Source organism: Micrasema longulum, unplaced genomic scaffold, assembly GCF_059751315.1.
Source record: "Micrasema longulum isolate JH-2025_06_02 unplaced genomic scaffold, ASM5975131v1 h1tg001492l, whole genome shotgun sequence".
NCBI lineage: Eukaryota > Metazoa > Arthropoda > Insecta > Trichoptera > Brachycentridae > Micrasema > Micrasema longulum.
Genome location: NW_028278676.1, coordinates 104,529 through 248,707, shown reverse-complemented (window position 1 = coordinate 248,707; position 144,179 = coordinate 104,529). Strand labels below are relative to the sequence as shown.

At 32.1% G+C, this 144,179-nt stretch overlaps 8 protein-coding genes and 1 long non-coding RNA gene across 13 annotated transcripts in view; 5 read left to right on the top strand and 4 right to left on the bottom strand.

The window, feature by feature from the left end:
• The window catches only part of Tdh (L-threonine dehydrogenase), a 13,961-nt gene extending 6,981 nt beyond the window's left edge, over positions 1-6,980 (bottom strand). The window contains exons 1-2 of one of the 2 annotated variants that reach the window (XM_088236035.1): positions 4,743-4,877; positions 2,859-3,055 (exon numbers count right to left, since the gene is read on the bottom strand). In XM_088236035.1, coding sequence (XP_088092161.1) covers positions 2,859-3,055; positions 4,743-4,762 — 217 coding nt within the window. In that variant the 5' untranslated portion in view covers positions 4,763-4,877. Of the gene's footprint in view, positions 1-2,858; positions 3,056-4,742; positions 4,878-6,767 lie in introns of those variants that run through there. The other variant, XM_088236036.1, reaches the window with a different exon arrangement.
• Positions 6,981-14,463: 7,483 nt separating this feature from the next.
• On the top strand, positions 14,464-22,121 carry LOC148275186 (uncharacterized). The gene is made up of 3 exons (XR_015824089.1): positions 14,464-14,557; positions 16,043-16,212; positions 21,797-22,121. It is a non-coding gene; the product is annotated as an uncharacterized LOC148275186 (long non-coding RNA).
• A 37,252-nt stretch (positions 22,122-59,373) lies between these two features.
• Positions 59,374-83,570, top strand: LOC148275185 (protein artichoke-like). Its single transcript, XM_088236042.1, has 4 exons — positions 59,374-59,749; positions 76,791-76,994; positions 79,028-81,651; positions 81,734-83,570. The coding sequence occupies exons 2-4, from the start codon at positions 76,843-76,845 to the stop codon at positions 83,443-83,445; spliced, it is 4,488 nt and encodes a 1,495-aa protein (XP_088092168.1). The 5' UTR covers positions 59,374-59,749; positions 76,791-76,842; the 3' UTR covers positions 83,446-83,570.
• Positions 83,571-84,189: 619 nt separating this feature from the next.
• On the bottom strand, positions 84,190-86,571 carry Rpn8 (regulatory particle non-ATPase 8). The gene is made up of 2 exons (XM_088236044.1): positions 86,319-86,571; positions 84,190-85,533 (listed from the first exon to the last, which is right to left on the bottom strand). The coding sequence occupies exons 1-2, from the start codon at positions 86,491-86,493 to the stop codon at positions 84,722-84,724; spliced, it is 987 nt and encodes a 328-aa protein (XP_088092170.1). The 5' UTR covers positions 86,494-86,571; the 3' UTR covers positions 84,190-84,721.
• A 196-nt stretch (positions 86,572-86,767) lies between these two features.
• Positions 86,768-87,553, top strand: LOC148275183 (inosine triphosphate pyrophosphatase). The gene has a single exon (XM_088236047.1). The coding sequence runs from the start codon at positions 86,893-86,895 to the stop codon at positions 87,457-87,459; it is 567 nt and encodes a 188-aa protein (XP_088092173.1). The 5' UTR covers positions 86,768-86,892; the 3' UTR covers positions 87,460-87,553.
• Positions 87,554-89,352: 1,799 nt separating this feature from the next.
• ck (unconventional myosin-VIIa ck) lies at positions 89,353-107,071 on the top strand. Of its 2 annotated transcripts, XM_088236041.1 has the most exons (12): positions 89,353-89,504; positions 93,942-94,202; positions 95,120-95,304; positions 95,913-97,120; positions 97,294-97,535; positions 97,621-98,463; positions 98,568-98,903; positions 100,680-100,906; positions 100,991-103,317; positions 103,401-103,897; positions 105,705-105,914; positions 106,965-107,071. In XM_088236041.1, the coding sequence occupies exons 1-11, from the start codon at positions 89,481-89,483 to the stop codon at positions 105,891-105,893; spliced, it is 6,339 nt and encodes a 2,112-aa protein (XP_088092167.1). In that variant the 5' UTR covers positions 89,353-89,480; the 3' UTR covers positions 105,894-105,914; positions 106,965-107,071. The 2 variants fall into 2 exon arrangements, with proteins under 2 accessions (XP_088092167.1, XP_088092166.1); XM_088236040.1 differs by lacking the exon at positions 106,965-107,071 and having other exon boundaries at positions 105,705-106,030.
• Positions 107,072-107,161: 90 nt separating this feature from the next.
• LOC148275181 (uncharacterized) lies at positions 107,162-113,220 on the bottom strand. Its single transcript, XM_088236043.1, has 4 exons — positions 113,180-113,220; positions 109,143-111,919; positions 107,648-108,850; positions 107,162-107,499 (listed from the first exon to the last, which is right to left on the bottom strand). Exons 1-4 carry the CDS (start codon positions 113,193-113,195, stop codon positions 107,212-107,214), a joined length of 4,284 nt encoding a protein of 1,427 aa, XP_088092169.1. The 5' UTR covers positions 113,196-113,220; the 3' UTR covers positions 107,162-107,211.
• A 4,211-nt stretch (positions 113,221-117,431) lies between these two features.
• On the bottom strand, positions 117,432-124,384 carry Phb1 (prohibitin 1). The gene is made up of 5 exons (XM_088236045.1): positions 124,280-124,384; positions 123,612-123,709; positions 120,174-120,335; positions 119,200-119,381; positions 117,432-118,178 (listed from the first exon to the last, which is right to left on the bottom strand). Exons 2-5 carry the CDS (start codon positions 123,697-123,699, stop codon positions 117,786-117,788), a joined length of 825 nt encoding a protein of 274 aa, XP_088092171.1. The 5' UTR covers positions 123,700-123,709; positions 124,280-124,384; the 3' UTR covers positions 117,432-117,785.
• Positions 124,385-126,234: 1,850 nt separating this feature from the next.
• On the top strand, positions 126,235-129,206 carry LOC148275179 (inactive peptidyl-prolyl cis-trans isomerase FKBP6-like). 3 transcript variants are annotated; one of them, XM_088236039.1, is made up of 5 exons: positions 126,235-126,406; positions 126,638-126,710; positions 126,796-127,117; positions 127,507-127,705; positions 128,446-129,206. In XM_088236039.1, the coding sequence occupies exons 3-5, from the start codon at positions 126,812-126,814 to the stop codon at positions 128,454-128,456; spliced, it is 516 nt and encodes a 171-aa protein (XP_088092165.1). In that variant the 5' UTR covers positions 126,235-126,406; positions 126,638-126,710; positions 126,796-126,811; the 3' UTR covers positions 128,457-129,206. The 3 variants fall into 3 exon arrangements, with proteins under 3 accessions (XP_088092165.1, XP_088092164.1, XP_088092163.1); XM_088236038.1 differs by lacking the exon at positions 126,235-126,406 and having other exon boundaries at positions 126,422-126,710; XM_088236037.1 differs by lacking the exons at positions 126,235-126,406; positions 126,638-126,710.
• The last annotated feature ends 14,973 nt before the right edge of the window (positions 129,207-144,179 follow it).

Sequence of the window (144,179 nt, the reverse complement as noted above, 5' to 3'; positions counted from 1 at the left end):
GAAAGTGACATGAGAGCAATGAGGAACTTCAGCCCCACGGGAAATAGGATACAAAAATGTTTTCTTGCTCGGGGTAAAAATTAAAGCATTAAATTGTAGTGCAAAGTTTCTTGAAAATGTGCGGAAAAAATAATAAAAAATATTTTAATAAAAACGCACTACTTTAAATGACGTCACTGGTTCATGTGAATCAACCTATGATCTGACAGCTATGGAAGATTTCCGGTCTGCTTGTCGCTTCTGGACCAATGGGAAGAACTGAATGAGAATAAGCGGAAATGAACCTCTGACGACACACGCGGAGTTATTTCAGAAATACAAAACTTTAAAAAAATCGTAGCGCTGATAATACGATATATAATTTATTTATTTTTACTTAGTTTAATAGTCTATTAACAAATAAAAAAAAAAAAAAAAAAAACACCGATCTTCCTTATTGGCCTGATGAAGTGGAGAAGAGCCGCAGGTGCAGAGAGGAATGGAGACCTATTTTGGAGAAGGCCAGGGCCTACAAAGGGCAGTAGCGCAACTGATGATGATGATGATTACTTTTGTAACTAATAACGTTAAACTCGATAATTGTGATACTTAAATTCACGTTTTGGTAGGTACTTAATTTTTATTATTTATTTATTTCACAGCTTTAAAATGTACAGAGTTTCTTTGTTTCAGGTCCGAAATAGCCAAGAAATTTCTGTGTTTAGGAAAGACCTTCTTTTTTACATGAATTTTTTTCGTTTTATTATGATGCTTAATAAATTCAAATAATAATAATTATATTTAAAAAAATCAAAATAAATATAAATTAGAAAACATGCAGGTAATAATAAAAAAATTGAATTATATATGTAAATTAGAAAATGAAACATTAATGTAAATTTGAAAACATACCGATAATTTAAACAAACATAGAAAGGATTGAAAATGTTCAACGAAAAATTAAAAAAAAACCTAGATTATAAAAACAATAAAACGCTTTGTTCTTACAGACAATCTGCCAAACAAAATGGATTTTTTACCCTTGAAAATAGACGCACTGTCTCTAAATTATGCTATTTACATAAATTATTAAATACTAAAGAAGACTCTTTTAATCTACTCTCCAAAATTAATCTTAATGTCCCTTTTCGCGTGACAAGAAATAAATATTTATTCCATCTGCCAGTCTGTAGCACTAAATATGCACAACACTCTTTACTCTATCGTTCTTGCTCTAACTGTAATGTTTTTTTTCATCTATTGATATATTTTACATGCCCCTTAATTTATTTAAAAATAAATTAAGACTTATTATTTCTGATTGCGTTACGATCCCACTTACTATTTAATGATGCACACACCTGAACACTTATTCCCACAATAATATACATAAACACACATCTACACTTACTCTCATACAAATACACATAAACACATCCTTTTGTTGTAACACAATGAAATAATATGTATGATTTTTATTTAGAAACTTCGCTGGTCTGTCTTTAAACCGTATAAAAAAATGTTATTATATCATTGTCGACTGTTTGTTTCTTTAAAATAAATAAAAATTGATGCATAAATATAAATTTGAAAATATACCGATAATAATAAAAATTGAAGAACAAATATAAATTAGAGAATATACCATATATAATTAAAAAATTAAACATACGTGTAAATACTAGTAATAATAAGAAAATTTAAATTATTAAATTTAATTTAATTTAATTGCTGATAAAACAAAACGAGAGATTTTTAAAGGATATAATGTAAAAATCATCATCATACCCCTATCGGCATCCAATGATGTATAGGGCACTACTTCGGAACACCAAATGCAGCGTACCTCAATCGTATGTTACACGAAGGCTACGCTTCAAGTTCCAGTCCAGGGAAAGTATAATATTGTAGTGTTAAACCCGTAATTAAATCAAAACGCATTTCATGTCAAACCTGCCAGGTATCGAATCGGGAACCTCAAGTGAGTACGCTAATCACTACGAGAGCGACTTATCCCCTCTCGATTTTATTTTTCAGGATTTTTATCTGAGAGCAGCCATTGCGTCGAAAACACTCGCCTAGGGTTTTGGTCCCGATTACAATGAGAAGTTAACAGAGTTATCTTCAATTATTTATCTACAAAGTAAAATCGATTTTTCTGTACGAAAATGCGTATATTTGTACAAAAATTCGAAGTATCCTGCAATTAAACACGTTTATAATTTTTTTAAGTATGAACATTTAATTTTTCATAAGAACTGTTCATTTTCCATTGTGATCTTGGGCTCTTGGCCTCATAGAGTTAGGGATTTGTTTTTTTTTGTTGTAAAAAGTATCTTTATATGATTTGACAGGCGCCGTGGCGCAGTTGGTTAGACGGCCAACTGTGAAACTGGCGTCGCGGGTTCGATTCCCGCCAGTCGCAAGAATTTTTTTTTTCATATCCCCTCTATCCAATCTGCTGACAAGCCTCAAAATAGAGGCTTAGCAGGTTATTCCTTAAAAAACATATAAAAATATATATTTTTTAAAATAAATAAAGATACGAGGCCCTATTGTTTTATTTTACACACAAAATTGTATTATTTATCTGCCTGGACACAGACTTAAAATAATGCATGGAAATTCCTATTAAAATGCTGTAACTAATTCGTTTTGTAAATTCATTCGTATCGTATAAGAGGGAACGAGAGCGAAATCTGGTTTTGATTGCGTTAGAATGAGATGGATGTATGATATTTTAATTCGTGCTTTCAATACTATACGCAATATATTATCAAAACTAGGCGCCAAGTGATAACGGTTTGTAAAATACTTTTTTTGGTGGAAACCCATCGATGAACGAAATCAGGTAATGTGGAGTTAAAAGTATTTCAAACCTGTGATTAGTATTTTTGGAGTTTCTTCATTGCACGGACATATGCATCCGCATGATGAGGAAGATGGGTTGACATGGAGGGAAGGATAGGTCCAGGGTTGAGGTTTGATGGCAGTCCAGATTGCTAACTTGGAAGCGTAGTGCCGAGAACTTGCCACGAAGGAGAGAGACTTTTTGATAGTTTTTGTTGTTATGGAACTGGCAATCAATACAAAAAAAACTAATCAACTCAATATAAACTATGGACCAATTGCATAAACAAGTAAAGTAAATTAAGTTAAATAATTGTTGCGTTTTTGTCAAAATGAATTGTTTTATTTGACCTTTTCATGCGTCTTCTTGTCTATTTTGATGCAAACGTAACAATTATTTAACTTTAAACTTTATTTAACATTTTTTATGTATGCATTTTATATAAAATTGATTGTTGTTGACCCAAAATAAATAAATATATAATATTTTTCTTGACTCAGTTTATTTGAATGTTAACTGAAAATAATGCTGTAATGGTACAACCAAGTTTGGATCGGGTTGTGTTACCGTGGCTAGTGTCTCGAACTCACGGCTCAAAGGTCCGTGGTTCGAATCCCACTCTAATCCCAACTTGATTCTCATTTTCAAAAAGTGAGTTATTTACAACTCGTTGAAAATGGCCCCCAAAATGAAATATTTGGGTAAATCATAAATATTTCTTTAAAAAAAAAGCTTGAGTGTTATATTTGCATAACGACTGGAGTACGCATACATAGGTAAGTTATTATACAAAAAAGTATTAACAAATAGAGAAAATATTTATGTTACATATTTTCAGGCATTTCATTAATATTTATTTATTTAACAGCGTAAGCCTTAGAGAAGTATAATCATAAAAAGAATGCAAAACACTTGTTTATATGAAAATAAAAATTAATGCATTGGCAAACATTAAAAAAATAAAAATAATATAACTTTAGCATACATGACAAAATAACGAAAGATAAAAAATGACTTGAATTCCATATTGCCTTCACAGAAATGATGTGCATTTTTATTGAAATATTTATTTCTATTCATTTAGTACTTTTTTTTCTAGCACTTTTGGCTTTCTTGTCTGTCAAATTAATAAAAAGTACCCGGCAAAAAATGTATTATCTTGTGATAGTTTTAGATTTAAAAAAAGGTTAATCTAACTTTCACAAATAATGTGCGCTTACTTTATGTATTTCTTAAAAACAACGGAAAAAAACCAGTAATTAAGGTTATGAATATCTTACACATCAGTGTTTCCATTTTCGTTATGATTTACATAAAACGAGCAAAACGTTGCCTGTGAAGAGACGAAATAAATATAGTTTTTAAATGTGTAGGTTAATGACAGTTTTATCTGTGTCCAGGCGGACGAAGAATACAGTTATGTATGTGTAATTGAACCAAAACTCGAGACGAGTGTTTTTGCCTCGATGGCTGTTCTCAGGTAAAACTCCTGAATAAGGAAATTGAGTGGAGATAAGTCCGCCTCATTGTGAAGTAATTGGTGTGTTCATCTACCATTTATGAGATCCTGGGTTCGATTCCTTGTAGGGTGGACGTGAAATATTGATTTTGAAGGTTGTTGACATTGAAATATTTTGATGTTACTGGACTGGCGCCTAATTACATTCATAAAACCGATGTTCGAAATACGCTACATTTGGTTTACAAATGCAATGCCCTATGCACTAATGGGTGCGAATCGGTGAACAAAGATGTTTCTAATACAATTTTATTTAAAGTATCTACGTTCACATCATAATATAATACATTTTGCAATGTTTAACTGAATTCGCTTTAAAAACATTGAAAGGGCATTCGAAATAATTGTCTCATATTGAAAAATTACGGTATATTCAAATAAACCTGCACATACATGTATTTACTCATCATCATACGACTGTTGAACTAAAAATTTGAGTCATTTTTAATCAACAAAATGTTTTCCCAATGAACAGACAACCTAACAATTTATTACTGACAGATATTTTTTTTTCCAGTTTAAAAAAACGAACGTTAATAATTATAAATAGGAACGCCTTGGGGTAAATAATTAAGATCGTAGATTCATTGTTATCTGAAATCTAAAAAGAAATAAAGAAAATTTGAAAAATATACTGTGTATTCCACAGTGAGTGCATAGGAAGTGACGAGTAATGGCTATATTTTACATCATATTGTTAATACATTTAAGCATAGAATTAAGAAAGTTCTATGCATTTAAGTTTGTAGAGATGATTTTCTGTTTCGGATATGCAGGAAACAAATATTAAATATATTACCTTAATAAAATTTAATTTTGTTCACCTTAAACATTATCTAAGATAAATATTATTTACTTAAAAAACGCAATTTGAAAATGCCTGTCCGTTTTTTAAACCAAAAAACGCAATTGTCTGTTTTTGAAACCCAGGGAACTGCAAGTGTCTGTTTTTAAAAGCCTGGGGGTCCTGTGCTATAATTCACCACCGTAATTGGGCCTCCTAGCCTGTTGTGGTGCAAAAATAAAATAAATAAATGAACATTTAAAAAAATGTATTTCATTGTAATGTCATATATATTTTTTCTGAATAAATAAAGTAAAAAAATAAATATTGACAACTTAAATCAGCCAATGATAGGTCATAAGCCTGTAAATGCCTAGATTTCCATACTTCCTTCGCTTAAATATTATCCATCTGTGTTGAAATTTATTAAAAATGTTAAACTTTCTATACGCACGAAGATTCTAGTTACATTTTTGTTATTTATTTAACAACAAACTTAGCCCAATGTTCAAGTTTTTTTATATAAATTTTCCAAAATACCATACAAAAGTAAAAATGCTACAACACAAGTAAATTTATTATTATTATTACTTATTTTTTTAAAATAATAAAGGTCGAATAAATTGGACAGAATTATCGACGGGGACGTGAAAATCTATGATTTTGATAAAAATATCAATAAAATTACGAGTGTTCATTTAAAATATACACGAATTTATAATTTTTTTACAATCTTACCTACCAAAATGTAAAACGGCAAGATTATTTTTTAATTACTGAAACCCTGAGTACGTCTCTAATTTTTTTGTACACGTCGGTAATCAGCATTACACAGTAAAGTTTGTTTTTAACTTTGACAGCTGGCTTCTGACTGGTTTGTTTGTTTTTAAGCGAATTATTGTCATCCCTAAAAATGATATGCTAGACAAGTTTTAAACATAGTTCAGCTAAATTAAATTAATTTGATTGAATAAATATATACCACAAGATAATAACACACTTTAAATGAATTTTGTCGGTTAATTATCAGTTTTAGACCTGAATGTTTATTTAAAAATAATGTTATATAATTTTCAAGGAATAAAAGATAAAAAAAACATTCAAAATTTTGAAAATGTATAAAATATGCTTTTAGTACCTACACAGATTTTTTAAATTTTATATGCACAGGGATAAATGCAGCTCTTAAAGAGTTAATTTTACCAACCAGCGTTTTGGCCTAAGTTGTCATCTTAAGGACTGATCTTAAGTACCGCAAAACTAAACCATGAAGTTTTATTGATATTTTGATCAAAATCAGACATACCTACAGAAAACATAAATATTATAAATTTATATCATCAGAGCATTGATGTTAAAGCCGCTGAATGAAAGTAATGAATAATTAGTATTGTAATAATGAGTGAGTTTAATGAACAATTAGTATTATAATAATGACCGTGAAATTAAAAACAATTGATTGGATGTGGTACTCGAAAATGTATGGTATAAAACCTTATAGTTTAAAGCAATTACGAATTAGATATATTTATGTTCATAATTTAAGTTTATTTTTATGTTTAAGTTTTAATTGTCTTGATTTATTAAAATCTGGAGATCTGATGGGTTCGATAGAATTATCTTTACAATCTCACCTGTAATCAGGACTTTGGGGTTATCTGTGTTCCTGTCGTGGACGAACGGCGCTGTGTGTTTCTGACGGCGGGAAATGGGATCCCAACAATTAGAATTTACGCCCAAATAACCGAATTTCCCCGCATTTTGACACTTGGCGGCAAACCAGGAGATCGCTCTGGCCCCGCTAACAGAGGCCCGCCCAGCCATATTGGCCGACTGAAGGATTGAACTTGACTGACTAGATGTGATCTGAGTTACTTTTTGATCCGTTCTTTCCCCGAGACCAGCCTCCGTGGGGAGGTTCCGAAGCTAACAAACAAATAATTATATGGGTATAAATACAAAAAAACAAAAGCGATACAAAAAATAATTATATGCTATGTATACACTGGTACAGTTTATGTAAATTTTATTGTTTATTATGTACCTTCCTGTATTAGATACGATGCATTTACTTTTCCTATGCCGTGCCCTGTGCACCATCAGTAAAAGTAGTCCCTCCACATATACTAAACCGTCGGTCTTCCTATCGGTTTCGTTTATACAAAAAAGCAATGTTCTTTTTTGTCAATAAACAAGTTAGTTATTTGAATTTATTTAATTTCATAAATCGCGATTTTCATTGAATTTAACTCCATTACTTTCATTGTCTCTTTCATGTGAGATTGGCAAATTACATGGAGGGCTTTTGTTGGATATTCTTATTTTTCCTCATGACCATATTGCAAACACAAATGGTAGCAAAAACTGTGTTTTCTCGTATCAAATTCAGTTACGAAAATCTATGTGTATTACAATCATTTTATAAATTTAATAATATCAAATTGAAATTTATTTCAACAGAGAGGGAAAACATTTTTGTGAAGGGAATTTGGAAGTCTGGGCATTTACAAGGCTTATGACATGTCATTGGCTGGTTTAAGTGGCCACTTTACACACTGCGTAACATTCACCATTCAAAAGTCAACAGATGGAAGAGTTGAGGAAATGTGGATGTTCAAACATGGGCAGGATGGTGCATGTTACACAGTGTGTAAAGTGGCCACTTAAACCAGACAATGACAAGTCATAAGCCCTGTAAATGCCTAGACTTCCATATTCCCTTCTCAAAAATGTTTTCTCTCTCTGTTGAAATAAATTTAAATATGAATAACTCCCTAGGGAGGAAATCCAGCCAGTCTGCAAGCATTTGGACATACTCAAACATTGTTGAACATCAAATTTCATTATTATTATCATTATTTTTGAAAAATTATTAACTCTGACGCCCTTCGTACAAGTCACCAAAAGATACATTCCATAATCATGCATCTAGCGCCTCTTATTTAAAGGTTATTAATTACACCAATTTAATCAAGTTACATAAAAAATATTGTAAGTAGGTGCTACGTTTGACAATTTTATCACCGAGGGTTAGAAAGGTAATACTACTTCCTTTAATGGGAAAGGATGGCACAAAATATTAATTCAGTTCACACCCAGATACATTTGGCCTCCTTTGACAATATACAAAATTTACCAACCGTTGTGCACATTCTCTCAAAGATGAGAGTTTAGCAAGTTTCCCCCGAGAATCTGCCATTTCTCGACCCATGAGCAAAAAATCTGAGTAAATAATTTGAAATTCCTACCGATTCCAGACTGGTCTGGTAGTATCCGCCGGACCGTCCAACATTACTTCCCTTTCCTCATTCGGGAAAGGACAATGCCATAAAACATATACGGCACGACGCACCACCATGAGAGGATCAGGGTTTGATGCAGTCAAAGAAACTGGTAGCAGGGCCTTTTCGAGAAGGTTATTATCATAAATAATCTATTTAGCGCCATTTTTGAGAAAATTGTCATGCAATACGAGTATAATATGAAAGTTTAGGCATTTAATAATCTGTCGTTGGCTAGTTTAAGTAATATTGTGTTGGTACAGCAACCGCAACGTATGCCGATCATTTTTGTAACACTTAGGTAAGACGATTAGTCTTACGCTTCAAGAAATATTGTAGCTTGAAAATAAAGCTTTAGATAAATATTTCATCTCGACCATATCGGGAATCGAATTCAAAACCTTTTGCCATTTGTTATGCCATGACAATGAAATATTTACATACCCCAATTATAAAATAAACGTAATATAAGCTGTACTGATTTTTTACTTCAGTGTTGCCAGGGAGGCCCCTTTATTTGTAGTTATAACATAAATGGAAATCGAAAACATTACGTCTGTATTCAAGGTATTTCACTAATCATGATTACATAGCTTTAAAATATAAGAATTTAAAAATATTATTTTTAAGATTTTTTTTTTAAATAAATATTTTTCCTCTGACATTTTAGAAACCATAACATATTACAAGTAATATCTGTGTCCGGGTGGATAAAAAATACAGTTCTGTGTTTGAAACAGTACCAGGACCCTTGACGAGTGTTTTCGACTTGATTGATCCTGAATAAAAGGTAAGGTAAAAGTCCTGAATAAGGAAACCGAATGAAGCTAAGTCCACCTCCTCGTTTAGTGGTTGACACGTTCGCCTACCATTCTTGAGGTCTTGGGTTTGATTCCTGGCAGGGGGCTCGATTGATTTTAAAGACTTTTTAAAATGCAATATTTCACTGTCCCTGGACCTGAAGCGTAAGACTGATAATTCCGTGCCCTGTCCACCAATGGGGAGATATGATATTTTAAAGGGAGATAATACATACATAGTCACATAAAAATAACTTGTTACTGTTTCTTTTGTTTAATAATAGTTTATCTATTTATTTTTTTCTTCGCACCCGGGGTGCTATTATAAATATTCTCACGGGGGTAGAGAATAAATAAATTTGGGGATATTTATTTTTGCATGGGACTACACTTTGCTTCATATATGGCCACACTAATGAATAAAAGGTATATAATGAATAAGTAAGACCAAACATGGCGATTTTCATTTTTAACATTATTGCGACCTTAAGCATTATCCAAATACTTAATTAGGTTTAATTGACTAAACCGTATTCCTATTTTTGTTTTTAAAAATTGTTAATGTTGAACTATAAAATGACATTATAAAACTGTTTATTTTCCATCATTTGTCACTTTTAATAATCGGTGTAGCCATATAAAGCAAGCAAGTGTAGCCGCATGCAAAAAAATAAAATCGACAAATTAATCACTCTTCACCCACGCGAGAAGATTCAGAACAGCACCCCTGTAAAAAGAATAAAATATTATTGTAGTAACTAATAGATATTTACGTTTTTGAACGATGGACCCGCTTTGTTTATAAAACTATTTTGTAATTAATTTAGAGTTTGTAATCGCACATGATAGCAGAATAATTTAACAAAACAATGAAATATTTCATTTCCATTAACATTGACTTATTATATTAGTTAGGTGCGCAAACGTCACGATGTTAGGCTAAGACATGTATTATCAACAGAATCAAGAAAGAGGTTCTGCTTTTGTTTGGACATGTAGAGTGAATGAACAACGAAAGAACGGTAGTAGAGTACAATGTGTTATGTATTATTTTTATTTTTTTTATTGCAAAAAATTAGTATACATACTTGATAACAGGGAATTAATATAAAACTTATTAATGTAAAATGAAATCGGAGTGTTCTCTGTTTAGGATAGTCTCCATCTAACATGGCTAAGTCTGTTCTAATATAGAGATTTTTTATCTTTAGAGCCGTCCTCTACTAATAAAACAATTACATAAAGAAAAACTAAAATTACTTAATTACAAATGCCTAGCTAATCAAATGTAAGAAATTAAAAATCGTTGTTATACAAAATATAAAGTATATATATGTGCCAAGAATACATGTTACTTATACACAAATAATATAGTATAATGTATAATAAAAAACCATATAAAGCAATGAAATACATAAAAATATAAATAATATGTGTACCAATTATATAAAGTACTACGTGTTTCCCAATATTAGGTTTTTGTTGCATTTTTCTATGTAGGTAAACCCGTATCAATATAGATTATGATATGTCATTGAAGAGTTCAAATGCCCACTTCACAAACTGTACCATAAATGACCTAAGACAAAGCTATTATTTGTATATCAAGTTCATTCTGCAGTGAAATTTTGATGGATTTATTTAATTGATAGTTTTTACCCGCGACTTCGCTCAAGTTGTATCAGGGAGAAAATAATAAATAACTGATTTATTCGTTTTTTCGTTTAGAAATAGGAATTTCCCCGATGGAATGATTAACTTTTCGGAGCAGAAAGTGGCTTGTATCTCTCTCCAACTATAGCGATGAAAATTTCACAAATCCAGAATCCTGCTACAAAACCAAAACGAAAAGCATACTCAATTACCCGCAGATAAAGCAAATCAACTGTAGAAAATTAAATATTTTTTTTAAACTGATTTTTTAGACATTTCAAATAATGTTGCTTTTATAACATATTGTTTTCGTTATTTTTAATTTTTATTCGAGATGGAAAATAAATATCATATTTTACTGCTCAGCTCTCCGGTATCCCTATGCAAACAAAATATGTCAATCGGTTGCTCCGGTAAGACGTGAAGGAAACATAAAAAAACAAACAAACACACAAACAAACACGCTTTCGCATTTATTAGATAATTATTATTTTTATTATTATGGATAACTTATATACCGCCATTTTTGTAATATAATCCCTTAAGGGCGCTTTGCAAAGTGATTCTATAGATACATAAATTTAATTGAAGCTTTTAAATTTGTAATTTAATTTTTGAAAATGGTTTTGTTATCACATGCTACGGATTTATTAAAATGATTTAGAGAACAAGTGGGTTTTAAGTTTTTTCCGAAACATCACTTCACTCTTACAGTCTCGCACCTCTGCTGGGAGAGCATTCCATGCCGTAGGGTCTGCGACCGCAAATGTTCACTGAACTTAGTGCGCTGTTTAATATAGTATTAGTATGCATAATTTTTTCATTGTAAATGTTAGATTCGGGATGAAAAATAAGTAAACTATTTTACTTCTCACCTATCCGGTTATCCCTATGCAAAAAAATATGTCAATCGGTCGCTTCGTTGAGACGTCAAGGAAACAAACAAACATACTTTCGCATTTATAATATTGCTATGGATTTGATAGAAGTTTTAATAAATTAAGAAATAAACTGTAAAAAGAGGCACGTGAGATATAGTATTCAATTGAATAAAATATTTTGACTTTAAATTTTCGACTACTGTTTATATATATTTCAAATTTATTTTTAATTCAAGATACATCGGTACATTCGTATTCCGTAGATAATCAATAAAGCCTCCAATCTTTTACGCATTTTCGAAAGTGCAGACTCAGAAGCTAAACAAATATCGATTTTATCTAAAAATTACGTAATGCAAAATTTTACACTTTCAAAACAGGGCATGACTTTCGGAAGCTCCACCATGACAATATCATTTCAATTGGAATCATATAAGAAGTTGTTACATAATAACAATAGGATTCCATTGAAAATTGCCAATAAATAGTGTTTAAATCAAATAAAGTATCGTTTTCACAAATTAATCAGCAAATATGTAATTTTTCGCGTACCTACCGTTAGCCACTGATGGCTTTATGAAACTTATTGAGATCAAAGTGATTTTCATATTTGAAAAATAAATTTCCTCACCCAAAAATTAAAATTTTTCCGGCAAAAGTGATAACATTTAACAAAACCAGGTAGTAAAAAATATTGTAGATTATACGGTCATTGAAAATTAGTAAAATTAATGTTTTATTTAAAATGGAAAACCGCTTAAAGTAAAATAAAAGGGTTCCTTTTGGAAGTGCTTTTTTTGTATTTTTAAATTAATTTAAAGCTTAACATTATGGGTAACATATACTTATATTAAGAACGCATCTTCAGGATCAGTCTTGAAAATACCTTCTTAGGCGAAAGCGGTTGTTGGTCAAATGAAATAAAAGTGAATCTGAACCAAGAAGTTTTATTGATAATTTTATTTACAATTTTATCTAAATCAGTAACATATACCTTCAATCTTAAATAATTTTTTTCAAGTATCCATATTATATTAGGTATCCAATTCGATTAACAATATGTAAAGGCTCAAACATTGTGGTTTTGAAAAACTGAATTTTTCTTTATTTTCGACACCTCATACATATAATATAATAACCCACAAAACACTATTTTACAGGAGAAAGATTAGAAGATATATCTTCGTTATGTATAAATCTAAATATAGATAGAATAAAAAAAATGGTATGAATATTTAATTTTATATATTTTTTCATATAAGCTAATGAAAAACTTGAAATGTTTTAAGGTTTTTGTAAAAATGCGCATACGGTATTATGCTTCGGAAAAGACGTCAAGTAAAATATCGTATTAATAAGATACATTCAGATTATTGGGAAAAAAGATTCGTGAAACATACGATACTTATTTGATACTCACAAAACGATCTAAATAACTTTAAGAAACATTAATGATAATATACGTTGTTATTCAGTATATTTAAACACATATAAACTTTTGTCAAATGTTGATTATTAAAACAGAAATTAATCGCCTCAATCTCTAGAATAAATAATTTATAACTCACTATAAGATAATGGGAATCAAGTTGGGGTAAAGTGGAGTTTGAACCTCGAACCTCTGATTCGTGAGTCAGCAACACTAACCACGGGACCACAACTCGATTCTAATCCATCACATTTTTATACGTATAACTCATTGAAGTACTACATAAAGCCTACCCCTTTTTTTGATTAAGATATTTCGTTGATTTTTTCCAATTTCTCCTTTTTTTTTGTTTGTTTCATGATTGGTTTTAATGTTTTTATTTAGGGTGTTTTGGATAATTTACGTGGCGGAATTTTCAGAATCATCTTACTTATATAGATATAAAAATAAACGATTATTACAGAGCAATGAAATACATATTACAGTAAAAAAAGTAAACAAAAAATCCCACAAAGGCATGGCCTGTTCGTAGGCACACAAGAAATGTTGATGAATTTTTGCTCCTATAATAAATAGACAGGTATAATATTTTTTTATTATTAAGAAAGAAAAAAGAAAAAATTCTGTAAAATTTTATAAGGTACTTTTTTATTTTATAGTAATAAAAGGAAATAAAAAATCTAAAAAAAAAACATAATAATATTCCTTATTATTAAAGGACAACAAAAAATATCGTAGAAAAAAAGAGTTAATATCTTTAGTTTGAATTCAGGATAGTGCGTGTTTTTTAAAAGAAGGAAAATCTTGAAATTTCGGGATCAATGAAATATTATCAGTAAAAAATTATTTTTTTTGGGTACATAAAATTTGCATGTCTCTGTGCTAGCCTCGTTTTACAATGTGGTATTTCTAACACACGATTCCTTCTTTGACTTGATCTATTTGAATTACTTGTAAATATAGGCGCTGTACAGTACATTTATTTTTTATTTTTTAAGCTTAAAAAGCGCCAGGGGGTTTGGTATGGTAATGTTATTTATGTGAATTAAATACTCGTACTTACATATTGTATTTTTCAATATTTCAGCTAGTAATGTAAAATTGAATTTTGTAAGTACTGAAAATTAAAAAGGCGAGGGAAATAATTTAAAAAAATAAATAGCTATTAAAATAATTCAGTTTCGAAGTTACATCTCGAAATACCTCTGCACAAGACAGTAAATAAATATTGGAGAAGCATACCTATACATTATGTAGCACTTAAACCCTGTTTGTACAATTGGACACACCGCCCGTTCACCTTGATCGCACATGCGCGCACATACCTCGATCCAGTGCGATTATTTCCCAGCCGCGAGTGGTCAAAACACAAATTATTGCGTAGGTAGCCGACTCAATCAGAGGCAAAAAATCGCGGATATGACGCAGGCGCCTGGCATAGGCACGTGAGATATAGTAGATCCTGCTGTACTTAGTACTAGGAACTTGTACCGATAAGATCACGATTAGAGATGATTAATTCAAATGAAAATAATCGAATGCATCCGATTATTAAATTCACTCTAGATTAAATTTTTCTGCTGACATTTCTTCGTGGAACTGCATTTGAATTATTATAATAAAAATACGTATATAGGTTTATTCCACTTTTATTTTCCACATTTTCTATGTTATATACAAGAGCAAGCAGGGGATATAAATCGTGATTTTTTTTATAATTATGGAAATAAAAGAGTTTAAATTAAAATAATTTAAGAATAAAATAATAAGAATTATATGAATTTAAGTTTTGTTTGAATGCATATAATAAAAACCGGTGAAAATTTTATAATTTTATGAAGTTTTATAACGAAAATGTATTTGAATTACATGTTTTAAATTTTTATTAAAACTATAAAAGGGGCCGCTGGTTGGTAGTTTCATCGACAGCTTCGTCCCCGGGCCCGGGGTAATTAAGTGATTCTCTGAAAGCAAAATTCCCGGCAGTTAATTCTTATCGAGTAGCTTCATCGTTTGTATTTTAATGGATACAATAATAGGGAATGAACGTGAGTTACCTGATCGTTTAATATTATTTTATCGTTATTATAGATAAAGTGGAATAAAACTATATACGTATTTTTATTATTATAAATTCATTCTAAAGAAGTCCGAATAGAGCACAGCCCCCTTCCCCAGGATCTTAATTTTATTTACCACTAAATAAGGCAAACAAATAAGACTCTCGGAAAACAAGATTTCGGAAAATCTGTTAGGGACAGACATTTTTCAAACAATCCCCATTACCCTGTTTGCAATCATTAGTTACAAATTTACCAACCTTTATCTAAATGATTTTAGTCTAGATTAAAGTCTGTGGACATTTTTTTAAGTGACCACGACTCCCCAGCCCCAATCCACAGACCACAATAACCGCAACGCCCATCTCTATTATATATGATATAAAAGAAATGAATGATTCATTCGATTATTAATTAATTAAATTACTAATCATTCGACTAGTAAATTTATTAGATAATTTTTATCTCTAATCACGATCCTCGGTTATTTCAGGTTGAATGAACTTTTAAAAATTAAATAACAATATTTCACAGTAGTATTTGTGTTTTCGTGTCCGGGAGGAATAAAAAAAAATCCTTGTGTGAAATAGAATCAGAAGGCCGGAAAAGTTTTTTCAAATCGATGGTTACCCGTGGTTAAAAATATCAAAAAAGAAAACCGAGTGGAGCCCGCCTCGTGGTTTACTGATTTGCGTGTTTGCCTTACGTTTTCGAGGTCCCGGGTTTGATTCTGAGCAATATTTAAATGAAATATATGTATTTGATGAAATATTTTTCTCTACTGTATTCCATGGTCTCTGGACAGGTGCCTGACGCTCAGAAGATGATCATTTTGCCTTCATGTATGCAACAATTTTACTGATAAGCGATTGTAGCACCAATTATGTGTCTTGTGTACTATTCTGTGTGCGTTGTATAATGATACGAGTGGTTTCTAAACAATTAACTGTTATCGATTTTTTTTCCTTAAAAAAGGTTTGTTTTGTTGTTGATAATTTTACAATTTATTACACCTAATTGTAACTACATAAAAAAAGATAATTGATTGGAGTTAGAACTTACCGTCTATGTAACAAAAACGATTTAGATTAGCTGCAATTAGAATGCAAATACAGTGCCCTATGTATCACAATTAAAAGTCATAGGTACAGAAGTAAAAAGTAATTTAATAAATGCTGTAACAAATTTAATGTGACTCAGAGAAATGGCATTTAGTTTTCTGTAATTAACTGACCTTCTCGAGATTGTCCGAAAAATTTAAAAAGACCTCTAGACCAAGGCTGATGCTGAAATATTTTTTAATTGTTTCCTGAAAAGTTTTCTCGTTCCATATTAAGAATTCTAAAATTCAGTTGCAGTGAAAATATGTTATTTTTTTCACTGTTCTCAAAGTCTATGTCTGAGGCTACTAATAGGCAATTCTCAACGTCTTTTTTTACAATTCCACATACCTACATCCGTACATACGTACATACATTTTTTTGGATGTAGCCACTTCACTGGCCCATAGACTCAATAATAAAAGTTGTTTTTTAAGATTTGATAAGCAATAAATAATGAGATGGATTTGACGAATATGATGCTTAATTAGGTGCGTAGATTTTCACGGTCACTTTTATCGTTTCTTTCTTCACCCTAGACTAGAGTTGCCATATTTCGCTAGGGTCTCGTCGGGACGTTCTGGAATGGGGATATGCAGCAACAAAAAAAAGCAATTTTATAGTGGTTTTTCAAAAATGTAATAGATATGTTTTCCCTACGTTTTATGCGGTACTTCAATTTATATTTTTATTTATAATTTTTTTCTGACTGAATATTGACGTAATAATGCAATATTGATTCTACAGTCCCTGGCAGCAGACGACATTTTTTATCGTTTCTTTTTACTAGGCCACTATCAATTATACTACTTTTTAAAATGTGGTTTTATGAGTAGGAATGGAAATTAAACTAAATTTCAAAAATTGGAAAAAAAATGTTTCTCAGAGCCCATCAACTTCCACTCTATCGAGGCAAGATGGGCTTTAATGAATTTCTTTACCTCAACCATATTTACACATTCATTGTCAATACGGTCGTAGAAGATGTATGTTGATTAACAGCGTTGTACTGTGTTAGTCTAAATCGGGACATTATAGGTTTCATCGGGACGTCGGGACATAGGGCTCAATAACGGTGACAGTCCCGATATATCGGGACGGATGGCAACCCTACCCTAGACCTATCTTTTTTGTAAGATTCCGCGTAGGTTGGATTGGTTCCGACGCGACGTTTCGGCTACCGTTGCAGGAGCCATCTTTAGGGTAAACTATGTGTTGTGTAAGTTCGATAAATTTATAACAAATACTTAATAATTAAAAATATTTTTGTTGTTTCGTATGTGGTTCCGGGATCTGTAGATTTTCTTTTCTGCACAACACAAATAGTCTACCCAGAAAATGGCCAAAATGGCAATAGTAGCCAAAACGTAGGAACGAATTTAACCAACACGTGATCACTAAATAAAAAAGATAAATTAGGGTATTAGAAGCAAACTCTACACCAAAAATGGAAAATTAGTTATTGATGCCTAAATAAACTATATATAAAAACTTAACCACCTAAATAATAGCGTAATTCAAAACCATCTCTAAATCTTACAAAAACAGCTTTGAATTATATAACTTGACACCGCAAACTCAGCATTCTCCATTGTGTAAGTAAGGCATGTATCGAAATCTGACAATTCCTTTTTCAAAGTTTTTCGAAAATATCTCAATACCTACTCAACTTCAATGGAGATTTCTAAGTTTTTTTCCAATATCCTCATATAAGGATATCTAATGATGTTTTTTTTATGCACTGTTTATTTTGGAAAAAGAAAATACAGTTATTTTCGTTGTATCGTAATATCAGTCAAAGAAATTTTTAAAATTTTTATTTTTATTAAAATTTTTAGTTTTTTTACAATATACATAAGAGGTAAAACATAGTATTAAAAAAATAAAGGATAATCACATAGCAATGAAATACATATTAATAGTAATAATAGTAAACGAAAAAATCCCACAAAGGCATGGCCTGTTCGTGGGTATACAAGAAAATGTTAATGAATTTTTGATCCTATGGTTTATTTATTTAACACTTTATATACAATATATATACATATAAGGGCGGGCACATTGCCTTAAGGCAATTTCTTCCTACCTACCCAAACCGTTCATTTTGAGAAAATTACAAATACATGGACATATTGAATCTTACAATGTTATACAAACATTAAAAACAAAGATTAACAAAAAAAAAATTAACACTATACTATGAAGAGAGAAGAGGGGTTGGGAAAAAAAGAAGAAGGATAAATAATGAATTAAAGGATAATAATGAATAGACAGTTATAATATTTTTGTGTAACATAAGGAAGAGAAAATAAAATATTATGTAAAAGATTATATGGTATTTTTTAAAAATATTAATTTAAAAAGGAAATAGAAAACATAAAGATATTCCTTCTATTTTTAAGAGCAACAAAATATATCATAGAAAAAAAGAGTTCATATCTTTAGTTTGAATTCAGGATAGTGCGTGTTTTTTAAAAGAAGGAAAATTTTGAAAGATTGATCTAATGATGTTGGGTTATGATTTGTGATTGAGTTTTTATAGCATCCCGTTATTCTATATTTTATGCACATTTATGGGGTTGAAGTATTTAAGTCGATCGGTTGAAGTTGATATAGTAGAATGAGGTGAAAAGAACGGTAAATGTTGGGATAATTCAATGCTGAGACTACTTTTTATTTTATCTATGGATGTTTTTATCGGAATCCCGTATAAAGGTACTCCATACATTAAAGAGCAATTATACACTGTGTTTCAGGGCCAGACCGCGAAACTTTAGAGGAACTTTCCTCACGGTAAACTTTAACAAAAATGCTAATATATTTATTTTTAAAACTCATTTATATGAACGAAATTAATTGTTTGGATTTGAAAATGGAGACAATACTTTATTCCTCGGATTTGCATCTCTTCCAGAAACCCCGTCTTAGCTGCATCCTAGTTCGCGCCTAGTGCGTATCGCTTCGTTTGTTAAATAAGTTTTTAATCTTATTTTTTAAAAAAGCAAAAAAACGCGATTTTCCAAAAAAGAACACTAAAAACGTCCCTCTGAAGTTTCACGTTATGGCCCTGAAAAAAACGCGTGACAAATTAATTACAATATTAATAACACTGAATAAAGTATGGGTTATAGATTCGTTATAATCACTATCGTTTGGCAAATATTTCAAAACAAATAAATAATATATTTTTACATGTCTACAACAATCATGCCATAGATACTCAATTGTATATTAATAATCATTAAATTCACATGGATTTAATTGATTATGGAAGTTGCGCTGACCTAAACGACTAGGTTGATTTGAAAATATATTTTATTTTAAAGGGTATTTTAATTTATAAACTAATTTCTCTGATTTTTCATATAAATGTTTATTATACTCAACAACCATAACATAAGATACGCCGATGGGGATATAATACTAATATAAGGAGTCAACACTGTTCTGACATCGAGGCAATACTTTACATTGGTAAAAAGGTTTTTAAAATCTATATTTAGCCTAAAATTGGCCTATAATTTTGGTTTATTTGTAAATATAGTATTTTTTGATATAATGGCTGTTGTTTTCTTTTAATAAATAAAATATATAAAAATAAATATCCTTAAATGTGGCAGGTGAATTTTATACAGATGTGATATTTTTAACACTTGTGCATGGGGCAATAAGGAACACTTTTCCTTAAAAAAATGCAATTCGCCAAAAATGTCGCTTACGTTGTTCTGCCGATTATGGATCGATATATATATATGAATATGTATTAAAGAAAGTTTATATTTAAGATGTATTTTCTTTCTTTAAAATAATTTAAGTTGTAAATAATAATGTATTAAAATGTAATTACCTAGCTTGGAACGTGGTATGCACCTACTCTTGTAAACTGGGCAAAGTTTTTTTATAAAAAATAAGAATATCAGTAGATTTATGTTTACGTTTATTTAGCTTTATTTAAAAAAAAATGTGTTTGCGGTTTTATGTTTTCCGAAATACTTCTATTTTGGTAGCCATTTTCAACGAGTTGTAAATAATTCACTACTAGAAAATGGGAATCAAGTTGTGGTAGAGTGAGGTGCGATCCTCGAATCGCTGGTCCGTGAGTTTGCGACACTAGCTAAAGGACCATGATTCATAAAAATATCACAAAGCAAAATAAATTTATAATTGTAAATGCACCCTCCTCTAGATACAAATGATCGGGTGGTAAAAAGTCCATTACCTCCTTCTGCACATCTAGAAAGACACCGATTGAGGCATTATGCAAGTTAGGTTGAATTCGAAATTTTTGTCGCAAATGCGTAATAGATTTAACACATTTTCATTAAAAAAAATACTAATGCAGCCCTACTGCAGAATGTTAATAGATACAACTTGTGGGCACGTACTATTTCTAGGCTCTTCATTGGTTTAGGAAAACTGGATCAACAAGGCAATGTTCGTAAATTATAGAAAGAAGCTTATTGAATAAACAAGGTTGCCAAATAATAAAAATCGTTATTGTATGATTTATTGTACCTGCTTTAAGACATTACACATGTTTAAAAAACGCCAGAAGCTTACTTTTCTAATTATTGAGGGAAAATTAAGCATAGGAAAATTCATGTTCCTACGTACAAACATAAATATAGCGCTTTACCTTTCGAGGCGGACGAATTACAAACAAGTTCTTGTTTCTTTTCTATTACAATTTATTATTTACTGAAACCGTTATCTATTACCTCCGTTAGCTGGTTTATGTAGCTACTTTACGCACTGTGTAACATGAACCATTTGGCCTATGTTTAAACATCCATCTTCCTCAACTCTTCCATCTGTTGACATTTGTTAAATAAAAGAACTGACTCCTGTATTTACATGGGTGAGATTCATTTAGATACATTATTTCACCTACTAGACAACGCCTGAAAATACTTTAATACTTCTTTTTATAACAGTTAATTAAATCAATAAAATTTTAAGTGTATCCAAATAAAAAACCTTTGTAGAATAATGTTGAAAATTTCAAAATAATATATAATTTTTAACCATTTGTGGATTTGTGTGGCAAGTTTTAGAAGTTACGGTGACGATATGTGTTGTTAATTACTAAATGTACAATATATTTCAATTGCATTATTTGACCTTCTGAGGTTCCTAAATATAGGTACACAATCCGCACAAAAAACTAAACTGATGGCAACACAAAAAATGCAATAACATTCTGCATACCCTTGAAGAAAACTTTTTATTAGATAATAGTTCCATCATTCGCGATGATATAACGCGATGATCTAACGGTGCAAGGTACCTATCACCTCTACCAGCATAGACTATCAAATTATTCATTCAATATATTCATAACGCATATGCAAAGGTCCATCAATTGCATTGCGACTATGACAATTTGAAAATATATTATCGTTTGGCGTCGACTAACTTGCATCTGTACAATTATTATTCTTCTTTTTCCACATCACCAGACGCCTCCAAGAGACCGTATGGATAGCCGGCACTTTCGCCTCCTCCCACGTCCATAAGTTCTGCCGAATAAAGCCAAAAGATCTTCATTGATGGCTTTCGGGACGGCGAAAGCCCGGAGGTGTGAAGAAGAGGCAACTTGAGTTAAGGCTCTCCTGAGGTATTCGCAGTACGTGTCTAAGTCAAGACCCCCCGCCGCACTCTCAAAACGCTTGTTGTTGGAGGTTTTTGGACTTCAATGTTGGTGATGAAATTGAACGATCTCAAGCACTTACTCTCAATAACTTAAAAGTATGGTGTTTTGAGTTTTAGTAAGGTGCCTGGATTCACACCTATATATGAGTAGGTACTGGTATTAATTTTTTTTAAAGTACTACGAATAAATGATTTAAAACCTGCAATCTCTTCTTCTTTTCCCTATCCCTATATCCTGGTTAATCCAGGGTCGGGCCTCCTTGTGCGCAAGCACCAGTCTGTCCTGGGTTGTCACAATAGGAACATTCTGTGCTGCCAACACCTTCTCAATAGTAGACCACCACGTTGCTGGGGGTCTGCCTCTACCTCTAGTTTTAGCTGGGATGTTGAGCGCTTTTCTCACTGAATAGTCTTCATCTCTACGCATGACGTGACCATACCATCTCTTCCTGCTTTCTTTTTCATCTATCGGTGCCGCTTTGAACGACCCTCTGATATACTCATTGCGGATCCTGTAGCTCAATCATAAATAGCTATCGACGTGCTAATAAGCGACGTGATAACAATTTTTCACCGCGGTTGTTTATCGTTTTCGCTATAAAAATGGAACATCCGTGAACATCTAATATTAAATGTCAAAATGTTTACGTTTCGCAACTGCTGCGCAATCACAGATTTGAATTTCACCGGTCTAAATATTGAAAATATTCCAAAACTGCGTTTTTTATTTATTTATTTATTATTTATCATGATATTCATTGCATTTAGCCGACGGTTGGCAAGCCAAATGTCAAGAAAATCAGTCGCCATAGTAATTGTAATTAAATGTTCATATTTTTGTATTAGATACGCCTTACTATTTTACAAATGCAATATATTGGTTTATTTTTTATAGTAAACGCTGATTTTTCGCCAGTGAACTGTATTTATTTACCAGAAAAACAAAAAACAAACCGATACGAGATTAGAGATTACACACGCGTTGACTCATAACTTAAGCATGTTTATTGTTGTTTATTGTGATCCCTCAAATTCTTAGCATGTTTTTAAGCACATCGATAGTTATTTGTGATTGAGCTACAGTGCATGCGGGTTACACCACTTTCCAGCAGCAATATGTTCGTGCTTTTTGGATATTGTTCAGCATTTTGGACCGTACAACAGGTCTTACCACCATTTTGTATACTTTGCCTTTGCTTTTAACAGGCATCCTTTTATCGGAGAGTATGCGATCTCAATAATAGTAAATCCAATGTTAATTACTAAATACATAAACAACCTTCTTACAATTAACAATTATAATGATATCATGATCGTCATAATGAATCAGTGTACGCATTAATAAATAATATAATTTATTGATTATATTGAAGAAAAACAAACAAATGCAAAATTTATTTACCACCTACTTATCCACCAAGGATAACTTAGCGAAGTGGTGTGGTATAGCAGAATATTTGTACGTAACTATTCGTTCCAATAAGGGCAATACTTTTTTGATAATACTCGTATTAGGACGATTTTCTTTCGTCAAGAAAATTATATGAGTCTGTAAAACACAGCATTATATTTGAAATATTTTGAGCGCCCATAGCCAATGTAAATTTATACTAAAATTCAGTCCCCCTAGTATTGCATCCAAGTAAACCGATATCTCAACAAAGACGAATGAAATTTTATTAATACTTATATTTTATTCAGTTTTGCTTATTTTAAAGAAATGGTATTACGGGAGTTGCATAATTTTGGTGAAATTACGATAATATTATTATGATTGTCTAGTAAAGTTATTATTTTAATTTTTATTCAATAAAAAAAAGCTTAAGAATTATACATATTTTTTATGTTTATCTATTATATCGATGTACTCGTATGTACATTTCACATATTATATTTATACATTTGATTGAAAACATTTCTACTGCTTTAGAGCAAGATGCTGGTGTTTTTATTTGGCTTAATATTTATGATTTTAAAAACATTCACATGAATTGGGTTGTGGTCCCGTGGCTAGTGTATCGGACTCATGGATCAAAGGTCCGTGGTTCTAATCTCACTCTACCCCAACGTATTTTTTTATTTTATTTAAATAAAACATTAAAATACAATTATTCTTACATTTATATATTTTTAATATTCCTACGGTGACTATTATTAATACCTTTTTGATGTAGATGAAGCCAAAGGTTAAATATTTTATTATTTAATGTTTTCATTATTTTTCCGATAATATTAGCAGACCCAATACAAGTCAATAAAACTATTATTAATATTTAAAGCATTAACTTTGTAGTCAAACATTTAACTGAATGTTATTAAATATTTGTGTATGTAAGTACACGTCTCTTCGTCAGGACACTAATTAAACCAACATGCAAAACCCACTACACACCTTTATCATAGTTGTTGCACACAAATATAAAACCAACACGACATGCATTTTAAAAAGCACATGCACTGCTTAGGACAAAAATGCTCTGATTAGATTATGAAAATATTTTATGTTGTTTGAGAAATAGTTGAATAAAAAGGGAGTGGATGGAGAGGGGCGTGAGTTTGATAGGTTTAAGTGACCATCACAATGGAACATCGTATAACAGGCTATATTAAAGGTTGTTTGATTATTGATCAAAGGAACATTATTTTTTGAAGCCTTCCTAATGTGAAATATTTCCATATAATTTACTTATAGCCTTTTATAATTTTTATGTAAGATTTTAACTCCTGTATTTTTGATGATTGCATGACTCCTGCATGATTAAAATTGATTAGGCGATTTGCAAATTCGGAGAAATTGTTATTGTGAAGACACCTCATCCGTTTTTTAACACGAATATCAACATTTCTTGGTGTTCTTCCAACGTAACTGAAGGACCAGAAGGCATTTTAATTGGTAAACACCTGAATTATTGGATAAACTACATATTTTTATCTTTAAGAATCAAGAAATAATTTAGTAAACGTAGAAAAGTAGGTAAGGTAATGGCATCAGTAATGGACTGCACCTTAGTTATGGACAAAAGTTTATTAAATCCTTTAAAATAAGAAATATTCAACATATTTTCAATCATAAACTATAGATATTTATCTATCAACCGGGATGCATATCGCGACAATCGGCTATTACGTTAAAAAATATCTAGCATTTAAAGGCACCAATCGAACGGCGTTAGCGAAATTCATAATTTCTTGCAGAAATAATTAGTGAGGTGAGTAACTATTTTGTAATTAGTTGGTAGAAATTTTAGTAATTACTTATTGAAATATTAAATAATACGTTTTCTAGACATACCGTAGATACGAAATCAATCTAAATTCATACCTAGCTACTTGTATATTTTGTCAAATTTGAATGTTCATAACTGACTACCGATTTTCATCTTAGACCAGTGATGGACAAAATGTCCATAAATTGAGTCAAATAGTTTATATGTGTTTTCATCGCAGTTACCTTCAATTTAAGTCTGTCGTGCCGTCTTTGTTGTACATTATGTTTGTGGTACTGATAAGTGTACGCAATTTAGTCATGGACATGGGTGTCCAATACTAGTTGTCCATAAGTGGATCTTAAATAAAGGTATATTTTGTGTTTTCTTTTCTAGCCATGGCACCCAAAAAAAAAAATACGCCAAAACAAATGGGACGTGCCGTAGATGCAGAGAACAGGGGGGAAGCAGTAGGGGCAGCGGCGTTAAAATATGGTGTACCACAAATAAATAACCCAGGAATAATTGAAAACAAACTTTTTTCTTTGTTTGAAATTAGTACAATGACGTTATCTATTGGAAACACCTTCAGATGGTCGGAAAAAACCGATAAGATTGGGTACAAAATAGAAGACATTGTGGAAAGGATAAATGATCCTGTACAGCAAAATAAAAGAGGTTTTTTTTTAAAGTAATGAAGATGGAAAAATATTTACCTAATATCTATATGACCTAAAGAGATTTTGTTACTCATACGTCCAATGCTGGATGTCCATTACTGGACTTTGTCCATTAATGGGTGTCCATAATTAGATTTTGTCTGTCCATCACTGATGATTAGAAGTAACTATGGTTTTTCTATTTTTTTATTTAAACCTGTAACCCGTTATTAATTTTATTATTAAAAAAAGATTTCCAACATACCGTACTATTATTATTTAACATCGTCTGATTTCATTTTGTTAAAAATGGATCGTAGGGTTATGAAGTCTAAAAACATTTTCTAAAACTGTCCATCACTGGTGCCTTTACCTTAAGTGGTTACACACACATATTTAATAACATTTAGTAAATTGATTAACATTTACATTTTTTGTTATTCAATTATCTACGAACAAATACATATTGTGTACATAAGTAATACGTAACGAGGTGAAAATGAAGTACGTGATTGTATTTTACTGTCACCTCTAATAACCACACGTTAAGTCTGGTTGAATTACAGTAACTAATTATAATTAGTTTGAAGTATGCAATATAATCGTGTAACCAAAAATGTTACCAGGTGGAGGCGAAAGTATTAATTTAAATGATTATTTTTGGATAAACTAATATGGCAACGAAATACAGGGTCTTGAACAAAAATAATACAGATTAAAATGTATTTAAACAAAGGTGAAAAATAATTCATAAAGGAAATATTCTCTTGAAAGCCATATATATGAATGTCTTCATACTTCTCTTACAGGTAACATAAGACAGAACAGGCACTGGCCGGACTTTATTCGGTATTTACCCTTTTATTTTGTGAGTTAAGTTTAAAGTTAAATGCGATCTGCCATCTGTCAAAAAAGCGTCGTAAGTGTTGAAATCTATTGATCGATCTGTGAAAAGTTGCACAAAATGTTAATTTTATCTAATTTTTCGTCTTCCGATGACGAATTTATCATCGAGTATATTCTAAACCGAAAAAAAAACCGTTCAAACCACGAACGGACCATTTTTTGTGGGAAGAGTCCGACTTTATCGCAAGATTTCGAATGTCAAAAAAGTGAAGAACTAATAATTATTTCAAATTTTAATTGTTAATTCTTTTTCAAAACACAGGACTTGATTATCAGCGGCGTGGTGTAAAACAAATCTAAATTATCACTGTATTGAAATGCTGTTTATTTATTTTTAAATAGAGCTAAATTGAGCTCAACTAACTCTTTCTGGGCAGGCTGCTATAGTTGCCAGAAAAATGTCTTTTTTTTGCTCTATTTCTAGAGTAAAAAGTTCTTCATTTTGTTTTAGCTTTCGCGCTTTTAATTTTTTATCTAGAACAAAAAGGACGATGTCCCTTTTGTTCTTTTCTTCTCCGAATGCGAGGTGTTGCTTCGCCCTTTCGCACACACTGAAAATTGGAACGAAATTTAAACGTTTGTGCCCAAAGACGCGTCGCGGGGCATGTGTATTGCTACATGTAAATAAACAAGTACGTCCTTGCGCAAAAATCCCATCAATTTTTAGGGTGAAACTTGAACCTTTACAGTGGCAACATTCTTAACTTTAACTTAACTAAAATAATGTTGATGCAACGGAATTTTTCAGTTACCAGATTTTGAGCCATAACTAAGTTTAAATATTTAACTTTAAACTAAATTTATACCAACTTTGATGCAATCGGACCGGTAATGTTCTAAATGAAAATCATCATGTTTAATTTCACGTATTCATATTTATTTGACCGTATATGAAGCAAAGTGTAAACGCATGCAAAAAATAAAAAATCCCAAATCAATCACTTTCCAGGGGGTAGAAAGAGATTCAGAATAGCACCCCTGGGGTGGTATTCTGAACCCAAAAGCGTGCGTAGAAAACGCATTCTTTACGCGTATTAACGTACTAAATACATGCTAACGGAGCGATCTCTTCGTGCGCAATTCCATTCAGAATTCCAGCCCTGGGCGTCTATTTGCTAATAAAATATCATAAAAAATTATCACTATGAGTGAAGCGATTGAACATTATTTTTTTTTTTATATTGTTTAAATCAAATTTATAAAACATGTTATACCATTACTTATCGCGGCAAATGTAATTCTATATTTTTATTAGATTTTAGTAACCGTTTCACTGTAAGATGCTACCGCATTTAGCTGATTTGATGTTTGGTATCAAGATGATAAAAACTGGATCGTAATTCAAAAAATATTTAAACACTATTATAGTCCTTTAAATACATATCCTCTAAAATAACCGTAACAAATAAATACTGCAGCTGGCCCACCACATACCGCACATACCTGAAGACATAAGTCTCCTTGGCGGTGCCCACAAACACGGAAAAGTTGCTCGTTGCCAAACGAGAAAAGCTGCCTGAAGGAGCTCTCTGTAATCTAGTAGCCTTAATATCATGTGCTGAAAGAAGGTAATCCAGAAGTACATAATATGCTCTTCATTGGATTGAGAAAAGTGGGAAGTGAATTCTTAACAAATAAATACTATTAAAAATCAACCTGTATAATAAATAATAAAAATAATTATTATGTAACAGTACGTATTACATTTTACATTTTTAAAGCAACAACACGGGCTGCGGTTCTTGAATTCGGAAAGTGCATAACGATCAATCATTCTATAGATAATAGATGCAATTTATTATCTTTTTACTAGCGGAACTTGGCTTCGAAGTGGAGTGGTGAGATCGTTGATCTATTACAAACGTGAATTCCTGAGATCGATTTTTGACAGTTAATGCGAAGCATCCATCGGATGGTGATTTTTGAATAAAACATTTTATGTTATACACACAACAAGTTAATGTAATAAGGAAATATCACATACTGCGAATACCGATAAAAATATATGAAATGGATTTAGAATAATTAATTGTATCTTCAAAATCAATATGGATATGTCAAGAAATGTTTTCATACATAAATGTAAAAAATAAATTTTATAAAAATACATTGCTAGAAAAACGCGACGTGTTTGGCCATGGTTGTTGTGACGTAAAGATTCGTGATAATGTTCTAAAAAAATTTCAATGAACAGGAAAAAATAAACATGAATTGTATCGTATTTGGTGCGTGGCCAATGGAACGACCGTTTTCGCGGGAATTTGAAATTACAAATTTAAAAATATTTTTTGTGCTACAAACAATTAGCAATTTATTTTTTTACTGGACAGTATTTCATGGACCTTTATTACTTTATAAATGTAAAAAAAAACTGTGATATTTCCCTATTGTATAACAAAACCAAATTTCATAAGTTACATGTTCGTATCTATGGAGTAAAATTGTTTCGAATCGGTGTTGTTGTGCTACTACGCCTTCATAAAAAAAAATTAAACGCCTCCCTACTTTTCTACAACTATTACTATCCTCACGCCATTTCTTTGTAGAGGTTGGCAAAGAGGATGAACCGTCACACACGTCTATCCTGACATATTCCTAGCTTCTTTCACATTCATTAATCTTGTAATACATGCCCTTCCATTGTGTCTGCTTTTGACATGAGAAGACATGCAATTTTGGTTTAACTGATCATGCCAAATCTTTTTTAATTATCTTCGTTCTACGTTACCGTTCATTTTTGCAATGTTTATTTCATTGTTTTAGTTATAGCCTTTTATAAGAAGACATATTACAATTATTTCACAAGTTAATTTCGTTGAATATTTTTTTAGAATTGTTCAAACACACATTTAAATGGCTAGTCAAAAAAAGTTGCATATTCTTGACAAAAGGGTATAACCCAAAAAACTAATATCATTATTGCAATTTTTGTTTATTTCCATTTTTTTTATTTTAGTTTTAAGATCTATGTGTTTTAGAGTTGTTGAAGGTTTATCTAATATTTCTGCCTTGTTTTTTGTAATATTGTTTTGCTACCATTTAACATTTGTAAATATTGTAAGTTTCTGGCTGCTATTACTAAGAATGGCAAAAACCATAGAAAATTTTATTTAAAAAAAAACTGTCTCTGATCATTCAAATAATAAAAAAGAATCCATAATTAAGGACTAACGTTTGGTTAATTATTAATTGAATATGGACGGTTTAGGTTTTCGATAATTTTCTGTCCATACTTATTTTATTGACGACACCGGATAGTGTGTTTTTCAGTCATGAATATTACTTTATGAGCAATATAATTGTATGAACGCGTATAATATAGTATACGACACGAAAAGTGAGAGTGTAATACCTAATTTGGTTGGCTGAGCAAGGCTATCTCGACCAGTTCGTAAGTAGTTAGTATGGCTTACCATCAACCACTTTCACTGTTAATTCATTACACAGCTTGTTTTTTAAATTTAAATTTTACAATGCATAGCACCCCATTGCTCGATGTGTGCTTTATAAAGTTAATTATAATATTTTATTTATTATTTCAATAGCTTATGCCTTTAACAAAAAAAAACGTCATTATAAAAACAAAATACAAAACGCTTGATATAAACAACACGAAGCAAAAAAAATCAGTGCAAACATTGAAAAAAAAATCACAAACACTTAGCATACAAAAAAAAAATAATAGAAGGCGAAAATTAAAAAATTTTAGAGTGACAGAAACGTGACAATGTATATCAATTTAAATTTAATTTATTCATATATATGTCCATTATGAAATGGAATATCTTAATTCGTACATGTAGAAATAATGAAAATAAAAAGGTAAAATAAGGTACATATATAACACATAGGTTTACATAATATCCAGAGAGTAATATGTTAAAACAGTAAGAGAATCTTGTAAAAAAAACTCTCTCAGAGATGTGAAAAATGTCTATGTTCAAAATAATATTGTTCAACATACAGATACCCTTCCAACAGGCATAACCGTCGGCGGGTTGGTCCAGTATAATGGAATGTGACTATCCGGAACATAAAAGCTAATGCTCCGCATAATTTCAGGGTTGTCAATAATACCGCGCAACAATCGAAAGAAGTGCGTAGTTAAATACACACTCCTTCTGGTCTTCAAATTGCTGTAACCAAGCACACCCTGGAGAAACTCAGTGAGATAAAGCCATGGATAATCATCTTCCATTCACCATCAAAGATGTAACTACAGTATCTCTGTTTAAATCACGTCTGAAGAAACATTTCCTTTCTCTGCCTTAATCTCTCCTCCTTTCCTGATTCCTTTTTTTCCCTGTTCCCACAGAGTAATAGTATTGATTTAAGGTAATTTATATACAAAAACATTCATTTCTATTTATGTATTTATTTAGTTTTTTTTATCTTTTATATTTTCTATTGAATAAGTTTTAAATTGAATTTTAAAAATATTTATTTTATTTTATTGGCTGGTTGGAAGAAACCGCCATTTGGCAATAAGCCCGCCAATGTAGAATTAAAATTAAGTACAAAAAGTCAAAAATATATAATATGATGTATTCCTTAATATTAAGGTAATCAGCGTCAGAGACAGTAACACATTTTGGAAAAGATAGCTGAAAAATTATCAGTTTTAATTTTAATTACGCTGAATTAAAAAAAAGTCTACATGACGTAAACTTTAATTTGATTTAAGATTGGTACTTGAGTATTTATATACGGGGTGGGTCTACATGAGAAATAGAACCATAATCCTGGGCGAGCCTTATTGAATCAATGGCTACTGGAGTGGAGATAAATCGGCCTCATAGTGTAGTGGTTGGCGCATCCGTCTACCATTTTTGAGGTCCCGGGTTCAATTCCTGGCAGCATCAACGAGAAATATTTTTTTAAGTAGAAATTTAAAACTACAATATTTCACTGTTCGTGGATTGATATCTGAAGCATAAGACTTATCACCTTCATTAATCCGCAGCTAGTAGTGCATAGGGCACTGATTTAGTACACCAATCACAGCGTATATTGATCATTTTTTGTTACAAGAAGGTAAGATAATCAGTTTTACGCTTCAGGTGCCGGACTATGAAATATTCTAGTGTAAAAACTCGTTAAAAATAAACAAGATTCCACTACAATCATGCCGGGAATCTAACCCAAACTGGAATGGTGAGCACACGCGCTGACCGCTACATCACGAGGCCGACTGAAAGACTTATAACCTTACCTTTTATGCAACAAAAATAAATTAGGTACGCTGCGATTGGCGTGTCAATTGAGTGTCCTATGCACAACTGGGCGCGGATAGGGAATCGATGACGATGATATAAGAAAAAAAATAATGCACAGTGATGGGGACAACGAAATCAGTAGTTTTCATTAAAATGACGGACGAAACTGTATAATCTAAATAAATAAATAATAAAATCTTTATGATAATTTATGGATATAAATTTATTTACTAAAGGTGGAAAATGGAATATTGTCGTCATTTGCATTACGCGCCATCGTTTAGGCAATCTTCTTAGCGCCGATGTTAAAAATGGACAATAGGAAAAAATCACGTTTTTTAACAACAAAAAAAATTAACGTAATAAAGGTCTATGATATACTGTCTATTGAAAAAAAAGGTTTTGCTAATTATTAGGAGCATGAAAAATACTTTTACATTTGTAATTTTGAATTCCCGCAAAAACGGCCATTCCATTGGCCACGCCCCCAAAACGTCACGATTCATGTTTATTTATTCCTGCCATTGAAATAAGTGTAGTAACAATTTCATGAATCTTGACGTCAACCAAGGCCAAACACGTCGCGTTTTTCTACGAACGTATTTTTATTGAATTTCTTTTTTACATTTATGTATGAAAACATTTTTCCACAATATCTATATTGATTTTAAAAATAACACTAATTATTCTTCATCAATTTCATATATTTTTATCGGTATTCATAATATGTGATATTTCCCTATTGGACAGGACTGTTTCATAGCGTGAATTGACAAGTGATAAGTCATCAGCCCCGTTAAGAAAAAAGGCGGTGGCAGAAAAATTTGATGAATACGTATTTGAACATGGTTTTTCGTGGATTAATTATGCCCGACTTAAATCAACGAAATCGTTGTCCCATTTTTTGCAATCCAAAACAGAACTGATTTTGTTTTTTTAAAGAAAGAGTAGCTTTTTTTAAATTAAAAAAAATATGTATATTTGGACCCCTGTATTTAGTAGCCTTACGTGTCAAGGCTAAGGTACTCGGAAAAAAATAGTTTTGGTTTATCTTGGAAATGAGATGTTCGATCACTGATTTTGGTTTATTACCTTTATGAGTCCAATCACCATTGTTGCAAAGTCCAAGAACAATGGCGGGTGATAACTATTTTTAACGACAGTGTGGATATCTGTTAAAGATATCCCATCTTTCCTGCATTTTGTTTCAAGATTATGGCGTTGTAAACTAAAAAAATGCGCACTGAAATGAAAATTGTTCGATACTCTGTGAATAAATATTATCGCATTGACAATAGTCATCATTCCTTAATTTAAACTTATATAGGTAACTTCTCATAGCTCCGTGTCCGGTAAAAAAGAAAGAGTATCTTAATGACATTTTCTGCGTCGGTACATTTTCCGTTTTCCAAAATTATTTACCAAGTTTGTATACCGTACGTCCGAGGACGGCAGGTAAAACTGGGCGCTTTTATGGGTTTTTGGATTGTCCTAGCTAACATAATAAACAATTCATCAAAAAAACAAAATCATAGACACACGCCAATGGTAAATATCTATAGTGTGTAAAAGAATCACTGTTTTAGTGCCCTAATCCATGGAGAAAACATGGGAATACGGTTGTTTGAAGAAAAGTCAGATTGGGTTTTGTATGCTGGAAAATGTTCTGTGTCCTTTTAATATGTCGATTTTGATAACTTTCTTTGGAGTGGAATCTAGTCCTTATCTAAAAATATTACTGATTAAATCACCTGGTTCTAGAAAAAGTATGAAAATTGAAAAACATTATCAGGATTAGCTTAGATTTTACCAAGGTACTAGGTACTTTGGTAAAACAATTAGGATTAATTTCACATATATCAACAAAGGTTAAGAAAATAAGCCCTTGTACCTATTCCGTTTTCAAAAAGAAATAGCAGGCGCTTCATTCAACAGTATGAAGGCTGTCTGGAGATCGGATATTTACTCAGTGAAAACCAAATGCCACCTATATAACGCCTGCATAACACCTATTCTTCTCTATGGATGCGAATCGTGGCACCTCACTGGGGCCTAAAACAGCAAAATACTGAGTTTTTAGAATACGTGTCTCAGAAGAATCTTGGGTGTGCGGTGGTTTGACTTTGTGTAATATAATAAGGAATGAAGTAATAAGAGAACGGACGTAGCAAACTCCGGTGACAAGTGTCATCAGGCGGAGGCGATACGGTTGGCTTGTCCATGTACTGCGGATGCCTCCTGAGAGCCTCAACTACGTTTGCCTACTTTGCAAGGCATCAGGTTCTCGACGTCCTGGACGTCTTCTGCTGGCTGTTTGTCGGCAGTTCATGTCAGAACTACGGGACGCGAATCTGATTTGGGAGGATGCATAGGAGCTGGTAGCCGACAGAGATGCCTGGAGAATGTTCGTGGACACAATATGCTCCAAATAGGGAGCGGACACGGAATAATGATGATGACCTATTTCACAAAAGTCAACAGGTGGAAGAATAAAAATATACATGTTCAAACTTGAGTAAAACAATTAATGTTATACATTGTGTAAAGTGATCCCTTAAACCAGACATGTCATACACCCTGTTAATGCCTCATTATCACGTGAGCAAATGCTGAGAAGTTCCTGATTAGCCCACATTAATATATCCCTCCTGATCCCAATAGTTCAGATAAATTATAAGATATTTAATTGCAGAAAAATCCACTTTTTGAAATATAAACCTTGCATTTTATAAACAAGGTAAATAATAAAGCAAATGCCGTATAAAAAAATAAAAAAATAAAAAATGCCTCATTATCAACATCATTTCTCAATTAGCACCCAGTGGTGCATATGGTACTACAATCACAGCGTGTCTGGTATTATTTTTCTTACATGACAGGTAAGGTGATCACTTACCTGTCCATGTCCATGTTCCATGCCTGTCCAGGAATAATAAAATACTGCAGTGTAGAACCACCCTTTTCAGCAGTCTAAGAAAAGGTTAAAGATAACCCCTTTTTTGGGTGCGGCGGAGGACCTGGCTTGAACGCGTGCTGTGGATGCCTAAGGAGACCCTTAACTTAAGTTGTCTCTTTTTATACCTGCGAGCTCCCGCCGCGGCGTCCTGGGAGGCCGTCGATGATGATCATTCGGCTTTTTCGGCCAAATTAAGGGACGTGAGATTTACGCGGGAGAAGGCGAGCGTGCCGTGAACGTGGAAAAAGGATTAAAATAATAAATGGTAGCCATCGAGTCGACAATACGTCTTGGATCCAAGTTTTATTTCATACTTCATCATTCAACCCTTATCCGCGCCCAATGGTGCATAGGGCTCAGCATTGTCATATAATATTTTTGATCATAGATCTTGTGGCTATGAAGTCACATGAGTCTATGTGGAATACTAGACCAATGAAGTCAAAATAAATCATGAAATCGCATTCGTCTTTAACAGTCGATGTTTTGTTATTATTAAGTTATGAAAAATAGATTATTTAAATAGTGTTTATGTATCCGGATTCTTTAAATTTTTGTTTTGAAATACCTTTATTAAAACATATTTCATATTTTCCTTAATATAACACTACGTAACAACACTGTTCGCGGGGATTTTTTAGTACAGTTTATTAAGAGTTTAATGTCCACATAAATTTCCATATTTACTTGTTTTAAGGCTCTTTATCTCAATTGAAGTATTTGTCAATCCAGTACCTACTTGTCTAAAAACATTTTTGGATATACTCAAAAATATTCATTTTTCTTGATCAAATTTATAACTTTGATCATTAAAATCGGTTGGTTTCAATTTATTACCCGCTGATTAGCAGTTCATAAGCTATGCAATAGTTCAGACTTCCATATTCTAGAAAATCTTTTTACATACCAAGAAATTATTCGTATTTCCAGTTGGCATAACACAACGTTGGTTTTTGCAGACCTACTTTTTTGGCACAGAAATCGCAACAGTGGATATGTTACTTTACCCACATTTATCTCGCCATGAATAACTCTGATGATTAGATTAACTTGAAAGAAAATATAAGAGAAATCTTTAAATCTATAAATGAATATATTCAATGTACCTATTTAACAAGTAGATGTTTCAGAATATCACGTTGTAATGATTGAATGTTAATAATACGAGTACAACGTTTTTTAATTCTTTGAAAGTTTTAATAAAGGGATTGTTTCTGTGGCATTTAGATAAAGAGGAAACAGGAAGAAAAAACATTATTTGGCATCCAAATGTTGACAAGGCTTAACTCGTTTGTTTTCTCACTTCAGAGTTTAGGACGCTGCGGCTCAACATTTTAAAACCGAAATATTTAATAATATTTAAACATTTTGTTTTACTAACTGAGATATAAATATTCTAACTATCATTAATTGCCACTGCCACTATGGTTTCATCATCAGCGTAGCATGTGATGTTAACGACCATATCTCCCTTATTTCTAGAAATACCACTTCCTCCACTCTTGAAAGCAGTTTTATAAATTTATTTTGTTTGTGTAAGATAAGGTTTTTGGTTCATATATTTTTGTGTTGGATTTAGTTATACATTTGCTTAACGTGCTTTGTTTCTTTGTTATCCTTAATATGTGCTTTTTTAAATGTTAATATTATTTAAGTCATAAATCGATTTGTAGTAACTCCTAGGAATGTGATTCATGTGTATTATGTATTATTACAATAGTAAAAATGATTAATGTCATTTTTTAATTTTATTTTATTCAGGAAACATACAGTACGGTTACATTGTTTTATATTTTACACAGTTAGACCTAACTCTAATGGACCAGTGAAGTTTCCATATTATAAAATAAGTATATGTAATGAAAGGACAAAAAAGAGAAGGAAAAAAATAAATAAATGTCAGTTGTTTAAAAATTAAAATTAAAGTAAAAAAAGTTATTTAAAACTTTGAAGTTAGTATTTTCAAATGGAAATAACATTAAAAATGAAGAATTTTTTTTTTGTAAAAGTAATTAAAAGGTAAGAATTAAAATGAAGAATAAAAAACATGCTCAGATATAAAAAATAAAAAATATTTTCAAAAAGGATAAACATAAATATACACATACATATTTTATGGGATTCAAAGAAACGATGAGAAGTATCTTTAAGTCAAATAATATAAGACAATAAATTTAAGTAAATTAAAAAAAAACATCTTTTAAATTAATGACACATTATAGTAAGAGCAGCAATATATAGATTTTATATACATATACATGTCATATAATTTGAAAGTACTATAACATTAGCGGGAACGTACATATAACTTGTATTAAAATTAAGAAAAAGCAAATATTTGAAGGAACACTATGTACAACAACACACGCTAGTCCAGGGTTCTGGTTCTTTAAACTTTTGTTTTTTTTTAATTTAAAAAATCGATTACAATTAAAAGAAATTGCAATTACTAAATGTTTATAAATGTTTGTATATAACTACTTATAGACTTTTATATGTCCACCGGTTTCGAGACGTACCCGTCTCTTCGTCAGGACACCAATTAAACCAACATGCAAAACCCACTATACACTTTTACCATAGTTGTTGCACAAAAATATAAAACCAACACGACATGCATTTTAATAAGCACATACACTGATTAGGACGAACATGCACCGATTATATTATGAAAATATTTTATGTTGTTTTAGAAATAGTTTTATAAAAAGGAGAGGGGGATGGAAGGAGGAGCTTGAGATAATAGGTTTAGGGTGACCATTACAATGGAACATCATATCACGGGCTATATTGAAAGGTTTTTTGATTATTGATCAAAGTAACATTATTTTTTAAAGCATTCCTAATGTGAAATATTTCCATATTATATACTTATAACTCTTTATTTTTTGTATGTAAGATTTTTACTCCTTGCAATAATTAATTAAATTAAAATGAATTTCAATTAATTAAATTTAAAATCTACACTTTGCAATGAGAAGAGGAGGGGTAAAAGTGGGTTTTTTTTTTTTTTTTTAAGTAGATGTCTCCTTTAGGAGAAGGAAGATAAAATTCAAATATTAAAATAGTGACATTTTAATCGCAATTTCAATGTGAATAATAAAATGGCGTCTCTGAGATTAGAGGGTAGATTATTAGTGAAAAATATGTACTTTGAAAAAAGAGGCAAAATAATTAGTCATGATATTTTACGTTAATCAAGCTGGGAATCGACCTCAGGACTTCATGCATGGTTTCCAAAGTGATAACTACTACCTTACTTAAGTCTGTTATAAATACGTACCAAAGTTAAATATTCACGATTGTTGGATAGATTATATAGTTCCAACTTGCGAATTCAAGATTACCAACCGTGATAGAATATTAATTATTTCAAGACAAACAACTTGATTAGATATTTTATCTTTGTGATAAAATAATTTCAGAATTCTTTATTTTACAAATTTTAAGAAAATTATCCATATTTGTTTTAAGATACTCATTTTTGTGCCATTTTAAAATTAATTATTATGTTAATTCGAGTTACACTTTCTATCATTACAATGTGGTGTAGAAACAAGACATTTTATGAGTAAATGTGTTTACAATATGGTCGTAAAAATTAAACAAGCAAATTAAAAAGCTTGTGATCTAAAAAGTCAACAGATGGAAAATTTGGAACATAAATAATTTACGTAAGTTTATGTTATTTTATTAAAATTTCTGTGTATGTCTTTTTATCACTTTTCACAGGTTTGAATTATTTTTTTTTGATCTTATCATCACCTTACCCTATCCACGTCCTGTGGTGCATAGGGCGCTGAATTAGTTTACCAGAAGTAGCGTTTTTTTATTATCTGTCACATGAAGGTAAGTCAATTAGTTTTACGCTTCAGGCGCCAGTCCAGGAAAAGTGAAGTGTTGCAATGTAAAACCTTCTTTTAAAAACAAATATTTTACGTCAACGCTACCATTAATTGATCCTTTGACCTCAAGCATGGTAGTCGAACGCACCAATCGTTGCACTACGAGATGGAAATATTTGTTTATTGTAATTACTTTTCAAAAGCAAATTATTTTGTTAATTTTAATTATTAAACAGAACTTACAAATATATCACGGGGGTTCTAGTTATTTTTAAAAAACAACAACCTTTATTTAAAAAATACGATATTTACAATAAATTAAAATTATAGGCTAAATATAGTTTTTTACATACACGCATATGTAACTATGTGTAGGGCTTCTTCGTATAATTACACTTGCAAAAACCCACGAAAAAAAAAGTTTTTCTTTACTAAGGTCTTAAAAAATCTTATTGCCAACGGATTTACGGATTTACGGAGCAACCCCAGATTAGTTTATTTCAAAGGAAGATAAAATAAATGTAATATCAGAGCACATAAAATATTTTTATATTTTTATAAAGTTAGATAAAATTATAGTTGTTATTAATTTTTTGCATTTATTTGTTGTTTTTTAGAGTGAAAAATCATATATCGATTTAAAGTTGATTTAGAGATTTGTTCGCATTTTTTTTATTATTTTTTTTCACTGTTTCTTAAATGAGCAGAAGTTCTTTGTAGCTACCGACAAGTTTTTGTTACGATTTTCCTGTTTTAGGCAGCACCATTTGGGTTAGTTGTGTTTTTTAAAATTAAAAATCAATAATTATTACGCTTAAAAAATTAAACATAACATGATACATAATTGCGTAAGATGCTTTTTGATAATTATTTGTGCTTGATATACCAAAGTGAAACCATTTATTATTGCAGCCGAGTTGTGCGTTGAGGGATACGAATTACAATTTTCTTGAGGAGTCGAGGAAAATCTTATTTGTTGTTGACTCTTTTCTGTGATAAGGCTGCTATTAAACCGTTTTTAAAATTACAATAATAAAAAAACTGATGTTTTCCACGTTAAAAATTGTAAGTATGTTTTATATATTATACACAAGTATAAATCGCTAGTTTTAAGAAGCTACTAGTACTACTACTACCATCACGCCATTTCCCCGTAGGGGTAGGCAGAGAGAATGGACCGCCACACACGTCTCTCTTGGCATACATTCCTAGCTTCTTCCACATTCATACATCTTGTCATACATGCCCTTCGGTTCGGTCTGCTTTTGACATGACCAGACTTTAGATTTTGGTTTATCTGATCATGCCACGTCTTCCTTCGTCGTCCTCTTCTCACTTAACCGTTCTTTCTCTCCATATATACTTGTTTTACCATTATTTTGTGGTCCATTCTCTCTACGTGACCAAACCATCTCAGAGATCCTTTTTTAATCAATTATAATTGGCTCAGATTTACAATCTCGCCTGATTTTATCATTCGTAACCCTGACATTGATTTCCCACACATACATCTAAGAGATCGCATTTCAACCGCGTTCACTCGGCTTTCATCCTTCGTCTGCCAGTTTTAGGAAGGATTTTTGAAATTGCGATATCATGTTGATATGCGATAATATTCGATTTTTTGTTTTTTTCATTATTTTTTTTATTTATTTATTTATTCACACTCTTTATCAAAATACAATTCCATTTTCACTTTGCCCAGCTAACAAGGGTACATACCCCGTTCCAAGCTAGGCAATTACATTTTAATATATTATAATAGTTATCAAATTAATATAGAGCACAGACAAACAAAATATAAACTTATTCGGATACACATTTTGATTCATATACATGCAGACATACACATATATACACACATATATATAAATATACACATATATACACATGTACATACACACACACGTACATACACCCATGCGCATACACATACATACATTCATAAAAACATAGACAAAATATTTATGCGATACTTCATGGTTGTCATCTATAAATAAGTTTTTTTTAAATTATTCCTTATTTTTTATATTTTATTTTTGACATCCAGTAAGGTTCTCCAATCCGTGGCATGCATCAACTTTTCTGACTCCCTACGACCAATATCATGAAAGAGCGAGGTCAACACCTTCCGTAACTTGACAACACTCCCGTCTTTCCACAATTCTGGCAAAAGGTTATGGACCTTTTTGCCTACGTAATAGTGTTGTCTCGATGCCAGAACAGTGTTGACCCCTTCACTTAGTATCAGATCCCTATTAGAGTATCTTGTATTATGGTTGTGGTTGACGCTTGGGTAAATGTCTCTATTTATGTGTGTAACCACTACCGTTCTCAATATATACTGTTGAATAATATTGAGTACTCTGAATTCTTTGAAGAGCAAGTCACTTGGATAACGAAATGTTTTTTTTTAAATGACTCGGATTAAATTTTTTCTACTTCATCAATTTTTTTAATAACTCAGACCATATCGTTACTCGATCGATTCATATCAAACATTAAACATAATGTGAAGGTTTATACGGAAGCCGAATGAAGATAGTGAATAGTTACGCAGTAGTTCGTTGGGGTAATACGTGTAATTGGTTAATAACTGTTCGGATTTTAACCACTATACATACCTGGTAATTAATAATAAATGACAGAGTGAATGGTGAACGGCCCCTTACCGTGAAGGGCTTTACTGAACTGTGACTGAAAGTAGGGACTTTGTGCAGCCCGTCTGCTTATTTTCATTCGTTCATTCAACCATTTTTATACTCACGGGAACACTGCCTTGTGTTAAGTTGGTATATTAAATGTTTTAAATTGTATACAATTTAGCTCGAACGTCTGATGATAAATGGATGTAGCGTACTCTCGATAGGAGATCGAGGAATACGAGGCCCCAAGGAGGTGGTTAGATGATATTCCGAGGTTTGCCGAACCAAGAATGGAGGAAACAGGGGAAGGCCTATGTCCTGCAGACGAGAGAGAAAATAGGCTAATTATGTTGATTACATTTAAAAATTGTATTTGTTTTGTTCAGTATAAAAAATATATTATTTCGGTGCAAGAGAACCGGTTACTGACTATGCTCTTAGACCCGTTTCATCTGCTCTAAGGTCTGAGAGGTTGTAAGGACGATTAAGGTCTTTGCACAGAATTTTTCCTACTCTTGGTATTAGGGCAGTTGGGGTTTTTGTGAGGTATCAGTGTTATGACGAGAAATTATTTTGCCTGAGTTCGATTGGGGTCATGTTGGGATCTGTTTTAGGGCTTTGATTTTTGATGTCCTTATGTCCTTTGGAATGCGTATTGTTTTGTTTCTGTTGCTTGAGTGCATGTTGTATCGGGCGAATTCCTCTAATGTTTTCTAAATGTATTTGGGTTTTGTGTCGTTGTTGATTTTGTTTGTATTACTACGTTATTCTTTCTTTCCGAAGCGAGATCTGGAGCGTACGGCTGCGGTCTCAATTTGAAACTAACACTGTATTCCTACACTGTCTTGCTGGGAAATACGGAAAAGGTGATTGTACTGACCATGTGTATTTGATTGATCACAAATTGACAATTCTGCAGTAAAAGGGTACAATGAAAGCTTTTAAAGTTTCTATGCTGTGTTATTTTCGCGGTTTGATTGTAAAGATATATTAAATTTTCACTTAATTAGTTTAAAATAAAATGTGGTGAAAATTCGAAATTCGAAAAAAAATCGAAAAAGTCTTGGGACAGTTTTGGGAAAAGGGGTAGATGCTTTCATTGTATTTTGGTACAAATATTAGTAGACTTCAACCTTCGAATTGTTAAAAATGATATAAATCTTAACCACCCACTTTGTGGTGTAAGGTGAATAATTTAATTTGCTGGTAACATAATAATATGAATGTTGCAACGTTATACAAGAGAAATTACTGCTTCGTAATGAGCATTTTGAATGGAAGCGTTTTATCAAATAATTCCGCGTTCTAATTTATAACGCAAGACGTGATATAATGACTATTGTTTTTCAGTAACAATGTCGTCCTCCACAAATAATTGAAGTCCGGGTTGTTCTGAATCCATTGTGTAGCAGTTTCCTGCCTAGTCTACGGTCTGCGCTTCGGAAGTTGAGTCAGTAATGGGCAATAGACAACAGACGCCAGAGAACGTAAAACATGCAGCAAAATGCAATCATACGATGTTGAAAGTGCTAAGATAAGAATTTGCGGTCATAAACATCATTAGTACCTGCCACAGATCAGGGCCTTAATTATGAACGCTATCTTCATCTGAATATATCGAGACGGTATACTTAACTTCTGAACTATCTGTATCTACCTCGGTATGTTCTACCTGCTTGTCATTTCGACATCATATGATGGAATAGAACCAACGAATGACCCTGAAATTTTAGTCCACCTTCCTTACTTCATTAATTAAAAATTATTCTAATTTATATTTAAATAGGCTTCTGTGATAAAAGTGCCCCCTTCAAAGCGATTATAAACTACAATAAATGCCAATTCAAGCAAAAAACGCCTGCTTAAACATGATTTTTATGTTACTTTTGACAATTACCAAGATGGTATGCTTAAAGATCGTCTGTATTGTACAAAACTGGCTCCTTGACGTCTCGATACGTACACTCAGGAAGATAATAAAACAGATGGAAAACATATATTCACTAAATTTATTTTTTATAGTGGAAGCATTTCACACCTAGATGCTCTTATATGTTGATAGGGCAGGCAACTAGCCAGTCTTGTCACATCATCTAAACGTTCATTTTCAAAGACAGTTACGTCGGAATTTAATTCGACTTCAAAGTTGACTTATTTCCCTTTAATATTTTTCGTAGCCAACCTCAGAAAGATAAAAAAAAAAAAAATCGTAATTAAAGGAAAAATTACTCGGTGGATTTTTTTGTCAATTTTAATGCGTAGATAAACGTATCGAGGGGTTCTGGACCCATCGGTACAAACCGATGTACATACATCAAAACTTGATGGTGGGGGGATCGGTAGTGTATCTTCGTAATCGGCCGGGAGAATTTGATCTTCAACTATGACATCATACTGAAGCTATGTCATTTAAGTGCGTAGATATGTGTACCGTGATGTACTACGATGATGGTAAAGGTGAAATTGAATTTTAATATCTTCATGTTGGTGTAGTGAGTGTTCTGACGAAGAGACGGGTACGTCTCGAAACCGGTAGACATTAAAATTCGGTAAGTGGTTGTATACTAATATTTACTAACATTAGTTAACTCATTATCATTTTACCTATAAGATGCAAAAAGTACTATCTTGATTTCGAGAATGCATAATATTATTTATTTCATAAAGAAAAAAGATCATCAATATTATCTAATATTTTGTTGTATTTACGAGTATATATGTATTTTTCAGCTCAAACCGCAAAGCAACAGACGAATTTTTAAGAAAAATAATAAATATGATATTCTAGTTCTTAAAATAATAGAGCTAAAAAAATATATATTATTTTTGTAACCTAATTCATATTTATGATTTTTTTAAAAATCTTTTTTACAAGAATAACTTACTAAGCCTCCATTTGAAAGGGTCTCCGGAAGGCGGGAATGAGATGATATCCAAGAAAGTTATAAAAAATATAATTATATAAGAGAAAATATTTTATGATTGTTTTGCAACCGTTGGGAATCAAACCCGCGACCCCAGTTTCACAGTAAACCAACTGCAAAAAAGTGCATCAAAAAATTTTTTGTGTTACTATTTTTTGCATTTAAAATTTAACAGGTCGTTTTTACATACATATATGAAATGTATAATTAAAAAATAAATTCATTTCGATTATTTTTTTTGCAACGGAGAGGGTAAACGTTTTTGAGAAGGGAATATGGAAGTCTAGGCATTTACAAGGCATGTGAACTGTCATTGGCTGAATCAAGTGGCCACTTTACGCACTGTGTAACATTCAACATTCTGCCTATGTTGAAACATCCTCATTTCCTCAACTTTTCTTTTGTTGACTCTTTCTCTTGACTCTCTGTTGCATCAAATTTAGATAGAAATAACTCTGTAGGATGGAAATCCAGTCTGTTTACAAACGTTTGGACACACTCAAAACATTGTTGGTTAATTTTATTTGAACAATGAGAAAAAATATTTTGAAGTAAATCGTAATTAGTTATTACAAAATATCAAACTCAAATTAATTATAATCGTGATTTATTAATCTCATTAGAATTAACATAATATATGCACATAATGTAAGCTCAAGTACGTAATTTAGAATAAATTAAAATTACATTTTAATTAATTGTTAATGTTTTTATTGGGTACCGATTTAAGAAAATTTGTGTAATTTTCTGTAATTACTTGCTTCATTTGTTCATCAACAATTTGATTAAAATTTAACCAACAATATTCTAAGTATGGTCAAACGTTTGTAGACAAGGCTAAATTTCCCTCTCTAGGGAGATTGAAATTTATTACAATAGAGAGTGAAAATATTTTTGAAAAGAGAATATGGAAGTCTAGGTATTTCTTTTGTTAGTAAATTAATTCAGCCAGATGAATCTCACCCACATCAATAAAAATTTTAGCTATTTTACTTCACGAAAGTCAACAGAAGAAAGAGTTGAGGAAATGCGGATGTTTAAACATAGGCAGAATGGTTGTTACACAGTGCTTAAAGTGGCCACCTTAACCAGCCAATGACAGGTCATACGCCCTGTAAAACAGCTAGATTTACATATTCCATTTTCTAAATAGCGTTCTCCCTCTGTTGCAATAAATTTCAATCTAAATATTCTTTCTTTATTTGGTGGATTATAATTTTATTTATATTATTTTCCGTGTGTTGCATGACTAGGAAACTCTATGTCTGTTGGCTAGTTTTTCAACTTAAAAGTTGCTTAAATGAAAGTCGTCGGATATACAATATAATAATATCGTGAAAAGTATATCCAAGAGAAAATATCGCCATAAAATTTTACTGTTCATTACTCCATAAAAATAACACTCGAAGTTATACAATCAAAAAACTTTTTTTTGTAATAGTTGTAAAAGTTTACAGATGTTTTACTATTGATGCTTACCAATATTGATTATAAAATTAGTGAAGCGCTAAACAAATGTTACAGAGTGGAAAATGAGAAAAATCGGGATTACTTACCTGCGGTTTTTTATTAGTTATTGTATTTACAAAAGTTATAAAATAAAGTAAAACTGTCCTGCGTCCTATAAGACCAGTGCCGTGATTATGAGCGCTATCTTCATCTGTACATATCAAGACGGTACACTTAACTTCTGTAATATCTCTATCTACCTCAGTATGTTCTACCGACTTGACATCTCGAGGTCATATGATCGAATCCAACCAATAAATGACCCCGAATATTAGATTTGCATTCCCTACATAATTTAAAATAGTTTTCATTTATATTTTAAATAGGCTTCTGTGATAAATAGTGCCCACTTCAAAGCGATTATAAACTACAATAAAACCCAATTCAAGTAAAAAATACTCGCTTGAACATGATATTTATTTGACTTTTGACAATCACCAAAACGGTATGCTTAACGATCGTCTGTATTTATCTACTGAGCGATTAAAAAAACCGGCTCCTTTGACGTCTCGATACGTACACCCAGGAAGATAGTAAAACAGATTGAAAAATGTAAAAAATAAAATAGATTTTTTATACTGTCAACATTTTACGCCTTGATGCTCTTATATGTTAATAGGGCAGAACCTAGCCACGTTATCTATGCATCTAGGCGTTAGTTTTTGAAACTGATAGTTATGTCAGAATTCAATTCAACTTTAAAATTTACGTATTTCTCTTTCATATTTTTAATAGGCTTTTAAGAAAAAAAGTGCCAACCTTAGGATGATTAAACATTTTAATAAAAGGAAAAATTGCTAGATGGAATAATTTTTTAAATTCTATTTAACTAGGGTATTTTCAAATAAAGAACGCCTTAATAAGGCAATCACGGTAACATCATGCAAATAATTAACTGTTCCCAAAATCTGTTAAATTTAAGATGTTTATCATTATTATTATTATTATAGATAACTTATAAAGCGCCATTTTTATAATATAATACCTGAAGTGCGCTTTACAAAGCGATTGTATAAAGATATCAATTTAATTTTAACTTTTTCATTTTAGAAAATGAATATACTTTGTCACCACATGCCAAGAATTTATTCAAACGATTTAGAGAGCAGGTGGGATTTAATTTTCTTCCGAAACTTCACTCTCACAGTTTCAGACCTCTAGTGGGACAGCATTCCATGCCGTAGGGCCTGCGACTGCAAATGCGCGTTCTCCGAATTTAGTGCGCTGTTTGCGTAGAGGTATAATAAGTTTTCTTTTCAACGTAGATGTAGCTGATCTAAGCGTAAGACGTCAGTCAGCTAGTTCATCTGAAATGCAGAGTTCGGTAACGCATAAAATCGATTTCAAACCTTATATATTATGGTCATTTATTTAACAATACGGATAATTTTTTTATTGCGACAGCTGTTCGCCTTGAGATCTAAAATAGTGTTTTATTATGCAAACGCATGATATTATTTTATTTAAGCATGCATTATTCTGTGTGTGCGTTTAAGAATTCCATTAATACACCAAATAAAGATTTGTCTTCTACGACCAATCTTCGTAAAATATAAGATTTCAAGATGAAAGATCTATCTCGATAAAAGTTTTCGAGAAGTGAGTTATATTTTTTTTATTTAACTCTTTATGAAAGATTTTAAAGAGAAGTATTTTTTTAAATTTATATTTGAAGCACTAACTTTGTGGTTATTCATTATAATAAAACAAATACAAAACAACGTTGTTTTTAACCACTTTTTTTCTACCAACTGGTTTCTAATCGACACAAGCTTCTTTACCAAGGTAAACTTAACTAATAAATCTTACCCTATTTTATTTTAACAGTGATTATTAATAATATCGATATGTCTTTTTGTCACTTTTTGTAAAATAATAACATGCGATGCAATAGAGTAACAATCCAGCAAAACAAAACATAATTTATAAGTAATTAAATTCCAAAGAGATAACGTAAAAAAATAATCAAATAAAAATATCAAAATATAAATTATGCAAATTTAGTTAAAGACATTATCAAATATACCAAATAATAATATTGTTTAAATCAATAGAAAATAACACAATAACATAATTGAAATGATAATTATTATTGTGAATCATGAGAATAATGAATCGCCTTTTTAATTTCTAAGATTTCCAAATTGTCTAGTTTTAATATTTTATTTTTAAAACGAAGAACTTTTAATTCAGCGTCTTCATCAAAATCGTTATTACATATTTTCTATTCAATGGTTTGCGAATTCAGAAAAATTGACATTATTTAGGCACCTTAAGTGTTCTTTTACTCTAATAATAAAGTTTTTTTTAGTTTTTCCAATGTAGATTGAATCGCAATCATTACAATTTAATTGGTATCACCCAGATTTATTATATAAAGGGACTTTCCTTTGTGATTTATTAAGAATGTTTCTATTTTAACGTTTGATGGTAGGGAATAAATTAATTGTTTAAAAATTTCATTTATAAAAAGAATTCACCTCCGTGGTTTAGGTGGGTAAGTTTTATTTATTGTGGGAGTAGAATATAAATATTTATTTATGAGTTTGGATTTTTGTATTAATAATTTATTAATTATGTTCTCATTATATCCGTTATTATTAACAATCTGTTTTATTGGATGAAGTTCTTTTTTAAATTAGTATCAGCTAATGCAACATTAATTAACCCATGTATCATTGAATCCATTGATAAAGACGCTTGAATAGTTTTGAAACCGGTCGGTAGAAAAAATAAAATATAAGTGGTAAAAACAACGTTGTTTTGTATTTATTAAAGATTAAATTTTGCTCATTCACAGTATTTAGGTAACTGCATACTTATAATATCCAACCATCAGGCACTAAAATTGGAATTCTAAGAAAATAATTTATTGAAAACCTTTTATTCATTTGTATTTAAATTTTTCATTGCATTATGGATTTTGAATAATAAAAATCAATGGAGGAAAACATTTTATAAGTAACAAATATGAAGCTTGTATTATTTATTGGTTGTTCTGTGGTAAAATACCTGCAAAATATTATGTTTTTACTGAAAACAGTTTTAGTGGTTGTGGTCCTGCGGTTAGTGTCGCGCGATCAAGGATCAGAGGTTCGAGGTTCGAAAACACTACCCCAACTTGATTATCATTTTTTAATAGTGAGTTATATACAACTTGTTGAAAATGGCCACCAAAATTGAAATATTTGGGTAAACTATAAGAACGTAAATATTTCTTTAACCCGCCCGTTCCTGCGTTGTAACCAGCGTTGCCACTTGTACTTAATGAATGAATATCTCGGCAACTGCTATGAATATTTACAACGATTTTTATTGCAACCTTCAAGTAAACCTTAACACACAAGAAAACAAATAACACATATTTATGCAAATCAGATAATTTTATATAATATGTTTTGTCCATTAGTATCTATGAAAATGACAATACATCGAGTACCCCGAGACAAATAAATAAAATATTTATAATTTTAATAGAATGAAAAGAGACAGTGATCAGGCGATCATTTCCTTACCTCAGGTTACCACACAGTGACGTATGGGAGTTTTTTTACACAGTATGTTAAAGGTAAAAAAAAACGATCTTTTAAGTACGTCTAAATGTATGTAGGGTTACCTAGTAGGTTAAATCTTAATTTAAGTTAATCTCACCCACATGATAAAGCTTTCAGCTTTTTTACTAGGATGTTTAAACATAGGCAGAAAGGTGAATGTTACGCAGTGTGTAAAGTGGCAATTTAAACCAACCAATGACATGTCATAAGCCCTGTAAATGTCTAGACTTCCATATTCCCTTCTCAAAATTTTTTTCCCTCTCTGCTATAATGAATTTAAAAAAATACGTTTAAATAACATTTCGCAGAAAAAGTCATTTTTATTTATGAATTTTGATATTCATGTCGGTAATTGTTATTTTTATTAATTCTGGTAGGAATGTTGCGAAAATGATAGTCATATTATACATACGTAATTAATTAATTATGCTTTCCCCGTAATTTCGGGGCCGTCTTGAGACTAAAATAATATTCACGCTGCATTTCCGCAATTCTAATTGTGAATTTTTATCTGTGTTTCCGTAGCCCTGAAAATATACAATCAATTTCGGCTTACAAACTCTCAAAATGCATTTTAAATCAGGCAAACTACCGATCAGCCTTTGGCAATCGCCAAAATACGAAATACCAGCAAAACAAAATGGCGACTGAGTGCCTCGCGGAAATTTCCTCAAAAGGGAAGTAGATGGAGGTGGCGAAATTTACGTCAGTTGCCTTAAATTTATATTGCCTAGAATCGGCTCCAATTTGGGATTCATAAAATGAACAATGCACAATACAATAATGGTTTATATAATACAATAGTGATGGGCAGTGGACCACAAAGCAATATACGGCCATCTGCAATGTATTTCTTTATTTTCTTTAACCCTCTCGTGTGCAGAAGGCCGTTTGTAATGACGTTATTCTTTTGTGTGGTGCAAATTAAAATTAAATTAAGAAATTTAAGTATTTACATCGCATGTCAAACATTTCTACTTGATTTGAATGAACGGGCGGTGTAGAAGTCTAGATGAGAATCTAGATGATGTTTATATTTTGGAATCTCTTTTTACACGGGTAATGCGTTCCATGTCGTACCGTGTAAATTTTTAAAATAAAAAATGGAAAATGGTGGATATTTATTGAATCATTTCGAGATTAAAAAATATATAAATTGTTTATTATTAATAACATTTGTGGTCAAACATTTTAATAAATGTTATTCAATATATGTACAAAACTACGTAGCGACTTATCTATGTCTAGACGTTCCCCGTCTCTTCGCCAGGACACCAATAAAACCAACATGAAAACCAACATGCAAAACCCACTAAACACCTTCACCATAATTGTTGCACAAAAATATAAAACCAACACGACATACATGTTATGCATTGCATGTGCATGAAAATGCATTTTAATAAGCACGTGCACTGATTAGGACAAACATGCACTGATTAAATTATGAAAATATTCCACGTTGTTTGAGAAATAGTTGAAAAAAGTAGGGGGGATGGAGGGAGGGGGTAAGCTTAATAGGTTTCATAGGGTGACCGTTACAGTGGAACATCGTTTAAAGGACTATATTGGAAGTTTGTTTGATTACTGATCGAAGGAACATTATTTTTTAAAGCTCTCCTAATGTGAAATATTTCCATATTATTTACTTTTAACCCTTTATTATTTGTATGTAAGGTTCTAACTCCTGTATTTTTATTAAAGTCATAATTTAAATTGATTAAGTGATTTGCGAAATCAGAAAAATTATTATTGTGAAGACACCTCATATGTTCTTGAACACGAATATCAACATTTCTTGATATTATTCCAACGTAAACTAAAGGACAAGAATTGCATTTCAGCATGTAGTTTAATTTAATTTAAAAAATGCTGTAAAAAATCGTGACAAAGATTATTTATTATCACACTTCCCCTGTGCACACTTCACTGCGCCTAGTTAGTAAAAAGGCGATGTATGGAATTTCAAAAACAAATAGCAAACTTATATTACTATTCATCATCATCATAAACTCAGAAGCTCTGGGTGACCCTTGGCTGTATCCAAGAGTCTTCTTCACTCTTGCCGGTCTGCTACCCCTCCACTCCAGTTCCTCACTTCCAACGTTGTCGTATCCTCTCTGATGCAGTCCATCCATCGCATTTTGGGCCTTCCTGGTCTTCGTTATCCTTGCAGCAGAGAAAGAGTGAGGCGTTTTATGGGGATTTCATCGTCGATTCTAATTATACGGTCAGTTGTCAGCCCACCTCAAGCACCCCACCTTGATGGAGTTGATTAAATCGGGCGCTCCGTAGATTTCATATAGCTCCCAATGAGGAACTTCAGCCCTACGGGAAATTGGATACAAAAAATGTTTTCTTGCGCGGGGTAAAAATTAGAGCATTAAATTATAGCGCAAAGTTTCTTGAAAATAAACGGAAAAAAATAAAAACGCACTACTTTGAATGACGTCACAGGTTCATGTGAATTAACCTATGATCTGAGAGCTATGAAAGATTTCCGGTCTGCTTGTCGCTTCTGGACCAATGGGAAAAACTGAATGAGAATAAGCGGAAATGAACCTCTGACGATACACGCTGAGTTATTTCAGAAATACAAAACTTTAAAAAAATCGTAGCGCTAATAATAAATTATATAAAAATTAAAAAAAAATTTTTTTTGACTTAGTTCAATAGTCTATTAACAAATTAAAAAAAAACACTGAACTTCCTCATTGTATCGATGACGCCAATAGTGGTTTTCTCTCACAGTGCCATAGACAACTTTGCAATTCTTATATCAAATTACACCATTACGCATGTTTGAAATAATGTTTAAAATTTTCTTTTTCAATATCAATATTTTGAACAATGTTTTGAGTATGTCCAAATGCTTGCGGACTGGCTGGATTTTCTACTCAGGGAATTATTTATATTTCAATTTGTTGCAGCAGAGAGGGAAAACATTTTTGAGAAGGGAATATGAGAGTCCAGGCAATAAAAGCTCATAAGCCCTGTAAATGCCTGGACTCCCATATTTCCTTCTCAAAAATGTTTTCCCTCTCTGTTGCAAAAAATTTCAATATTTTGAGTTTGTCCGAACGTTTGTAGACAAGGAATAGATTACCAAGAGTTATCGTGATTAAAAGAAGGGACATGAAAGTGTAGGCATTTACAGGGCTTATGATCTATCGTTGGCTGGTTTACGTAGCCGGTTTACACACGGAGTATACTTTACACGTTAATTGCGTACCTGCATTATTTAATTTCATAGTTGCATCACCAACTTTTACAAAATTTACTGTTATTTTTGAATTATAAAAAATATTTTATTTCTGACGCACGATAAAGGGTTTGGAGTTAGGACAAAGAGAGGCAGATGGCAAATTTACAAAACTATTTCGCTTCAGTGGAGAAAATTTTCAAGGTAAAAAAGGTTCTGATTTATTTTTATAGATTGATACAACTAAAGTTCAATTATCCGATCGATTATTTCCTTATTGTATTTGATACGCAATTCTGATTTTAAATCTTGTGAATTTCTCTTAACCATCTCAGCCCAGGTGTTCATAAAAATATTCACGAAATTTAAGATTTTTTAATTTTTATTTATTAAATTTAAAGTACAAAAACATATGCACCTCACGGGCTTATTTACTCACGAATTTACCAAAATAAAAAATCGGTGGATTTTTTTTTAATAACTGGTATCCCTAAATACCTATCTATTTTTTTTGCTTTGTTGGTAGTCGGTATTACACAGAAAAGTTCGTTTTAAGTTTGAAAGCTGATTTCTGGCTGACTTATTTGTTTTTTTAGCGAATTCCTGTCACCCTTCGAAATGATATTTCGGGTAAGTTTTAAACGTTTTTCACTTAAATTAAACAAGTTTGATTGAATATACATATTATATTCTTGAAATATAATAATTAAATAACACATGTTTTATGAACTTTGTCGATTTTGATCCACAATATTTTGAGTCTGTCCAAATTTTTGTAGATAAGAACTGGATTCAACCGCCTTCAATGTTACACAGTGTGTAAAATGGCCACTTAAATGGGCCAATGACAGGCAATAAGCCCTGTAAATACTAAGACTACTATATTACCTTCTATAAAATGTTCTTTAATCTTTGTTGGAATTCATTAAGATTTAAAACATTCAAGTTGTAAGTGAAAATTCTTGATGCATACTTTAATTCGCAAATTTGGAAAAACCAGTGACCGGTTTCATCCCTTTCGTGCCATCTTCGAGACTTGTATCTTTATTATAAAATTTAATGTATTTATACAAAACAGTAAGGATGGATATTACCATTGTATAAATTTGAATTCTCTATTCTTACTGTTTTGTATGTGTATTTAATTTTATAGTAAAGATATCAGTCTCGAAGATGTCACGAAACGATGAAACCGGTGACTTGTTTTTTCAAATTTGTGAATGAAAGAATCACTAGTTTTTTATTTCTATAATACAATATTAAGATTTATAATCAGTTTGAGACCAAGTGTTCATTAAAAATGAAGGTTAGATAAATATATATTTATTTATATATATTTTTAAATAAAAAATATTCAAAAAAATTATTTAAAAAAAAAAGATTTTTTATCCACATGAATCAATTCAGGAATACAATAATTAAAAATTTAGTTTTAATTAAAAAAACTTTTACATTGAATATTATGTTCTATGGTCGTTCCTGTTTGGGTCACTATAAGCTGTCATTGTACTTAGTGAATATATGCAGGGTTGTCATTTAAAAAATCAATTTCCCTGCTCTATTTGTTTTGTTTTTTGTAATATTATTTTGCTCCCTCACTATGTATTTTGTTTCTGGTTACCACAATATTGTGAAGGCCATAATAAAGCGAAAAATGTATTTTATTTATGATACTCAATAGATAAATAAATAATCGGTTTCGAACCAGTGAAAATAGCACAAAAATGGATCATGAAGATCATTCTAAAAAAACCCTTGAGATATCCAACGGAAAATCTGTTCGTTGAATTTAAGATATTGAATGTAAGACAATTGTTTGTGAGGTGCCTACTACTTAAATTTTATGATAAATTAAGTGAGGCCAAAAGAACCTAACAAAATATAAACACTCGTTCAGCAACAAAAATTAACTGTATTGTCCCATTTGTATCAACCGCCTTTGGTAAAAAGCAATATAATGTAATTGCTCCAAAAATATTTAATGATTTAATGCCAAATATATAAGACTCAAAATGTAACACAAATTTTAAAATAAAAATAAATGCACATATAAATAGTGTAGCGAGAGATTTTTTTGAAAAATATATGTAGATTAATAAACGAAGTACTTTAAATAATTGGTACACATATTATTTATATTTTTATGTATTTCATTACTTTATATTTGTGTTTTATTATATATTATACTATATTATTTATGTCTAAGTAAAATGTATTCATGGCACATATATATACTTTATATTTGTATAATAACGATGATTAATTTCTTACATTTGATTAGCTAGGCATTTATAATAAGGTAGTTTTAGTTTTTTTTTGGTTATTGTGATATTAGTATAGAACTACTTATGTTTTAAAAGATAAAAAATATCCATCTTAGAACAGGCTGAGTCATGTTAGATGAAGACTATGTTAAACACTCCGTTTTCATTTTCTATTCACTAGTTTTAGATAGATTCCCTGTTATTAAATGAACCAATCATCTTGAAATAATTGTTAATAAACTGAGATATTTAAACTATGTGTTCAAACGACTAAGTATTTACGCCCAGCTAAATACTATTAAAATGGTATACTATGCATTTGTACAGTCATCGCTTTCCTATGGAACAATTAGATGGGGGGGAGACTAGAACAACCATATTAAACCATTAGAAACTGTATTAAATTTATATTAAAAATAATGCTTGACAAAAATCGCACCTTTCCCTCTTTCCAATTGTCCCAAGAAGCTAAATTTTTTAACATAAGACAAATATATTGTTTTCAATGTTTAAAATATATATATAAGAACCAAAATGTATTTACAAGTAATTCAAATAGATCAAGTCAAAGAAAGAATCGTGTGTTAGAAATACCACAGTGTAAAACGAGGCTCGGACAGAGACATGCATATTTTATAGGCCCAAAATTTGTTTAATCTTTTTCTACTGATTATATTTAATTGATTCCAAACTTGCAAAATTTTCATTTTTTTTAAAACACGCACTATCTTTGATTCAATCTAAAGATATGAACTCTTTTTTTCTATGATATATTTTGTTGCCCTTTAAGGAATATTTTCATGTTTTTTTAATATTTTTTTTTCCTTTTTTAATTACTATAAAAATACTATAGAATCTTTTACAGAATATTTCACATTCACTTTCTTATGTTACACAAAAATATTATAACTGTCTATTTATTATAGGAGCAAAAATTCATTAACATTTTCTTGTATACCCACGAACAGGCCATGCCCTTGTTGGATTTTTTGTTTACTATTTTTACCATTAATATGTATTTCATTGCTATGTAATTTTCTTTATTTTTTTGAACACTCTGTTTTACTTCTTATGTATATTCTAAAAAAAACTAAAAAAAATTAATAAAAAAATAAAAAAATGTATACTTATTCTATGCAATAAATTTATAAAATTAAAAAAAAAACATAAATGGTGCTTATTTAATTTAAAATTGGATCTAAAAAATCTTGATCAACCGCCCGAAAATCGAAAAGAGTTGAGATCAGCAAAATATTTTTTCCAGACTAAAATCTTAGCAATGCAATTTGGAATAAAACCAAGGTTATAATCGCTCTAATGTTTTAAAAAAATAATTTAATATGCCTCCACTCGTTTGCGAGTGATTTTGGAAAAAAGTTAAAAACAAATAGGAAGCAACGTCAATCCTCTAATTATTTACTTATTTTTTCAATAATTATATGATTTAACAATTTAATTAATTACTGCTTTGTCAACGCTAAAAAATAATCAAGATCAAATTATTATGCCGATTTGTTTATTTCTAAGCCATGACACTGAAACATTTACACATCGAGGCTTTACTGACAGAATGCTTTAAGTCATTTAAACAAGTTCAGAGATAATCATATTTAATTTTTTTTTATTCTTTCAACGCATTATATCTCCCACAATTTTTTTTCATTTAAAAATATTTTTAAAGCTTTGAAAGAGTAATCTTTATTCTAGGCATAGCATAAAATTTGAAATCAAGGTTTTGCACATATATTTAAAAAAAATACATAAATACTGTTGACTGAATGCATTCTGTCAGTAGTCTCGATATGTTATTTTTCAGTTTTAGTGCCGCAGAACCGCGTTTATTTGGTAGGTGCCAAATAATGTCACGTTGAATTATTTTACAAACAAACTGGTTCGAAGTACTCAACCAAGCCCAACTGTCAGGTCTGCAACATAAACATAGGTAAGTCTAACAGTTCCGAGAAAGTTCACTCCTTTCTCGTTTAAAAACTAAAAAGGAGAATTCCTCCACCAAACGATCAATCCTCCACCCATACTCATTCTACTGTCGCCGTCTCACCGATCTACCAACAGGCCCCAGTCGAGCAATACAAATCGGTTCTGTTATTTAAAAAAAATCAAGTAAAAAGTTTTATATAGATGGATTCCTGTCCGCTAAGATGAGTTGGATATTTGTAGGCAGAGAAATTAGTGAGTCCAAAGTCTTGAAAAAGGTTGGCATTTGGTCATTTACGAGTATTGGGCAAACAAAGAATAAGTGGATAAATCCACTTGGTCCACGAAGAAGTAGAAACATTGAAAAATAAACATCTCAGGCGTTGCCTAGTATGTAGGTGATATAATTCAATCAGATGAATCTCACCCGCATAAATAAAGGTTTCAGCTCTTTAACTACAAAAACGTCAACAGATGATAGAATTGAAGGAATATAGATGTTCAAATATGGGCAGAATGGTGAATGTTACACTGTGTGTAAAGTGGCAACTTAAACCAGCCACTGACAGGTCATGAGCCCTGTAGATGCCTAGACTTCTATATTACGTTCTCTAAAATGTTCTTCATCTCTGTTGTAATATGTTAAAGAATAAGTGGCTGAGATCTTCTTTTTTAAAACGACAATCGCAAATGGGGGAGTCAAAAACACCAATTCTCGCAAGGTGAGTTCTCTTTGTAAGCGTGGAAAACCCTTTTTTTACATTCCGGATCAACAAAGTGACCATCAATTTGCCGTCACAGAATTGCTTTACCGGCAGTAGATTACATAATTCAAAATATACACCTTCGCCCATATGTTGCGCCTCACGGATTATGCTATTGGGTACAATCCCCTCACCTGAATATCATAAATTTTACCCAGATGAAACTGGAAGGTGAGACCCCAGACACGCACTCCGTAAGATATAATCGATTCAATGAGCGAGATCTTAACGTTTATCTAAATCATGTTCTTTTTGGATGCCCCATTAATGATTGTTATCCTGAGTTCCTATCCGACCTCTCCGATATCAACGTCCCGTTCCCTATTCATATTCTTACTCTCCTGGCCCCACCCAATAAACGTGTATTTAAAATTATATGTAAATATCTAGTTATAAATGGTGTTAAGCTGTAATTATGCTATATTATATTATTAATTCTTGGTATTAAAGGTCTACGATGTATGCAAGGGAAGCGATTTGCTGATGAATGTCGATAAATCGATGTGATGATTTTTGAAAGAAATTAAAGTATGACTAAATATGAAATCACTGTGAATGGAGTTATACTAAAACAAGTAGAGGAATTTGTGTATCTGGGAAGTATGTTTACTAGGAATGGAATTACTGAGAAAGATACTGGAAGGAGGGTGAGTGCCGGGAACAGTGCACTTAAATCAACCTTGGCAAATAAATGTTTATCGCAAGAGGCAAAATTAGCAGTTCACAACGGAGTCCTGGTCTCGACCCTGATCTATGGGAGCGAAGTATGGACTTGGAAAAACAGTAGGTACAAAGTAGGCAGAATGCTGTCGAAATGCGATCTCTTCGGCGAATGCGTGGTAAAACTATGTACGATAGATGCACAAATGTTGATATCCGTACATTATGTAAGGCTGAGATGAGCATTATCGACAAAATCAAGAAAGGAGCTCTGCGCTGGTTTGGACATGTAGAACGAATTTACAGCGAAAGAACGTCTAAGAACATTTACAATGCGAATGTTGATGGATGCAGAAATATAGAAAGACCGAGAAAGACATGGCACGACCAAATCCAACAAATATTTGAGAAGATGTATGAATGTAGAGGAAGCGAGATCTGTATGCAAAGATAGAGTGATGTGGCTTCTATCCTCTCTTCCTACCCTTACGGGGAAACGGCTTGATGGTTTGTTGTTGTTGTTGTATATATTATATTGAATACTAACTTACTAACTTGTATATATTATATTACTAACACATGTGTAGATATGTTTAAAAAAAACAAAAAACTTGGCACTGGCCAGAACACCCGAGTTGAGAGGTGAAAAGGCCATTAAAAGAAGAAGATTTTAACGTTTTGAAAGATAGTATGCTATTGATTTAATAAATAATAAAATTCTGAAACCAGTAGGAGTATTAAATTGATTTTATTAATTTAACAACAAAAAAAAATAATAACAATTATTTAACACACAAAATCACAAACTGCTTCGTTTAATTTAAAATATAACATTGTTCATCATCATCATCATCACATTTCCTCATCTAATGGTTCACAGGGCACTGCACTAATCTATCACAATCGAATCTTGTAAAGTCGGGTACGTTTGATATCACGCCACCACGAATGAAAAATGTCGACGAATCCTTTTTTTTAAACCCGGGAATGTAAACCTCTCTGAATAATTTTGCTTAGTCTAAGTAGGCGGAGTAGGTAATGCTAAATATTCGTAACCATCAAACTATCACGCGCCGTGATGTGTAGCAAGAGGCAGAGTAGAAGGGCGGTGCGCAGTGCCCAGCCAACTATGAAGAATTGTGGAGACGCGTGCCATCGCCGGCAGTCGAACCTTTTGCTACAAGAACGTTGGTCGTCCAATACTCTGGAGAACGAACCTAAGAACCGAATCGTCTATCGCCTACCAGAATCTTTGTTCAAACGGCCAAAGATACCCGGCAACGGATTCACGAGAACTATATGACGGCGCGATGTTTTGAAGTCTGCAGACAGTTGTGTAAAACTTGCGATTTTTGTAGTGACAACGGACTGACGTTTGATATAAATACATTATCACGCTATTAATAAGTGTCGTGAAGTGTTTTAGATTGATATTAAATTAAATCTATATCTAATATCGTGGTTCTGAATAGTTCTGTGATCTCTCGGATCTCTTTCATCATTGGAATCTAATTGGTACGTATATACAAAAAAGATTCTTGTGATTTCATTGTACTTAAATAATAACATCGTGATTAAGTTTTCGTTAGCAATATTGACGAATATTGGCAAATGTTTTGCCAACGTTCCATTGTAATACAGGTCCTGGATTTGTAATACTGATCATTTTACCTTCATGATGTAACACATATGAGCAAGACAAGCTGAAAATATTGTACTAATGCAGTGCCTTAAGCATCATTAGGTGTAGATAAATGGGAGAAATAAACTCTTATCCCGGGGATCATAGAAACGTTATCGATCAATGCAGAGGGGTTTTAAGGAAGAAGCGAAAAGACAGAAAAAATATTGAAAAATAAAGAGAGATCAGTTAAGTATTAAAGTAAAGAGACCAATATCTCAAGAGAAACTAAGGAAAACACTTTTTGATAGATAACTTAAGTGAAACGCAGATTTTATTTTTATTTTTAAAGGAATAACCCGCTAAGCTTCTATTTCAGAGGGTCATCTATTTTAGAGGGTGGGAAAGAGAGGATATAGAAGGAAGTTATGAAAAGCACACCACAATACCCAGACCAATTGAGAAAAAAATATTGTATACAAATTTATGGATTTTTTTCTTGCCACTAGCGGGAATCAAACCCGCGACACCAGTTTCAAAGTTTGACGTCTAACCAACTGTGCCACGGCACCTGCCATTTATTGGGATGTGAAAATCTAAGCATTTATAGGGCTTTTTAAGTATCCAATTCTGTGAATGGACGCTTACTTTGACTAGATGTACAACTCCTGAAATTGTGTAGATGTAGAAATCACGAAAATTAGGCAGAATGGTGAATGTTACACAGTGTGTAAACTAATCACTTAAACCAACCAATGTCAAACACTGTAAATGCCTAGATTTCCACATTCTCCAATAATTTCTTCATCGGTTGAGACTCGTATATACGAGTAATATATCAAAAAGATTTTTCCCTCGTCTCGGTTGAGAGTGTTTAATTTCAGTATTAGTCTACTCTTTGCTTCCAAAGTATTAATTTTTATGCTCCTGAAACTTTTAAATTGAATTACTAATAACATTTTACGAATTACTAATTTGCACAAAAGGAAAGCGGACATGCGTATGGCGAGAAAATAAAATGAATAATGCGCATTGCAAATATAACAAGGGACACATATTAATTTTATATGAAGATTCATGGTTCGGACATGTAGAACAATATTTGCAAGGCGGTGAAAGGAAAAACTAATTACTTGAAACAAAATCATTAATCAGACGCCTTTAAATAAAACCGTAACCTGAATTTCTTTTTTTTTACTAATCATCTGTCTAAAGGTAATAAATACACACTACGAGTATATCTTGTAGCAATATCATGGACGTTATTTGTCAGCGACATTATTTGACAATCGAAAATTTCAGCTGATGATTGAAAATCGGAAAATTTAGAATACATAATGTCTGTTGGCACCTTAAAATAATTACAAATTCAGAATAAGAAAATTGCGCGGGGAAAATTCCGTCTCCGGAGCGGTTTTGCGTTCCGCTGCCTTGCTTCAGGTTCCGGGTTCGATTCCCGGTAAGGTTTATATGAAGAAAAAAATTGTGAATTTAAATAGCAAATATTTTACTGTCACTGGACTTGTGCCTGAATTGTAAGTCTAATCACATCACCTTCCCGCAACATATGATCCAGATACGTTGCATTTTCTTTACCCACGAAGTGCCTTATGCACCGTTAGATGTGGATACAGGTTTAATGAATATAATTGTTAAGGTAACATAAAATTAAACTCACGATAGTTGTCTTGTGAAAATTAAAAAAAATATCAGCACACAGTGATAAAATTCAAAAACAATTCCGGAATCAAAGCAAAAAAAAATGTAGGACGTAACGGCCGATTGTGATTAAAAAAATCTTTGTTTTTATTTTACTAACTAAATGGGAAATATAGGAAAAAAACTAAATTTTACTTTCATATGATCTTTGAAGAAATAGTATAATAATAAGAAATAATAAAAAACAATAGGAATTTCTGTTCGTTATTTTTTTACTTATTATTTGATAAATAAAAAACAGCATTAAACATTTTCATCAAATTAATGCCAGTCACCAATGATCGAAATGGTTTTTTTCGGAGCTACGGAAAATTACAAAGATTAAAAGGTAAATTAAATTTGAAGTCATCAAACCGAATTGGTCGCAACCTTCACGATGATTTTTCTTAGAAAAAATAAACTTAATTGATTAAAGAAAGCGAGGAAAATGAGCATGAAAATATCCGACATTAAACGCATTAAATAAATGGCCTTTCATAAAAATAAACAAATATTATTAACAAGTGTGAAAACACCTTTTATAGAAACTTAAAAAACCAATCACCTTTCATTATATTTTTACAAAAAGTGAAGGAAATTCACTTGAGTTATGTACGTAATATGATTATAATTTATTATTTAAAAAAAATACTTATTGTTAGTGTCACACGTGTTGATTCTTAAAAGAACAAAACTATATATTTCGCGAGAGCACTCCTTACATCGACGGGTGATAGAAAACTAATATTACGAGTATACATACAGAATATTTTTCACAGTGAAGTTATAGAATTTATCCAAAGAACAAACAAGTAAATCAATGGTAGAACCTTAAACTGAATTGGTAGGTGGCCATTCCACTAATCTAAGGTGTTATTTTTCAGGGCCCGCCTGTGAAACTTTAGAGGAACATTCCTCATGGTAAGCTTTTAAAAAAATCATAAAATTTTTCCAAAAGTCATTTAAAAAAAAAAAGGTAATGATCCCAAAATGGAGTATATCTTTCATTTCTCGGACTAGCATCCCTTCCGCAAACCCATACCCCTCCCTAATAAAAAAAATGCGATCCAAACGTATTTTAACCAACGAAGTAAACGCACCAGACGCGGATAAGGGAAGCGGCTGGGTAGGAGAGGGGTAGGGGTTTGTGGAGGGACTGATTGTCCGAGAAATTGAGGATGTACTACATTTTGAGATCACATGTTTATTTATTTTCTTAAAATTACTTTTTGGAAATTTTTTTTTTTTTTTTAAGCTTACCAAGGGGAATGTTCCTCTGATGTTTCGAGGTCTGGCCCTGAAAAACCATGTGTATAAAGGCGAGCAAGCAAATAGGGACGCTTGCATATAACTTCCAATCCTGTCAACAATGTCTCAATTAATAATACACAGTAACATTTTTAGAAATTTAAATATTAATTTAAAAAAAATTAAAGTAAGTACTTCAAGATTCATAATATTTTCTCAACTTATAGCTACATTGTACGTCGAGCTGACCCATTAATAAATATTTTATTCTAATTAATTTATTCAATTGACAGTTTTTATTGATTTTCCAACATTTTTGTGTATTGTCTAAAGGATGTTTTAACAAGCACACATTCATATATAGTCTTTCATAATTTGCCTGTCACCCTCAATCTTATTTTATAAATTCTGACGAGACGTGCAGACCGTGCAGTCTAAACCAATCGTTTAAATATATATTTTATGTCAATCTTGTCACAAATTGAACCTTAAATCGAGCGTGGTAGGCGAACATGCCAATCTTTACATTTCGAGGCGAACCTTTCTCCACTCGATTTCCCTTTTCAGGATTTTTACCAGAGTAGCCAACGCATTGAAAACACTTGTTCGGTTAAAACGTAAACGGAACTATGCGTAATAATAATAATATTTTGCATATTTTATTCTAGAATACAAGTAGGGGCGTGTTTTTCATAAACTTTCTTTAAATTCTCCATCTTATGTTGTGCAACAAAAATCCTTCAGGGGATTTAAGCAAGTCCAATCAATTTAGCCTGGCGAATCCAGCTATGGTTGGACTGCAATCAGGAGATTTCTTGTTTTTCTGATTCTTGTCTGAATCCTTCGGATCTTGCATTTCAGGAGAGAATTCAAAGAAGAAACCTCACCTTCCCGAAATATTTCCGTTGAACCGCAGAATCTGGAAAGCTCGAAAAGCGGTTAAAACGCATTATCATTTTCATTTTTGATGTTTACGGCAAAGTGTATTTATCCAAAACTCGTTGGTGAAGATGGATGTATAGTAAGCTCTGCAAAAATGTCTTAACATTGTCGCTACAACCTACATTTGAAGAACCTACAGGCAAGCATTCCCGCTAATATGCTTATCACCATTCGTTGTCTGTCAATATTATCGTCATCGTTTACTCATATTATTCTTCATACCCCCTGACACATAATTTTCAAACGATTTTTTAATATAAGCCTTATGTATAATTTAAAAACATGAAGAATATGGCGATTATATATGAATGTTGTATTTTAATATGCCATAGAAAGTCGACTGCAACAACCTTTTATTGAACACGTAGGTATAACAATATTATAATGGTTAATTGCGCAATTCATAATGTAATTGGACTATTCATGATACTTATTATCTTTCATGCGTTAAAAGTATCATCATTGTGATAAATTTTACTCAAATAGCAAGTACTAAGTAAAATAAAAGTCTAATTTAAATAATAATATTGACATAGCAAAAATCATTGTCGTTTCGTGATGCAGTTTTTTCAAAAAATTATAAAATGAAATAAAAGTAAGTACCCACCTTAGACACAGAGTACCTTAGTCTATGATAAAGTAAGTAGGATACATTCTTGATTTGACAATCTTCTCAGAAGCGGTGATCTCAAAAGGCATCGTCACAGTAATTTAATATAACTGTTTTTGATTTCAAACATGTGTTATTAGAATTACAATGCGTGACATTTTTTCTTACAGAAACTGATATGTAACGGTTACGAAATTAATCTTCTTTAGTTTTATGCCTACAAACAGAGGTATGGAAAAATAATGAGACAAAGGTTAGTAAGTAAATACCAGAAAGTTATCTTCTAATTTACTGTTAGTATCCCATTTTACGTCCAATTTAACAATAATAATATTTAATATTGAATTTGATAGCTGATATTTTAAGGTACTTTCACCCTTTTAAAACGAAAGGTCGTTCGAGATCAGCATACATTTACACATTATTTAAGAATTTTCTTTTATTTAAGAATGCTCTAGCATATTTTTCCAATATAATCGGGTTTTGAACGAAAGAACTTCAAGAACAGGAAATAAATCAAATTATTTATAAAATCACTTTTTCGTTGCAGTATATACCTTTTTTTATTGAATATTATGTGTTTTTGACATTGAAGGCGACATGGTTCTAGAAGTAAGCTATTGTCATCCGGTCATTAAAAATTGGATCAAATAAATCACATTTTAATTATTATTTTTTAATATGGGATTTTCAATATTATTGACATTGCTTATAATGTAGAAAGTTTATATTTTAAAAATGGATTTTGTTTTGGATTGTGTGGGAAAAGGAAGGGAATTTCGGCTGTAAAATTTTATTGTGTTTGATTTTATTATCAATGGCAACAGTGACACACCGAAATAAAAACCCTTTGAAACAAGAATTTAAATAGGTTATTTAAATATTTATTTAATTGTGAAAGTACACATAAATAAAAATTAAGGTACAAAAAAAATTCCACCTAATAAATACAAAAGCCTCACCAAGCTATTTTTTGTGGCTTGTTGGTAAAGTTTACCAACATAAAAATTAATCCTACTAAAAAATAAATATTTTTACATAAACAATTACAGTCAAATTAAGGAGAAGTGTTGGACTGTATTCGCTCAATCAAAAAAATAAAAAAATAATAGGAAAAAAAAATATATCATAAAAAAAATATATACATATTATATATCAAACAACAAATGCTGCATTACTTATAAGTGTTAATCTGTAAGAGTAAAATTTTTGGAATTATTGTTTAATAGCATTTTATAATAAGCTCTTCATACATAATAGGCTTTTCTTATTTGCCTATGTATTGGGTGTTAATACAGGTTGTATCTGTTTTTTTTTTTGCAAATAAAGAGAACAAGAGGAAACGAAAAATTAATCAATAATGTATTCTCCTTCATTATTTTCCAACAAATTAGTCAATGATTCATAGTATCTTCACCGTACACTGCACAAATACTGCGAGCGGCTTTGGCAGCTTTATTCCCTCGATTAAACGCTAACAGAAAGAGGTGTCGAAATTGTTCACATTCATCTTCTTGACATTCTATTTTGAAGGCTTGTAATAAAATAAAATAATGTATCTAAAGTTAAAGTAAACGTCATTAAAAACCGAAAATAACAACATTTACAATTTTTTTTAAACTTTTAATGCTCATTTTTAAAGTTGGAAAAAAATGGACATTATGTTAAGACCTCATAATTTTATATTTACATTAGGTAGGTATCAGCTGTATATTTTATTCTAAAAAATAATATAAATTTTAAATGACAAAATATTTAGAGTAGGTAGGTACCCAATAAAAATACAAAACTAGGCAAGGTTATTGAAAATATTTTTTAACGGTTAGAACAATATGAAAATGTTCTCTCTGTATCTAAACTATATCATCATCATTTCCTTTCCGCACCTAATGGTTCAAAGGACACTGCATTGGTACACCAACTTCAGCGTATCTTGATCATTTTTGTTACATGAAGGTAATATGATCAGTCTTACGTTTCAAGTTCCAGCCCAGGGACTAAGAAATATTCTAGCGTAAAAATGCCCTTTTAATGAAATATTTCATGTCAACCATGTCGGAAATCAAACCCGAGACCTCTTGTATGGTAAGGTAACGCGCTTAACCATTACACCACGAGGCCGACAAACTAAATCTAAACTATATTATAGGATATATCCTATATAGGATATTCCTATATATAGGAATAGAAGAAATGCATACTTACTTATGTATTTTTTCAGATTAATCTGTGGTTTTACGATCAACATGGATAGTATTTTTCTTTATGTTTCCTATGACTACCTTAGACATAGGCAGCATAAGCTGTTTTATCTTCCTGCTTGCAGAACCAACCTGCCGAAGGTAATGCCAGATGGAAGAGCAATGTCTTTACTCAACCGTATCTCTTCGGATTTCGCCATCTTTCATATTAGTAAAAGAAGTTCAGAGAGGATAGCATCCTGTTTCTTTAATTGCTGGGTATTTTTATTTTACCATCTTTGTTATATATATTTAAATTGAAGTATAATTTTTTCGTGTAATGTATGACTTGAAACATTTTTGTAACGTACATAAACGTATAAAATAAAGAAATTGAAAACTGAAAATTGAAATTGAATTTTATATTTATACGGTAACACACAAAATTAATAATTGTATTTTTTATTAATTTCAATTTGCTAAACAGTTGAAAATGGAGATCTAACCGAATAGTAAATTTGACAACATCCAAAAACAATATAATGCGTAGTTTTCTTAATAATAAGAAAACATTTTTGTATAATGAATTCTTGTGAATTATTAAAAAAGAATCATAATAACATAAGCTTACTAACGTAGATTGGTTGTTATAAAACGAAACCTAAAATTGAAATATACAGAACGATTTCTTTAGGAAAAATCGTAATAAATCTGAGCTTCTTTATAAGTTCCAGCAATGGAATTTGTTATCTAAATAAATGTGTATGTAGTATTTTTGTTATTACTGCAGTTGTCGAGGTAACAATGAACATCTTGTGTCATTTAAATCTGATGTCCTTCGTAGGTGACTGAAATAATGTAGTAACGTGTTACCACATTGCGCCATCCTAATTATTTAATTTAATTAACGTAAAAATTATTCTATAATCAGTAAAAGCGTTGTGCACTATACCGTGGCCAGTAAAATAAAGACTGTTAAAACACATTCTTATGAATTTTAGTACCTACTTACGCTACTTTAATCTATATTTGGTGCATCTCTAAACAATTCATTTATTTATTTTATTGGAAACCCATATTTTAAAAAGCATTTTCTGTTTAGTGTTTACCTAACTCACTACGATGCAGAAATTTATCAAATTAAAATCGATTACAAATCGTACGAGTCGTGAACTGGGTTGTGGTCCCGTGGCTAGTGTCGCGGACTCACGGACCTTAGGTTCGAAGTTCACACCCCGCTCTACCACAAATTAGTTCCCATTTTCTAAAAGTGAGTAATTTATAACTCTAAATTTATTGCAACAGAGAGGGAAAACATTTTTGACAAGGGGAAAATGGAAGTCTGGCCATTTGCAGGGCTTATGACCTGTCATTGGCTGGTTTAAGTGGCCACTTTACACACTGTGTGACATTCACCATTCTGCCTATGTTTAAACATCCTCATTTCCTCAACTCATCCACCTGTTGGCTTTTGTGAAGTAAAAGAGCTGAAGTCTTTATCATGTGGGTGAGATTCATCCGGCTGAACCAATGAAAACAATTTTCCAATTTTTATACTTCTAAGAAATTATTTACAACTCGTTCAAAATGGTCCCAAAATTGAAATATTTGGGTAAACCATAAGAACGCGAATATTTCTTTTTAACTAAAAAAACTGTAAGTTTGTATAAATTAGTCTAATGTAATTAAAATAATTGTAAATATTAGTACAAACACACATGTAATATTAACAATAAAATTAAACACTTACGTGATCGATATATTTTTTTTCTCTTCTTAATTATTTGTGACTGGAAGTTAAATATTTAAGATCCAATCAACATAATTTACTGTACTTCGTGATTCCAGTAAATAATTATGATTTCAATCCAAAGAACTAAAGGAATAACTCGCTAAGTCTTAAGTTTATTTTAGAAAATTGTCAGCAGGTAGTAAACAGAGGAACATGAAAGGAAGTTATAAAAAATACACCACTACACCCAGACCAGTTGAGAAAAAAAAATATTTTCTAAGTTTTTTTTGCAACTGGAAGGAATGGAACCCGTGACGCCAACAGCAGTTTCACAGTTGGTCGTCTAACCAACTGCGGTACGACGCACAGTGTTTCGTTTTATACGAGCTAGACGGTAAAAAATATAAAAAGTCTCGAAACCAACTTGTGCGATGTATTTATCCTGCCATGTTGAAACATTGTACCAAAGGTATTTTTTTTATTTTTATTTGATTTAATAGCATAATTATACATTTTTACAATTTAAAAAAATTTCACTTGTTATATTTTTACTAAAACTAAAATCCCACCAAGCCACTTTTTGTAGCTTGTTGGTGAAGATTATATATATAGGTACTGACTTAATAATATTATTTACATTTATAAAAACAATGAATAACATATAAAAATTAACAGCCGGAAAGATCAGAATAAACATGTTTATACAAATAATAATATATAAATTTATTTTTTAAATACAAGAAAATATATGAAAAAATAAAATATTTACACCCAAGCTACTATTCATCTATATTTATTTTTTAAACTAGCATTTACGTGATAGTTCACCGAAACGAACCAATTAAATTCTGAAAAAAATTAAATCTACGTAAAATTATAAGTTTAAGGCGTAACATATTTGATTTTTTAGCTGAAATTTATTAATAACATTATTATGCACTGCCGCAAATGTATCTTGCTGGATAAATTCTTTCATGTTAAAAAAATCTCTTGGCTGAAAATCGTGTAGTTACATAGTCTTTGAAAAATAAACGTAATGCGAGGTGTTGCGAGAAATAAAACGATAATATATTCAATTGAAGATTAGTTGCCAGTATATTGCACAACATATTTTTAAAATTACGATTTTTGAAGTTTTTGAGAAAAATTCTCGAGGAACGTAATAAACAAAAAAATATGGGCCATAGAATGACTAAATTTATACATTTCTTTACAGGAGCATTAACCATGTTTCAGAATAACACATGAGTAAAAACTATCATGCATACCTTTCAAAGTAATTTCCATTTTTTCTGAACAAAAATAAAAAAAATAAACTCAAAATACAACCTTGAGGGCGACAATGAGCGAATGATAGCAACTAAGTAATCACAAATAAATATATGTACTTTAGGGTGTAGTCATTAGTAAACGGTTGAATTAGTCGGACCAATTAAGCATGTATTTGCCAAGTTGAATACTTTCAAGACGTCATCGTTCAAACATTCTGAAGGGAATTTACAGCTTCTAGCATGTATGAACCGAAACCGTGTGCGGCGCCTGTCAAAATCTTGAAAAGAAAAAATGAGACTACTTTTTAAATATTTAATACATTTTGATCGCACATTATTAACTCGATCCTTCATCAGATAAAAATAATATTAATTATCTACGTTGTTTAGAATCGACCTTTTTTGTTTCAAATTCCCAAGAATTAATCGAAATGCCTTTTCTTGATATGTTGTGAATGAAATAGAGAAACATTGTTCCAAAATAATAATCTAGATCATCGGATAGTAATGCATGTTATTTCTTTATTGCTATGATCACAAACCATAGCGAGAGGCCAACATTCCGTAAGATTTCCTTGATTAATCATTATTTTTATTAAATTAAGTAGGATACTGGAAAAAATAACAGCAAAATTTAATCAATACTGTATGTATAAAAAAAAAATTAAATAGAATTAAATAGAAAAGTAATTAATAAATTCATTACTTTTCTAAAAAATAACGAGTGAGATTTACATTTTAATGCATTAACAGAGTTTGTATTGAAAATATAGAATATTTGTTCAAACTTGTATCCATACCTGTATCCTGAATAAAGGTGAATGCATTTCGAAGTTAGTTCAAGAATTGTTACAAAAAAATAATTCTTTACTTCTAGTGCACCTACCATGTATTCGAATTTGAATTAGTTCAAGTAAAGCAGGGCTGTCAATTATTGATTACATTATTTTAAGTAAGAATCAGCTATAACTCTTCGGTCTCACAATTTGAGTAATGAAATTTCTAAGAAAATCATAATTTAAGGCTTCTACAAGTATTTTTAATGTATAGTTTATAAAGCGCAAACATTTATTTTGTACCCTTTCAATAGCATGAGAATGAACTTCATAATAGGGTGACCAAACCGAAGAATTATATTCAAGTCTACTTCTTATTAATATGCAGTACAATTGTTTCACAGTAAATAGATTTTTAAAATTTGATGCTACTCTCAAAACAAATCCAAGCATCTTCATTCCATCATTAGCGATCTGATTAATATGAAAGGTAAACTGTAGTTCATCAAGCAAAATACCCAGATTTTTTTATTTGAGAGACTCTTATCAAATTAATACTATTTTAACAAGTAAATTTAATCAGGTTTTTAGATCTACAAACGGTTATACTTTGACATTTACTTATATTTAACCGAAGTTTATTTAAACAACACCAATTGTACAATATATTTATATTCTCCTGAAGAGTATAACAATAAGTTTCATTTTTTATAATCTTCTATATTTTTAAGTCGTCGGCAAACAGTAGAATATCAACATCTTTGAAAAATTTTATTATGTCATTTACAAAAATACTAAAAAAATCGGTCCTAAGTGGGATCCTTGAGGAACGCCAATTGTTGCCAAAAACGGTTGTGACATAAAACCATTAACTTTCGCTATCATATATCTACCAGTTAAATAACTTTGAAACCAATTCAGCATATTCCATCTAACTTCTAACAAACCTAACTTTGTTACCAAAACTTCATGACAAACCTTTTCAAAAGTTTTACTAAAATCAGTGTAAATCGAATATACTTGACATTTTTGATATAAAGCATTTATTATATAATTTTTATTAATTATCCGGATAAATAATGCCAGACGTTATCCGGAAACGCAGAAATCTGATTTCAAAATCAGAAAGTTGGATAAACCAATAAATTAAGGCAATATTTTGAAAGAAAACGGAAAATTGACTCTAAGAACACTTTTTTACTTTTTGATCAAATTAAAAACTTAATTGCTTAGACAAAATAACCGTTTATGAGTAGCAAGGTTTCTGATAACAATCCGGATATTTGGTAATCTGGATGACTGGATTTCGGATAAACGGAGTTCTACTGTATATTATATTATTAAATGGAGTGAATTACATAATATAAAAGCTAATTAAATGTTGTTAGTACAGATTTACATATTACAACAGAAATGGAGAACATTTTTAAGAAAGAAATATGTAAGACCATGTAAATGCCCGAATTCCCAAATTCCCCAATAAAAAAATCCTTTACCTCGATCGAGATATCTATCAAAGCTATTTTGTTTGTATCTGTTGAGATATCGGTTTCTTTAGATGAAATCATAAATGGGTTAAATTCCTATATTAGTCTACAAAGATTTGGACGTATATAGGTACCTATTTAAAATATTGACATAAATTGTTACTAAAATTGCCTTCTGCAAGGCGCAGACAAATCGGCTCAATAACAAATATAAATGATTATATTGTTATATGCATTCACGTAAAATATTGTACATAATATTATTTAAGTTGCCTCTCTACACTTACAAAGTATTTACTGTTATAGTTTTTTTATCTTGCTGTAGCAAAATAATTGCAAGTATTATATTATTGAATGAACATATAATATTTTATATAATATTGAATGATAACTTTGTATTTTTATGATTAGTTCTTACAAAAATTCAAGATGACGTAACTAACTTAGATTTCACGATCCAGCAAATTAACGTCATGTATCATCTTCAAGTCGGATAATCACACGAACAGTATTTTTCAGAAAACGTTCATTATATTATACCTGCATACTTTGAACAAAATAAAGAAAAACCCAAGCATATGTTTAAAATAATATTCTTATTTACTTTTCACATAAAATACACTAATTATTATTCTCTGTTGTTATGCTGTGTATTCTTAACAATCCTTGTTAATTTTTCGGACAACGAAGTTGATACGCTCGCAGAAATGCTCTCCGAAACATCATTAGAAAGCGCTGAAAATACGCTTTAAATGAAAATTTGCTTTGCCGTGAAAATCAAAGAAATTCAATTATAAAAGATGTACGTATGTAAAATGTATTCAAAAAAGTATTTCACTTTCAGGAATGTTTATAAATCTGTAAATTCATAAAAAAATGATGTAGAGATTTTTGTTTATATATGTTTACAAATTATTAAATTATTATACATATCCACAGCTAATCGAATAATATGGGAAACTATTTAAATACTTCCCCAAAATATGTGTTATTTGCCGGTAAATTCTAAAGATTATCAAGTTTGCCTTGAGTTGATTAAAGGAACATGCAGTTTTTTTCAATTGTTAACCATGTTATTTGAATACAAAGGCACTATACTAAATAATCTGCGACCATCTGCATACTTCGAGGAAGCACAAAACCTTGGAAATACACAAACAATACTAGGCACTCTTCGTCTGCTGCACAATTGAAAAATTACGGATTGTTTTGAAATTGTATTGTATTTTGTTACGAGATCCTCACAAAGAAGATGAGCGTTTGTTTTAACATCAGTTTACGCAATTCATAAAGTTTTAAAACTAATTTCAAACCTCAAACTCGAAGAAAAGAAAAAATCAGAAATAAAATCAAAAATTTAACTATCGACCATCTAAATAGTCATTTTCTCATTACATGTATCTTCTTCTTGCGGTGCCTTGGTCAGGTCCCTCCGACGTTGGCGATCACTATGGTGAAAGCATCTCAGTCTTGCGCTACTTCCGCAGCCAGGACATCTGCTTATTAGATGTATTCGCCTTAGTGATTCCTGGGAAAAGATGACTAGAGTAGTTTCCCGTTGCCTTCTCCGGTGGATTTTTCTGTCGGGGTTACCTTAGCTAGTTGGTTCTGGCTTAGAGGCGCCAGAAACTCGCCTTTTATTCTCTCAATCACATCACACTCAGCATCACATCCAGCAAGATATGACTCACTGCGACCACTGACAGTTCGAACTCCCTTTGAAAAAATGTAAATAAACCAGTAATTATGGAGATTGAAGATGTCTAACTAATAAACTTACTTATTTAGAAAATTTGTCGGTTGATGTCGTCCGTCAATTAATAAAATGTTTTTAAGCAATAATAATTATGATACTTTTAATTGATAAAGTGTCTAGAATCGATTGCAATGGTATATACAGGTATAAGCAGATCTACAATGAATACAATTATTCGCCTGCTGTGTGTTGAATGCCTCAGCGAGACTTTTTTTTGCAATCTCTAGGTTCAGTCGTATCACTCCACTATTTTAGAAATTACATTGGTTACATATTCCATAAAGGGTAAATACAACCCCCGTTGCCTTATGTATAAGTCACTGATCAACTTTGCTAAGGAATATTGAAAATAACTAAGTTAACCTAGCTAACAGAAGCCTAACCAACGGATCAGTTACATCTACGGCGCGGCGATAGGAAAAGTCATCATACCCATACGCAACGTTTTACTAAAAAGTTTTACTTACAAATTCTCAGTTAAATCAACGTCACTTCGTAAGGCGCCCTTGAGGTATAATATTACGAAAATGGCGCTTTGTAAGTTATCAATAATAAAACGAGTAGAGATATAAATTCTATTGCTCTTTCCTGTATGTTTATTTCTTTTCGTTGATGAGTATCGAGACGCCGCGCGACGATTCAAAAGAAAACGATAAAAAACAAGGTGTTAAAAGATTATGTGTTACGGTTTGCCGGATCTGTGGTCCAGTAATTTTACCTGTGCCGCGAAGAATATAATACTGACTTCTGCTTCAGCCACCATGACTGTCCTAAATTTACTTAACGAGTTATCCGAGGTAGAAATATCGACCTATTTTCCAGCTAAATAGCGCATTCAATGAGGAAGTTCAGTGTTTTTAAAACATATTTTTATTTTTTAATAGACTATTAAACTAAGCCAAAAAAAAAATATATATATACATCGTATTATAAGGGCCTTGACTTTTTAAAGTTTTGTGTTTCTAAAATAACTCCTCGTGTGACGTCAAAAGTTCTCTTCCGCTTATTCTCAATCAGTTCCGTCCATTGGTCTCGTATCATTGGTTGATTTATATGAACCAGTGACGTCGTTCAAAGTAATTCGTTTTTAATAAAAAACAATTATTTTTTTCGTACATTTTTAGGAAAATATGCCGTATAATTTTATTTTTATTTTATTTAACAAATTTACGGACATTTTCCAATTAAGACGAATCATATAACGAAAAAAAAACAATATTAATACAGTAATAAATAATAGAAGCAATACAACAAAGAAAAGCAAAGACAAGTTATACAGGCATTATGGAATTTAGGTTATTCTACAAATATACAGTAAATTTATTGGGAATATTTTTTCAGTTTATTTGTAAAAAAAAACAATTTACAATCAGAATAATTAAGATCTTAATTTTCATTTACAAATTTCATCATTCTGGGTACAAATCTGATCATTCATTCATTTTTATTAGGCGCATGGAAACCATAATTAATCTTATGATGACCGAGGAACAGAATTTCATTATTTCTGAGTCTTCTTTCTGAGATATTTGTTGGGGAATAGTCAGGATACCAAATAAACTATGAAGTATTTTAAACATGCAAATAAAATCTGCATTAAACCAACGTTGTGAGAGACTGGATATATTAAGGAAAAGTTCCATGTCGGTATTGATATAGTTTTCTCTTGTAATTCCTAGTTTGTACGCAATTTTTCTTATAAATTTATGCTGAACTGATTCGGTGCGATTTATATGAGTAACATATATGAAGGATACCATATTACGCAGGCGTATGGCGTATTCAAGAATGGGACGAACCCAATTAGCAGTGAAGTGTTTTTAGAGTTAATACGATTTTAAAATCGGATGTAGCTCTATTGACAAATCCGGAGAATTTAAGAGATTTGTTAATGATATATTTAATGCTCTAATGTTTACTGTATCCATCTCCCATAGGGCTGAGGTTCCTCATTCGTTTATAATAAGGAAGGTTGATGTTTTGTTGTTTGTTCAATATCTAAGGCCAAAGTATTTTATGGACCTACTTTTGAAGGCGTAAAGATTTATAAATTATTACAATTATAAGAATAAAAGGGCAATAACATGAACGGTGAACTAAGTACAGCGATTGTTAATAAACCCATGTCAATCAAAGCTGTTGGCAGTGCGTGGAGTCTTGGTCGTGAGTCGTGACACTGACAGATGTATGGAAGTGAAATTTGCAACTGACACAGGAAGTATAAAAACAAAGTTAAAACGCGCTATGTTTTGTAATACATAATGCATCTACACTTCTGCTTTTTGCGTGCGCTATCCGCGCCTTATTAAGTTTATTAATTTCTTCCATCTGTTGATCTTTGTGAAGTTATAGTTAAAACCTTTATTGACACGGGTGAGATTTATTTGGCTTAATTATTTCTTTACATACAAGCCAACGCCTGCAAATATTAAAAAAAATATAATTCTTCTAAGACAAGCTGGTTTAACCAATAATATTTTAAGTTTATCCTTACTTTTGTAGACAAAGGTTTCAGCTTTTTTAACTAAACAAAAATTAACGTATTATATGGAAGAATCAAAGAAATATGGATGTTTAAATATATAAAATACTAAAGTGACTACTTAAAACAGCGTAACCCAGTTTTAAGTGGCCACTTTAATATTTCGTAATCCCTGTAAATGCAAAAACTAGAATAATCCGTTCTCTAAAATGTTCATCTCCATTTCTGTTGCAATATGCTAATCTTAATAACTCCCAAGAAATTTAAATCCAGTCCTTGTCTATACAAATTTGGAAAAATATAAATTATTGAATTTATTTTATTGACATTTTTTTTGTTTACTTATTTTAGTACATTTTTTATTACATATTTATGAAAACATCACTTTATTTATGAAAACAAAAAAAATACTCCATAGACATATGGCCTGTGCGTGGGTATACTAAATCTAAAATACATTATGAGATCAATATATATATATAAATATACTATTAACGGACGATGTTTACTTTAGAAAATTCCTAAGGAATAATTGAAAGCCATTTTAAATTGCGATCGTTTTTATTCTAGCCGCGTTTTCCTTCTGAAAACTGCGCATGCGCCAGCAGTCGCATTATTATTGGTTGTAATAGAGCGCTGTTGTCGTCCCTAGCGGTGAATAGTAAAAGTTGTATGTGTGGCGCGAATATTCAAATATTAGCTGACAATGCACATAACGTAAATATGTTTAAGTATTGGTATGTTTGTTTCCAGGGATGAGTTCTAAGGACCTGCCCTTGGCGAGGGGCCAGCCCGTCTGAACAGGATGAGAACCGTGATGACGTCACGCGGGGCGCTGTGGCTGGCGTGCGTGGCGCTCCTGGTGAGCTGCCGCCAGGCGCAGCGCCCCCCGTGCCCCCCACCCGATACCATCCTGCCATGCGTGTGTGCCACGAGGAATGAGGAGCTCCAAGTATGGTAAGTAAGATACAAATTCTTGTATCCATTATTGTTTCTGGCAGTGATGCTGGATTCAATATCCTTGAATCTCGTCGCTAGATTTTTCTTGGGAAACATTTCTAAAAAACTAATTTCATGCACAGTTTTACGCACCCAGAAGCCGTATGAATGAAAGTTAGAAAATCACGCATTAATAGGGCAATTTGCTTACTGAGTGTTTAATAGCTATCTGTTTTCTAAATGTTTTTAAATATTTGTATGTAACCACTTACCGACTTTTCTATGTCTAGCGGTTTCGAGACGTACCCGTCTCTTCAGTAAACCGGTAGACATATAAAAGTCAGTAAGTGGTTATAAACAAATATTAAATAACATTTAGTAAAATGTTTGACCACAAAGTTAATGCTTTAAATATTAATAATATCTGTTTCCTATTTATGAACTTGTCATTTGTGTAATATTATGTAAATTAAAATAATTCAAACTTTACAAAACTGTTTTCTTCTTCAATCGGACATAACCAATGGTGTAAAGTCAACAGATTAAAACTAAATATTGAAAATACAAAACAATGTCATTTCATAGAACAAAACAACCAATTTCCTTTAAGTAACTGATAGAAAACTCCAAAATTAATGTAGTTAATTCCATCTAAAATTTAGCAGTTGTTTTGGACTTTAAACTGATATACAACGAACATATAGATAATACAGTAAATAAAGCACTGACATTACTAGGCTTCATTAACAGAATATCCTCTGATTTTACTAATGGCAGCATATCAAAACTCTTTATTGCTCAACTATTCACCCTCTTCTAGAATATGCCTCCGTGGTCTGGCCTCCATTCTATGTGAATTGTATAAATCACATTGAATCAGTCCAACATCGTTTTCTTTGAAAAGTAGCGTGGATGCTTGGACTGGAAAGAGGTAACTATTAATATACTGATATAGAGTCAATGTTAAATATTTCTAGTCACAAAAACGTAAAACTAATATTGACTCTATATATATATATTTATATATATTCGGCATACTAAATAGTATAATCAATCGGACAGGTAAAATTCTGTATTCCGACTCGTAGGTTGAGAAACAATGAAGTACTGTTCATCGATCAGCATTGAACAAACTATGGCCTTAATTCTTCAATTACCCGTCTTTGTCATATTGTTAACGTAAGACAAGATCTGGCCTTTTTTGGTTGAAGTTTACAGCAATCTAAACAAGCACTAAATAAATAGTTCAAAATTTGTCTTGATGTCCCTTATGTTTGTCAGTGCTTCTTTTTTAATGTTGTAAATTGTTCTTATATTGTAATATTCATCCCTATAAATTGTATACATCGACAATGTCCATAAATAAATAAATTCGTACATGATATTTACAGTCTACATTACGTAATTGGTTAAACAGCCCGTAAAATAAAGCTGACTAGAATAGGGTTTTTTAATATTTTTTAAAAATATGTAATTTTATTTTTAAATTAGCAAACAACGGTAACGCTATTACTATTTTTTTGTCAGACGTCAAATAAATTTTCTACTAAGGTTTAGAATATTCATATTATGAATTACTTGAAAACGAGACGTTTCATATCCTGTGGGACAAACGGCACGTATGATGTTTTGGCGCCAAACTTGTGAGAAATGTTTGTCAGAAGCAAAGTCGGTGATCATAACGCGTGACGTCAAAATGACGTGATGCCAGCTGCGAGCCGTTTTGTATGTGCTCATTTCTAAACTCGAAAATTGTAAATGAAAACTTGTTTTGAATACATTGATAGTTATCATTAGAATCCTAAAAACCTGCTCTAAATATACATTATATTTTTGATGTTATTCTCGAGTTGTGAAAATACCCTATTGTTAAATAAAGTGTAGATACTTACATTAGATTGTAGATATTATACAAACTCACAATAATTTGGAGTTTATTATTTTTCAAATACATAAATAATTCCAAATTGGTCAATTATATTGTAAAAATCTATCTTCCTTATCCTCAACCTTCTAACAGACCTTTCTGAATGGTTTATTTATTTTTTCAGGTGCACACATAGCGACTTACCAAAGGTTGTGGAAGGGTTGAAAACAATAGGCCAGTACATTTCTCGACCGATAGACGAACTTATCATCGAACATAACCACCTACCGGCGCTTCCCGGGCGAGCCTTCCGCCCTCTCCGTGCTCTGCGCCTCATGCTGAGAAACAATCACCTAGAAAGAGTTGCTCCAGGATGGCTGGCCGGTCTGGAAGATTCCTTAATGGAACTGTTTATAGTAGAAGATGATCTAAGAAGCTTACCGGTAGACAGCGTAGCTCATATGAAAAAAATACAAGCTATCACTATAGAGAGCGATCAACTTAAAAGACTACCAAGTTTCTCACGACTGAGCCACTTGAAATATTTAAAAGTCCAATCATCATCGTTGATAGAATTAAACGGAAGAAGTTTCAAACACCTTCCTTTATTAGAAAAACTCGAAGTAACTGGCAGTCCAAGACTTACCAAGCTCGAATCTAATCTTTTGCATGACCTACCCAGACTTTCAGTTGTGAATATTTCTGATTGCGGTTTGACTTGGATTCATCTCAGAGCTATGTCTTTGTTACCATCTCTTGCAGAAATATCTTTCGAAAGGAATAAAATATCTGATGCAAGTATGGTGGGGCGGGTGTGTCGGGAACTCCCAGCATTGGCCACTCTAAAACTCGATTCAAACCGAATCGACAGATTGAACGAGGCTTCATTTGTAGATTTGCCATCACTAAAAGAATTGACAATATCAAAAAACAAAATTGAAGAAATATTCCATGGAGCGTTTCACAAAGTACCCTCCTTAAAAACTTTAGATTTAAATTATAATTATGTCCAAAGAGTACACCCTGAGTCATTCTTACAGTCATCTGGAAGTGGACTTGAAGAATTATGGCTTCTAGGAAATGAAATTAATCATGTCTCTGAGCTGCGTGCTATATTGGACGCATTACCTAGGCTGAAATTTCTAGATATGGGGAACAATTTGTTGGAAGAAATCCCATATGGCGCTCTCAGAGGGCATCCAACATTAGAACGACTTCATTTAGATAATAACAGAATACGGACGATAGAAAGAGAAGCATTTATGGCAATGCCAGCACTTCGAGAATTACGATTAAAAAACAATTCTCTCTCTAATCATATTGATGGTCCATTTTGGAATTTACCCGCTCTTAAGGGACTGGATTTATCAATGAATTTCTTTAGAAGATTAGAACCTCGTTTAATAACAAATTTGCCATCCCTCAGAAGAGTTGATATAAGTAGTAATAATATTGCCATTATTGATCCGATGACTTTCTTAGAGACGCCACTTCTGGAGCATATTAATATGTCTGTGAATTCATTGGCTTCTATCCATCCTGCTACATTTAGACACCTAATGGGTCTCTATGAATTAGATGTGAGTAGAAATCGTCTTCTAGAATTTGTGCCCGGACTGCCAAGAGGAATTGAGTATGTACACATGTCACGTAATCAAATGACTGCATTTCCATTACCTCCATCCCCAGACCTTGATCTTCCTTCTTTACGAATGCTAGACTTAAGCGCTAATGCAATACGAAATGTCCCATCTGGTGTGATGGCTACTTTGCCTCAGCTAAGAAAATTAGATATTTCTTTGAATGGTCTGCAACAAATAGAGGAAGGATCTCTATCTGGATTATCTAGACTCGAAATGCTTGATCTTCACAACAATATGATAGCTAGTATAAGCCCAAATGTGTTTAAAGATGTAATTGGTTTGACACATATAGATTTACATGGAAACATATTGGAAATATTGAAATCTGATATTTTGAGAGATGCTCCGCATTTAAGGTCTTTAGACCTCAGTAGGAACAGGTTACACGAAGTTGCAATTAATGCATTAGAAAAGTCTAGAAATTTGGAAATCATCAACTTATCATCAAACTATCTTACATCACTTCCAGAAACTTTTTCAGGATTATCAAAATTGGAGATATTAGATTTGAGTAATAATCAAATGAAGATGGTTTCACCACCAATACTGGGAAGCCTTACAGGCCTTAAAGAACTAAGAATGTCAAATAATAAGTTGCTGGAATTAAGAGAAGGAGCTTTTCAAGATTTGCAGAGCTTAGAAATATTAGACCTAAGAAGTAATGAATTAGAAATGATTCATCCTGGAGGAATTCGAACATTGCCAGATGTAGAAACAATACTTATGAGTGAAAATCGCATTATTGAAATACCAGATGCTGCATTTGCAGAATTACCATCTTTGAAAAATTTGGAACTTCAAGACAACAATTTACACCGAATATCCAATAATGCTTTTTATAAAGTACCACATCTGCAGTTCATGAATCTAAGTAACAATCAAATTGGAGGACTGGAGTCAGCTGGACTAAGAAATATAAGATCATTAGAGGTACTAGACTTGACCAATAATAAAATATCGAGAGTTGGCTCAATGGCTTTTGAAAAGATGGAATGGATGGTTGAACTAAAAATGGACAGCAATAAAATATGTGCAGTTCAGGGAACTCCTTTCAATAACATGCCAAGACTAAAAGTGCTAAGCATGAGAAATAATAGGATGACATCACTACCAGAAGAATCTGTTAAGACTCTTCGTAGCAATATTGCAGTTTTGGACATAGATGGTATGAATTCTGACAATTTTTTACTAGATATATCTTACACAATATAAAGAGATTAAAGAATGTTTCACACATTTTTTTTCAGGTAATCCCCTTGTGTGTGGTTGCAGTTTAGTTTGGTTCCGAGCTTGGTTACAAGAAGCTTCATCGACAGGTCCGCGCTGTGCTGATGGCGTTCTATTGAAAGAAAGGAAACTCTACAGACAGGATTGCGACGGAGATAAGCTGAAAGAAGAACCGGTTCTTCCAGGATGTGAAAGTGAAATAATTGACACAACGCAATATGGAACATCTGAAGTGTTTGCCCCCTGGATGGAAAAAATACGAGATCAATCTATACTAGTACCACAAGTCGGTAATAATGTTCAAATAGCCCCATCACCAGAAGAATCTGAGTATTTTTATGATGAATATGTTGATTACCCTTTTAACGACACCAACATAGTTGATTTGGGTAACTCTTCCAATAAGTACATTAATTTAAACAGATCTCATCAATTTAACTCCACACCATCATATCACCTTATTCCTGGGGATACACCGACTCTTTATGCTGGACAAAATCCCAATAGAACACATTTGAATGCTCAGAATAATAAAATGAACCCAGGGTCGGGTTTTACATTCTTTGGAATGCCTATACCATCTTTGAACATTGGTAAACTCTGGGGTTCAGAAAGAAAGACTGAAAGAAAGATGCAAGATGGAAGAACTAGAGGTGTAGGAAGATTACAGCATTACCCTCCTTCGCAACCAGATTTGCAATCTGGTGGCTTTGTTCCTCTAACACCCGGTTCTTCAGGTGGGTTTCAACCAATTGCAGATCCGAATATGACATTTTATCAATTTGATAGGGAGAAAATAAAAGTCAATCAATCTTCATGGCCACCAGACTTCCCATCAACAATAGGTATGAATCAAAAGTCTGATAAAATTCCCTCAGATCATTCCATGGGTAATATTAACTCGGGAGAGCAAGGAGTACATTTCAATTCACCACTAAATTCAAACCTCAACGAGAGTGTCAGCATTGATGGTCCACGAGATTCGTTCGAATCATTTGGTAATCCTAGCTTCCATAAAGGGGGTTCATATCAGAACAGATCTATTACAATAATTAAAAGCGGAAGTTCATCACCAGATTTAGAAGAAAAATTGATCGATAAAATTTTGCCAGGTTCAGAAGAATTAAATTTAAAGGCAAGGAAACCAGAACAGCATCCAGGTAAAATAAAAAGCGGGGAACATGATGGTTCAGAAATTACTGGTTTTAATTCCACTAGAATAAGTTTTATGAATAATGACGTGAATCTAAAATTTAAAAATGAGACAGACGAAACCGTTACAACATTCCCTACGGCTTATATAAACCATCAGTTGTCTTTGTATGCAAAGAATGAAGAGAGTTCATCGTTACCGAGTGCCGTGTTAGCTGTTCCAGGAGGAACATACATAGCACCAATGGGGAGAAAGTCAGCAACAATTACGAAGGTGGAAAATCCACACAGTTTTACTGACAACACTCAAATACCATCTTCAATCGAACCCTATAGGGTTAATAGTCGTGGTAGCAAGACATCTTTCAACATGGAGTATGAAGTGACCACAAAATCTAATCTCTTCAACTCATCTCATAGTTGGTATTTCATGAACTATAATCAGAGTGGTTTAGAACCGTATGTAGGTCCCGGTGTAGAAATGTTTGGTAGTAACAGAGCTGGTAAAATAACTTGTGATATTTTAGTGTGTAGTGTATCATTATTTGTTTTCCTCGTGACATTTGTTTTACCTACTTAAAACATATTTTTACATGATTTATATTGTGCAATGGACAATAATTTTACTTTTAATTTATGCTGAATTTCTGTTGATCATGTTAAGTATAGTGACATACGTACAGTGATTTGTTAATAAAAAAAATGTGCAAACTGTAATATTATTGTAAATAGAAATAAATAATCTTTAAAATACTATATTTCGTAATGATGACATTAATATTTTTTGAGTTAATTTCTCTTCAACAAAATAAACATCTATATGCTGATAATTAAACAAAAGTAATTTTAATTCATCAGCAACTTATTTAAAATCAGCAACCCCAAATCATCCCATACTAGTTTTTTTAGCAAATCAGAAATTTTCTATTAATAAAGATAAATTATTAAATCAAATAAAAGTATTTTAATGCTTCTCTTATCAAGAATTTTATCCTTTGACCAAGGTTCCTACAAGAATAATATTTCAAAAATACACAATGTCATATCCGCTACATTTGATATTTCTACTGATCCTTAACACAGTTTAGTACCATGGAGTTGGGACTCATGTTCAATAAATAAGTTAATAATTTGTAAATAAATCAATAAAAATAAGAAAATAATAAAGGATTAGAGTGGAATTGCCCAAAGAGCAATAAAATACTTCAGGAACAACAAAGATTACACAATTAAATGATTCCTAACTGAGTAATTAACATCTGTTGAATATAGAAAAACTGTACATATTTCAAGTTTTCGGAAAAGGAGAAAATTAAAAAATAACTCAGTTGCTGACTTTTTATTTACCAAGGAAACAAGCTTTTTGACTATTTCATGTACGTTTGAATAATTAAAAAAATATTTTCTACATTCAATTTGGAAGGGTGTGAAAATACAAAATCGTAAAATAAATATTACATTTATTTAATGTTAACATTTGTTAATTTGAAGCAATACACAATTTTTTTAAAGATTTATTTTTATATTAAGTAACACAACATTGGGTTCATAAAAAATGTAAAAGAAATTTAATACCATTATTTTTAAATAATGCATAGTTTGTTTTCCTTTTACTTTGATGCTAAGTAACTGATTCAAGTCTGTAGTCTCAGCTTCAAGCACTGATTTATTGAGTTTTGTACATGTTATCAGATTAATGTGGGAAATGATTACCCGAGTAGTATTTTTACCGCACTTCCCCTGGTAAATAGAGAGTCCACAGCATTTAGTTTTTTATGCAAAGATTTATTTAGTTTATAAAATACGCAATTTTGAAGATGTGTGAAATGTCTATTTAAAAGTAACAGTATCTTAGATTATGATTTTTTCTTTTCTTCTTTGCTAGCGGGGCCATCTTTTTTATCTCCCTTGGCCTTCTCATCCTTACTTTTGTCTTCCTTTTCTTTCTTATCCTTGGCCTCCTCCTTCTTTCCCTCCTCCGCATCCTTATTAGTGAGCTTGTTGTTGATGAGATTGTGCAAAGCGATGATGGACCTAACTAGAGCAGCGAGATACACGACCAACATTTGGTCGTTGGTTTTGACGTAGAGGTTGTCGGTGAAATTGTCTTGCGTTATATCGGGGAGCAGATTGAATATGTCCTGCCATTGGTAGACTATTTGATGGTTGATCGGGAGCTTCCCTTGCGCCACTTGATACAGATAATCTTGTATTTCTTTTAATTGAGTGTAGAGTCCTCGAAGACCGAGCAGCTGGTTGGTTATCCGCTGCGACAGACTTCCTACAGTGGTGTCTTTAATGTCTCTTAACAGATGTTCTACTCCCACCTCCTCCGCCTCTTCTGCTCCAATTTCACTAGGAACATGGTCGAAGGTTTTAGAAGTGGGTGAACCATCGTCGTGAACTTCTTCGACGGCTTGGTACGCTTCGGTTGGTAGGCCAAGATCTTTCGGTTTGGCGTCAATAATTACGAGGACTGAGTTTGGACAATATCTGCGAACTAATTCATTAATGGCGATATCGTTCTGGTACAGTTTAGGTCCGGTGTGATACCATCCTACGACCCTTTCGCGGGCATTTACCTTCTTAAACATTCCATACATGTTCTCGAGGTAATCGTGGTCCAGGAACCAAACTGATTTATCTTTATCATCTTCATCAAACGGAACTGAAAATAGAAAAAAAAAAATATTCAATACAAATTATTAAACAATTCAAACATTGTATGAAATAACATTATTTTTTTTTTAAATTGTTTATTTTTCCATACATATATTTACATAGAACTTTAATTAAAAAAATACACTTTAAAAAATACATCTTAAAATTAAGCTATAACATAATTTGGAAAAAATGCCCACAAAGACTTCAGCGTCCGAACATGGGTCATTCATTTATTAATGATTTATAAGTTTATAGCATATAAATATGGTATGATATGACCATGAAAAGAAAAACAAGATTAACATATGCTGATATTACAAAAACAGGATTTATTTACAGTGTGGAGATATTTTGCAATATATTTTTTTTTAAAAAAGGTGTCCTTCCATGCTAATCCAAGACCTCAAACCTACTTTAAAATGTATCGGTGATTTAATGTTTTGTAATTCCTTAGGTAGAAGATTGGATGTAAGGAGTGCCTCTGTGCGAATGAGCTTAGTTCTGCATCCAGGAACTGACAGTACACTATCGGATCTTTTGCTAATCCGATTTAAATTATTACTAAATAATTCCTTCGAGTATAAATCATTAGGCTAGGAAAAATACAAAGAATTAACTTTACAGGTATGTAACCCACACAAGGAATACATAAGGACCAGTAAAATAAATTTAAATGACCATACACAAGAACATAAAAAATAAATGATGTTTAGGCGTGATGGCAAAAACAAAAATTCTGATTACTAAAATCAACGGTGGAGAGATTATGGTATATTAAAATAACAATACCTGCAAAACTGTTAGAGACATCTAGAACTCCTTTGGATCGCCAGCAACCTAGGAGAACGCCGACGACGCGCTTTTGATTACCAATTTTACCCATTCGATTAAAATGATCAACTACACTTAATAAAACAAGGGGGTGCACTACGACTTTCGTCGCCGTTATATCTTGGGAAGGCATTTTTATTTAGTGTTTTCACGAATTAGTTTGATTTTGGTTTGTCAAGTCACTCCACCAGAAGCTAAACCATAGAAATTCAAAATTAATAGACCTAAGTTTGTCTCGGAGTGACAAATCGAAATCTGTAAATATTGTCTGTGTAAGCATTGGATGGCGTTCTAATGTGATAGATGATCGATGATGACGATCGCTCTCATTACTAATTCTTGTCCGAAAGTTCATAAATTGTTTATGATTTTGTTTTTGTCAAACACAGACTACAGACTACAGATATCTTGACAAATATGTCAATTGTCAAATTTGTCTCGTGCGGTTCGCGCATGGCTTGTATTTTATTTTAAATTTAGAGTACTTGTTGGTTTTTAAATTTACTAAAAGTACGAAAAGTTTTTTTGAATAATGAACCATAAACCAATAACGTTTGTTACTGGAAATGTCAAAAAGTTGGAAGAAGTCGTTGCAATTTTAGGAAAGACATTCCCTCGACAAGTCGAAAACAAAAAATTAGATCTTCCTGAATTACAGGGAGAAATAGACGAAATTTGCAAATTAAAATGCCAGGAAGCAGCGCGGCAACTAAAAGGTCCGGTTGTCGTTGAAGATACATGCTTGTGTTTCAATGCTTTAGGCGGATTACCGGGACCTTACATTAAATGGTTTCTCGAGAAGCTAGGTCCAGAGGGTTTACATAAAATGCTAGCCGGCTGGGATGACAAAAGCGCCGAAGCTGTTTGTACATTTGCTTATTCCGCAGGGGAAGGAGAGAAAGTAATACTATTTCAAGGTAAAACGGCCGGTACTATTGTATTTCCTCGGGGAACTAGAGATTTTGGTTGGGATTCGTGTTTCCAACCAAAGGAGTACGATAAAACTTATGCAGAGTTGCCGAAGGATGAGAAAAACAAGATATCTCATAGATATAAAGCTCTTGATAAATTAAGAGAACACTTTCTATCCGAGAAATAATTTCAAATAGGTATTTGTTTTGCAAATGTTTATGTTCCATGTAAAATAGGAAAGGCTTAATTTTATTGATAAAATATATCTAGTGAAAATGAAACAATTTTTCATTGTAGTTTGAAGAAACTATTACTGTGTCTAAAAAATGTTTTAGATCTATCTGCCTAAAAATGGCTTCCTATTTGAAAGTCAAATAATTCCCTCCTCCCTTAACACACATATTGATACATGTCATGTCGCACTGACATGGAACAATACCTTGAATATTGCTAAAGTAAAAATAATATTCTCCCTGGTCCATAAGAACATATCAAATACACTTAGTCAATATCTAAACAATTTTTCCTCACCTGAGTTCAATAGTACATACAAGGTTATGTACATTTTATTATCAATACGAAAGATAAATATTTGCGTTCTTTTTAAATACAAAATTTTGGAATTTTTTGTCTATTTTCATAATGTCTAATTTAATAAACAATTAACCCTTTGTTTTTGAGTCCACACACAAGTATCTCCACATAGTGTACCCATCTTTTAAAATCCTTTGATTAGTACAACAGCACAGTCATAGGGCGATGCATCGAAAAAAGTTAGGTTGACTCCCTTCCCAGTGATGTATAACTAGTACACATTGCATCCAATAACTTTTATATCTCTGTAAATATAATAAATACAGTAAAATTCCGATTATCTGTTTTAATGAGTGTAAAAGTTTAATGCTTTTCAAACAATACAGAGAATTGGAATCACATTAAAAATACCAGATGTACACTGTGTTAAACACTCTACACACTCTCGATGCGCTAGTGAGAGATACAATTTCATGCATGCAGGTCAGTCTGTACATCTGCCACAAAACGCTCAGTTGCTCTCGCAGCTCCGCTAAGGGTGGACCATTTGCTTGCGCTGTGAGCGTTAGCAAATGGTGTTTTCCATGTTTTTAGCAATTATATTTTATACATTATAACTTTTGACTTTCATGTTAAGTGTAATAGTTATCAATTAATTTTTGTTATTTTCCATAATATTTTATGTACTTTTAACTGTACATTGTAAGAGCCCTCTGGGCGTTCATTAAATAAATGTAGTTGAGTGAAGCAATTGCCTATGAATGTTTAATTTTTCAGATTTTAAATCCCTAATTTTTTTTATTTGTTTTAACTACACAGCAACGAAACGTGCGGATTTTTTAGCCCTGTCAGAGAAGCCTTAAAAAGTATTAAAATTGAATAATTGTTGCGTTTTTGTCAAAATTGACCAAATCTGTTGTATGAAAAAAGTAAGATAAGACAACCTGTTTCGTCAATTTTAACGATAACCCATTAATTATTTAACTTTGAACTTTATAAACTCAAATTTTTTGGTGCAACTGACCCTTAGATTAGCAAAGTAAACACTTAACACTCCGTTGGTCACTAGTTTAAAATCACATAGATGGTCGCTGTGGATTCGCGAGATCCATTTTACCAAATTCATTTATTCATAAAAGACACCAAAAAATTATCATCAAATTGGTGGAATAAAATAAATAATAATTTCTTAATATATTTATTGAGAAAAAAAGTTACATTATTCACAGACAAAAGGCCCTGCTCACCCAAGCAGTCTAGAAATAAAACAAAAATAACACCTGCTGGATCAGATCAAGCTAACCACATGAGTTGATTTCAGATCCGATGCGACCTTCAGAGCTTTAAACTAGCCAATGACAGTTCACAAACCCTGCTCATGCCAAGACTTTCATATGTCTTCTTATGAGATATTTATTTTAAATAATCATTGATTTTTATTAAGATTTCTAAACCATATTCTATACTAGTGTAGGTAGTAAATGTGTGAGTAGTAACCGTTTAATAATTATAGAGTGAATGGTTTATCAGATTAAGATAATAACATCAGTGAGATAAAAAAATAGATAATAGCATTGGAATGTAAAGCAGTCGTCGGATTGTATTGATTGGGAGTGGTGTCAGTTTATAATAGAAAATTATTTCAACTCATGTGATTAGTTTGCTTGCGAAACAATGGGGGATTCAAAAGTGGTTACGGTATTGAGAATTTTACCATTGTTTTATTTGTATAATTATTTATTTATAAAGTTCGAAGGCCGTAAGAGGGTTGAATGAGCAGTTGTGTCACAATTATCTTAGATTAATTTTTAACTGACTATTCTTTATTTTTACTCAGCCCTGGGGCCTTGATTCTGGAAGAAACTAAAAAGAAATAAATTATGTCATGCTTTTTGTGTGATTCAAATTATTTTTATTGATGTAGCTTGTAATTTAGTTTAAACAGTGGAGTATACCAAATGTGTCCGGTATTGTGTTTCTCAAACTCGTAACATGCTTGTACCTTTTTCAAGCAGTGTTTTTCAACCTATGTTTCATAACATTAAATCAAATACACAGCAATGACCGCCAAATTAGTAGTGTGAGTGATTAAATTTAGTACCTATAAATTGTTAGGTAATCTGTTTATATCGACGGTCCCTATGTATACCATTGAGTGGAGTTTACAGGAAAGCAAAAACAAACCCTGATGTTTTTTTAAGAAGCTATCAAATACTGTAGAGTTGCCATCATGAGTCTACTAAAAAAAATAAAAAAATATTCAGTTTGATAAAATCCTAAAAATGGAGGGAGTCTCCCTAAGCTTAATAGATTTCATAAAATAAAATAAGTAATTAAGTTTATTATATAAAAAAAATAAATTAAAGTATATTTATATTTCATTCATAATATAATCCGATAGTTACAATAATAATGTTAATAGTAAAATTATATTTAAGGAATTTTATTTCTTGCATTATATTCATTTATTTTATTTGGTCGTATGTTTTAATTTATTTGGATTATTTAGATACATGTTTGGCAATTCTACAGTATCTGATTGCTTCTTAAAAAAATATCAAGCTTTGTTTTTGCTCTCCTGTAAATCTCGTAAAACGCAGTTTCAATACTTAGGGACTGTGTCTTAGAGACATAAGACATATGTCTTCAGTGGTGCTTGATGTGTCATGGGAATTCAATCAAGGGTTAAGTGTGATGCTTTAGAAAAATAGTAGAAACCCTTTGTCGAAGAATGTTAACGAAATAATTGTAAAACAAGTAAATATGGCAAAAATGAACGGTAACGTGAGACGAGGACGACCAAGAAAGACGTGACATGATTAGATAAACTAAAATCTTAAGTCTGGTCATCTCAAAAGCAGACAGAACCGAAGGGCATGTATGACAAGATGTATGAATGTGGAAGAAGCTAGGAAGACAGGATAGACGTGTGTGGCGGTCCATTCTCTACCTACCCCTACGGAGAAATGGCATGATGATAGTAGTAGCTCTGCCAAAGAGATACATTCTTAAAGGTGTCTAATCTTAGATTATTAATAAAATTAGGAGCCGCAAAATCTACCAATCTACCTGAATGAACAAGATTTCTTGAGTTAATATTAGAAATGTAAAAAATGAGATTTCCTTTAACTTGTTTAATATGCTGCACTATTTGTAAACTAAATGTCCGTAGTTTAATTAGGAATTTTACTTTATTAAAACTACAATTAAGTAGTATTTTTTAAAGGAGTAGCAAACTATAAAATATAAATATGATTGCATTTTAGGTTATATGTATTATCTTTTACCATTGATCCATTTATTGCTCCATATTCTTCATTATCAGTGAATTTATGATAAAAGCCATTTACTTATCTCTATTTCGTAACATATACATATTTACAATTTTAGCCAATTCTATTGTTTGAATGATACATTATATCTAAATTTATACAAGGTGCTGTAATTATTAGAGATGCTACGAATTTTCGACTACAATTCATTATTCGGCCTACTCGGCTACTTTTTTAAATATTTGGCCGAATACTTTGGTTTGTAATTGTAATGAAAAAAAAACGCAAATATGACTAAAAAATTTATCTATTTTAATCACAAATGATTAGTTTAATTCTCAAAATCTATTTTTAAAGCATATGTTGGTAGCAAATGATTGTGCCATTCCTCATAAATAATACCTCACAAGATTTTGTTGTTACACAGCAAACACTCAGCCAGTTTATTATCTTCAATACAAATCTCATAATATTCCCAAGATTTTTTATTAAATGGTGCCATGATGTACAATGAACAAATAATTACTAATTCCTAATAATCATTACTAATAACGTAATAACTAATAAGTAATAAGGACTATTAGTAACACAATGTGATGAATAGTGAACAAATAATTCATGTCGCGACATGATCTACTCGCAAATGAAACAGATTCGCCCCCCCTATTACTGCCGCACGCACCGCAATGAGACAGGTCGTAATCTGTCACATGCGAAATACTGAATATTTGGTATTCGGCCAAATCACTATTCATGGCATCTCTAGTAATTATAGTACAGCTGTCAGGTACTTGATGCATTTGCATATCAGGCATTACTGTGAGTTATCGACCTGCTAATAAGAAGAATTAAAATATTGATAGTATGAAACTTTGCCAAAGACCAGCACCGTGATTGGTTTTGTCTTATTTCTAGAGCCAAAAACATATTAGCATGTCTTGTAAAATAATCTATCTATGAAATTTAAGTATTGGGCTTTGATTAGGTCTGAGAATGGGTAAAATATAAGTAGGCGCAGACAGATGTTTAGAAAAAATAGTTTGAATGTAAGTAATTTGGAGCTAAACAGACACTTCAGCAGTGTGGTTAAAAATGTCCACAGTGGTTTAGAAACTAAAAAATTGGATTTGTTGTGATCAACAAACTAAGTCAAAAAATTAAATATGGTTAAAAGTTTCAAGTAAACATTAAAAAACCAAATAATCAAATAGAATATACAGAAATCTATTTTTATGTAAATCATTAACGTTATATAAAATTTAGGATAGGTAAGTTTAAAATTTGTTCCCAAAAAAAAACAGCGAAAACAGAAACAGCGTTTGATTGTTTTATTTTATCTTCTTCTACTGGCTCTATATCGTTGTTTTAAAATCAAGAATGTGAATTTAGTAACAAAATAGCTACGTTAGAGTGTTGTAGTTGGTAAATGTTATCAACTATCAAATATCTAAATTTAGTAAATGGGGTCTAGAATTTCAACCGTCCATGCGCTCAGTAGCTGCAAGACTTTTTGCCATCTAAATTCTAATTTTATAAATTTGCTTTTTATTTCGTTTTTAACAATATCACTTAAACTCTAAACTTCATTGTCAAATAAAAAATTTAAAAATAAAAATGTAGATAGGGGCTATATTTCTTACTGTCCATGCGCTCTGTAGCTGCAAGACGTTCTGTTATCTAGCTCATATATATCATAATTGTAATATATCATAATTGGAGACGAAGAACTAGAATTCCAACCGTCCATGCGCTCTGTAGCTGCAAGACGTGTTGGGATATTTATTTATTGTACAGCGCCCTTGAAGTGATTTTCACAAAAATGGCCCTATATAAATTATCCAAACATTATTAAACATTATTATTGGTGCACAATAAAAGCGCCCGCTTTTTTTTATCAAAACTTGCCAGCAGGTAGGAAAGAGAGAATATGGAAGGAAGTTATGATAAATACAAAAGAAAATTTATAACTAGCACTTTAATTCCCTATTCTTTAAACATCATATATTTTATATTGATTAGAATAATAAACAAAAAACTGTTTTATTAATAAAATGCCTTAAAAAGCATAAGACCTAATCACATGGCCCTCTGCGCCTCAACTATACAGCTCTACAAACCTCATCTGACAAACCACTTGTAGGTTTTTTTCACCTCTTTATCTTAGTAAATTTTGCACCCAATAATAATAAATTATGACCATTCTATGGCGCAGTTGCATGAGTGATCACTTCAAGGGCACTGTATATTTATTAAAAAATAATTTAAATTTACCTACATATAGTCGAACTCTATATTAATTTTTTTATTTATTCATATAAAGATACATATTACAAAAAAAATGTATCCCTCTATGAGGCGAAGAGCCCTGTGTTGAGTTGGGATATAAGAAAATAGAAAGTAAAGACATGCATATTATTGAAAAATATTACAAAGAATACTAATATTTATTTATTTATTTCACATAAAACTTTATATATTTTCTTTTCTATGTTAATACCTCACTGGACATAACCCGCGTCGAGGCATTCATTTACATTATTTTTATATCATGTTCTAGTACATAATAAATAAATTTAATATAATAGATAACATTGTATGGATATAAACATAAAACATAAATAGCAGACATACAACAATAATTCCAATAAAAACAATCAATAAAGTTCAAATTGCTTTTGGTACAGACTCAACATCCACTGAAAGCTTGTGGAGTAATAATTGAATAGATTCAAATTTTATTTAAAATAGTCAAATAACTATGTATGCAAAATAATTTAAATTTATTAAGTATATATTTCCATTTGATATTTAATTTTTATTTTTTACAATCTGGTTTCTACAGTATTGATTTGATTTTTGTTAGGGTGACCACATTTGGGTCAAACCGCTTAATGTAAGCGAGTTTGACATCCCCATTGGCTGTCGTATTGTGAAGTCTGATGGGAAGAAGGTCATAGTTCGCGATGATGATGGAAAGGAATTTACAGTATCCTCAGATCAGGTGCTCAAATCTATGCACCTCACTTCTTCACGAGGGGTTGAGGATATGATAACTCTAGGAGACTTGCAGGAGTATGCCATATTAAAAAATTTACACATGAGATATAATAAAAAACTTATTTATGTGAGTTAAATTTATTATTTTTAACAAAGGTTTTTAAGTCTGATTTTGGGTACATGATAGTGTTGCAGATTCCGGATCAGAGGTTTGAGGTTTATTCTGCACTCTACTACACACATACTAAATCTAATATCTATTTGGCTGTAAAGTATCACAGTTTCTAAAAAGTCCTCGATTGTTTTATTTATATTTATTTGTAAGGTTCGCAGTGTTAAGGTGCAATTTTTTTCTTCTTTGCTAATTGCAACACATTTAAACCTATAACATGATTGCAATATTAGTAGGGTAGGTACCATTTTTTTCGCTTCAATAGTCTTGTATTAAAATACTGAAAATGCATTTTTAAAATTGATAAAATGTTAAATTTTTAAAAATAATTTTAAAACGATACCTACAGCCACTAAGTAAATAATGACTGACAAATACTTGTATCTGGATATTGAGACAGTTGAGAATATCGATAGATCCAGGGAATATCAATAAAAAAGGGCACTAAAAGCATTTAACTTTGCTGGACATGTTTAAGTAAGTTTTTAATGTGATAACAATTCATTATATTATTTCAAAAGAAATAAAAAAATAGTGTCTGAGTAAATTTTGCATTTTATTTCAAAACATTACCTTAATTTAATGATTAATCCAATTATCCGAATTTCTACTTATCCGGATAACGTCTGATACCCAATTAAAGTTTTACTGTATTATGTTTTTCTAAAAACTACACTACATTTCAAATTTTAAATAAAGCTATGTGAAGAAATACTGAACATGCCAGTAAGGGGCTAGTTAAAAATTTTCTGCCAGGGTATGTTAAGGTAGATTTTTAGTTTATAATAAATGACTATGTTTTAAGAAAACAGAGGTACCTAAATTGTACCAGCTTAGTAAGTAAATTATTGATTCTTATTTATTAATTTTAGACATATACTGGTACAATGCTTGTTGCTATTAACCCTTACGAAATATTACCTATTTACACCGGAGAGCAGATAAACCTCTACAGAAACAGGAAAATTGGAGAAATTCCTCCTCATATATTTGCTGTGGGCGATTCTTGCTTTAGAGAAATGGCAGAAAAAAGTGAAGATCAGTGTATAGTTATAAGGTAATCTATATAATTATTACTCTAGAATTGATTGTTTGTGCCTGTCACTTATTCTCACGCACTGGAATTTAAGTCTTATTATTGTGGTATAAACGATAAATCAGTCATTTTCGCCTGTTAAAATTTGGCAAATTGCTATCCCAGTAATTTAATCCCCTTAAGCTAAATCTGTAAGCCTGGTAAGCTAAAACCGTGAGAACGGATAACCAAATATATTTACAAATTGAAAAAGTTTGAGATTTCTATTAAATGGTTTGAAACATGTATTTACCCTTTTTACTTATTACCCTATGTTGCATGTGTAATACAGCGAGAGATAAATAATAATTCACTGTATGATAATTCTCTTCATATTTGTATTATTACAACAATATTTACCTCTCAATTTATTCTTAAAATGAGTTATGAGAGCATTTTCCATTTACTTTAAATTTATTATTAGATTTTTGAATATAATTCAGAATCAACCGAGGCTCGATAAAATGAGACCTGGAGGGCCGAATGTAGCAGATTGTTGTCTGCTAGTTATTTAACCAATTTATTCCCACATTAATATTAATACTGTTTTTATTATTTGTTTCGTTAATGTGATTTATTTATCATTCAAGTGGAGAAAGTGGGGCTGGAAAAACCGAAAGCACAAAATTAATATTACAATATTTGGCAGCTGTAAGTGGGAAACATTCTTGGATAGAACAGCAGATTCAAGAAACTAACCCTATTTTAGAAGCCTTTGGTAATGCAAAAACTGTACGAAATGATAACTCCTCACGATTTGGAAAGTATATTCACATCAACTTCAATAAAAAAGGTGAAATCGAAGGTGCTAAAATAGAACAGTACTTATTAGAAAAGTCACGTATCGTCTCACAAAACCAGGGTGAACGTAATTATCATATTTTCTATAGTTTACTTGCGGGATTGAGTGGAGAGGAAAAGAAAAAACTAGAACTCACAGATGCATCTAACTATGAATACCTAAAAGGAGGGAAAACTTTAACCTGTGAAGGGAGAAATGATGCGTCACAATTTGCTGATGTCAAAGCCGCTATGAAAGTTTTGAATTTTCCGGAAGAAGATATTTGGAATATTTTTAAATTACTCGCTGCAATTCTCCATATGGGAAATTTAAAGTACAAATCAATTGTAGTAAATAATTTGGAAGGTTCAGAAGTGGCGGATAGTGCTAATGCAGGAAGAGTTGCTACAATGCTAGGACTCAACAAGTCTTCTCTTTGTGATGCTCTCACAAGGAAAACAATCAAAATACAGGGGGATCAAGTGGTGACATCAATTTCAAAGCAGAGTGCTATAGAATCAAGGGATTCATTTATAAAAGCAATTTATGGACAAATATTTATACGGATTGTTGATAAAATAAATGAAACAATATATAAACCTAGCAAAAACACCGTTAACTCAATCGGTGTTTTAGATATTTTTGGTTTTGAAAATTTTACATCAAATAGTTTTGAACAGTTGTGCATTAATTATGCCAATGAAAATTTGCAGCAGTTTTTTGTAAAGCATATTTTTAAAATGGAACAAGAAGAGTATGCAAAAGAAGGCATAAAATGGGAGAATATAGAATATGTAGATAATCAAAATATACTTGAGATGATTGGTATAAAGAGTTTGAACATAATGTCATTGATTGACGAAGAAGCAAAGTTCCCGAAAGGAACCGATCTAACTTTATTGACTAAACTGCACTCTACTCATGGCTCCAAATCTATTTATATTAAACCGAAATCAGAACACACACATAATTTTGGAGTGCAGCACTTTGCTGGAAATGTAGCCTATGATGTTTTAGGTGAGTTCAAATCTTGAATAGGTATATCATACAATTAATTTTAAAAAATTATCAGCTTTCCACGACTTTTGGCGTTGATTTGTTTACTTACAATTTATTTAAATGTCATTTTACAGTATGTAATTCGATTGTTTTTAATTACCTACACTAATTTTTAAACTGTTTTTGACAAGGTTTTTTGGATAAAAACAGAGATACCTTTAGTCCCGATGTCCGGCAGCTTGTCCGGCAGTCAACAAATGTTTTCTTAAAAGGACTTTTTGGTGAAACTCTGACAGATATGGATGGAGGGAGGAAACAAATCACACTATCAATACAGTTCAGGTCATCCCTAGAAAACCTCATGAAATCTCTTTACTCTTGTCATCCCTTTTTCGTAAGATGTATAAAACCAAATGAACTTAAGAAACCTTTGGTAAATAACATTTTTCCGTATTATACAATGTATTTTATAAAATTATTAAATTAAAATATTATCTGCAGAATGTAATTTTTTACAGATATTTGATCGCTCATTAATTGTAAGACAGCTTCGATATGCTGGTATGATGGAGACAGCAAAAATTAGACGAGCCGGTTTTCCCATTCGACATTCATACTTTGATTTTGTTAACCGCTACCGCTTTCTTGTTCACAATATTCCCCCACCGCATAAAGCTGATTGTAGATCAGCTGCTAGTAAAATTTGTAATGAAGTTTTAGCTGGCCAAACAGAATATCAATTAGGAACTACAAAAGTTTTTCTTAAAGATTCGCACGATGTGTTTTTAGAGGAAATGCGTGAAAAAGTATTGGAAAAATATATAATTTTATTGCAAAAAAATATACGTCGTTGGATTCATAGAAAACGTTACTTAGAACTTAAAGCTGCTACATTGGTGGTTCAAAAACACTGGAGGGCTCGTGGGTATAGACAAAAGTACTTAACAATGCGTAGAGGATATCTACGTCTTCAAGCCGTCATCTTGTCGCGACAACAAACAGCTTCATTCTCCAAAATTAGAAAATCCGTCATTCGAGTACAAGCCATTAGTAAAGGTTTCCTCGTAAGAAAGGTAATCAAAGAAAAGGGACCTTTCATTAAGAAACAGCTGATATTATTAAGAAAGAAGAGGGAAGATGAAATAGAAGAAATGAAGAGCAAGGGAACTGCAAACTATTTACAGAAAGCAGAAGATAATCATGACAAGAGAGTAAAAGCTCTTTTCCAAAATGTGTGGGTGCAGAAGATAGATGAGAATGTGGCAACTCCAACAAAGAAAAATGCACATGTAGATGATCACTATGTTGACGATGTGTTTAGATTCTTGCAAGAAGGCACTGTAGACCAAAAAGGAAATGTGGTAATTATGATATAAATTCTTTTAATCAAAAATTTTGTCCGTGTAATAAAATTTTATTGTGTAGATTATAGAAAATCCAAGGTAAAGATTATTATATTTTCCAGGCAAAACCGACGCAGTCTCTTGAGAATGCAGACATTGACTTGCCAGTCGTAGAGGAACCAGTTGAGGATCTATCTGCCTTCGACTTTAGGAAGTTTGCCGCAACATATTTTGCTGGAAACAGCAGCTATCAGCACAGTCGCCGAGCTCTCCGCCGGCCTTTGTTGGAAAGTGGAGAAGAAACTTGGGCAGCAGCGCGAGCCTTGTGGGTTGCCCTCCTTCGGTTTATGGGTGACTTACCTGAACCCAGAGATGCGGGGGACACGGATGCCACTCCTGTCATGACCAAGCTAACGGAGACACTTGGCAGAGCTTTCCAAAATTCAGAAGATTTTCAGGTATGAAAAAATATGTTTAATCCGTTATGGCATAAAGTTAAATTTTATGCATTTTTTCCAATAAATATTAGGTGTACGACATTGCTTCCGCGGTTTTTTTTCAGAAATTTGAGGCCTTATTGTAAAAAAACTGGTTATACATTTATGATTCAAAGTATTGTTCATCGCTGGCCACTTCTGTCTCCTTTCTTTCGAGTACGAAACCCGTGTCAAAAAAACTGGTCATCTTTTGAAGTGATCCATGAATCATCAAATTTTTTACTTCGGATCGAGCATTGTCATGCTGCAAAATCACTTTTTTTATTATTAATTACTCTTGTTGTATTGCCGCCGTTTGTCTTTCAATGCTCGGCTCAAACACATTAATTGTGTTCGATAATGATCGCCTGTGATTGTTTCACTCGGTTTTAACAGCTCATAATCATAAACCACAGCTCATAATCATAAATCATAAACCCCAAGCAGGTCCCACCAAATACAGAGCACGACCTTAGAGCCGCGAATATTCGGTTTGGCCGTCGACGCGAAAGCATGGCTGGAAAACCCCCATGATTTTCTGCGCTTGGGGTTATCGTAATGGACCCATTTTTCGTCCCCAGTCTCAATGCTATGCAGGAATCCCTTCCGTCTTTGCCATTCAAGCAACTGTTCACAAGCAAACAAACACCGTTCAACATCTCTCGGTTTCAACACATACGGCACCCAATTTCCTTGCTTCTGAATCATTCTCATGGTTTTGAGGTATTTAGAAATTCACACTCCCAATGATCGTGCCAATTCTTCTTGACTTTGACATCAAGTAAGCCTCCAATTCTGCATCTTCGAAAAATTTCTCTCTTCCACCGCTATGGCTGTCTTCGACGTGAAAATTACCGTTCTTGAAGCATTGAAACCACTCACGATACCTTCTTTTACTAACAGCGGCCTCACCATAAGTATTTGAGAGCATTCCACTAGCCTCAGCCGCAGATTTTTTCACATTGAAGCAGAAAATAAAACGAGGATTAAAAAAGACGAGGATTTTGCTCATAAACTGTCATTTTCAATCGAGAACAACTTTATGATGCAGACACAAATTGACTAATGTTTCTATTAGGTTATGTTGACAGATGCCCAAGTTCATTGCATGGTGTGTATGATCTATTTATTTTGACCACTACTTACCGCTAAAGCCATCTACAGGAAAACGGCGGAAGCAAAGTTGTACACCTAATATGTAGGTAGTTATAAAAACCTTTAACTGATTAGCCAAGTCATCTGAGTACTGTTTGTTTTCTCAATAATTATTCACATAAATTTCTGTAAAAAAAATCAATCAGATAATTTTTATCTATTATCACCACTATCAGTCATAATTTTTCATCATTCTGAATAATTGTTTCTACATTGTGCTGAAGTAAGTATAGAAAAAAAGTGTTTTCTGAAGGAAAATAATATGTTATGAAAATTCTTATATAGGACCTGTCGGGGAACGAATTCTTGGCGTATGCAAGAAATGTGTTAATGTGTTTTGACACTGCTCACTTGAGTTTAGATAAAAATTAGCTGGTTGATATTCACGAATATATGATTTTTTTAAATATTAAGGAGCCAATTTTTATCAGAATTCAAACAAAACACATTACCGCATTTCTTCCGTACACCACGAACTCGTTCCTCAACAGAACCTATATCGTGTTTTTAAATGTTATATTTGTAGAACCAACATAGCCCACTAATTATTTGTTAAACTAACCAACATATAGCATATAGCTTATGAAGTTTTTTATTTTTTAGAATTTGATGTCTAATGGAGGTGTTGAAACAAGCGAGAAACAGCGACAAAAGATGATTCACATGACACTGAAGAGGCAGCAGACCAAATTACGAGAGGAATTGCATAAAGGCTTTATGGAAGACAAACAAATGAATGAATTCTATGATTCTTGGCTTAATCGACGCACCGCCAATTTAGAAAAACTCCACTTTATTATTGGTCACGGTATTTTAAGACCCGATTTAAGGTACATAAATATGTAATTCTACACTTTGCTTGTAATCTCATTTAATTCATACTTAAAATAATGTTTTTTTTTTTTTGATTTTAGGGATGAAATATATTGCCAGTTGTGTAAACAATTATGTAATAATCCTACCAAGGCTTCTCACGCACGGGGTTGGATTCTTATGTCTCTTTGTGTTGGATGCTTTGCTCCGAGTGAACGGTTCGTTAATTACCTTAGGGCATTTATTCGTGAAGGCCCTCCTGGCTATGCCCCCTACTGTGATGGACGTCTTACAAGAACGATTAGAAATGGTCCCAGAACACAACCGCCCAGCTGGGTAGAGCTTCAAGCTACTAAATCTAAAACACCTATAGTTTTAACTATAACATTTATGGATGGTTCTATAAAAACAGTTCAAGCGGATTCAGCGTCCACATCAGAAGAAGTTTGCAGTCAAATAGCAGAGAGCATAAACTTGGTCGATACATTTGGATTCTCTCTTTTCATAAGTCTCTTTGATAAAGTGCTATCTCTAGGCAGTGAGGGTGATCATGTAATGGATGCCATTTCTCAATGTGAACAGTATGCGAAAGAACAGGGTGGTGTAGAAAAATCTGCTCCATGGAGACTCTATTTCCGTAAGGAGATATTTGCTCCATGGCACAATCCAGTTGAAGATCCTATTGCCACTAATTTACTTTATCACCAAATAACTAGAGGAGTCAAATTTGGAGAATATCGTTGTTCAAATGAAAATGATATAGCAGTATTGGCTGCTCTTCAATATTATGTAGAGTATGGCGGTCAAATGGATCCTCAAATATTACAAAAGGTTGTTAATAACTTTATACCAAACCAATTTTTGAGTGCTGGGGATAAGGCAATTGTGAAATGGGAATCTTTGATCAGAAGTGCCTTTAATAGCAGTAATAATATCATTCAAAAAGTAGACTCAATTAATTGCAAAGAGGATGTGGTTATCTTTGCAAAACTAAACTGGCCCATACTATTCTCACGCTTCTTCGAGGCTATTAGAATAAAAGGATCATCTATTTTAAAAGACAATGTTATAATAGCAGTCAATTGGACCGGTGTTTATATTGTTGATGATCAAGAGCAAATTCTTTTGGAATTATCATATGTAGAGATTACTTATGTCGGATACAGTAAAGATAAAAACTCCAAGTTTGGTAATTTTACATTAATGACTATTCAGAAAGAAGAAATAGTTTTCCAAAGTCTGGACGCTGAAGATTTGAGTAATTTAGTTATTTATCTCATAGATGGTCTAAAGAAACGTTCATTGTATGTTATTGCTCAGAATGACTACAAAGAGTCAGCAGATACTTCTTCATTCTTAGAACTGAAGAAAGGAGATTTGATAACATTGGTTAATGATTGCATAGGAGACACAATTTTGACATCTACATGGGGTAATGGAGAGTGCAATGGGCGACAGGGTCTTTTCCCAACGGAGCAAGTGTATATATTACCTACCATGACTAAACCGCCCCAAGATATTTTAGTTATGTTCAAAAAAGATGGAGCTTTAGATAAATATAAGCAAAAATCAAAATACAATACATTACAAAGAAAAAAAATGTACACTTTGCAGAAATATGCACAAGAATACTTTAGAGCCGCTTATAACTATGCAACGTCGACAATATCAAAGGCTTCGGCAATCACAACTGTTAAGAAGAGCACCACAGAAGAATTATGGAGGCATGGAAGAGAGCCTATTAAGTTGCCATTGTTGCAAAAACTTCAAGGAAATGAAATGCTTTGTAAAGAATCTTGCTCAATATTTGTTAGTATCCTGAAATACATGGGTGATATGCCTGCTCCAAGACCAAGAGTGGCATCGGAATACACAGATGAGATATTTGGTCCAGCCTTAAAGCACGAGGTCCTTAAAGATGAAGTTTACTGTCAAATTATGAAACAATTGACAAACAATCGCATTCAATTAAGTGAAGAGCGCGGCTGGGAGTTAATGTGGTTAGTGACTGGCTTATTTGCATGCAGTCAGACTCTTTCGAAGGAATTAATAGAATTTTTGAAAACTCGTCCACATCCAATTGCTAAAGAATGCTTACAAAGAGTGTACAAATCTCAAAAGAGTGGACAGCGACAATATCCACCATATTTAGTAGAAGTTGAAGCTATTCAACACCGCAGCTTACAAATATATCACAAAGTTTATTTCCCAGATGATACTGACGAAGCCTTTGAAGTAGATTCCACAACCAAAGCGAAAGATTTATGCCTTCAAATAGCAGAGAGGTTAGATCTCAGAAATGGAGATGGCTTTAGCTTGTTTGTTAAGATTGCAGATAAAGTGTTTTCAGTGCCTGATAACTACTTCTTCTTTGACTTTATCCATGAACTTATAGAATGGATAAAACAATCTAGGCCATCTCGTAACAGTAAGTACAAAAATAATAATAAAAATATAAATTAATGTAATTATGTGAAATGCATATTTTGAAAACATATTTACTTATTTCAGCTGGTGCACCAGTGCAGTTCCAGTATCAAATATTCTTCATGAAGAAACTGTGGATAAATACAATACCCGGAAAGGACACCAATGCCGATCAGATATTTTATTTCCCCCAGGAATTGCCTAAATATTTACGGGGCTATCATAAGTGTGGAAAAGCAGATGCAGTTAGCTTAGCAGCTCTCATCTACAGAGCAAGATTCGGAAGTGATTTTTCAAGACTTGGAGCACCAACATTCCAGCTTTCGACATTATTACCAGCGGACTTGGTCAAACTCCAATCCTCCGCGGAATGGAGAAATCAAATAGGCGCAGCGTACCACAAGGATAAGGACAAGAGCCCGGAACAAGCCAAAGAAGCTTTCCTCAAGATTGTTTATCAGTGGTCAACATTTGGTACAGCTTTTTTCGAAGTGAAACAGACAACCGATTCAAATTATCCAGAAGTTGTGATCATTGCCATCAACAAGAATGGTGTCAGTATTATTCACTCCCAGATGAAGGTAACATTATTTGCGTACTTATTTATTTCATGTTAATATGCCATACTTTAAATCTTGTCGAAATCAGAAAATCAGTTATTAGAATGCAGTTTTGGAAACGCAAAGAAATAGGTGATACATAAAGAGCGTGATATGCCAACAATGATAAAAATACATAATTATGAAAACCAAATTGTATTAATTTTTATCAATGATACTTGGATAAGAAATAAATTATGGTTTTCAAGCTATTAATTGAGCTGATAAAATAATTAAGATTAATTCAGATTGTTTCATAATTTCTTCTCTATTTTAAATTCTGTCATCATAAATGACAGATAAGGAAACGGACAACTTGTGTGGTCACAGATTGCCATGATGTATTAGTAATAAGTACCACTGGCCAACTCCGCATGTAAACTTGCTTACTCCAAACTCAATTTTTCATAAATATTTTCCAAACCCAAGTGCTGTTAGATTTTTTTTTAAATTAGTTATTATGTGCCCATAACAGATAGGCACCGCATACTTACTCCAGAAACACGCATTGAGATGTTCACAAAAAATGACTTATAACTTTTTTAATACATTCAAATTAGTTGTTAGTCAGAGGAAGTTCATTGTAATTTATTAAATTAAAATGTATAGATGAATGATCGCACTTTTAACCAATTAAGTTTTATAGACCAATAACCAGTTTCATCGCTCTCGTTGCATCGTCCGATTAAAACTACACATGGGCTGTGAAATTCAAAGTATTATTCTTAAAGTATTATTACGAAATAACTATTTTAATATAGAATATTTTGATTTATGGGTTTTGTCAAATGTTATTATAAGATTTTTTAAATGATATAGAATTTTAGTCAACTATGTCATAACTGGAATTTGAAAAATATGGTTTAAAATTTATCAAATTACAACCGAGATGGAGAACATTTCAGAGATTGAAGTATGGAAGTCTATGCATTTACAGGGCTTATGACCTGTCGTTGGCTGGTTTAAGTGGCCACTTTACACAGTCACAATTTTGCCTGTGTTTGAACATCCATATTTCTTCAATTCTTCTATCTGTTGATTTTAGTGAAGTTGAGATGAAACCTTTATTTTTGCGAAGAGATTATTTGATTGAGTCATTTCAAGTACTAGGCATTGCCTGAAAACAATTTTCCAATGTTTATACTTCTTCTTGAACCAGTTGGTTTCCTTACAATATTTTGAGTTTTACTTAGTTTTGTGGGCAAAACATTTAATTATTGAAAATACTTCCCCCCACATATATTTGGGTTTCTAGAACAAATTCGCAGCTACAAATTTTCGAAAAGTGAGATCTCTTCATAACTGACATTAAATAATCTTTGTTTAAATATAAATAAAAATATAATAATAATGTTTAAATATAAATAATAATAAAAGAATAACCCGCTAAGCCTGTATTCTAGAGGCTTGTCAGCGGGTAGGAAATAAAGGATATGGACGGAAGTTATGAATTATATACAACTCCCAGACCAATTGAGAAAAAATCTTTGTTGGATTTTTTTTCTTGCAACTGGCGGAAATCGAACCCGCGACGCTAATTTCACAGTTAGTCGTTTAACCAACTGAGCCACGACGCCTGCTACTCAGTTAGTTAGTTACCAATTTGTACCGGAAACCCGACGATATAGAGTTGAAACTTCTTAAAAACCATACCAGTCTGATGACGTCACGAGAGCGATAACACCGGTTGTTGGTCTATCAAACTAAGTGAATTAAAGTATAAATTTGTTTTATAAATTATAACTCTTTTGTTTACATTTAGTTTATAATTCTGTAAATCTACTTTCAGGATATATTGGTTACATATCCATTCTCGGAGCTGTCTAACTGGTCGTCTGGAAACACATATTTCCACATGACCCTTGGCAACTTCATGCGAGGATCTAAGCTTCTATGTGAAACATCACTCGGCTACAAGATGGATGACCTCATCTCTTCCTACATTACTTACATGAAGACAGCGGCAATTAAAAAATAATTTAACCAACCAATATTTTAAGTAGGTACATATTAATTTATAATAACTATTATTTAATCCTACTACAGTAAAACTCTCACTATCCATATTAATGAGTGCTAGATTTGATTGCTTTTGAAATAATACAGCTAATTGGAATCACGTTAAAAAAATACTTTAACATGGATAGCAAAGTTAATAGGACAATTAAATCAAAATTAAAGACAAATCCTTTATTTTTTGTTTCCTGATAACTATTTGGATATTTGGAAATCCGGATGACCAGAGTTCAGATAAACGGAGTTCTACTGCACTTGCAAATATTGAGATTGAATAAAAATGATTCCTCAATTAATTACAAGTATTTGAAATTGGATATAATGTGCATGCTCCATTTTGTTTTGAAAATAACTTAAAATGTTTGCAAAATAAGGTTAAACTTAAGATTTCCAATACATATGCTTCTGGGCACAAGCTGTTACGGAAATATAAAATACTAGTTATTAATTCTAATGTTTCAATTTATTGCAACAGAGTGGGAAAACATTTTCGAGAAGAGAATATGGATGTCTACGCATTTACGGGGCCTATGACCTGTCACTTTACTCATTTTATAAAATTCACTTTTCTGCCTAATACGAATTAATCATTCTCTATTTACATTTCGATAGATATGATCTAGTTGAGAGAAAACTATTTCAACATTTGGAATATAGTTTTTGAAAAATCCTGTGATAATTTGTGTAATCAGTGTTCGAAAATCCATAATTTCTCAACTATTCCATCTGTTGACTTTTGTGAATTAAAAATGTTAAAACCATTGTATTAATGTGGGTGAGATTTATCTGGCTGAATTTTTTCACACCTTCAACACATGAAAATACTTATGCTAAATTTTTATGCTTCTTTTAATACTAGTTTAATCATAGGCAGACCAGATAAAGGCAGAATGGGAAATGATATAATACAGTGTGTAAAGTGATCACTTAATCCAGCCACTGACAGGTCATAACAGATTTCCATATTCCCTTCACAAAAATTAATGTTTTCCTTTCTGTTGCAATAAATTAAAATCTTGATAACTCCCTTTAGGGTGGAATGCTGCCTTGTCTACAAGCATTTGGACATATTCAAAATATTGTAAATAAATATTGTGACCGTAATAAATTAAAAATAAAAATGAATAAAGAAAATACTGGGTCTTTTTAAATTTTATTAAAATATTTTTTTTTATTCTGTAGAAAATTGCCAAAACCATCAGCGAATAAAAATAAATGAAACGATCTTAATAATATTTCCTCCTACCAAAATACTCTTCTATTACAATACACTTATATCTTTACAATAATGCATCATCTTTTTCTGGAAGTTCATAACACAGACCCTTGAATTTCATTCCCCTTGTCATGTGGGCACTGATCATGTTGCCATCATATTCCAGACTCATTCCCAACCCCCGAATGTGAACTGAAACCTTGTGTTCCTGACGAAGTACCCTGTAGTCAAATAACGCACTAGAACGGTATCCAAATGGGAGGTCTGGCAGTTGCTTTCCATTCAAGTGGAACTTGAAATCATCTTTAGAATAGATTTCTAGAATGTCGGTGCCTACAACCATACGCAGCGCCTGTAAAAAAGGTTCAACATGAAATTTTAAAATGATTTTTTTGATGGAAATTAAGAAGCTTTTGTAAAAATTATTGTACAATAGATACTGTAAATATACACAATCTCAGAACAATTTCATAAAATTACAAGAAAAATAAGATTCCTACCAATGGGTAAACGCCTTTTTCTTTTTTTACGTAAATATTCCAATCAGGTTTTTCTCCCATGTCGGATGCATAAAGTGTCCAATCTTCTGGTACGCTGTGTGTAATATTCATTTTGAATTGATTAACGAAGGACTCTGGCATTATTTCACATACATAATTGAATCCGAGAAGATGCATCATTGCTTCCATGAAGGAAACGTGTGTGCTGTAAGGTTGAACGAGTCCTGTCCAGTACCAATTCTTAAGAGGAATTCCCTCATACATATGGCAATCATTAGGGGTGGAAATAGTTAAATTAAGATCGTCTGTTCCCATTGGATAATCTAACATCATTTTGATATTACCTTCTTCTGTTATTTTGTTTTCATCAAACATTCTGACAAAGTGGTGGCCGTATTCTTTTCGTAAATAATCTTTGAATTGAGTCCACATATGCATAAGCTCTTTAGGTACATTTGTATACTTGACATCACACTCACAGTGACGTAGAGAGGTTTGAGCCATCATGCACATGGGTTCGTGTGTATCTGAATAACATTGAGAATAGGTGGACATCTTTTTAGACATATTGTCAATTTGTTCGGTAGAAAGTTCATTAGATAATGTTACGTCCATTTTCATTCCATTTTTAGGACACTTGCTGTCTACAGCATCACCGGCAAGCACTGTCCATACAGAAGAGACTAATTCTTCATTCCTCATTTGTTTGTAATTAGCGCATACTTTATAATCGGGTACACCAGTTTTGATTCTAGTAAGAGCCATATCAGCTTCTGGCACCTGTGCTTTGTGGAGGTTTGTGTTTATGATATAGTCCCAACATTTTACAACTTTATCTTCATTTTTCAAATTATACGTTGACCTAAAATTAATTTTGTATTTTTCTTTTTCTAAAGTATCTTTCTCTATTGCGAGACGCATAGATAGATCGGCGTGAGTTGCGGGATATTTGAGGCTCGGTGAAAGCATTAATCCTATTCCACACATTCCCGGCAGAGCCGATAATGTAGCATACGCCCACCAGTGTCGCATGGCGAGTACCATTTTTAGGGCAGGAAGGTTTCCCCAGTTCTTATTATAGTTGCTCAAAAATTGTCGCTGTAGATAAATCAGTCTTTCGGGGTTAATGGAACGTTCACAGTCAAATACTGCAACTTTCAAATGCAAACCAATATCTTCCAATTCTTTGTCCATTATGATGTACTGTAAAGAAAAATGTATAGCATTAAATAAAAATATTTTTTTTTTACTATTTACAAATTCACATTATAGTAATTTCTCAGCAATCCTAAAACATGCCATATTTAGTAATTTTATGGAAACAATAAATGAGAGAGTTGAAAAAGTAAGTTAACATAAAATAAAATGTTATTTTTCTTTCTTAATTATTAATTCTAAAATAAGATGTTTTCAATATCATATAAGTGTTGTGTAACAATAAAGTAATGAAGTTTAACTGATTAATAAATACATTATGTGATTTGAAAACGCTTACCTTCTTGCGGTGTTCCAGTCCTTTGGACACCTTTTCAAAGGTAACCATTTCTAGTTTATTCATATCATATTGATAAACTTGTGATTGAACAAATGCTTGGAAGCCAACATTGCCAGACACTCTTTCGTTGTGTTTCAGGCTATTGAAAGACATTTTAACACTTCTTTGAGGAACATTTAGATTCATGTCTACTGAGATAGGAAGATAGTAATCTACAGTGAGGCAGCGTTTACCTCCATGCCAAACATTTGTTAGTGGATCATATACACTTAAACCGTATGTTTGGTGATTCCACTGTATTGTGTCCATTCTGAATTTAATATTTTCGATAGAATCTTGTAGGGTATTTTTATAAAGCCATTTATTTTTCTGCACAGATGGTAAGCTAACGTGAACAAATGCGGGTAAACCAATGTCTGTCGCTACCATTACTCTCGCTTCCACTGCTAATCCGATATTGTAGTTGCCTTCAGATTGATAATCCGTCTGATTCATAAAATCAAGTAAGAGCTTTTTCAATTTTGATGGATTATTGTAGTATTGTACAGACACAATACGATTGCGTAATAACGTAATATATTCTATGTGGAAGTCTTCCGGTGACACCAATACACTATTGGATTCACTTATAGTCGATAAGAGTTCTGTTATAGTCTTGGTAGTTTTGATATTAGACTGAAGTATATTCCGCATATTTTTGCTTATACCTATTTTCAGGTAAGTGGAATAATGATTGACCATAAGGTTTGAAATGTGTGCTGAAAACTGCACATAGAGAGCGGTATACAAGTGAGTAAAAAGGTTTCCCACTTGAGAACCTTTAAGCACGGCACCCATATTGAAACCCGAATCATAATAGTCATACTGGTACACGGCACTATCCACTGAACGCTTTGCAGGCGTCCTAATGTACTGGAGAATACGTTTTGAATTGGTTGATGATAAAACTAAACAAGGACTTGTTGTGGAAGCGAGACTTTTAAGTGTAGTGTAATATACACTGTAGAGATGTTGATCAGTTTCTGTCATCATGAACCAATAAATTTTCAATAGGCTATTCATCGATGGATTTGCCATTAGAACATTCAGAGCACTTGTTCGAATTTCTAATATTTCGCTTTTATCCTCAAGAATCGGCCAGTAAATATCACTGGCTATTTCTGGATGCTTCATGTGTACATTCTTTGCTGCCCAAATAGCTAAATTGCGAATATGCGGTTTAACTTTGTGCATACTTGTTCTACGATTTACTATTAATGGCTCCAGGAACTTGGTGGCCTTTTGTGATTCTAGATTTTGTATCGCACTTATGTATAACATTTGCTTGTGATAATCTTTAGTTGATTTAAATTCATCGATGAAGTAGTCCACATAAACATTTACTTCAGAGTTGTCAGGATAAGATTTCAGAACTCTCGAAACTAATGTTGAGAAACAGAGAATGGCAGCATGTCTTACAGGCTCATTAATGTCATCACCCCATTGAGTAAATTCAACGAGTTCTTTCAGCAGTATTTCATTAGGGAACCATGTATGGAAAGGCATTTCTTGTAACATTTTCACAGCTACTTCGTCTGAAACAGTTTTGCCTTTTACCAAATTCCTAATGAACATATTTGAAGCGTGAGTTCCAACATAAGGTAAAACTTGTAATAAAATATCTACCATTTCCTTATCTTCAGAGTTTTGTATGTTTGATTGAATATTATAACAATGCTCGAAACAATGCATGTCATACATGCGAAGATACATTAAAAGTTCGTTAATTTTTTCTCCCTTAATCCAATCAGGTTCTTTTAAGGTCACGTGGCTGTTTTTCAAATGGTTTACAATGTCACGAAGAGTTTCCCTCATTTTTGGCATTACAACATCAAGGTCAACTTTAAATCTTCCTAGGGACATATCAGGGATGCTTCCAGCAACTTCATTTAGTTTATATAGTTTTACTTTGACTCCGTGGGGTATAAGATCTTCACTATCATAAACATCAGTCATCGGAGCTACACTCATCTTGTGCATAATCTGCTTCACATGTACAGAATGAGCACCGCCTTTTCCATTCATGGGGTAAAACATGGTGCTACCATCGGTCTCAAGGTGATTGATTATAAAAGCCTTATTAGTCCACTCTACATCATATGTTCTGTAGCTTGTTTGCTGAATAGAGTTATCAAACTCAACTTCACAATGACCCGGGGTTAGAACATTAGAGTTGAACTGCCATTTATGATCTTTGCAAGATGTTACCCATTTCTTTATTGTACTGGTTGTTTTGCTATGTGGAATAATATCATATTGCAATTGACAATGCCCATAGACCAACTTCTCATTAGAATAGAAAGAGTAAGGTGTCGTCTTAGTGAGGTCGATTTGCAAGTAATCTAGCTGAAGAAGAGAGGAAATACCATGTTTTATATTAACAGACCACGGCTGATCATTCTTGTCGGTCAAAATATCCAAAACTTTTCCATCTAAAGCATGCTGCACGAAGAAGGGAAGGGTCAGGCATTCCGTTTCTGGAGGAACCGGCTGAGAAGTTCCCTCATTGGGAAGTTTCCCCTTTCCAATATAAGAGTTGTAAGAGATATCTTGTAGAGAAATACGACTGCCATTATTGTATCCTTTAATGTGAACAGTGGCATTGATGAAAAATTCGGTAGAATAAAGTGTTGGATTTTCTACAGTATTCTGTACATGTCCGTGGTAGCTGTATACAAACTCTTGGCCGACAGGAAATAGTTGTGCCCGAGCCACTGCTATCAAAGATAGCAGCAAAGCTGTAAAAAAAGATGCAAACATTATAAAACCGAATCGACGAAAACGTAGGTATTCAGTTGGGTGAAGTAAGTTTGAAATTGTATTTATTGAAGAAGAAAATCAAAGTTTCATTTATTTCATTACTACTTGTCAAAACACTGCTATTATATAAATTTATAAACAAACATTTATTTAATGAAATAAAATATTTAAAAAATATTTTAGGTAAGTTCAGTTTTTATCAAATTAGACATCACATAGGTGGTACAAAATATATGTTTTCATTATAATGAGAAAGTTCAGCCCTACCGGAAATTGGACATAAATAATGTTTTTTTACGTGCGGTAAAAATTAGAGCAAAGTTTCTTGAAAATGTATGAAAACGAAATATTTCCGGTTTATAGTACGTCAACAGACCAATTGGAGGAACTGACTGAGAAAAAGCGGAAGAGAACTTGAGATGCCACACGCAGAGTAATTTCAGAAATACAAAACTTTAAAAAATCATAGCGCTGATATACATAAAATTAAAAAAAATATTTTTTTTGACGCAGTTTAATAGTCTATTAACAAATAAAAAATAACAAAAACAACTACTGAACTTCATCATTACACATTACAAAATATATACTGCAAATAATATCTGTGCACAAACATGAAATTAGATTATCTAAATAGTAGTAATTAAATTACATAAATAGGAACAAATTATTGCTTAAAATAACTCAATAATTATTTCAGAATTTTCCAAAAAATAAAGTTAAAAGTATTTGTTAGTATTCAAAAACTTATATGAAATTTTCTGTTGGGTTTTAAATGCAACTGACAGCATTTACGTAGTTTTTTTTTTTTTTTAAAAAACAAGAAAAAAACAGTCTATTAGAAGTACTTAGGTTTTTTAATATTTTAATAATTCAATTTGCGGTCCTACTAGCTTTGTGGTTCTGTATTAAGAATAAATTAATTCATAAATTGTTGTATTTTAAAATCATTAAGAATCGTAGAATAGGTCTCTTTGTCAGGGCAAAAAAAAACAAAACAGTGGTTGGTGCAAAACTGGTAGACTTCCTCACAATCAAATCAGATAAATTGTGTTTCAGGTGAAATTATGCATCTATAAATGATATTTTTTAGAGAAATAAAAATGTGCAATATTCATAAATATTTCAATTGAATGTATAAAATCAGCAGAGTGAGGAAAATTAATAGTTAGCCAGTCTTTCATACTTAGGATCTGAAACTATTATCACAACTATTAGAAAAAAGAAAAAAAACTTACCACAAAATACAGCCATGGTTGACGAAGAGGACACTGCAACTGACGAAGTTGCAGATTGTTGCCTCTTTAAAGTCTCGCCCATATCAAATTCTAAGTGATGACCCGAGAGGTGACTTTTGGCTTTGCATAAGATTAGGCAAATAATGTCAACTATGATTTTTATTAATTCTTATTAATATGCAAAAACAGATCCCTTAAATTTTACAAAATTAAATTTAGCACTCTCAAAAGAGGAATCAAGGATCAAATGTTTTAAACTATTAGTTAAATATTATATTTGAACCGAGTTGTGGTCCTGCGGTTAGGGTTGTGGTCCTGCGGCTAGGCTCTCGGATCGCCCTACCGTAATATGGTTCCAGTTTTCTAATAAGGAGTTATTTATAATAAGTTGAAAGCAAGCCCCAAAGTTGGAATATTTGGTATCATAAGAATGTAAATATTTATTTGAAAAAAAAGCTTGTTGCACAATTTGTATAGCGCTATTTTAGTAAAAAATCACCTCAAGGGTGCTGGTTAATTATATTATTCAATTACCTATTTGTGACTAATGCCAGTCAATTTTGCAGTGGTATTTTGATAAGGAAGTGCATAGTAACTCCGAAACTAATTGAAAATATTTAATTAATTAATTATTTCAGACGTGTATTTTAGTAATTATATTTCTATGTAAATATATAAATGGAAAAATAAACAAATTAAAAACAAAAAAACAGACATAAAACCATTAATATAAATATTTATTGCTTTTACCCATATTTCGTACTGTATTGAAGTTGGTTGATTGAAACCTAAAGGTTTGCATATCGCACCTCCGATAAACTAATTTTGAGTTATGTATAGGTACAGAGTAAAAAAATATTTTTTGAACTCTCTTTGGCTAAAAAGACATATTTCAACTTTAAGATTTCACCGCTTAATGGCTTTATTAGACTAACACTTATTTGAACACAGCCATTCTCAAACAGTGTCATATTTCAACTATTCTCTTTACAACGATAGGGATTTTCTTTGAAAAATACAATAGCCGTTTTTAAGACAAATCTAAATATGCATAACTCCCCAGCATTGCTTCAAAGGGTGAAAATAAAATCTATAAAAAAATTAATGTAAAAAACATGATTTTAAGACAACATTTTAGAGTTTTTGAGTTAGGACTATTTTATCAGTAATGCAGTAAGTTTTTTCTTATCAACAAGTTTTTCATGGTTACTAGGCTAGATTTTGACATGTGAAATTATGCAAATAAAAGATATTTGAGATTGTCTTCCGATAAAATAACAATTTCTAGAGTTCAGAATCCTGAGTGATTATTTTCCTAGTTATTGCTGAAAAATTATGTTAGTTAAAACAGTTACTTATATTATGAAAAACTAATAACGGATGGTCAGCGCGTTTGCTTACCATGCAAGAGGCCTCGGGTTCCATTCCCGACATGGTTAACATGAAATGTTTATTTTAAAATGTGTTTTACATTATATTATTGCACAATTCCTGGACTGGCACCTGAAGCATAAAACTAATCATCTTACTTTGTAAAAAAAATGATCAAGATACGCATTATGGAATTTCATAATTCCTATTGCACCCGATCACAAAAGTGCTGCGACAGTTCAGACCTCTTCCCATCATGTATCGTGTGTAACCCGACCATTGAAGCTTTCTCACAATATAATTATTTTATTTATGTTAATCATATTTTATTAATATTAATTGCATTCAATGGTGTGTCACTATAAAAACAAAAACACATCGCGGGTCACAACTCTGAGAGAAAATTAATTTTACTGAGCTGATAATTTAAGTTAATAAAATTGATAATGTCTCATTTGAGTCAAAATAAAACAATATTTATTTTACTATTTTATCTACAATGGTTTTTAAATACATACATATATTTAATAGTGAAATAACAAAGGATTTTCACTGTGAAAAATGTGCATTAATATTTTATATAAAAGATACTTTGTACTTACCATTAATTCTAAAAAATTAATAAAACTAAAAAGGAATTTTAACATGTAATGTAGATTTCAATTTAATAAATTACATAATTACGAGGGAGGGATTTGTGTTCTATAAGCATGTGTGCCTTTCAGCCTACCCTCATATTAAACGCTTTTAAAATTCATTGTAAACAAATAGGTAATCTGATAGTGTTCATAATTATTGTTAAATTTATATATATTTTTCACTACTTTGGGTTTTATAAATGAAGAGAACATTTGTAATATTGACAGAATAATATCAATTACTTATAATTAAATAAATACATTACAAGCGCAAAGAAAATGACATTTCAATTTGTGGGTAATTGCCACAATTAGACACGACGCTATGCAGAAATATGCTGGCGTGTGCTGATAAAATGCTAAATTGCACTGCAACTGTGAAAAATAAAACAGATATATTGTTTAATTTTGAAATACAATCCAATTTATGGAATACAGTATTTTTCGGAATATAAGATGCACTTTTTTACTCTGAAAATTCAACCTGATATTGGGGGGCGTCTTAAGGTCCAATGTGAGATAATTAGATACATTTTTAAGTACATTTTTCAACATTTTGACAGCTGCTAGATAATGTCGTAACTGGTAAAAAGTTACGCAAAAATAAACATGAACTGAGGAAATATGCATATCTCTTTCTTACATGAATGAGTGCATGTGTATCACGATTTTCTATTTTTTTTTTTTCAAATCGTTGAGGCCAATACAATATTTGCTATAGGTATCTTAGATGATATAGAGAGTATAGGAATAACATGTCTATTTATTATACGTTAGTGGATAATATACATATATGTATATACCTCCTAATTTAATGTGTATATCAAATGCGCTATAAATTATTGAGGTTTTGTAAATCAGATTGAAACTTTTATTATTGTATCTAAATGGACTGAATAAATCCATAAATAAAATAAATAAATGTATAAACTTTATAGCAGGCTAAGAATACATTATTAAACAATTCACATAAATGCACTCTGCATACCTACATATCAATAATTATGATAATAAACTAAATAAATTTTTACTGTCAAAACATTGTTTACGAGTAAAAAGATAAGTCGTTATTTATGATTTATAAGAAAAAGAAAAAAAAACTTCACGAAGGTCAATGGAAACCAGCTTAATCACTAGTGTTTTGTCCTCATATTAATAATTACTAGAGACAATTGTTTATTCTTTGGAATAAGTTAAGTAAATTTTTGTAATAATTACAATATACTTGTCCGAGGTAAGGAAGATTATATGCAGAGTTTAATGATGTTATTTAAATTTACTAGTTTTTTTATTTAATAGTTCTTAGATATATTTTTTTTAAGTTAGCTTGCTTTATGCTATGAATCGAAATTTCAGGTAGATGGAGTAGTTTTACTGCTCTAATGTTAGTATTCCATAAATAAAATCGTCTTATATAATATCGTGGGGTAATTACTACAGCTAGGTAACTTCAAAATTAGCATTCGTGAGTTACCCACTATAAACATGTTTTTTTATTCTTTTCCATTTTTTCCAACAAGTCACGCACTCAAATCATCATAACATGATTTGAATGAATCACGACTTGTCTATTTGTAGCATTCATGGGGGAAGATACAAATATGTATATGTTTTAGTGGGTAATTCAAAAATGCTGATTTTGAAGTTACCTATTGTAGAAATTACCCCAAGATATATAAGCTAACTTATTATTCAGGGTGTTGTGGCCAGCGGTTTAATTTACGCGATGATTGTCCCTATCAAGAAAGGATAAATTAAACCGATTCATGCACATTTGATTGCATTCGTCAATTAAATGTGTAGTTGAATTTCTCCCCGAGAGATGGGGGGTATCAGTTTCGCTCAGTCGGCAATGTCGGATGATCGCAGCCGATGAAGATCCAGAGTGGGTTTTGAAACGCGGACTGACGCTACTAGACAGGTTTTTTCGTTCTCTCTGACTTATTCTTCAAGATTTTCATCATGTGCTCATCAAACTCATACAAACTTTTGTGCAGAAACAAAAAAACAGATCAAATTGGATGCCATTGGATATTCAAAGGTTAGTATTCTTTATCCTTTTTTGTCGAGCGATAATTTTTCATGTATTGAACTGCTGGCAATAAATATTGTATGACATTAGAATAGAATATGAACAACTAAACGCATCGCAAAAAAGTGTATAATAACCCTAAGTATTATACACAGGGTATTTGACATTGTAAATAGGAGCATGAATGGGGGGGTTCAATTATACATTTAAAAGTCTTGTAATCATATTTATTAACAGACTAGTATACATGTAAATAAATTGAAACCTACTCTTACTAACATAAAGAACTTTTAGCCATCAGCCATAAAAAATTCACAGCATTTATTCCTAACAATTCAACCATTTCAAACAAGGGAAAACTTAAATGTGGGTGTGCGTGGAAAAGAAAACTTACTTTTAAACTCATAGTCCCAAACCGCTGATAACGATTTATAGTAAGATGCTCATTTGAATTCTTTTATAATCTATAAAGTATAAAAAAGATAACAAACAAAAAATAAATGCTCTCAACTTATACAGCTTCACTTTTATTTATTATTGTCTGTAATTTCACTTAGTAGATATCTCATTGCTGCGCCGGAAGATTTAAAAGTACATTTTGTCCACCTGGCAGGTAGGTGATGTTTCTGGATTTAGATAGTTGGTAGGCGATGTCTTCTGCAGCTTCGATACGACGGAGTTCAACAAGACCTTCGCCGGCGTTTCCGAAGGATTTCGCAAGTAAAATGGCGGCTTGGGCATCTCCCTCCGCTGTGATGATGGCTGCCTTCTTCTGCTGTTCAGCTTTCTCTACGAGGAATCGGGCCTTCTCAGCATCCTGCTGGGCTACCTGCTTCAACTCCACAGCTTGGGTGAACTCTTTTCCGAATGTGAGATGGGTGATGGAGATATCATCAAGAATCACTCCGAACTGTTGCGCTCTCTCAGTCAGACTTTCGTTTACTTTTTGGGACACGATCTAGTTAAAAATAAAATTATTTAAATACTAACAAAAAAAGTATAACATAACATTTATAAAATTAATATACAAAATGCGTTTTTAAAAATCTTTAGAGAGCTGCGGGAGATCTGTAAACTGATATAGTCCATTTTTTAAAAGCCCAATTTTGCTTAAGGTACTTATGTAATTCTGCTTTCGGTAAACTCAAACATATTTTTCATAGCAAAGAGTTCCCAATTATTTTGAAATGAAAAGCTTTTAAACTGTGCATATTGTTGGTCATGACAAATGGAATGGAGACGATGACACTCACAAAGAACTTAATTGCACGCAATTATCCGTGGAAAGGTCCATGCTTGGTATTAGCCTAGGAGATAAAATATCAAATAATGAAATTAGGCGCAGAACCAGAGTGGTGGAAATCATGGATCGTGTAGCAAAGTTAAAGAGGCAGTGGGCAGGGCATGTCGCAAGGCACGATGCCACAGGGTGGACTCCTAAGTTTTGAAGTGGAGACCTTGGGAGAATAAGAAGTGTTGGAAGACCTCAAAAGATGTGCCGACAATATAGCCGCTGTGGGGGGAAGAAATGGCTACAAAAAGCAAATTACAGAGAAGAAGGAAGGGTATGGAAGAGGCCTATATCCAACAGTGGAGAGATAAAGGCTGAGGAAAAAGATAATTATTTTGAATTCTCTATCCTTAGTTTTTTTGTATAAATATATTGAATTTTATAACAAAGATACCGGCCTTGAAGATGTCGCGAAAGTGATGAAACCAGTAACTAGTTATTCAAAATTTGTGAATTTTAGTATCACCCGTCTTTTATTTTTATAATAAATTATGTAAAACTTATAATAAACTTATTAAAACTGACTTCTATATCAATTGTAAAATAAAAGTCTTTTATTTATATAATAAATTATGTAAAACTTATTAAAACTGACTTCTATCTCAATTGTAAAATATAAAATAAACAATAAAGATTGTAAAAATAACAGGATATTTTTTTAAAGCAATGATCAATATGATGAAAATACCTCTCGCTGTGTGATGAGTTCACCAGCATCAAATTGAGCGACTACAGCCTTGAGTACCTCAGTAGTGATAGAAGGAAGGACTCTCTCGTCGTAATCTACACCTAAGATAGTGTAGATTCGAGGAAGCTGGTCAGGAATAGGTCGGAACAGAATGCGCAGAGTGATGTTTACATTTTGCAGATCTAGAAATCAAAAGAAATGAATTAGAAAATTATAAGGTAGTTTTAAATTTATTTATATTTATTAAAAAGAAATCTTACATTAAAAAGAAAAGAATAAGTAAAGAATGTGTAAAGGGACCCTAATATTTTATTTCCAACAAAGCAAAATAAAAATTACTCACTCAAATTAATAATACATTTGATTTTTTTGAGACGCTATTTGATATAGCTTTACAATAGTATCAATAACACATCACATAACAAAAACAGTAGTCAATAACTGTTTTCAAAATGAAAACACCAAAAAATATAAAACAAAAACAAAAAAATAATTATTATACAGGCAAAATTTTACAAATGATTTATTCTCAATTCGTCTTTTCTCTATCTACACCCAGTGGTGCATAGGGCACTGCATTAGCACTGTAAATTACAGCGTATCTGGTTCACTTTTATTACATAGAAGGTAAGGTGATAGGTCTTATGCATCAGGTGCCAGTCCAGGAATGAAATATTGCAGTGTAGGAATTAAACTCGGGACCTCAAGCGTGGTAAGAGAATGCATCAACCACACTACGAAGCGGACTTATCTGCACTTGATTTCCCTTTTCAGGATTTTTTCCTGAGAGTAGTCATTGTTATTTTATTGTTGCTTAGAATGTGTGTTCAAACCTTAGTACGCAATATTAACCCCCTAGGGAGTTGATCAAGATGCCACTAACAGGTTTAAAGCTCTGCAATGCCTATACTTCTAAATTACTTTGTCAGAGAAATCTCTTTTGAAATAAATACCATTCAATCGAATTGGCTTACCTTTACTACCGGTGACGACGGGAATATTTCTAGGCCTGGATCTGATATCGAATATGATGGGTCGCTGTACCCACGGAACGTAAAAATGTGTTCCTTCTCCAGTTACTGCGTTCTTTATTCCAGCAAATCTGTCGAATATTACTGCTCTGTGACCACCGTCAACTAAAAATGAATTAATATAAATACATTACTTAAAAGATAAACAAAATCATTCAAATGGTGAACGAGTATGAAAAGAAGTATAATCAGTATAAATGCAAAACTAGTATCAATCGTTAAAAATTCATATTCTAAAAGCACTCCATTGGATGTTGACGATAATCGCCGAGTACCACATTGGAAGACAAATAAACTTATATGCAAAAAAAAAACTCTGATATTATTTATTGAATCGGCATTACCTTTGTAATAAATAAAATGATTAAATATATCGATCAAACACTTACGCCCACTTACATGTATTTTACACCACTACATATAGTTTCGGAAAGCACAGATCTTTCCATCTAAAGGTGTGTTTATACTTACTATTTTAAAATTGTTATCTTGTACCTTGAGTTTGTTAAAAAGGCTATGATTTCCATATTACATAAAAAATAAATAAGAATTGGATTATTTTACCATCTGTCAGATTGTTAAATAAAACAAGGTAGACATTTTGTTAGTATTGCAAGGGTGGTCGATTTTTTTACCCGGCTTTCCATTAATAAACCTTAGTTTAATATTAAACGGTATTAATTTACTTAATTACAAAATTATTATTTAATTATTTTTTATGTTTGCCTAATGAAACTACTTGTTTTTTTTTTATAGCCCAGTCAGTAAAATATTTTTCGTGGTAAAACACAACATAACAATGCACAAAATTATCTTATATTTGTGTTATGAAAATAAATTGTTTGCAGTCTGGTAACATTACGCGGCCACTTCACGCATGCGCGGCGCAGGCGGGATGTCAGATTTTTGGACACAGTGCGGTGTATGCAAACATGATTCTACGCGCCTTCTGGAATATTATAATTCTATGATTGAGTAGTTTGCTTAACTTCATCTTTAAATGGTAAGTTAGAAGAGTGGGATTTTCCAGTGTCCCATCAGTCACCAAATAATAACACATAACATATTGACCGTTTGGCTTTTTCTTGAAAGCAGTATAGTAAAATGGTTCATTGTATGAATTCTCATGACATAGTTACAACTCAAACAATGGAATGCCCTAGTAGCAAAATTATTTAATGTATTAACATTGGATCTAAATCTAAATGCAGAACAAATTTGTCAAAAAACGCTACGATTAACCGTATTATGGATACGTATAACAGGAAATTTAACGACATAGATATATTTACAAAAAATATTAAATTTATCAAAACTGCCATTGGTAATAAATTGTCTTTGTCCACATCCTCCCCTTCGTTGCTCTCTATCCCTGATTAAATATAAGTTTTATAGTGAGAAGATCTTTTAATATAATTATGTATTCCCGTACTGCGGGCCAACTGACACCTGATTTTTATCATTCTAATCATTTCTATCAAACTTATGTGTTATTCTTATTTATATATTATGTAGGTGCATATAATATGTATTTGTATGTTCGTTTTGAATCAACGTTCGCGTATTGTCAAACGTTGTTTTATTGTTGACATTATTTCGTATTTACTGCATTTTGTGGTTACCTACCGTATTGTATGGGACTCGTCGCACATTATTCATTCAGTGTGTATCAGTTAAATTTTAAAATAAAATGCTTTTTTTCTTTTTGGTAATTTAACATACTTTTGAAAAATACAATTATAAAATTTCTTTTAAATTTTAACAAAAGGTTTCAAACTTTTTACAAAGCTTTTTCTTGTACCATTTTAATATAATTACAAGTTTTAAACAATTATTTTTATACTTACGCACCCACACACACACCTTCTCCCTCATTCATTCCCACATTCACATACACATGAATACAAATGTCACACACATACAATTATGTAAACTCTTTTCTTATATATTATGTGTCATTAGATTTACGGTGGATTTTTTTATTGGCTCAACAAGTATTGTTAATATATTTCTACTTATTTTGCTTATGTAATAGCTGTAAAAATCCCAAATAAAAAAAATAATAAAAAAAATGGATACAGGTACATATTTTTTAGTAAATAATTTGTTACCTACTGTCTGTTCATTATTACAAGAATTTCCAAATAAACAAACCAGCTGGCGTGATATCTGACGGAGAAAAGCCCATTTCACACATATCATCTTAATCTAAACGGCACAGTAAAATGATAGTGGATTGACATTTATTAGATTCGATTGTACCTATTTTGTTATTTATTGTTTATTAAGAAAAACAATAATTGATAATATTTTATTTTTTTATAAAACTCCATAGTTAATGATTTTGGTAAAAAAATATCAATAAAAACGCTTAGGTTATATACATAGATATTTTTTTAATTAAAAAAATATACTAGCATTCTTATAATTTAACAAATATCAATTTCAATTTTGGTGACCATTTTCAACGGGTTGTAAATAACTCACCATTAGAAAATGGAAATCAAGTTAGGATAGAGTGGGGTGCGAACCTCGGACTCTGATCTGTGAGTCCGCAACATTAGCCACGGGACCACAACTCGATTAAAGATTAAAGAAATTGTAATGATAATTTTATCAAAATCATTATTTAAATTTAGTACTCTCAGGTAAAAATACTGCAAAAGCAAATCGACTGGAGATTGGTCAGTCTCATGGTGAACTCGTTATTGCGTTATTGCCAGGCATTAAATAAATAAATAATAGTAAAACAATAAATATCGATCCCCCATATTGTTTCTTATCATGCCGGGGTGTGAAATGATGGGCTAATCATGCAATTTCACGCAGTGGGTTCGTGGTTTGCACGTGCACAGTGGTCCAGTTTCCGTGAATGTACTTTATGTTTAATCACAAAAATAAATATTTACACTGGCTATGTTACAAGCTTGTAATGTTGCTAGTGCGAGATACGATTAAGTAGTCTTTTTATTGGGAATTACTTACAATTTAAGAGTAGGTACTTTTAAAAAATCAGCTATAGACATAATAAATATTTTTTCAAACTCTTGAAAGGGTCTGTTCTGAAAAATAAGAACTCATTTTAGCAGAACTATTATTTAAAAATCTCTATTAACCCTTTGTAGGGCAATTGGCAAAAATGGGTACATATGTACACACTTACATTAGAGATGCTATCTTCTTAATATTGAGATGAATTTTTAATTTTATAAGTTTAGGTGTACTATATGGCGCAAATGACCCAAACGAGTCCCACCGTGTGTGAAGTTGGATAAATTGATTAAAACTGACAGCGGGAACGTATGTGCCCAATAAAGGGTTGTAAACTAATGGAACAATTAGATTAAAGCAGAAATACCATATTATTTAGTTTAAACATACCATTATATAGCGCAGAATTAACTACGCCTCCTACGAGGGCGACTCCTAAACCCAATTGACCAATTCTATTGAAGAACTGTGCTGTCATCTTATTTTACCTATAAGAAAAAAAATTAACTACATTATAGATGCAATCGAGCAAAGTGCATTTAAATCATTCATCCATTTTAAAAAAATTAAATCATTCATCTATTTTTTGAAAATTAAAATAATAGAAATAAGAATTAATATTTGAATAAAATCCAACATCGCAGTACTCGAGAATTGTAAACATTAGTAAACGAAAGCATAATTTTGTATTTATTTATGCTAAAATCTACCAATTAACATAATTTTACCAAGAAAGGGATGTAGAGCTCCATTCAAGATTTTGAATTATTTTGACAGAAGCACCACGATTGCACAATTTCCCCTAATTATTTACACGTTATTATTTTACTACCTATCAAACGTTTAAGAAGAGTAAAGTTGGAATCATATTTTTCATTGGAAAATGCATGTGCAAGTAATAAACTCAACAAATCATCGTGACAAAATGATCATTTGAACACTGAACTATGGCCGTGACATAACCTAACTTATAAATTTTAAAAGGATATCATTTAAATATGACAAAATCAAAAGTAAACTTTGATAAAAATAATATTTATTATTTTTATTTTCAGTACCTTCAATTGTGGACTTGTATAAGATAATTCAGTATGTGTAATCGTACAAAATTGCGCAATTTTAATCCGTCACACGCCCGGCGAATTATATTATATATTATAGATAGAGATAGAAGACAGAATAGAAAATGGCGGAACCATAGAGAAAAAGTATAATTATATAAGACTGAATTTCAATGTCTATTTAAAAATCCATTACTGAGAGAGTTTACCAAAATATACAATTATAAAAGTTAACAGATTTAAAATTTCCTGTCTCAAATATAAAAACACTCATAAAAACACCCCAGAACGTACCTTTAAGCCAGTGGAGGGGCTACATAAACAAATAAAAAAATAAAATGTAAATGTAATATATATATGTCATGTATACATTTATTTCTAAACCTTCTAAATATTAGATAGTTGGCTAATTGAAATAAAAATGTAAAAAAGTTCATTTTCCATTAAGTTTTTTTTTTAAAAAGACCTATATTTACATAGACGCGTCCTATGTTGTAAAATACTTTAAAAAACTAGCACACGAAAACGTTCCGGTACGTAGTTACTGAAGTTGTTTATTTGTAAAAGGGTTGCATTCAACGAGCATGCATATACTACGAAAAAATGGAGGATACCCATTTTCAGTAAATAAAATTAATTGTGTTTTAATGCACACAATCAACATTAGTTTTTGGTCTATCCCAATCAGACGCTTTCTTAAAAATCTTTATAATTTGGACCCATTTATTTAATTTGATCTTGAAATAAATTATATTTTTATTTGTGTATGAATTATTTTAAGCTTTGTTGATTATTCATTTTTACCAACGAAAAGTTACACAATCTTTTTTATAATGTTTTTCCGAAAGGCTTTTTACAAGCTTTTGACAAAAGCATGTATTTTGATTTCGACTCTAAACGTCCCATCTGGCTGGCGGTCGAAGAACGGCTAACTTCGCGTTGGTCATCACTGAGCGTTTAGGTACCGCGAAACCATCCAATTTTGCCCTGGATGGATATTTTGCCTTAACAGTCTAATCTATGATCAACCTTTAAAAAAACATATTTCCATTTGATTTCGGTAAATTTGGTACCAAATTTACGTGTCATCAAGTGTCAGTTAAGTGTCATCAATTTGAGGGCTCAGGAGTAGGTATTGGCTCAGGGCAACTCTCTGTGTATTAATTGGTCGATGCATTTATTCGTTTTACGTACTCAACTACAGCGAGAGTTTTTGTTGAATACCTAGCTTAAACTTTCATTAAGATAATACGCGTTTTATAAATAGTGAAATAAGAATCACGTTACAGAGTCCATTATCCTGAAATTCGATTTCTTCTTTCTTTATCCGAGGCAAACAATAAAAACATTGTCATATCTTAGAACCCTAGCCATTGTGGTATTCTGGAGAACAAAAACGTGAACGAGTTAGCAAAGGAGGTGGTCCATTCTGGGAATCTTGCCTATGGTAATTTACTACCACTAAGTGATCTCGTTAAACAGAGGGAGAAACAACTTTACACATGGCAAGAATATTGGGAAGCCGAGAAAAGACATTTTATCCTACCGATACACATAAATATAACGGGAAATCCTTGGTTTTCCAAAATGATTCTTAACAGATTTGAGACATCCTCCATACGCAGAATGCCTATTAATGGGTACTGCTGCAATAGTTCTCACCTGTTCAGGATCTATGTTCACGACTTTGCCAAAATGTGCGCTTGAGGAGGAAGATCTAAATCATGTTTTATTAAGATGTCCTACAAATGATTGTTATCCTGAATCCCTATCTAACCTCTCCAATATCAACGTTTTATTCCCTACTGATGTTTCAATTCTCAATATATTCCAAATTTTATGTAAATATCTAGTTATAAATGGTATCGAGTTGTAAAAATGATAAATATTATGAATAAGTATAAAAGCGTACTTAATATTAAATACCAACACACTTAATTAAGTGCAATACAATTGTATGTAGTAGGTACTAACACATGTGTAAATTTATCTATAACTCCACACTGGTTAGAGCACCCCAGTTGGGAGGTGAAAAAGCCAAAAAAAAAGAAGATGATGGAATAATCTGTGCCCGTCAATTCATATTGTTTTTGGTCTTTGGTTTTTTGCGGTTTGTGGTTTTAGGTAACAAGTAACAATAACATTCTGAAATCTGACAAACATAACCTAAAACATAACCAAAAAATATTCGTAAATATACTAAATATATCGAATAACTTGCCTTGGCGTGGGAAAACTATTAAAATTAGCGTTAATCTGTTTATGTAGTTGTTCTGATCTTATCAAAAAATATTATTCTTTGATTGTGATATTTATTTACTCTGAAATACTTCGAGTGTCCCTTTTTTGCTTTAGATCCAAGATATGGCTGCGACCGATGATTTGGATTTTAAACCAGCGTTCTTCTGCGGGATGGAATAGATATCGAGTATGGAAATATCTGCTGCGTAACTATCTGACTTTATTCTAATGTTCATACTATACCAAAAACATTGTTAAAACGCTTGTTTCAGAAATGTGAGTAGAGGAATGGTGACATTTGAAACGGATACAGAGTTTTTACATCAACTTGATATGGCCGAGGGATATCAATCTGATTCAGAGGAGCCTAATTTCTTTGGGTACAATGAGATGGAATCTTGGGTTCAGAAACCTTTCGCCAAACTATGGTCAGAGATGACTCCAGTTGGAAATGACGACTTGATTAGAAAGTCTATAATAGTGCATAGCGAAGGGAATCCATTAAGTGACAATTCCTCTATAAAAGTTCGCCTTAGTGGATTTTGTGAAGGTGCGTTAGAGCCTTTTACTTGTACTGTGGACTGTAAAACTATGGTACGTTTTTTGTAATTGTTTTTTTTATCTGTTGTTTTATAGATTTTATTATTTCTAATAAATTAACATTCTTAAAAGTAAGTCAGTGTATTATTACAATACTGTATTACTTTTATTATTTATTTTCCAATTTTATTTATCTATAGATTCTACGGAAGAAACTTAAAAAATATGCATAATTTATTTTTTTAAATTCCATTTCAATTATTACTTGTAGAAATAAAATAGTTGCAACTGTGTAATAGACAAAAATACTTTTGATTACCATCAATTGGTTTTATCTCTTCTACGACATCTTCATGGCTGGATCTTTATTGTTTCACCCGCCTTTTATTTCTATTAAAAATTTAAATTACCTTTTATTGATAATTCAAAATTTTTAATTCCAGATTTTGCATATTGGTGATGGTGGTCAACTTCCTGGTTTGGACATGTCCCTGAAGACTATGAGAGTTGGGGAATATTCTAGATTTTTAATTTCCTATAAACTAATGTACGGAGTACTTGGATGTCCAAAGCTAATTCCTGCCAAAGCCGATTGCTTGTTCAATATATTAGTTGTCGGTTTAGTTCCGCCATTGAAGATAGGTAAAAAGATTAGCATATTGATGAGAAATATATCAGGTTGTTAAAGAGAGATACATTTGTTTTGCCAAGTGAACATCAAAGTCTAGACATTCACAAGGTTTATGACTCGTTATTGATCATCCCTCTGTACGTTGTGCAACCATTCTGATTGTGATTGAACATCCATAGCATTTTGAGACTCCTTAAAATATGTTTTTTTAAATGGAAAGTTTCATCTTCAAGAGATTCTTTTTCTACCAATCTCTTGATTTTATGTGAAATAATAGTTGCGTAATTCGGGATCAATAAAGGTTTGAGCTCTACTATTTCACAAAATAATCAATAGATCAATGGCAGCTACTTAAACTATCTATTTTGAATTTAATTGAATATTCAGCAATGTTGGAAATTATGACTTTTCAGGTTTGAGTTGACTAGAGCGAAGAAGAGTTTTAGGATTCAATATATATTTATATAAATTTAGGATTCATAATATTAAACTTTGTGTGAATAGACATTAGGAAGTTAGGTCTATAATCAACACTTTTTAGCAACTTCAATTGACTGTCCTGAAAAGTTGTTATTTTCATCATACCTACAATGGTTGCCATCAAGATGGTTGTTGGAATTCCAGAGAAATGTTTAAAAAATCAAATGCTTACTCATATTTACATGAAAAATACATTCTTATTACTTGTTTCTTAGTTATTCTATTATTATTTTCAATAATTATTGTTTAATTAATATTGCGATATTTTAAGGTCTGACTTAAGGAATGAATACAGCACATTCACCGTTATTTATGAAAAGGCAGTAGCCCTACACATAACTGGTAAAATGTTTTTCCAAAAAGAGGAGTATCGTTACGCTATAAGGTCTTTCAGATCAGCCGTACACTATCTTGAATTTTGTAGGCTGAAAGATGAAATTGAGGAAGCAAAGCAACAAAAATTCCTCGGCAAATTATATTTAAACTTAGCCATCTGTTACAATAAATTAAAGTTGCCACTCAAGGCGTGCTGTATGTGTAATACCTTGAATTATATGGGGAAATTGCAAAATAATAGTAAGGCTTTGTTTCATAATGGCCGGGCACTATTAATGATAGGTGATTATAAAGCCGCAGAAAAGAAACTCAGAGCAGCTCAAAAATTAGATAGAAATTGTCCAAATATAAGAAAGGAAATAGAATTATTACAAGAAAAGAGGGATGTTTACCAAAAACGGGTTGAAACTTTGACACAACCTCTCAATCATTCTTTCAGAGTGTATAGAGACAAGAAATTAGTGTCAGATGAGCCATCTGAGGATTTCTCAAGTTCTGTTAGAGACTTATGCAAATCTCTATTGAATGACACTGAAATTGTTACGGCAAACTTACCCAATGGTCTAACTAAAGCAGAATCAGATGAAGTAAAAAGAATAGTCGATGATCATAAATTATTTTGCGACGAAAGTGATATTGTTACATTTGTTTCCAAAATTAAAATAAGTGACATAGAGGAATAAAATATTTTTATTATTAATTTGTTTAAATTATAACCTATTTTTTTGAATTTATTTATAACCCTTAAGATTTTTACATATCTATGGGCGGGGGGAACAATAACATAAGTCAAAATGCCTTATTTTTAAGGAGACAGTTTTTTGTGTCTCAAACATTGCAGGAATCAAATATAACAAAATAAAGTATTTATGCTATTTTTTGTTTTGTACACCATTTTGTTAAAAGAACCTAAATTATATTGTTATGGTATTTGTTACGATCAATATAATGTAAAGTTTTTGCAAACCAAGTTTTGTAAAATGTCCATTGAAAATAAACGTAAAAATGGCATTTTTCAATAAAAAATTATAAAAGTGCCATCTATAAATAACTGGTTTCTTATTTTCGTTTTGAATCACCTTAATTTGTAGATTTTTATTATCTTTATATATTGGCCACTTTGATGATTAAACGTCAAACAAATACGAACATGTGCAACTAAATATAAATATTTCCATTTGGAATTTGGAGCATTATTGCGGCCTTAAGCATTACCTAAAACACATTGACCAAACCGTATTCGTTTGTCCGTTTTTGAAGCCGTTTTATACACCATTTGACGTTTAATCACCAGTGTGGTCATTATATGAAGCTAATAAATAAAATAAAAATCTTAAAATTAATCTCTGTAGAGAAGATCTACAATACCACCCCAGTGGTGATATTCTAAATCTTCTCTACCCCTTTCTTCTTAATTCTCATTTTCTAATAGTGAGTTATTTACAACTCTTTGAAAATGGCCCCCAAAATGAAATATTTGGATAAATTATAAAAACGCAAATGTTTCTTTTCCTAAAAATAGTAATAAAAAAATTCAAATAGCAAAAATTAGTCGCATGGAAAAAAAAATATCCCCAAATTAACCTCTCTCTAGGGGATAAAGAAGATTATAATTGCACCCGGGGCTGGTATTCCAAACGCTCTCGCGGCCGTGGAAAAAACATTTATTTCGCTTATTTACATACAAAATTCACGAGATAACGTGTTTTCTACGGCGACAGCGGTTCAGTAAAGCACCGCAGGTACATATATAGTGTTTACGCAGACTACTATAATAATAATAATATTTGGCTGATTTATATAGCGCCATTTTTGTAAAAAAAATCACCTTATGGGCGCTTTACAATTGTATACCTAAACATGGGACTGGCAATTGGTTCCAGGCAGAGGGGCCGGCGGCGGCAAAAGCACGATCTCCAAATCTAGTGTTTGGGGAGCGCCGGATTTCGACAAGCTTTCCTCTTCCTGAATCAAATGCTGACCTAAGAGTAGATTTTCTTTGACATGTATTTTCCCTAATACAAAGGTCCGATAGGTATTTTAAAGCTATTTCATGAAGGGATTTGAATACTGTCCAGCAAAGCTTGTATTTTATTATCTCCGGGCTTTTTAACCAGTGCAAATCTCGAAGATGTCGTGAGATGTGAGAATATTTTTTTACTCCCGTAATAAGCCTTGCTTCTGCATTGAAAACAGATTGAAGTTTATTAGTTTGATATTTTGGGAGATTTGCAATGGGCTTTTAGGTTCCGGGATCGATTTCTGGCTCCTGGTCGACATTTAATATTTGTTTTAAAGGTGGATTAATCTACACTGCAATATTTCATTGTCCCTGGACTGGCACTTGGGATGATTTTCCGAATTTTCTTGCGGGGGTAGAGATGATTTCTACTGCATATAACGTAGGGATTTTTATTTTTTGCATGCGACCTAATTTATTTTATTTACATGCTTCATAAATTACTTCAGTCCAGCTCGACGGAGTCAGTCAATTCCAGCATGTAGTTCAAGTGAGTCTCTTCAACCCATCAACACCACTGCGCTCGTGCTACACAACCAAGTGCTGTATCTTATTCTCCATGTAATAAATACGCATTAAATAGCAACCTCGTGTCTTCCCTGTCAATCTCTAACTGGGGTAGGAGCTCCAATCCTCCCAACTACCAAAATTCTACAGATATATAATCTAGAGATTTTTTTTTTGCATGCGACTACACTTTGCTTCATACATGGCCACAGTGATGATTAAACGTCAAATTACGTAAAATAAACTGTTTTAAAATTCACCTTTCATTGTTCAACATTATAAAACTGTTTAAAAAACGGAAAAAAACGAAAACGGTTTAGGTAATTCTTAAGGTCGCAATAATGTTTTAAATAAAAATCATCATGTTTGGTTTGATGTGTTCGTATATATTTTTTCCCTTCGTTTTCAAAATGTAGTAATTTAATATTGTTTTGAAACAAAGGGAAACAATTAGATAAATTAGAATCATTAGAAATTAATAGAATTAAACTTAATGCAGTATTAATTACCAGCAATTGGAATTATAGAACTCTCCTTTACTTGAACCATTAATTTAATATAAAACTACGCTCTGTTTGATTGAATTATTTACAAATAAAATAATATAATTAACATAAATTTGACTATCAAAATGTATTACTTCATTCCATAAATACATGTATTATCTAGGTATGTATCTTGAAATATTTCGTCATTCATCTATAGGTATGTAAACTTCCCTGTCAAAAAATCAAAGTATTGTGCTACTGTTAATATGTGTATTTTCTACTCTGTTGTATTTCGCCATGTGTTCTTTTCTCACCTTTTAAATAATAAATGCTTAATCCCAATTTCGGTCCAAAAACTCCCAAAAATATACTGTTTGGCAAACTAGTTGTAAATATTTATGTTTTCTGTCCCCTGTTAAAATACTTATTTGATCTTCTATCTCCAAAATATTTTAAGAATAGTATAAAAGCTGTAAACGATGTAAACAATTCACCAGTCTTGAAGATGCCTACTTAGGCGAAAGCGCTCGTTGGTCAAAATAATAAAAAACTAAACTAAGAAGTTTCATTGATAATTTTATTTATAATTTTATCAGAAACTGTGGAGTTTTATCAAGAAATATCAACAAAAAAGATCAAATTATTTTGATGTCAATTATTAATGTTCTGTAATTTTGGAGTAGGATGCGTGTCCCTCGGGGTAGAATTATAAAAAAAAGGCATGAATTTGGGTTGAATAACTTGATAAAAATATTCGTTTGGAGGGTAGATATTAGAATTCTGCCCACATACATTTACATGTCTGCGTCTATTGTCTACATAATTAATTATATTGTTTATATAAGTTATTTTAGTTTGGTTTTAATGTAAGTCATATAACATAGGTATCTCCATTTATAATACACGTAATAAAAAAATCTAAAAATATGTAATCACCGCAAACTGTAAACTTAATTTATCAGTAGGTACAAAATGATATGAATTTTTAAAATAAATCACAGAAATCTCAATATCTAAATACAAATGTGATCTAAAAAAACTTACTTTTGAAACTCGATAAAATTAAAATATCTGTGTTTCACCTTTCACCTATTCCCTAAGGCAGTGGTAGACAAACTCATTAGTCAAAAGAGCCAAAGATTAGCAGTTAAACAATTAAGATTTCCTTTGAGAGCCAAATTCCGTAATGTTTTAAACTGTTACTTCTGTAATGCCAACGTACTTTAATAATAACGTGCGTGCATAAGAAGCAGAAACTATTTGTATTTGCTATTTATTTTAGCTAGAAATTCTTTAAATGACCGATGATAAAATTCTTTATCTAAAATTGTGATGACATTATTAATCATTAAAACATTTGTCTGCACACAAAACGGTTCTTGATGAATGATGCAATAGTAAAAAAGTATCTCGTAATATTTTTTTACTCCACTATTAAAAAAAAAAAACAATTCGCCCCATCTGCATCATTGAAACACTTTAATCGAGATTAACATGATGTTTTCCCATGCATTTAATGACAGAATTTGCAATCTTTTTGCCACGTGTTGGAACTTTCAGTGGCAATAATCCTGAAAGTTTTCTTTTCGAACTGGTAGACGAAATAAATCGAATTAAGGTGAAACTTGCGCTGTGTGAGCCGCGGTCAAGTGGCTAAAGAGCCGCGTGTGGGTCCCGAGCCACAATTTGCTGACCTCTGCCCTAAGGCAACTGGAGAAATATTCACACATGTGAGACGCGTCGCTTGACGTGTCATAACCTACTATATTTAACGAGCAATTTGCATTGATACTACTGTCCCCTGGTACAATTGCCCCCGATCTACCCTATATATATCCTGTTAAAGTGTTATCACTCCTATCCATTATTGATCACAAAATTTATTTTCCACCAAAAAGAAACTTCCTGTCCGAGAACAGAGAGAATTTTGAGTTCTTTAATTGGAAAACAATTTATTTCCCATATTTATTATATTTTTTCTTAATGACATGAATAATCATTTTTAGGATAAATTGGATATACATTTAATATTATGTAATATCAGTAATATGTACAGTAACGAGCACTGAAATCTTTTCACTTATTAGAAAGGGCTAGTGCAGGTATAAATTAGTTCTAAGAAGAAAGTACCCCTACCCTTTATTTTTTTTCTACCTGAATAGCGTCTTATTCAAATAATGAGACCAGTTTTATTGTGAATTTCAACGTGTTGCCATCAAGTATTAATATTTTTGTGAATTATGGGAAAATTTAAGCAATTAAGCGTTTTACAAAAAAATACAATTTAAACTTTGGCGACGCAAAAAGTGAGTTCCAGAGCTCAGATTGGATGCAGTCACACTGCAGTGTTAGATTTTATTAAAAAAATAAAGGTTCTGCAAGTCTAGAGCGAAAAAAGGTACTGGGCATTAAAAAAACAACACATGCTGAGGATCGACTGCAGAAGCGAATCTGTTTGCAGAATCGATTCAAAATTGCCGTGGATATAAGACAGAGTTCATAAAGGCTAGTGGTTTTGAAGTGAGTACGCCGAAGACTCCGGGGGAGCGGCTTTTTTGCCAGGAGGCCTGCCAAGAAGCAACAACTGACTAAAAAAATGCGCATTGCCCGCTTAGAATGGGCTGAAAAATATAAAACTTGGACTGAAATCGATTGGCGACGAGTTATTTTCTCCGATGAGAGTAAATTTAATTTATTTGGTTCGGATGGAATTCAGTACGTGAGACGAAGATCTGGAGAACGTTTAAGAGATGATTGTTTTAGACCAACAGTAAAGCATCCTGCTGGACAAATGGCCTGGGGATGTTTCTCCTTTTATGGAGTGGAGCAATCAGCATTCATAAAAGGAACTGTGAATGCAGAAGTTTACAAAAAAAATTGGAAGAGTATTTATTCGCGTCAATTGAAATGCATTATTCCTATATTTCTGAGTGCATTTTCCAAGATGATTCTGCATCGTGTCACTGAGCAAAAACTGTAAGAATTATTTTTTTCTGACACTGTGATATATATAATGTTAAAAAAAATATTAAAATTATAACACTATTAAAATCATTTTCAGGTCAAAGAATATATGAAAATTCATGGAATTCGAAGACTGGATTGGCCCGGAAATAGTCCTGACCTGAACCCTATCGAGAACTGGTGGCATAAAATGGCAATCAAAATAAATAAACTGAAGCCTTCGTCAAAGGAAAACCTTAAAAACATCATCGAAAAAGTGTGGTTTGAAATTTTTTCCCAAGTCTACATACAAAATTTGGTGAAATCTATGCCAAAACGTATTGATGCAGTAATAAAAAAAAGAAGGAACAACAAAGTACTGATTTTGTTGGTTTTTGATAATTGTTAACGTTATGTACCGATGCAATTTTATTTTAAATAAATATTTGGTTTTTAAAATTTTATGAGTATTCTTAGCTTTTGTGCAAAAAAAACGAAAATCTACAAATCTATAAATATGAAAGGCAATGTTCGAATGGTTGTCCTCGATGGACTGAATAACTACCGGACCGATTTACGTGCGGTTTTCAGATAAATGTACATCTTTGCCACGAGAAGGTTTATAGCTCATTAAATCTTCAATTTATTAAGTACAAAAAAGTTAGGAGCTCAAATGTTTTTTTTATATTTATCACCAGGGTTGCATTAGCCGAGAATGCGGATACAAAAAAATGGATGGAGATTATTTTTTTGTGTATAATAAAAGCTGTTTTCTGAATGTTTACAAACAAAATTCGTTTTTTTATGGATCCCAGTCAGATTATTTCTTATAATTTCTACCTATTTATTTCTTTTTACTGGATTTTTGGTTTTACTAAAATAATATCAACTAACATTCCATATATTTTTTAAATCGCATTCCTGACTAAAATGCATCCCTGAGCTGAGTTTGACATTTGCTAAAATAATTCTTTATTTGAAAATAATGAATTATTTTAAGTTTTGGAATTCAAACATAAACAAATACTAAGGTACCTACTTATTAATGAAAAGTTACAAAATCTTTTTTACGTTTATCCGAACGATTTTTAATACTGATTTTTTTGTTAAGTTTTGTAAGTACCTATACTTAAGTATGTTTAATCTTAAGAGAAAACGTGGTCCGACTTTTCTTCATACAAACGTGTTTACGTATTTTCTCTCTGAATTATGGCACTAAAGAAATAGTTTTTTTTACAATAACAACAACAACAACAAACTATCGCGCCGTTTCCCCTTAAGGGTAGGCAGAGAGGATAGAACGCCACATCACTATATCTTTGCATTGAGATGTCGCTTCCTCTACATTCATAGATTCTCTCATGCACGCGCGCCGATTATTCCGACTTTTACCACGTCCATCTTCAAGTATTTGTTGGATTTAGTTATGCCATGTCTTTCTCGGTTTTCCTATATTTCTGCATCCATGAACATTCGCATTGTAAATATTTTTAGCCGTTCTTTCGTTGTCTATTCGCTCAACATGTCCAAACCAGCGCAGAGCTCTTTTTTACACATTATGGAGATTTAAAATTAGCGTGTCCTGATATTGTTTCGTTTTAAAAAAAAATGTTTATAATGGGAACAAGAACCACCCAAACCCGTAAAAAGCACAGTTTGATCTGCTGTCTTCGGGCGCACGGCGCACGGTTTACAAATATATTTTTTTTGAAAAACGCAAAACATACCGATGCAGAAAATTGTATTCTGATACTATGTTTAAAAAATAACAAAATCGGTTCAGTTTTGAGGTGCAGAAAACGGTACAGCGAAACGCCGATTTTGCACTATTCTAACAAAAGGTCTGACATGCAATTTTCTTTTTTGCACAGTATTGGGGAAGCATCTGCAAGACAGTGACAGGAAAACAATGTTCGAACACCTATTTATCAAAATTCTCTGTCCTCACAATTTATCTAAATCGAAACACAAAATTAATAATGTATACGTACATATCTAATCTGGACTAAATACAATAAATGATATCAAACTTTCGATCGTGTTCATTTAATCCATTTAGCAAGTACTCAAATCTAGCAATATCCAAGCATTGACGGGTTCAGCTCGTTAACTATAAAATTATGAAAAAAAAAAATTTTTGGTCATTTAATAGGCACTTTTTTTGTATATCATCTTAAAACAGTGTTGCTTCATAATTTTGACTGAAAAGCTATTTAGAAATTACCACAAAAAATATTTTTTTTAAAAATTGATATTTTCAGTCTGGAAAGATTTCAATGCTCGCTACTGTATGGGTAGTTAAATTAAAAGGAGCGAAGGTACTTTTACTTTATACAGCGTAAGTTACGCCTAAGTCGATACTGATGGAGTAGGTATTAGGAAGCAGGTAGGTAATAGAAATTTTCGCGTAAGAGATCGGGCCTTGCCCCGGGCTCCATTTCGGGGCCCGTAGCGTGATGTCATTAGTAGTGTTTAGTACGGCTGTTAGCCGCAAATTTCATTTTGTCGGCCGGCCGACAAAGGCGCGGGCCGATTCTGGTAAATATGGGAACGCGCATACAACGCATTGCACGCACTTTAGGCACTAACTTGCCCAAATAATCGTGTATCGGCAGTCGGATCGCGTGAATCGCCGAAGATTAAGTACGTACTTAATTTGTAAATTAATATAGAAAAAGCGCGGGCCGTGCTTAAAAAGGTTGCAACGATAATAATTAACTATTAATGGGCAAAATGCAAGGTTACTCCGTGAAAAATGGCAACAAATTTTGTAAGGTTTGACGTTTTCAAACGAATAGGAAATGTCGCATACTACGAATACCGATAAAAATATGTGAAATCGATTTATAAAAATTAGTTGTTTTTTCAAAATAAATACAGAAATTGTGGAATAACGTTTTCATAAATAATTCAAAAAATAAAATAATTAAAAATACGCCTTTTCCGAAAACGCGTCATGATTGATCGTGACACTCGTGACGTCAAGATTCAGTTTCGTCTAGTCTACAATGTTTGGCATTTTTTCTTCCTATTTGTATAAGCCGCTATCGTCGCGTGGTTTTACGAAGGATTTTCACGCTTTTAATTATATATTCGCTGTGGATCTGGGTTTATACCCCTTTCTCCCAGACATAGTGTACAAAAAATAGATGTAAAATCACTAATATATGTAAATAAACCCGGATGAAATAATATACGACGGTGTCTTCGTGACGTATAAGGGACGTAGCCAATGCAATTAAGCGTTTTCGCGTGAATTCAAAATTATAAATTTAAAAATATTTTTTATGCCACCAATAAGTACAATAATGGATTGTTTTTAATCAAAAGTATTTCATGGACCCCTACTAATTCATAAATGAAAAAAAATAAATTATGTGCCAATGTGTCGTGGCATCAAAATCATAATTATTTTCCTATCCACATCCAGTGGTGCACTCTGTACTTATTCAATTTCAGCTTTCTGGTTTATATTTGTCAGATACTTCAGCAGTGCGATTCTGAACGCTCTCGACAGGATACAGAAAGCGTTGCTAGCAAGTAATTAGTACGTAAATTGAGTGCTAGCACTGCAGGTGCCAGTCCAGCAGCTATGAAATATTATTCTTATTTTTCATCCTGTTTTCATCCACTCCCGGACAAAGGGCTCCTTCATTCGCCTCCATATCGCCCTGTTCTTCGCAGACTGCACCCTGGTCACACCGGCATGCCGGTCTAGGTCATCTCTCTATCTTGGTTGTGGTCGCCCTGCACTTCTTTTTGTTGTTCGAGGTCTCCAAGTCAACAGGCTTTTTGCCCGGCTAGAAGCTCGGACGAGAAATGGTTTTTCGGCGCTTTTTGTGGACAGTGTGCCCGTTTCTATGCCATAATATGTAGCAACCGGTAGCACAAATGCTTATACAATAATTAGGAATATTACAGAGTAGAAACGACTATTTCATGCCTACCCTGCCAGGAATCGAACTTAGGACCTAAAGCATGATAAGTAAATGCGCCACCGAATTTTCGACTTAATCGTTATTCGCAATAAAATATTCTGAAAAGGAAATCGACGCATATTAGTCTGCCTAGTGGTCTAGCGGTTGGCAAGTTTGTATATCATGCCTGAGGTGTCGGGTTCGATTTCCGGCGAGGTCTACGTAAAACAATGATTTATTGTGCTTTTATTTTTCTCAAAACTGTCAATAAATTATACTGCTTGTTTTTGTTCTTACTCTTATTATTGTAAATGGGGGTCATAACAAGCTTCTGACGTCACTGCGACCTGTGTAGATATATTGGGACGGGTCCCCGTAAATTAACTTTTTCCCTCTAAGCGCAGGTCTTTATAAGCCTGCTCTTAATACTCCTGGAGGGCGAGTGCTTTCATAGGCATGGGTAAATTTCCTCCTCCAAGCCCTCAAAGAATCGAACTATTAGGTAGGGGGCGAGTGCTCTCACATCCTCAGGTTTAACGAGTGGTCCCCCGAAGATGCGGCTTCTTTTGTGATATAAATCATCACATTAACATACAATATTTATAGGTGTTTCACCATCTCCACTGCAGAACCTACACACATCTAGAAATTTCAGAGAGATTCATTCTAGAAAGGTGTTTATTTAATCTGCAGTGCTCTGTGAGTGATAACCATCTTGGTTTCAGCTTAGTTACCGGATATAGGTTCTACAAACATGAAAACATAATTATTTTGATACGAAGAAAAAAAAAACTGTATTTATGTTGAAAGTGCCAAAAACAATATTTACTATTCTTTGCAGTTGATCAATAAAGAACTTTATCAAACTTAATCAAAAAGTCTGATTTTTTGTATTAAAATTATTGAATTAAAAACATAAAATTAAGTCTATGTACTAACAGACGTGTTAAATTTATTAAAGGGACAAACCAGTGTGTGTTCATCTATTATTTTATACTTTTGAGCATACTTGATGTAAGAGATTTATGGCATTTGTAGATATTGGGGTTCCGATGTCAAATTTGAATTATTTTTTTATTTAACCGCTCCTCACTGGTAATGCTCTCTTAAAATTAAAATTTTAACCCATAAGTTTTCTGTGGACTCATGTCTGGACTATTACTTAGTCTGGGTAATGTTTTGACTTTTTATTTGCTGAAAATGATGTGACATTTTTCGCTTTATCCCATCTTGCATAAAAATGCAGTCCCTATCTGGGTACCATGAATTTATTTGAGGTAAAATATTATTTTTCAATACTTATGTACTGCACGTGATTGATGTTTCCTTATACAATATATAGTCTAGCAGAACCATGAACAAATATAACACTCCACACTTTAACAGAGGTTAGATGTTTCACAGTTTGCTAGACATAATCTGCTTTGAACGCCTCCTCTGGTCTTCTTCGAATGTATTGGCTACTCTCTTCCAATACCGAAAAGATGGAGTCGTTACTGAAGCATAAAAAATAATTAAATATAAACTGTGTATAAAAAAGTATAAAATACAGATCATTCATTTATATAATAATTTAAAACATGCATTTTTTTACGTTTCGTAACGGCGTTAACTTCAAATATCTGATGCCCTCATTCATTTTTCAAAATAACATTTATAAAATTATTAAAAATACATAAAAAGTTTTTTTTTAAACAATATATAATTATTTAGATGTCAATTAGGTGTATTGTACGTTATTCTGTTATAAATAATAATAAAAAAAAACTATGAAAAAATATCAACATCATTATTTAATTATTTATTTCAAATTAAGTTACACTTCACATATATTCACGAACTTATTGCGGCTTTTTATACTGAACCCGTGTTAAGTCATAAAAATAAACATATACAAATAAATAGCAAATTAGAAGAAATAATGACACATTATACAACAATAATTTTAAGATTAATTTTAATTCTAAAAAATAACATTGAATACAGAAAACAGAATAGTGAAAAAAAAAACAATGTCACAATAAATTTATTCCCGCAGCAATCTCATACAGTGATTTCATCCCTTCTGTATAATCAAGTTATGGATGTTTTTTTTTAATACCATATTTCATAATTCAAAAGAAAATATTATTAGAATGATGTTATAAAAAGGATACATTTTTTTCTTACTTTGGTCTTTTCACCACTAAGCTGACCCGACGATACGTAATGTAAAATGAGCAAATAGGGTTGGTCGCTGTTTGTGGAATGTTAAAGATCTCTGTTTTAAACCGAATTTAGTCTTTCCTTATTCCATCCCTGGCTCCAATATTGATCGCACCATTTGTTTCCAGGCGGAAGTTGTCGGCTCATGGAAGAGGGAAGCGGCATCTTCGCCATTACCCTAATTTATATGTGCATTCGTCAGTTTCGGGATCCCTTGTCGGCGGTAATTTCTCTTGCATTGTTGCTCATAATTTGGCGGACGCCATGATTGACGCTACGCGTGGTAGGACTTAGCTAAAGAAGGTATCCTCATTATTCGAGTGAAAAAAGAAAATGGCCATAGCGTGCCTGTCAGGAGAGGCTTATTAATTAGGAGGCTCATCTATGAACAAGCGGTCGTTAGCAAATTAAGGCATCATTAGGTCCTGGTTGTTCGAAAATATTTTTTGTTCCGGTTAAACTGACAGGTGAGTCAAAACCATGTCAAACACTCGACCCATCATCAACATAACATTAACCACCATCATTATATCCCTATCTGCACCTGGAAGTGCATAGGGCACTGAATTGGTACCCCAAATGCAGCGTTTCTCGATTATTTTTTAAATGTAATTAGGTACCCACCCACGCAAAGAGCTTTCAATCCCGCAGGTGATTTGTGATCTCGGTATTTGCAGGATTCCGAGTGTTTCAGTAGGTACAGAGCTTTTATAATTTGTATTTGGTGTTCATACATTGTTTTCTTTATTCAGTTAATTTGAGGTTGCTATAGGAACGAGTGAAGCAGGAATATGGTATTAAAAAACACATGACAGTTAACAGCTAAAATAAAGGTCTATGATCTACCACATAAATATTTTTATTCATAACTTTTTTATGGAAAAGAAAACTTAATTAAATCTTACTAATCTAAGGAGTTCAAACTGTCAGTAGGGTCGCAGTGAATCACATTTTGATGGAGGGTGTGATTCTATAAAATGCTGCAAACGCCCAGTTGCATTCTACAGGCAACACTACTGACCAGTCCTACTTGTTAGCGTCCACGTCGCGAACCCCAGGCAATGGGATCACACCCATAACGGTGTGATTACAGTATATAACGAGAGGATGAAAGGCGAGTTTCTGGCGCCTCCAAACCAGAGCCAACCAGCTAAGGGAAGGTAACCCCGACAGAAAAATCCACTAGAGAAGGCAACGGGAAACCACTCTGGTCATCTTTTCCCAGGAATTGCTATGGCAAGTACCTACATCCAATAAGCAGTTGTTCTGGCTACGGAATACAAGAGTAGATTAGACCGAGATGCTTTCGCTGTAATGATCGCCAACGTCAGGGGGACCTGACAAAGCACCGCAAGAAGAAGAAGAATCTAAGACAAAGCCAATTATAATAAACCGTCTATTGTGTCATTTGCCTAACTGCTGAGAATATTAGAGGCTAAATAGCCGGAAGCGGAGAAAGCCCTTTCAGCTTCAGCGCTCGTAGGTGGAATAGATTTTAGGGTAATAAATGTAAATTTTAAATACTTCCCCAAGCAGCCTTCCAAGTTAAATAAGATCATATAAAAAAAAAAATAATAGAACTGACGCTGGATGGTGATGGGCAGCTTATTTTCGAAGCGGATGGCTGAGTAAGCTCTAACTCCTCTTGCAGTGAAATATTAGAAACTGGTGGAGAAATCTCATGATTGTTGCTAGCAGTTTAGGCAGTCTCTTCTGCAAGAACAGAAAGAAAGACACGACGCCATCATTATCTTTGGTGTTCGTATTATTCGTCGGCCTCGTGATGTTATGCTCAGCGCGTTTGCCTACCATGAAAGAGGTCTCGGGTTCGATTCCCGAGATTGTTGATATGAAATATTTATTTGCAAGGGTGTTTTCACACTAGAATATTTCAAAGTCCCTGGACTGGTATCTGAAGCGTAAGACTGATCATCTTTTTTTTTTTTAAAAAAAGATTTTTTTTTCACATAAGCATTCTTCTAAACATTTTTTTAAATTCCCGCCAAACTGAAAAAGCAGTTTTTTTGCAGGGATTTCTCTCTTTAAACATTTTGGTAACACAATATAATAATGTTTACATAAAATATAAAAAAATCTTAAATATATCAATAAAATAAAAGTTTAAAAGAATTAAATACAAGTAAATCAAGTCTTTTTTGATAACAAAATATATGAACAATAATTAACAAACACCTTTTTTGACACTGTTTTAAATTGTTTGGTTTCCCCATTTTTTAATATTTTTTTTACACACTATACTTAGAATTTAAGAAAAAGATTTTTAAAACCAATTTTACTTTGTTTTTATTTATATTACTATTCTTTATTTCGTCCGGGAGTCTCTTTACTATGCGAGGGAGTATATACGCCCTGGTCCTCTTTCCATACGCATTTATAGCTCTTACCTTCATGTAACAAAAATGATCAAGATACGCTGCAATTGGTGAACCGATTCAGTGCCCTATGCACCATTAGGTGCGGAAAGGGAATGATGATGATTTTCAGTTTCTGCTTCTAGTGCTGATGATGATGTGCCAAACTGCATTGTCTGAACAAACTATTTCCCTTCGAAGTACTCGTAGACTTTTGGGTTAGAAGAAGAAGAAGAAGACGACATGAGAAACATTTCATCGTCACTCGAGGCTAGGTGCAAGACTTATTATATTTTTATAACCAAGTATAAAAATATGATTATCAAACCAAACATAAAACACTAAACTTGTGTATATATAAACAATATGAACAAAAAAATTCTGTGACAAACATAGAAAAAAATAATTCACAAACACATATACCCTTACATACATGGAAAACAAATTAACACGATAAAAAATTTTGAAAAGTTTTTTTGTTTATTTTTTGTATAAGAAAATGTACAAGATAATTCGCAAGATCTACTAGTACCATATTCTGGCCCATGAAATACAAGCTGAAAATTCAAATTTTACAAAAATCAGACTGAGTGCAATCGTTTAAAGGTTATTTTTCTCTTTGACGTTAAGTGAAAGTTGCTATTGTTTTACAAGTTAATAATACTATCAATGTGGATGTGAATTTAATACTACAAATGTCCCGCGTGTCGTCGACATCCGCCCTGAAAACAACATGTAATGAAAACAATTTTATTGTGTAAATAAATTGATGCCGTTTTAAATTGTAGTAGTACCTACCTTGTATTTGCGAACAGATTATTATTTTATATTATGCCCGGTAAATGACACTTGATTTGGCGGGAAATGGAGACAGAGAACTTAAAATGGCGGTCATCGCCATAATAACTAATATTATTAAGGTCAAGCTAATTCAGGGAGTAAGTTATTTATTTTTAAATAAAATATTAATAATATACAATATGTCTGCGCGCGGGCGGATGTCTTCATCCAGAACTGTATTCTTATACAGTTTTATAAGTTTTTTTTTATCTCATGTACCTTCGAAGTTCCTTTGCCCGTGATGTCACAAGTGTCGTCGGAGAATCGTACTGACATTTAAAAGTAGACCCCCGTAGCGTCAAAATACCTCAAACGTTAAAAAAAAGACTACCTGGAAACCGGAAATCTATCGCAACACATCTCAACGCTGTTGATTG

Excerpts from the sequence above, each read along its gene's own strand:
- Phb1 (XM_088236045.1), bottom strand. The coding sequence starts at position 123,699 with ATGACAGCACAGTTCTTCAATAGAATTGGTCAATTGGGTTTAGGAGTC. Across the intron at positions 119,382-120,173 it reads CGTCGTCACCGGTAGTAAAG|ATCTGCAAAATGTAAACATC; the intron begins GTAAGCCAATTC and ends TTTGATTTCTAG. Across the intron at positions 118,179-119,199 it reads AACTCATCACACAGCGAGAG|ATCGTGTCCCAAAAAGTAAA; the intron begins GTATTTTCATCA and ends ATTTTTAACTAG.
- LOC148275185 (XM_088236042.1), top strand. The coding sequence starts at position 76,843 with ATGAGAACCGTGATGACGTCACGCGGGGCGCTGTGGCTGGCGTGCGTG. Across the intron at positions 76,995-79,027 it reads AATGAGGAGCTCCAAGTATG|GTGCACACATAGCGACTTAC; the intron begins GTAAGTAAGATA and ends TTATTTTTTCAG. Across the intron at positions 81,652-81,733 it reads TGCAGTTTTGGACATAGATG|GTAATCCCCTTGTGTGTGGT; the intron begins GTATGAATTCTG and ends ATTTTTTTTCAG.
- LOC148275181 (XM_088236043.1), bottom strand. Across the intron at positions 108,851-109,142 it reads GACTGGAACACCGCAAGAAG|TACATCATAATGGACAAAGA; the intron begins GTAAGCGTTTTC and ends TTTTCTTTACAG. Across the intron at positions 107,500-107,647 it reads AAAAAGGCGTTTACCCATTG|GCGCTGCGTATGGTTGTAGG; the intron begins GTAGGAATCTTA and ends CCTTTTTTACAG.
- LOC148275183 (XM_088236047.1), top strand. The coding sequence starts at position 86,893 with ATGAACCATAAACCAATAACGTTTGTTACTGGAAATGTCAAAAAGTTG.
- LOC148275179 (XM_088236037.1), top strand. The coding sequence starts at position 127,626 with ATGTCCAAAGCTAATTCCTGCCAAAGCCGATTGCTTGTTCAATATATT. Across the intron at positions 127,706-128,445 it reads AGTTCCGCCATTGAAGATAG|GTCTGACTTAAGGAATGAAT; the intron begins GTAAAAAGATTA and ends CGATATTTTAAG.
- Rpn8 (XM_088236044.1), bottom strand. The coding sequence starts at position 86,493 with ATGCCTTCCCAAGATATAACGGCGACGAAAGTCGTAGTGCACCCCCTT. Across the intron at positions 85,534-86,318 it reads TGTCTCTAACAGTTTTGCAG|TTCCGTTTGATGAAGATGAT; the intron begins GTATTGTTATTT and ends TTCTATTTTCAG.
- ck (XM_088236041.1), top strand. The coding sequence starts at position 89,481 with ATGGGGGATTCAAAAGTGGTTACG. Across the intron at positions 89,505-93,941 it reads GGGATTCAAAAGTGGTTACG|GGTGACCACATTTGGGTCAA; the intron begins GTATTGAGAATT and ends GATTTTTGTTAG. Across the intron at positions 95,305-95,912 it reads GATCAGTGTATAGTTATAAG|TGGAGAAAGTGGGGCTGGAA; the intron begins GTAATCTATATA and ends TTATCATTCAAG.